The sequence below is a fragment of the Phragmites australis genome, chromosome 1 (genome assembly GCF_958298935.1).
Source record: "Phragmites australis chromosome 1, lpPhrAust1.1, whole genome shotgun sequence".
In the NCBI taxonomy this organism is placed as follows: Eukaryota; Viridiplantae; Streptophyta; class Magnoliopsida; order Poales; family Poaceae; genus Phragmites; species Phragmites australis.
This window is the reverse complement of record NC_084921.1, coordinates 45264859-45406930: the sequence shown is the minus strand read 5'-3', so window position 1 is coordinate 45406930 and position 142072 is coordinate 45264859. Positions and strand designations below refer to the sequence as shown.

At 43.3% G+C, this 142072-nt stretch overlaps 11 protein-coding genes, 1 long non-coding RNA gene and 2 pseudogenes across 19 annotated transcripts; 7 read left to right on the top strand and 7 right to left on the bottom strand.

Annotated features, from left to right (window-relative positions):
* Positions 1-3008: 3008 nt before the first annotated feature.
* LOC133922193 (uncharacterized) lies at positions 3009-13333 on the bottom strand. Of its 2 annotated transcripts, none has more exons than XR_009910412.1 (6): positions 11809-13333; positions 11253-11292; positions 10400-10906; positions 9196-9588; positions 8968-9102; positions 3009-3067 (listed from the first exon to the last, which is right to left on the bottom strand). It is a non-coding gene; the product is annotated as an uncharacterized LOC133922193 (long non-coding RNA). The 2 variants fall into 2 exon arrangements; XR_009910411.1 differs by lacking the exon at positions 3009-3067 and adding an exon at positions 8622-8857.
* A 1830-nt stretch (positions 13334-15163) lies between these two features.
* Positions 15164-18847, bottom strand: LOC133922185 (NAD(P)H dehydrogenase (quinone) FQR1-like). The gene is made up of 4 exons (XM_062367400.1): positions 18690-18847; positions 16251-16344; positions 15786-16048; positions 15164-15687 (listed from the first exon to the last, which is right to left on the bottom strand). Exons 1-4 carry the CDS (start codon positions 18710-18712, stop codon positions 15456-15458), a joined length of 612 nt encoding a protein of 203 aa, XP_062223384.1. The 5' UTR covers positions 18713-18847; the 3' UTR covers positions 15164-15455.
* Positions 18848-49931: 31084 nt separating this feature from the next.
* On the top strand, positions 49932-56023 carry LOC133922163 (receptor-like serine/threonine-protein kinase SD1-8). 2 transcript variants are annotated; one of them, XM_062367372.1, is made up of 8 exons: positions 49938-50809; positions 50942-51503; positions 53916-54041; positions 54182-54351; positions 54644-54854; positions 54938-55172; positions 55248-55398; positions 55488-56023. In XM_062367372.1, the coding sequence occupies exons 1-8, from the start codon at positions 49994-49996 to the stop codon at positions 55797-55799; spliced, it is 2583 nt and encodes an 860-aa protein (XP_062223356.1). In that variant the 5' UTR covers positions 49938-49993; the 3' UTR covers positions 55800-56023. The 2 variants fall into 2 exon arrangements, with proteins under 2 accessions (XP_062223364.1, XP_062223356.1); XM_062367380.1 differs by lacking the exons at positions 54644-54854; positions 54938-55172; positions 55248-55398; positions 55488-56023 and adding an exon at positions 54450-54609 and having other exon boundaries at positions 49932-50809.
* Positions 56024-56528: 505 nt separating this feature from the next.
* LOC133922177 (uncharacterized) lies at positions 56529-59506 on the bottom strand (annotated as a pseudogene).
* A 2101-nt stretch (positions 59507-61607) lies between these two features.
* LOC133922154 (receptor-like serine/threonine-protein kinase SD1-8) lies at positions 61608-66269 on the bottom strand. Its single transcript, XM_062367361.1, has 6 exons — positions 64725-66269; positions 63196-63545; positions 62879-63089; positions 62555-62792; positions 62310-62460; positions 61608-62226 (listed from the first exon to the last, which is right to left on the bottom strand). Exons 1-6 carry the CDS (start codon positions 66031-66033, stop codon positions 61930-61932), a joined length of 2556 nt encoding a protein of 851 aa, XP_062223345.1. The 5' UTR covers positions 66034-66269; the 3' UTR covers positions 61608-61929.
* Positions 66270-73739: 7470 nt separating this feature from the next.
* LOC133922146 (receptor-like serine/threonine-protein kinase SD1-8) lies at positions 73740-78072 on the bottom strand. Its single transcript, XM_062367349.1, has 6 exons — positions 75756-78072; positions 75229-75596; positions 74931-75141; positions 74611-74848; positions 74361-74511; positions 73740-74210 (listed from the first exon to the last, which is right to left on the bottom strand). The coding sequence occupies exons 1-6, from the start codon at positions 77059-77061 to the stop codon at positions 73932-73934; spliced, it is 2553 nt and encodes an 850-aa protein (XP_062223333.1). The 5' UTR covers positions 77062-78072; the 3' UTR covers positions 73740-73931.
* A 414-nt stretch (positions 78073-78486) lies between these two features.
* Positions 78487-89134, bottom strand: LOC133922124 (G-type lectin S-receptor-like serine/threonine-protein kinase At1g11330). Of its 4 annotated transcripts, none has more exons than XM_062367316.1 (8): positions 88761-89129; positions 87384-88660; positions 87098-87196; positions 86813-86991; positions 79820-80030; positions 79488-79725; positions 79221-79371; positions 78487-79124 (listed from the first exon to the last, which is right to left on the bottom strand). In XM_062367316.1, exons 1-8 carry the CDS (start codon positions 88874-88876, stop codon positions 78825-78827), a joined length of 2571 nt encoding a protein of 856 aa, XP_062223300.1. In that variant the 5' UTR covers positions 88877-89129; the 3' UTR covers positions 78487-78824. The 4 variants fall into 4 exon arrangements, with proteins under 4 accessions (XP_062223300.1, XP_062223309.1, XP_062223322.1 ...); XM_062367325.1 differs by having other exon boundaries at positions 87384-88655; positions 88761-89128; XM_062367338.1 differs by lacking the exon at positions 78487-79124 and having other exon boundaries at positions 79249-79387; positions 88761-89134.
* Positions 89135-91335: 2201 nt separating this feature from the next.
* LOC133922120 (calcium-binding protein PBP1-like) lies at positions 91336-91765 on the top strand. Its single transcript, XM_062367303.1, has one exon. It carries the CDS (start codon positions 91378-91380, stop codon positions 91720-91722), a length of 345 nt encoding a protein of 114 aa, XP_062223287.1. The 5' UTR covers positions 91336-91377; the 3' UTR covers positions 91723-91765.
* A 220-nt stretch (positions 91766-91985) lies between these two features.
* LOC133922110 (frataxin, mitochondrial-like) lies at positions 91986-94151 on the bottom strand. Its single transcript, XM_062367290.1, has 5 exons — positions 93613-94151; positions 93101-93173; positions 92937-92984; positions 92730-92824; positions 91986-92268 (listed from the first exon to the last, which is right to left on the bottom strand). The coding sequence occupies exons 1-5, from the start codon at positions 93861-93863 to the stop codon at positions 92139-92141; spliced, it is 597 nt and encodes a 198-aa protein (XP_062223274.1). The 5' UTR covers positions 93864-94151; the 3' UTR covers positions 91986-92138.
* Positions 94152-97373: 3222 nt separating this feature from the next.
* Positions 97374-100946, top strand: LOC133922101 (universal stress protein PHOS34-like). The gene is made up of 2 exons (XM_062367279.1): positions 97374-98194; positions 100506-100946. Exons 1-2 carry the CDS (start codon positions 97444-97446, stop codon positions 100511-100513), a joined length of 759 nt encoding a protein of 252 aa, XP_062223263.1. The 5' UTR covers positions 97374-97443; the 3' UTR covers positions 100514-100946.
* Positions 100947-102771: 1825 nt separating this feature from the next.
* On the top strand, positions 102772-107427 carry LOC133885296 (uncharacterized; annotated as a pseudogene).
* A 2525-nt stretch (positions 107428-109952) lies between these two features.
* LOC133922083 (diacylglycerol kinase 1-like) lies at positions 109953-115837 on the top strand. Of its 3 annotated transcripts, none has more exons than XM_062367258.1 (13): positions 109953-110167; positions 111530-111740; positions 111867-111989; positions 112111-112239; positions 112617-112702; positions 112801-112924; positions 113531-113579; positions 113737-113819; positions 113950-114017; positions 114183-114257; positions 114750-114837; positions 115009-115128; positions 115391-115837. In XM_062367258.1, exons 2-13 carry the CDS (start codon positions 111543-111545, stop codon positions 115706-115708), a joined length of 1461 nt encoding a protein of 486 aa, XP_062223242.1. In that variant the 5' UTR covers positions 109953-110167; positions 111530-111542; the 3' UTR covers positions 115709-115837. The 3 variants fall into 3 exon arrangements, with proteins under 3 accessions (XP_062223242.1, XP_062223234.1, XP_062223252.1); XM_062367250.1 differs by having other exon boundaries at positions 109953-110295; XM_062367268.1 differs by lacking the exon at positions 109953-110167 and having other exon boundaries at positions 111582-111717.
* An 18128-nt stretch (positions 115838-133965) lies between these two features.
* On the top strand, positions 133966-134387 carry LOC133922073 (uncharacterized). The gene is made up of 2 exons (XM_062367238.1): positions 133966-134068; positions 134188-134387. Exons 1-2 carry the CDS (start codon positions 133966-133968, stop codon positions 134385-134387), a joined length of 303 nt encoding a protein of 100 aa, XP_062223222.1.
* A 2367-nt stretch (positions 134388-136754) lies between these two features.
* LOC133922064 (cyclic nucleotide-gated ion channel 4-like) lies at positions 136755-140542 on the top strand. Its single transcript, XM_062367226.1, has 7 exons — positions 136755-137422; positions 138190-138405; positions 138699-139015; positions 139123-139231; positions 139326-139562; positions 139660-139746; positions 139827-140542. The coding sequence occupies exons 1-7, from the start codon at positions 136931-136933 to the stop codon at positions 140337-140339; spliced, it is 1971 nt and encodes a 656-aa protein (XP_062223210.1). The 5' UTR covers positions 136755-136930; the 3' UTR covers positions 140340-140542.
* Positions 140543-142072: the final 1530 nt, after the last annotated feature.

Genomic DNA, 142072 nt, shown 5'->3' with positions numbered 1-142072 from the left:
AGGGGTTCGCAGACCACCTCCCCCAACCTCGCCATCGACATCAGCATCGGCCTCGCCGTGACACGCCAGACGGCCTCTCCTCTGTTGAGCATCGTTGCGACTACTTGCTGAGGGGGTCACGGACCACCTCCCTCAGCCTCGCCGCGATGCTCCGGCCGGGAATGATCCAGGATAGTCTAACTTCAGAAAGTCTGAAGCTAGTTCTTTGTGCTTCCGCTCGCCCCTCAAAACTTCGAAACTGGCAGAAGAGGGGGTGATGTTAGGAAAACGCCACAGCCTTGAGGTATTTAGATGTTGTACCGGGACATTACTATAGCGATCATAGTATCCCAGTTACCGAGGTATCAAAGGGGTAAAAGGCCCAAAATACCCTCATATGCATATGGTTGTAACATAATATCTTAGGGGCAGAGTGGTATTTTTCCTTACCCCTTCGCTCCATAAAATAAGCCTCATAGGGGTAGGCAGGCGGGATGAATTTTTCCTCCATACACGGCTTCTGCTTCTCTCTCGCTCTCCCTTAGCGGCTCATTATTTTTCTCCAAGCTTGAGTCTCCCCTATAGGGAGGGGCTCTTACCGTGTTCTGATCGAGGCACGTTTTTCGTGCTCCAACAAGAACATTATATGCTAATTGCTCACTTAGATCTTCCAACACCTTATTAGTTGGTTTTAATTTGGGTATTAACGTTATCAATATGTTTTTTCTTACTTATATTTTGGTATGCCATACAACCTAGTCCCTCTGTTCAAGTATATAAAACATATTTTTATTTTGACACGGTCTTTAAAATTGAACTTTGATCATTATTTTCTCACATAATATATTGTTTATAGCCATAAAACTAATATAGTGTGAAAGCACTTTAAAATATCAATATAGTTATATAATTTTTATACATTAAACATACTTATAGTTTGACTAATTGTTAGTTCAAAGTTTGAATTTTCGAAAAACATGCATGCTCTATATAATTGGACGGAGGGGATATATAACTATGCATCTTTTGGAACATAACGTTTTAAAGAAAAATAGCCATTGGCTCTTAGTATTTCTACCAAGTATACAGCATGTTCGGGGTCGGTAATAATTAAGATGAGTGCAGCCTATGATGTGATATATGTACAGTATGCAATTTATATTGGTTGGGAAAAATTACAAATTAGATTAAACAAATACATTTATGTACATCACAACTGCTACATTTCTATAATTAATAATATAACTTAAAATTTAAATATGTCAGTATTAGGGTTGTATGTCAAATAAAACTATATTTTCAAACATCGTTGGAATGTTAATTGTGCAACTGCGTAGGCAATTTAATTTGCAGTTTTTAGTGTGTCCTAGTAATTGTGAAGGAGATGTGCGCCCGGCGGAGAGCAGCGCGGGGCCGGAACTTGCATCTCAATTTCTGAAATATTATCGCGCACCATCGGTCGGTACGCATAGCACACAGCAACCTTTGAGATCTAGCAGAAGCTAGCTCTGGCTTTTTTTCTCCATGAAAAACATCCCCTGGCAATGGCAACCGCGATCGAGGCGAGCTAGTGCACACATGTGATGAAGTTGGCCTCCATCGTTCAGGCGGCCGGGATCCAAGCTCTGGTCCTGCAGGTTGCCTGCCTGCAGCGAGGGCTGCCTGTGGCGGTGGCCTTTCGCTGCAAAATTAAAATGAATCCATGGTGCGCGCGCCTGCACGCATCAGGCCGGGAACGGCGCTGGCCACCCTCCGGCCGGGTAGCCACGCCGGATAGCCCACTGATCATTCATGCGGCAATCCTCCAAACCGAGTCGTCCATGGAGTTCTACTTGATGCTTCGCCGAACAGGAGTAGTAGTCTACGTAGCAGACTCGATCTAGGTAAATTAAGTTGTCGCCGCCTTAATCGTGGCTTATAGTGCGTCGTATGGAACTATGGACGAAGGCCAAAGCGGAGCCACGCCCGAAAGCAGTACTCGAGTACATCTAGACAGGTGTAGCCTGTAGGCGATCTCACTCCAACGTCTGGGTGAGGTCACTATCACCTGCTTCAGACTTGGATGTTGGAAAAACAAAAGAGAGGGGGGGGGGGGGGTGGCCTTGGATGTTGGATGGCACAAGAAAAAGGGCCCAGGTAGATTTCGGCAGAGACCGAGCACAAGCCCGGCACAACTTCGGCCTGCCAGACTGGCCTAAGTAGCTTTGACAGGCCGGACCCGACAGCTGTGCTCACCAAAACTCTACAAACGGCTGACCTAGCCCGAACTCTTTTCTCGGCATATTTTTTGTTAATTAAAATTAAAAATAGGTGGCCGTTTTAAAAAATCGCTAAACTAGACGTTTGTCGAGCAACAAGAAAAAATCGCCCAAAAAATATGATAAGGTGGGATCCACCATTCACATCGGTCGAGGTGATACAACGTATGTGCGATTTTTATTCTTACCGCTGACTCATCTGACAATGTTATCTCACTATGTAACATATTTTAAAAAATTCATAAATTTTTATATGAACTTGGATGAGGATGGTTTTTATATAAATAATATAGCTCTGGATGAGATTTATAGAGCATTTTTAACCTCAAGCTATTAGACATCAAAATAATTGCTACAATATTTAGATGTACAATTTCATATCTGTACATATATCTGAACATTATAGCACTTATGTCTGTCTAAAAGGCTTCGAATGAAAAATGCTCAATTATAAAGTTGTAGATCTCATCGAGAACTACAATTTTTATATAAAAAATATCTTCATCAAGTTTGTATAAAAAAATTATGATTTTTTTAAGATATGTTGCGTAGAGAGATCCCTGTCACCTATTGAATAAGCGATAGGAATAAAAATCGCCCATATAGCGGGCGACAAATGAGCTAAACTGTTATAAATATTATACTCCATCTTATCGTCCTTCCATTGGATGGTTTTTTATGGACTCGGATTTTTTTTATGATCTATAGTTGAGTGTTCATGCGTTGGGATAGGAATACAAATATCCATAACAATGTGAGCATTTCCTCTTCGCCCACCCGTGCGGCATGTGGTTGCCCTCCTCATGGTGGACCTACTGTTCATCGTGCTGCTGCTCAACACCCATAATGAACCGGCCAAACACACAGCTCAGTTAGTATTGCATACGTCAAATAAAGGTTCAAAATCTTTAATTAGTACCGTCGTCATAACCTCATAATACCATTAAGACCTGAAATATATTAGCAAGTAACAGCAACCAAGTCAAGAAGTAAAGGCGTAGTGTGTGTTCAGAAATTAACAAAAAAGAAGTAGTCTGATCTATCTCATCCCGCCACCGAGTCATCCACAGCCGCAACAGACCTTAGGCTCACCAGAAGAACATGGAATATTAGTGGTTTGATGTACTCCCTCCGTTTTTTTATACTTGATGTTATATAGACTTGTTGAAAAAGTGTTTAAATCGTTGACGTTGGTAGTGCTAATCAATCCGCTCGTCCACCTTTTCCCCTATTGCATGCATGCAAGCGAGCGTTTTCATGATGAAAGAAAAGCGGCATGCATGCGGAGTCAAGTGTTGTAGGTGCTAATTAATCCGTGAAATCAAGTGATGCGGTTGTGTTCAGCTTCAAACGCACGCGTGTGCCATGCTTGATCACCAAGCGAGGATGGAATGAAACGAGGAGTAGGATTCAATGAAAAACGAAAACATGAGAAGATTCTCAATGAGTAGCAGAGCACATATGCATGAAACAACACTAGATGAATTTGGGGATGTTTCGTCAGGGGCGAAGGAGCCAAGTTAAATTTTGACCGAGTCGTGAAAATTTGATCTTTGTTTAATTTGAAGTCAAAATTTAATCATGTTTTAAAAAAATTTAGCCGATCAAAAATTTTTATAGTGTTTCTGAGCAGATCTCAGATGACCAAATCGTTCGCTAAAATTTTGACCGGCCATATTTTGGTTTGATCTCAAACCAAATGTCATTTTGACGATCAAAATTTAGCATTGTCCTGATTTGGCATCTGGCTAAATTTTGGTTTGACCTGTTAGGACCAAAATCCAAACAACCCCTTTGTCTTCTCAATGACCCAAAGAGCAAATTTACTGGGCTGAAACAATAAGGCACAACATATCCTGATGGAACCTTCAAAATTCATGATTCTTGCATTCGAAACAGATCATGATGGAGAATTTAGTTGTTGATTTGTGTCATAGCTTCATGTATCAACAAGGCATCCTAGCTTAGCGGTAAAGGAAGACGTTCTTACCTTTCTAGCATTTCTTTCTTTATTTGAGGAATATCGTATCCATTGTCGTCTCCAATTTTCATAGCTTCCTTCATACATCTATGGAGTGTCAAGAAAATTCAATTTGACTTGCACACTGAATAATCTCGAAAAGCTTGATCCATAATATCAAGATGTCAGGTCATTTTCACGTGAAGTAAGCCCGATCGACATGATTTATATGATTAAAAAGCATCGATATATTTCTCAATGTTTCCTGAACCTAAGCAATTCTTGATGGATGCCTTTTTTTCTTACATTGAATCCTGACCAAATCGATTGAAATTTCCTTGAGGTTTACTAGGGATCCGTGACAAAGATATAAACACATAACACATATTTTAGGTTCATGATTTTGATCCAACCTTCTTTGGTCAATGATCAAGGGAGTAACTGAGTGCAGATTATCTAAGGCATCTTAGAAGCCAATGAATTTTGTGTAGGAAGTGGCAAAAATACTCATAGCTTGAGCTTCAGTCCAGTAATGCTATCCTGCAAAGTTCACTGCATCTCTAATGTTTAGAGCTTCAGTCCAGTAACAACATTGTGACTTTTATCCAGGATATCCCCTACATTTTTAGAGAATGATATTTCAATCATTATTCACTCTAATGTTCACTTTGAAGCATCTCTGCTCTCTTCTCTTCTTTATATAACAAGAGCTACACTAAACTTTATACGTCAATTTAATGAGTTGCACTAAGTTTCAGATCAATCTTATCTATGCCCAATAGGAAAACTTAATTGAAGCAATTGGGTAAGATGACATTCATATAAAAGCAATATCAGCATAAACATAAAGCGAAGGAGAGAAATCGGTGGTAAAAGAAGTCGAATATTACCTTATCAATGACAGTTACAAGTTCAGTTGTTGTTTTGTACTGGATTGTCTGGATGGAATTAAAGAGCCATAAATCCAAGATGTTAAAATCAAGCAAATTTATATGTTGACATATGAGTCGAATGTCGAACCCATCTTGCTTGGTAGCATCACAAAACTATTTATCACTAGGTGCAATATGAGGCCAGGCATTGTCTTGTTGTATGTATATGGGTTTATTGGCGTCTTTGCGCAGCCATTTAGCACAAATCGCTGGCAAGACTTTGTCAATCTGAAAAGTTCGAATGACCTCCTTTGTAATTGACTCAATGGACTTCATTTTTATTGTCCCTGCAGGCCTGTTAGCACTCGATCTCTTAGCTGGTTCATATGTCATGAAAGGGAAGCAGCCAATTTTGACATCAAAGATGCATTTGCCATCATAATCAAATATTGGTCAAGCAAGAGTAGTTAAAAGCATGATTTTAGAAATGTAGTTCTTGTTTTTGCATGTGCGTGTGGGCTCATCTTCACCTTGAACCGTATAATATCTCTCTGTCTTCCGTGTGATGTTGAACCATTCTCAACAATGAAAACAAAATCAAATAGTCCTTTAAACACCGGATCATTAGGTATGCTCATTAGGTCAAGCATAGATAGATACCACTTCAGACGATCCTTCTTGTTCTTATTTGTCAAATACAACTATATGCTATTTGAGACACGCTTTATGATACCTTCTCGTTTCATTGAATGCAATTTGCTTTTACTAATATGTAAGTGGGTGAATAAGTCATCTAGTGTTGTACGGCTTGACAAAGGAAGACCACAAAGCACAGAAACATCCACTTCTAACTTCTTACGGATGAAAGTGCATCTAACTCTTATATGTGGTTTTAATAATTAATGACAATACTTATGGACTAACAATGGTTTTTAATTTGTTAGTAGGTTGTTCCATATGTGATGCACGGAGGAGACATATGCATCCAGACGAATGAGCTATAAGTGTTGCTCAAGTAAGTTAATGATAATACCTATAAACTAACAATTATGTTAAGAATTGTTATTAGGTTATTTCATAAGAGATACATAAGTGCTGAAGCATGGACTCGTTGAGGAATGCTATGAGTTCAAAGAATTGCATCAAAGTCATTGAGCACTTAGTGATGCTCATGAGATGAAGAAAAAGCTTAAGAAGATCGGCAATAAGTATGAAGACTAAGTTACTTATGAAAATCGAGTAACTAAAGGTATGACATTATCAATAGAGTTTTATGGACTAACTCGTGTATTATGTGCTTGAGAGTGAGTGGGTTTAAGTTACATATGAAGAATGATAATAAGTATCAAAGCTAAGTTACTTGTGGAGATCAAGTTAAGGTATAAAGTTGTCAATTATATTTATGGACTAACTCATATGTTTTGTACTTGAGAATGAGTTGGAGTTATGATCCATAAGAAGGTATAAGTTGAATTAAGATATCCAATATGCTAAGAGTGAAGAAAAAGATTCAACTCCAATATGATAAAGTGAATTTCTAGAAGATGTTGAATATAAGGTGATTTTCTATGGCAAGACAGCGAAGGGCACGCAATACTCAACTATGATGGATCATTCGGTGTTGAAGGAAAAATAAATGGCTTAGCATCGAAAGACCAAGGCGTTGGTGAAAAGCGAATGAAGGCTTTACGCCAACATCGTGCGAGGCCATGAGAAGCTTTGGGTGATTCGCATTAATCACATAAAGAATCAAGAAGAAATTGAGTGAAAATGATATAAAAGTTGGCAACCCTCTAAGTTTGAAAGAAAGAAGTTGTACTTGAAGCTATTCAAAGGCTCAAATTGGTTCAAACGAGTTTTACATTTGAATTTGAGTATAGGTATGCTGCACTATTAAGAGAGATGCAATATAGAGTTAATTGTCGTGTCTTATTGCTCAAAAGTATCTAATCAACCCAAAGTGAGAGACACAAAACATCCACTAACACCAGGTAGTGCTAACTTGAGAGTTCGCTTTATGAGTTTGAGGCAAACAGTGTAAAAGTATCTAAATCGGGTTTCAAAGTGTTTCTAGTTTTGATCCAATGTGTTTGAGATCATAAATTTAGTGCGATGTGTAGTCCTCTAAATAAGATTTTTGTAAGGTCCAAAATCGTCAAAATCGGACATTGAAATTAAAAGTTATCGCCGTTTTACAGAAGGCTAGTTGTACTGAACTCGAAAAGTTCTAGGTTATCTCGAAAGTTCCGAGTTGTCCGAAAGTTCTGGATGAATTCCAAGTTGGGGTTCTCGGTTATGGTTTCAAGTTTCAAAGATTGAACCCAAAAGTTTCAGATTCTGTGGTCAGTTCGGATGTTCCGAGTTGGCTCCAGATAGGGGTACTCAGTTTGGCCTTTCAAGCCAACCCGAAAGTTCCGAGTTAGACCAGAAAGCTGCATAACGGCTAGTTTGTTAAGTCAACCCAGAAGTTTCAGGTTGTACCTGGAAGTTCCTAGTTAGTGTAGAAATGTGTGTAATAGCTAGTTTTTAGGGGTTAGGTATAGATACCCCATCACCCCTTTTGAGGGGGTTGCTGCTTAGGCATGAAAGGAAAACTTTCTAGAGCCAAAACTTTCTAGGTTGAGAGATTAAAAGATTGAGTGCAAGTGAGGAGCATAACTCTCATTTGGAGCACTCGAGTTCATTGGCAAAAAACTCACATCGCGTTTGTTACTCTTCGAGCTTGAAGCTCCTAGGCGACTAGACATCGCTGGTGAGCATCCAAGGTTGTGGTGTGCTACAGGAAGTTTGTAAATGCTTTGATTTCGCCTCCATAGGAAAAGAAATAAAAAAGTGGAAGCCAAGCTCAAATGTGACCGAGCTTGAAAAGAAAAAGGGTTGAGAGAGACTTAACTCAAGTGTGATCTAGCCCTCTCGATAGAGATATAAGAAACTCTAGAGGAGGTGTCTGAACTTTGAAAAACAAATCTTGTATCTCCTCTCATGTTTTCTTGTTCTTGAGATCATACTTTCCATTTGTGCATATTTACTTGATCTACTTGTTCGTGTGAAATTATTTATAGGTTATCCGTGGATCTACTTATAATCATCATTTAGAACACGCGATTTCATTTAGTTTTAGCTAGAACTCATTAGACGTTTAATTTTAGTTCCAAGTTCTGAACCCCGAAAGTTCCAAATTAAACCCGGAAATTCCTGATTCTATTCAATCCGTTACAAAGCTCTGAACCCGGAACTTCTGATGAACAGTAGTTTAGGATTTTCAATTAGAGTTTTCTTACATATCTTTTGTTAGATTTGAATAATCTTTGTCACTCTAGGATTGTAACATTCACACATATTTAAGGTGATTATGCACTAATTGAGCTATTATATTTAGGATTTTCACTTGTGAAAAATCTGTTAGTTTATTTTCTATTGCAAGTTTAGACCAACAACAACAAGTGACGAATTTTTGTTAAAATGCCTATTCACCCCCTAGGCGATATCATTGTTCTTTCAGTGGCCACACTTGGACTTTTCACTAGAAACATCAATAAAAATACATTGATCTAGACAACTTTTTTACCTTATTTCCAAATATGTTGTATTGTCCAGATGGGTACCGAAAATGCTACATAAACTTCCCTTGTCTCCTGGCCCTTCAAGTTACCATTGTTGGCTCTTGCTAGTAAAGCCTCAAATATCGCTCTTCGTTTATCATTTGACACTTCATTCCTATGTGCATTCTCTTGAGCATTTGGAGCATTTTTTATTAACAACTGGAACCCCAAAATCATGATTCAAACCTGTATAGTCAGATTTAGCATTTTCATTAGCATCTGGAGTATTTTAGTGTGAGCGCTTATATGTGACAAAGGATTGACATGCTTAGAACTTTGTGATTGAGAGAGTTTACCTATCATCAACTCTTTTGTTGGTTCCACATTCAAATCAATATCATCAATTGCCCTTCAACCTTCGAAACTTGATGGCGCATTGAAATCAGTATCTCCTAGTACTCTTCGACCTCCACAAATTATATTAGCAAGAACTGCATATCAATTTGAAAGCAATACTTATCACATAATCAAACAACCTGAGAGTATAAAGGTACAACCTACAAACTTGATAAGTCAAATCTTACCTTGGACAAAATCATGAGAGGTCACTATTCTTTCCACCACCGGAGATAAAGATCTTACAGATGACGACAATGATCCCACATCTCATAGAAGGAGACCTCAGCACTGGAGATAGATGCATCCTTGGTGATAGCAACATCTTGCTCAGTGGAGATCTAAAAATTGGCATATTTGCACAAGGGGACTTCATTTTCGTTGTTGGGGGTTTTAACACATTTGCACCCGAGGGTTTCCGTTTTAGCAATGACGACTTCATTACGGATGAGCTAGTTGAAGCCGCAGGATCTCTTGGTTCCATCTGCATACTCCTCTGCCCTCCTGGTTCTTGAACATCCAACCCTCCTTGCGTAGCCTCAGATTGTAGGGTTGTCATGAACAAATTCCTCTGGTTGCTACTACATAGGGAAAAACATGAACCATTAAATCAGTGTGGAGTCCGGTAGATATCTGCTAGGAGGTAGGAGCACTCGCAAGCACAATAATATGCAGAGATAATTCATAGCACTAAGCATGCAGAGTTGTTTTGCCTCGAAACCTAGAATCCATAGTTGTACTTCTAAGAAAATAATATGCAGAGAGTATATAGGATGTCAGTACATCTCATTCAATTTCAGAAATCAAATTTTCCTATGCTCTTTTCTCTAGCATGCAAATTAAATCAACAAATCATTTTGGGATCAAAGAGATGGAAGAAATTTCCTCTGCATTCCTCTTGTTTATGATGTATTGGAGAAATTGCTGCAAGAATTGGCATGAGATCCTGCATTTGGACATTTTCCATGCCTCAATTCACTATGGTGGTGATGTTTTTTTTTTTTGCTACATGTAACCAAAGAGTACTATCCTAATAAAAGGAAAATGCATAACCATGGAAACAATTCAAATGAGTACATTCTTTGTTTTTGATTGCTCAAAATGTTGTTCATGTGGCATTTCACAATTTCAATAGGGAGGTGTATTTGGTATTGAAACTGATAGACAAAGCATGAAGCATGCCAAAATTCCTCGTGAATATACATATCAAATATTCAGTAAAAACATGCTTGATTATCCTAGGAAGATTTGCCTTCAAATTATGTCCCTAAACCTATTCATACCCTTATCCCTTCCCCACTTGGCAATGTCAATTTCATCTGAAAGTCATGCATATCTTGCAGAAGTGCAAATGATTAAGCGACAGAAAGCATCCATGTGCAGTGCACTCACCTTCGTCAGGTACGCATCCACCAGCCTCATCACCCTGGTCGCTGCCACCAGCGTCCTTGGCGCCCTCCCACAGGAACCCCTACACAATGGGTGTGAGCCCGCACGGCGGTGTGTGGATGAAGGCAGAGGCGGCGGGCGGCGCACGGGGTGCGTGGATGGCGGCGGTGGTGCACGGTGTGACAGGAGAAGCGAGGAAAGCATGACGGAGCGGGGAACATGTGAATTGGGTAGAAGAATGAGGGCAATACAGTAAAACGATCGATACCTTAATTTTCTCAAACCGGTCGGGAGCATCAAGTATAAAAAAAACAGAAGGAGTATCTCCCACAGTTTAGCCCTAACTCAGTTTTGAATTAGTACCTCATCTACCAAGTCGAGGAAACAGCCAGGTGCTCCTCCAATGATCTCCAGGCAGGGATGCTCTTTTCTTTATGCAACCACAACTCTGTTCACCTCCAGTTCATAGCCAATTTGACAGTACTTGCACATCACTGGATAATGATTATCCTGCAGCATGAGAGAGCCAATGCAAATGGTCAGAAACTACGTTGCACTTATTTAGTTATGCAACATGACACAATTCCAGGAATCAACTGCGCTAAGATAAACAACATCTAGCTCACAACAGAAGCACCCTATACATTTTCACTTGGTGTTGAGAAATGTAAAACCTTTGCATGGTCCTATGACACTACTAAGACTTATATCTAAAATAATTAGGAGAAAGTTAATCACAAATTGAACGCTCTCTGTTATAGAGATTCACAATTAAACATTGCCAGATACAAGAAGAAGCCATAGTCAACGTAAATAAGTCAACCAAAAATATCGAAGGAAGGTGAATAGAACATACCTTATCTCTGATTGTTTTGAACCTCTTCTGTCATCGTCAACTACACGAAGATAAACAAACATCTAGGTCACAACAGAGGCACCCTATACATTTTCACTTGGTGTTGAGAAATGTAAAACTTTTGCATGGTCCTATGACACTACTAAGACTTATATCTAAAATAATTAGAAGAAAGTTAATCACAAATTGAACACACTCTGTTATACAAGTTCACAATTAAACATTGCCAGTTACAAGAAGAAGCCATCGTCAACGTAAATAAGTCAACCAAAAATATCAAAGGAAGGTGAATAGAACAAACTCCCTCCGGTCATAAATACTTGTCGTTTTTGACTTTTCACGAAGACCATGCAACTTTGACCATTATTTTCTATTAGAATATAGTTATAATATCTAATAAAAATATAATATTATGAAATTATTTTTCAAGACAAATCTACATGTGTGATTTTTAAATTGTCAAACTAAATATTTTGAAAGCTATTAAATGTCAAAATTTTAAAAGTTTGACCGGATCTTGATCAAAGCGACAAGTATTTATGACCGGAGGGAGTACCTTATCTCTAATTGTTTTGAACCTCTTCTGTCATCCTTTAAGATGTGTCACCCCTCCAAACCGGTGGCTTAATTATCCATTCTCTAGCTGAAGATCAAAATTAAGGAACTTTCATGTTACAGCCGGCAGAAGGTACTTCAGGTGGAGCAATTCATCAAATACATGACAACCGAAAAACAGCAGTACTGTTTGATACTGATAAATTTGATTGAATTCAATGTAGCAAAGTAACCATATAGGCAGAACTAATAAATATGAATGTGCTTGCCTTTCTTCAAGTTCTTGTAGTACAACTGTCTACAAGTGTTCTATGTGCAGACTAAAATCTAGAAATCAATTGTGCTGGATCATATCTGTCCATTTTGCGCAACCAAGAAGTCAGTTTAAACCAAGAGAAAAAACATTTTTCTGTCATTAAGGCAAAACATATTGTATCATAAAGGAGTTATGCAGAGACCAGCATGAAGGATTTATGCAGAGAAAAATAACCAGGCCAAGGGAATATGGAGTTTGCAAAAATTGTAGCAGCAAAGTACATAATACCCTTCATTATTAACCACAGAATATAAATGGTCTTCTTGTTGGACTCAGGGGCATTCTGTCAAATAAATAGTGTGCACTGAAGAAAACATTTAGAGTAACACCCAAAATGGTTATGCCCACTCCTCGCCATAGAGGTAACTATGTTGACAACTATGCAGCATGGAGATCACATGGGATGGTATTGCATTGAGTGGCCTTGTAGCAAGCACGCAAAAAATTCATGATAGTGCGGGCGCTTCCTCTTCGCATCATATGAAAATTGAAGTTTATATCAAAAGCACATCAAAACCCGAGCTGAATTCTCAATACCAAGAGCTCTAAATGGAAGCAAGATCTAGCAAATGACCTAAGTTTTATAATTAAATGCCCGTGCATTGCAACAAAGGTCGAAAATTTGCACAAGATAATATTATTGAGTGGGTAAAATACGTGAAAAGTAATTGGCCTGACATGCTAAGAATTACAATATATAAAATAATATGTGCCTACTACTGAATCTAACATATATCCTTAGCACAGTGGAATTACTTGGGATTTGAGAAGTGTATAGATGGCCATGGTCATCCTCAGCACCCTTGAAAATATTTGTGATGGGAAAAACATTGAAAATGTATAGTAGTTCATTAATATGTCCTTGGATCACAAGTGTCCCGTACATTGTGCCGATAACTAACTTGGACCAAACAAGTCATAGGAGAGTACCGAGAACTGAGAGCCGAGCTAACTTGCTGGAGTTGGCACTTGACAGTCCCAATTGTGAATGGATCCCTCGATGATGCGGAGTAGAGCTTATCTTAGAGAGATCCCACTGAAAGCCTGCAGAATTGAGGGTTCGGCATAAGAACCAAACTGAAATTACAACGGAAGTCTCTATGCATGTGTGGTATTCCTGTGCAACTCCAAAAACAACTTTTAAAGTACACAGAACATGAAACTCTATTTTCCTAAAAATACAAAAGTTGGATACATAGAAATCCTGGAAATGTTGACGGTAAAAAAATGGCATAGCACACCATCAGGTAACACCACAAATAAGGTGGATATATCAACAATTAAAATATAGAAAAAAGTCCAAATTACTTCCTTGAAAAAGTCCACAAAATATAACATGTTTTTCAATTACTGCAAGAAAATAAATCTTCCCCATTTTGCAACAATTGGGAATCAGGTGGCTCAACGACCCCTGCAGCCGATGAGGAACCGCTCGTCGCTCAATGACTCCTGCTGGTCCCTCTCCCCGAGCCGTACATGCACAGGAGGAGATCGAGCGATGGAAGGTGAGGGCAAAGGTGCTGGCGGTCACCAGTCGACAACCGCTACCGCCGCCGCTGTGGATCCTGCACTACGCACACCAAAATACACCCAAGGAGAAGATGAAGTCACTGGGACGCATCGCGCGGATTGATTGTGAGGGGTGGCTTGGAGTTCGCTGAATGGGGGGAAGGGCGCTGCCGGCTTCATTGGAGTTCATTTCAGGGATCGAGATCGGGATCGGGAAGGAACGGGGCGGAACGCAAGATAGCTGTGGGATGGGGACGTGTAGCGATTGTTGCTCCTGGACAAGGAGGGTGTTGTGGAGGCATGCCGGCAAAGGGGATCTTCACAAGAGGCCGGTGTGAGGGGATCACTGCAGGGGATGAGGAGGGTGTTCTGAGGCACGCCGAAGAGGGAGCAAGATCTAAGGGATCGGGAGCGGATACAAGAGAGGGAACGGAATTGAGCAATGGTGGTGGTGCAGGCGCACTGGATCCGACTGCAGCAGCTCCAACTCCGCTGGTCCCTAGGGCCTTATGCTTCGTGCAGGGGCAGCAGGGCGGCGTGGTTGTGCGGAAGCAGCAGGGAAGCGCGGTTGTGCAAATGCGTGTAGGGCGATGGCACGGTTGCTCGATGTGGGGGCAGGAGAGAGGGAGATGGAAGCAGTGACCAGGGCACGGACTCGTGAGGAAGCGGAACGCGGGGGCAGCAAGGGATCCGGGTGACTTTGTGGCTAACTCGTGGGTCCGGCCCACGTGTCAACGACGGCACATGACGTCAGTGATCCTCGTCCGGCAACGAGAATTTTGGGAGCAAAATGCACACAACAAAAAAAACTCGTAGGAAGCACTACTGCTTTCTAAACAAGAGAGATAAGTAGAGAAGAGACTACAGGGTTGGGCGTGGAATGAATACATGTGGAGCCACTGCAGAACACTGGACAGGGCGGAAGGTTTTAGAAACTATTACATATTTTGGTACTACCTTTATTTTCTTTTACTTATCATTTAGTATATCGATATAGTCTTCAATAAACACGTTTGATCATTATTTTTGACAACTAGTTTTTAGTAAAAATTGATAAAAATTAGATGATGTTAAAGTATTTTTTATGATAAATTTATTACTATCATTTTTATATGTCAAATCCTAATAGTTTTGTATATATTAGTAATTAAAGTTTTAAAGTTTGACTGCACGAATTTTAGGACAATATCTATTTGAGAATGGAGGTAGTGGTAGAAATAGAGATAGCAATGCAGCAAATCGACGTATGATCCGTCCATTCTAATATGTAGGGATTGATATTGATCCACTCTAGTTTAATTTAATCAATTAAATAGATAACTTTTCTAACTTATATAGTCTAGTTAGTTGATTAAGTTGAGCAATCATGCCCCTCCCTACCAATCCGCACTCTTTCGAAATTTCGCAGATGCATATTCCACAATTTCCATCGTTCCCAGCCTTAGGTTGCAGAACCGTGACATCTGACACGAGACCAACCTAATAACCCAACTGAAGTTGATTCGGCCTTGGATGGCCGAAGACAAAGACATTACAGATCAACTATGAAGTTGTTTACTTGAGCAATCAATATTTATGTGACGAGTAACAAAATATTCCAACTCCAGATTACAACCAATTCACCATGCAATATTTATGTGACGAGTAACAAAATATTCCAACTGCAGATTACAACCAATTCACCATAGCATAAAAATCATGTCAGACGGCAAGTCAAGTTCCAGAGTCACATAGCATGCAGATACCACGAAGGAAGAGACCAAAGCTATTGACGGTATGGTGGAGCTGCAAATGTTTTTTACGGTATCCGAGACAGGCAGAGATCAAGCAGACCCTTTGAGCTTCTTTGCAATGCCTGCAAAGTACTTACCCTGGTGGAAGGCGTGCTCCAGCTCCACCTCATTGGGCCACCTCGAACCGTCGGCAGCAAATGTGCCGGCACCATAGGGGCTGCCACCCTGGACTTGGTCCATGCCAAAAAGCTTAGCACCAAAGGTGTAGCCCACCGGCACAAACACCATGCCGTGGTGAGTCAACTGGGTAATTGCTGTCAATCTGAGGAGAGTGACAGGAAAAAGTTGGTCACATGATCAGCCATGATCTTTGGATATAAGGTCTGGTCTTTTATGCAAAGATGCAAAATTAGTACTTACGGTGTCGTCTCTTGCCCACCACCCTGAGTTCCGGTGCTGAAGAAGAGGCCAGCAGGCTTGCCAGCAAGGCTCTGCTCCCTCCACAGGCCACCAGTCGCATCGAAGAACGCCTTCATTTGTGCCGCCATCATGCCAAACCTTGTTGGGAACCCAAAGAGGATTCCATCAGCCTCAGCAAGTTCTTGCGGTGTGATGATTGGCACATCGGGCTTAGGAGGTGCACCCATCTTTCCAAGTACGTCCTCAGGGAGAGTTTCAGGGACCTGTCAGATGATAAGTCGAGGCATGAAGGGGAAAAGTAGTATCAGCAACTTCAAATCAATCTGCATTCATGAAGTGTTAGAACACTTCAAACGCCTTAGGTGCTAGTTTTGAGGCACTTCTTGACTAGTACAATTGTCTTTCAACCTTACAAAACTTTGTATTTGTGGTGAATTATGTCATAACCAGATGATCAGTGCTGACCTGCCATATTTTAGCCTCGACGCCTTCAACAGATGAGGCACCTTTCTTGATCTCTTCAGCTAGTTTAGCAACATGTCCATACGTGGAATAGTACCTGTTGGATAATTGATAGTTTTCTTACACATTTTGATCGAAGGACTTGAACCGAAAATTGTAATGATTTTTTCTGACTTGACTGTTATTAATATCTCGTACTTTATGAAAAGTATGCTTGGAGATGAAAAAATGAAGCCATCAGTTACATGAACAGTATGATGATAATATAACGAGGTGCCTATGTTCTGATTTTCTTTTTGAAGATGGGATGTTCTGATGTTCATACTTCATACTGACACATCATTCAGCTACTCAGTAAAGCTAGCTTTCTTTCAGATATGTGCAGCCAAAGTATAGCTTCAAAATTACTTTTTATTTCAGGACTGATGATAAGAAAAACAAAACCGTCAGTTTATCTTCTAAGCTAAGCATATCACTTTCACCTTTATTTTCTTCTAGAAAGGATGGGTTACATATAGTGGGCCTACAAAACAAATGTGTACATACATTCCTAATTTTGTGGCAAGGTGCATATGTGCATTGAATTATATCCAAGTACTTGTCTTCATAATTGCAGAAATTTCATTTTGGAAGTTAGAAAGTCCAATGAAAACAATAAACATAGCTAAAAATTTTCATTAGACAGTACACGGTGTTATAATTGTTAGTTGTCTGCTTAAACTATCTAGTTAACAACTCTATTGAACAAAAGACACATGACATAGGCCAAAAAAAAAAAATGCTGACTACAGGCTAGCGCAAATAAGTTTGCCATTGAAAATGTGGTCCATGAACCAAATATTGAAGGGCTGACACTTCATTTTACGCACTCAATTGTGACATATTTTTGTACTAATTATGTTAAAGTTCACTGTGCAACTGAAGCAAGATTTGCTCAACAAATCTCTCAAAAAGAAATAAAAGAGAAGCCTATATTGCTGTATTTTCATTTGTCTTATGTATTATGCATCAATGCAGTATTTTTTTGTAATAAAGAACAAGCTAGATCAGGTTATGGAAAAAAAAGTAGAGATCCACACTGTTGGTGTGGCACTAGGAAGCAGGAGGAGGTAGCACACATGAATGTACTATCGAACAGTAATAGTGGCTCTCGGGTGGGAAACCCACATCATAAAAAGGGAAATCCACACGAACCATAAGTTCACACAAAGAAAAATTAAAGTCATTTTTCTTGATGCCTCACAAAAAGGTCACAAAGTAACACAATGGAGGTAACATCAAATTTTTCTTTTTTAAAAAAAAAAAAGAGTAACAACAAAGTGTAATCGCAAAAAAAATTTACATAAAAGTAAGAACGTAGAAACCCGCATGGTAACTAAAAGTAAGGCTAGAATTTTCATATTGGTCTGAGAAAAGGGGGAATATTCTATGTTATGGCTGCCACTGTATGCCATTTCATCTGGGATCTCTAGAGTTCATAGAAAACACACGAATGGGTGACTTTTAGTAATACAGGTTTGTGCACATTCTAAGTTCTTTGAAAATTTTGAGTTGTACTCTAATTCATGACACAACTAAAAATATATACCATTAGTTATATTTTCTGTGAGAAATTCAAGTATTGCAGCTAGAGAGTTGTCGCACAAGAATTTCTTTTTCATAATCAACTTATATCCCAGCTTCTTCTTCTGTTCTTGTACGCAGAAGGAAGAGTAGGATTGCTGCCGTGGGTCATAAAAGTCCTGATCAAAGAGGTTAAGTGTCCTTTCCAGATGCATCGATGCTATACAGGACTTTGAGGTGCTAATGGAATAATGGCACTAATTTCATTTAGGGAGCCAATCAGCCAAGCTGACAAAATTGGAGCACAACCACACAGGTGTGCATAAAAGCAAGAAAAGATGGGCACAATTAATGCCGGAGCCCACCACTATTTGGCCCCATTAAGGAGGCATCAATTCCATTAAGGAATAAGGACCGAAACCTACCGTCCTGATTGAGATCCTGACAGCCAAAAATGAACACTGAAGAACCAAAAGTCCATCCCCCCCCCCCCCCCGCCGCCACTTCTTTACTGCCTCTCGCCATCAAATCGTCAGTGTGTTCTGCCTGGAATCGATTCTGCCTCATGTATTGATCTTATACACGAACACGGCGGTCAGAATTGAAGACATGCTACATCTAAATGCCCCAAAATGATGATTTATCACGTGAATTCAGCATATGAGACTGTCGGGAAAGGTTTCTGGTAATCCGATAATCAAGAACATAACCACGTGCGGTATCGGATAAGCCTTAGGGCACGCATATACCATTTTCAGTACCAGGAAACAAAATTAATTTAAGAGTGTTTTTCTGAAAAAGAGCAAATTTAGGGAGCGGACGACGGAAAGAACGAGGATAGCCGAGTAATTCCAAGAAAGGGGAGGTGTCGATGCTTACACGACGTAGACCTTGACCGCCATTGGGGAGGGTTCGGAGCTCCTGGGACTGGACGGGGATCTGGGAGCTGGAGCAGGGGGAGAGAGGGGTGTGGAGTGAATTGGTGCCGTTCCTGCCTTGGAGAGTATTTATAGGCAAGGATGCAGTGTTGATTTGACCTCCAAGTGCCAGTCAAGTTTCTTTTTATATTTTCTTTTGGCCCTTTTCTTTGCCATTTCCCTCTTTTCTTTTTTCTTTGAGGCAAAGAGTTTACCAAATGCTTCTTTTGGTAAGTGACCAGCGGATTCGTATCCTCTAACTCTGCTCCGGTAAAAACAGAGTTGCTACAGTAATTTACAATCGCATATTCATGCCGGCAGGATCACGAATGGTCAGGGTTTCAGCGATACAGTACTGCTACAGTACCCTTTTTAACAGTATTTCCGCTACAGTATGTAGCACATCTAATTTGCCGAAGTGCACTTAGAGAATGTGATAGTGTTTTCTCCTTTTCTCACACGAATCATCATCATGTTCTACACTTCAGTCCAGAAATGCAGAAAGTTCCTAAAGACACACATACACCGAATTCTCCATTTAGTGGGGTCAGAGTTCTGACCGTCGGCAACTTTTCGATAGGATTCTATCATACACATTTCGTTCATATACATAGAAGTACTTGTGGGCTGATAAATGATAGTAATCAGATATAACTGATAAGTTAAAATTATGGCTGTAATATTTTTCCTGAAAAAGGATTAATGCTGAGCTCAATACGAACAAAATCCATGAGCACAAATCTTTAGGAAAAACAAGCAAAAATATAATGGACAAAATCACTGCTTTTTTTTGGCAGAGAACATTTAAAAAATAAGGAAAAGGGAAAAGAAAGGGACAAATGTGGTATGCTGGCATGGATGACTGAAACCACCTTAGTCATCAACTGCATCGCCTCCACCAGGCACCAACTCTATAATCTAAGCACCAAAAGGCAGTTAATTCAAGTCAGAAGATTGTAGCACAGTGGATCATAATACCTCTGGTTGCCATTTTGTTCGACATGCCACCGTATGCAAAGTCTCCATTTCAAGTGTGTGCGTATGGGACTGCAATGGATGACGACTTTGGTAATAGTTCGTTGCATGTAGCTGCCTTCTCACTTATGCGTATGTATCACAAGCGTGTAGTCCATGGCCGAGATCGTTTTCTCCCCCATTGTCTTACGGGGGCATCTGTGGTCTAAAGGCTCACATGAATTACTTGTTAGACCGAGAAGGGTATTCATCGATTGATTCATCCTTTTCTATTTCTCTGAAATGGAAGAATTTGACGGATATCATATATGCAGTTGTTGCCTTGTCAGCGTCTAGGTCTAGCTGATCGATGAAACATGCTGCTGCGTCTGCTTTTGAGCAAAGCTTTCTATCCGTGCTTTTGTATATGCCCATGATTCATAAAGGCGATTATGAAAATATTTATTTAAAATAGAGATATTTGGTTATAAATTATATATATTGAATTGAAGAGGAGGATATGAGATTTTATATAGTTTTGAGCCTCTCGTAGGATAATATCCTCATGTCATGTTATGTCTTAATTTTTTAGAAAAAAAATGTAATGGGGTACATTTAGATCTAGTCATAAGTATCTCGACGAGTTCTCTTGTGTTTTAGGATCTGAAGTTCTTGTTGGATGAATTTGATTATGACTTGAATTTGTTATGGATCTCGATATGTTATTTTTGCTTCTATCTGACTAGCTTTTATCCGTATTGCTTGTCTGACTTCTGACTTATCTTTCTCTTCCATCTCTCGATGTACCCTTCCCATCCTTATATAGTATGCTTGGAAAAATGTACCACTTAAGTCTCTAAATGTAATATTCTGAATTATATTATTTCTGAATATCTGATGGATTCTTTCTAATTTGAGAATAATTTCCGTCTAGAACATGATAAATTAATTAGAATATTAGCACGAAAGCTTTATTTACCTTAATGTGATTATAAAATCTACTATAACGGTTTAAGGACGTGTGCATCATGATATGTCTAGTAAGTCCTTAATTATTAATTATAAATCCTCATCTGTCTCTCTTAAAAAAAATTCCCTTGCTACTGCAATGTTAGTTTACGTTTGATGGTTTCGAAAAAAATTAGACGCAAAAGTTCCAAATCAATTTTACTGGATTTTCCTGGCAAATAGCTCATTTCAACTATAGAAATAGGACCTGATGGAACAGCTAGTAAGTAGTAATAGATGTTACGGGCGTGTTTAAGAAGTAGGGATTTCATTAAAAAAAAATGTTCAACTCATGTATGACTAGAATTCTGAGATGCCCAGGAACTTGATAATCATTGAGGAACGATCCGGTTCATTTTGCGGATTCCAATAGCAGTGCTGTTTGGCCTTTGGTCTGCACAAATGGAAGAAGTTAACAAGTCTAAATTAAAACGAAAAAACTTCACAACGCCACGAGATACGCCGATTAGTTCACGTGGGTAGATGGGATGGGATGGACAATTGGACATCGGAAAGCCGGCCCCGGTCCTTCGATCCGTGAGAGAGACACTGACGTGTGACGTCCCACCAGCTTGCTCGTTACACAAAACGGATAGTGGATATTTGTATTACCTGATATTCGTATTTAGTAAATTATAAATATGATAATAATAAAATTATATTTGATAGACAGATGGATAAGAATATAAATATATCCGAATTCGTTCTCTATATATGAATATAGATATATCTGAATCTGTTTTTTCCAGGAATGGATAATATATGTATCTGAATATGTAGAAATATTGTTATAGAATATAAATGTGAGTAACATAATGTCCTATTGTTTTTTTTTTTCGATTCTCTTACTTAATATTTTCGATAATACCTATTATTTTATTTTTTTTATTGTATCATATATACTATAATGGTAAATCTGTCTCTTTCAATTCTTATCCAACGATCTAAAATCATCTAAAATTATGATATTGTATTAAAAGTGGCTCGCTCTTTGCCTGAAGGTAGAGGATAAATCTACTAAAAATGAAGTTTCTTATGATGAATTGCCATCATACTCAATCAAATAAATTTATTATTTTACAATTTATCGATAAATCTGTAGGATATTTGTATACAACTGAATCTAATATGTATTCGAATAATCGATTTGTATTCGCATTCGAGGATATTCGGGTTTATATTCGTATTCTGTAAGATCGAGAACAACAATTAAATGGAAGGTGAATAGATGTTTTACCAAATTATTGGATAGTCTTTTTCTAATCTTTCATCTAACACACCTCAAAACAACAAGCATAAACAAAAACTCAAGGGAAACATGTTGAATCAAAAGTTCCTCTAAGAAAGCATGATTCTCATGAATGAAATTAAACAGTAGTTTTCATTAAAAACCAATCCGTACGTCATCGCACACAAAAGCTTTTAATTTGAGAAAAAAAATATTTAAATTTAAGGAGATACTCACCGGGTGTAAAAACTCTTCAAGTTGATAATTTAGAGATAAGTGAATTCAATACTAACTCTAGATATAAATTTTATGTCTCTAGCAATAAGAAGAACCACTTTAACATGGTGAAAATTTTCAACTCCCAAATCAAAACGAAAATCACAACGAAACAAGAGAACCAATAGAGGAAAACTAGAAGAAGATGAACACAAGCATAAAAGGTAACATGATCTTTATTACTTGCAATGAACAACCCTATTTTTGACAAATCATATAGTATTTTGCATAAAAAAACTATCACCTAATATATAAAATAAGCACTCCTCTCTCTCCTAAAACCCTACTATATAACTCTTAAATGACTGGCTCTAAAGGCTCAACCAGTTATTTTCTCTATTTATAGCCTAGATTATTTGACCCTTAAGTTTCCTATAGTGTTTCCAAAGTACTCCTCTCTTCCAGTACACTCCTATCTACTATCGAGAGTATTTTCATCCATCTTTTTCCTAATCCATCAGACAGCTATGACGCTTTTATGACTTAGCTTCATCTCGACACAAGCTTTGGGATGATGCCACACACACTCCATCCTTCCACGGTTTTGAGGCCAAACTCCGAAACCGTTTTGCACGCTTCTTAAAGCGTGACTCAACGCCACTTGCGTAGACCTTAAGCAAACGATCCGATGTTGCTGCGTGTACTTTATCTTGTGATTCTAACCGTCGGCAAGTCTCTCACGTTTCTGATCCCTCAGACTATCTTGCCGCTTGCATCGGTATATCTTTTACCTGACTTTGTCAACACGTCGTCTTCATCCGCCTTCTAACGCTTTGCTTGATCACCCTTGACTTCGTCTGACCTCTTTGACTCTGTGTATAGCTAGGATTACCCTTTACTCCGTCTGACCTCTTTGATCATGCGGCACCAAGCATCCCACTTAGCACTGCTCATCCCAATATCAACCGCTAAGTTACATCCATTACTTGCACATCATAAGACAAGCATAAATGTATCTCCAACTCCATCATAGATTGGTCAAAATCAAAATCCTTAGTCGAAAAGCTCATCTCAGAAAAATCGTGAACGTCAAATGATCTAGTGTTGCCAACTCTTCATCGCTAGACCATCCAGTAAATGCAACCCAACAGACAAGCCATTTTACAAACTCTCTAGAACAAATGCTCTGGTATATTCTCCGACATTCACATATCTAATCGTCAGATCATCTAGCGTATATATTTTCACCAAACAAGATATTTGCAACCACTCTGAAAAAATTAGCCCAACATACATATCCTCCATCGTCGAATCATCTAATGTATAGAACTCATGAATTCCACCTCCTGAAATGCTCTGGCGTACACAACCTCATCACCAAACCATCCAGCGTGTACAAATTCTCCGGCGCCGGATCATCTGGCGAGTATAAATTTCTTGGCTGATGGACAAAAATTTTAATTCCATTTTTCTCCAACTCCAATTAGTCATAATCATGCATTGTAATATATATTCATGCTTCATGCTCATGCAAAAACGAAAAATCATCAAATCAAATCAACACCAATTTCAATCACCCATCACATATAAACTAGTACACTTGTCAACTTGATTTCTCATATTCATATTAAAATATAGATAGCAATATAAAACGTGGAGTATTCTATCTGACCCAATTTCACCTCTATCACTAAAGGATTTAATAGAGATGAAACCAAAGGCGCTAGAGGATCGGAGCATGTACGCAGAGCTAAGGATCCTAGCCTAGCTCGCAACGGGTGATGTTCATGTTTACAACCTTAGGGGTACCATCCCTTAGGGTCTGTTTGATTGGATTGATGGTTTTTTAAAAATTATTTTTAAAAGATGCCGTTAAAAAACTGTTTATAGAAAATCTACTTTTAAATTGATTTTTGATGCGGATGGAATGTATAATATATCTAATATTCCTTAGAATATTATTCTCAAAAACTACAAAACTTCTCCAAGCCAACTTCTGGCGTACAATAATAAATTTTTTTTCTCAGAAGTTATTTTCAAAAACAAAATATTTGATTTAGCTTTTTACTTCTAAGTAGCAAAAGATAACAGAAGCTGAACAAACATGCCTTACATGCCTTAATTACGCGGTCAGTGCGCGTGTTTTTCATCGGTAACCTTTAACCTGACTAGATGATCCGAATTAATTTTCAAAAAAACTAGATGATACGAATTGAAGATAACATGCATGGTACATACAACAATGATGTCAGGCTGTGAACCACGCGGAGGGGAGAAAAAGATACCACTCGTAGTTGCAGAGCTAGCTGCAGATCGACCGGCAACAATGTTTCCTCGATCCTTCAACACTTTTCAAAAAAAAAAATATATCATCAAGCTTGAATGCTACAGATGAGGTAAGCAGAGCGGCAGCGTGACGAACGACAGGCCCGCGTCGGAGTCAGCATGTATCCACATCATGGCCTCGGAATTCGCTGCCAAACCGAGCGATGGTGTTGGCTTTGGGCCCATGCCCGGCGGCCGTCGTGAGCGGCATCAACCACAACCAGCCAGGCGACCAGGTCCATCCACGATCCATGTCGCCGCATAGCGGCGCGTAGCCACATGCACAGCGAAAACGCCATAAGAGCTACCGGTTCCGCTTCGTCTGTGGCTTTCGGGGAGCCTGGACCACGCCATACGACGTGCAAGCTGGCCGGCCGATCAGCCGGCATCACCTTGCCCTGCCTGGACCATAAATTCAAATGCTTGCGGTTCTGCGAAGCAGAGCCCTGATGACGTCTGACGAACTGACGATACGTGCATAGGGAGTACTGGAGGTTACAGCCGTGTCGTGCCGGGGGATCGGATTGGTCTCTTAGGCAAACCCGTGCGATCGACCTCTCGAGCCTCGACCGCGTGACGGCGAATAAAGCGGAGGGGAACCCGCAATGCAGAGGCTGGCCGCACAACAACAATGCTCCCTATGTCAAATCAGTTCAGAGATGGTACATCACTTTTGCCTTGATTACCTCTACACCACTCAGGTCCGATCTTCAACTGTATTCTCACATTCAGTTCTACCGAACCAGTCATTACGAGAATGGTAACATATAGTCTCATGGGCTATGCAGGGTCACACACCGTGATGATCTCTATAAGTCTCTTATCTACATCATGTTAAATGTATACAAAAAATACAATTGATATATTTTCAGAACTCAGCTAAACAGTCAGACAAGGTAGTGGTATTCACCATTGACGATATCAAGCAAAGGAGACCCGTGTTGTTTTTAGACGAGTGAGGAGCCTTTGTTTTTCGTATGCGATTTAGCCGTCATGTTATGTTTTTTTATTTAATATGGCTAGTCACTATCCTATAAACTTAAACTATTATAATTCGGTTTCTTTTCTTTTTAATTTTATTAGGCAAAGCTCTTGCCACTTCTCTCCTATTTAAAAAGTGTGTAATGAGTTTTGCACGGGACTCATGAGTCCCTCGCCCACCTCATCCCTCTCTCTTACATGAGAGCCGCACCGCCAGGTAGGCCCCCTGCGCAATCGTCCCGTGTTCTCCTGAGCTGCACGCCTCCTTGCCACCTCATCCCTACCTCCTCCCCTCCAGATCCGTCGTTGCCTTTGCCTTCTCCTCCCCTGTGCCACTGATCAAGCCACCGACTCACGCCACCGCGGCTTCTCTGATGACCACCGTCGTCCACGACCGAGCCACTCCCACCATCACGTCTCCGGCCGAAGCGCCGCCGCCGCCGCCACCATCCCCCGCCGCCGCCACCGCCATCCCCAACCGCGTCATTGTCGACAAGGGCTCCACCTCCCGGACGCCCCCTGGTCGCACTCTCTATCTCATTCGTGTCATCGCCGCCTCCTCTCCATGAAATCCAAGTCGTGGTAGAGCCTCCTTCTTCCATCGTGTGCTCTCGACCCTACCGCCTCCCTCTCCACCTCCCTCTGTCGCTCTCGATCGGTTGCCTCCCTCTCCATCGTCCTCGGCCCATAGATTGTCCGCACGACTTTGCCGAGCTGATCCACAGCAGTGCCTGTGAAAGAAAGTGCGCGCGCAACAGTGACCGCAAGAAGACACCAGCGATTAAGAAATCCACACGGAACAAAGACCGAGTGGGAAAGAACCGCCAGAGCGGCAAGGTGCATGAGCTACAGCGTCCACACCGGCAACAAGAAATCATGGTCCCCCCTCTGCTTGTAAATCTAGGACTTCAATAGGGATTTGTGGGTTTAGGGTTCCCAAAATTGGGGAGTTTAGAGTTGGGGTTTTAGGATTGGGAAAAAATTGGGGAATTCCTTCGGTTCATTCAAAATCGTTGTATTCCCCCTCTTTCTAATTGTTGCCTAAGCCCCAATCAGTCATATCTGAGGGTGGATGAACCCAATCTGGGCTCAATTATGTCTCATATTGAGGTATAAACCCCAAAACTCAAGACTAATTAACTGAACCCGAGCCCCATGAACACATAAACGCACATGTAGATACATAAACTCAAATAATCCAAGCCTAATTATCTTAAAACATGAATATGTGTGTTCTAATCGGACACTAATTATAGCTAAACATGAACATATGCACATAAACATGAACCAATCATACTAATTTGAGTCCAATTAGACTAGAAAGCATTCAATCGATGACCAATTTACTTAAAACAATAGCAAAAGGGGTTAATTGATCATTAACTCGCATCATCCGAACATAATTCAATTCAATTAAACCTAATTGGGTTTGATTAGGAGCTAATCAGTCGGTGATGCCAAATTTGAGGTCTAATCGTAAACTAATTCTTCAATCACTATTGCTAACAAGCATTCTTTATTTCTCTCCTTGTACCCATAGATTGTCAGATCATTTATTTCTGTGTTGCTAACTTTTATATTCTATTTTTCTGCATCTAGATGGTGGATATTATAAAGTTTTATGCATCATACCTGCCATTCTATGCGAAGCCTTTCTTGAGACTTGTATTCTTCCTTAAGTTGAGGGAGTTTTTATTCTAGCTAAATTGCAGCACATGTTATTGTGCTCCTATTTTGTATGTTTTATTAGTAGTTGGAGTGTAGCTTTTTAGCATCAGATGAATGAAAATATTTTGATCTCATTTATGGTCTGGTCTGCCTTATATTGCACTATTTTATCTAAGGGAGACCAACAACACCACATCATTGTTTCAGGTTATTTTGATACCTTAGGAAAGTCTGAATAGCAGTATTCATCTTGAAGCCATGATCTTAACTTTTTGTGTGAATGAAACCTTAGTTTTTGCTGTTTTTGAAGCTTTCATACTGGAATTCTTTTGAATCTTTAGTACAACAATACATTATCTATCATAGATTGGCACCACTCAAGAAGCATTTGTGTGAAGACTTCTTTGAAGATGCTTGAAGGAGAAGGAGCTACTCAGTAGTAAGTTTTCATCTGTAAGGGTACTTTTTTCAGAACCATTTTATTTACTGTAATGTTAGCATGTTTGTACTATCGCTTAACCTTTGCCATGACTTTTGCATTTGTGTATCAACCAAACTTAACCTATATCTTACAGTTCAATGTGGCAAGTAATATTAGAGTTACATTGTATGTTTATTAGTTTGGATAGGTCAATACTACTTGGATAAAACAGCTAGAAAGTAATGATTGACAACTTGATTTGTTAATCATCTAAGGTTCATTTGTGATGTGGCATGTTGTTCTATGTGGCTGTATTCAATTCTGCAGGTCTTCTATTTTAGAGTGTTTTGATCTTGTTCTGCAAATACTTTTTTCGTCAGCAAGTGTCCCCTCTTGATTCCATGATATTATTGTTTATGTGAGTTGAGTGATTAAGACATCAATATTTGTAAGTCGATTTTAACTGTAAACATTTTTTATGAATGATTATAAAAATCATATGAGCACATTGAATTCACAAAGAAGATATCTTTTGGAACATGTTATGTTAAAATTAGGACTTCGCCATAGTTGATATGTATATTTCTTGTTCCCTAGGCTACAAATGTATACTACAAATCTATTTTTCTCACCTGCTATAAGTCATGTCTATAAATCGTCATTTTGAGATTATTCAAAAGATTTCCCCTGTACAATTTTCACTGTAATGCTTCCAAATTATCATGTTGTGTAATGTATATGGGCTCCTTTATTTAGTGTTCCAGTTGCTCTGTGCACTTTTGCTTTTTGTGTGATCCAGCTTCTCCTGATGTTTATTAGCTTGATGATTATTGAGAAATAGAATTAGCTCTCCTTCAATTAATATTGGATTTTTAAACAGCATTTACCAGAATTAATCAAATAAATTAACCTCTAGAAGGTATAGTCATATTTCCTATTTTCTAACATTTGAGCATCTTCATGTAGCATTTTATTGTATTGGGATTGATAATAGTATAATACTTCACTGTTAGTTTGATTTTTGTCCTTTTGATAGCCCAATGCTGCAGTTACTGAAAAACTGGATCCGATCATCGTGTCATTTAGATATCATATGCTGTACCCTTGTGGTATAATAAATATTAAATTGAAAAGTTGCCTGCTATTTATAAAGTCATAGAATCTTTTCTTGTTCCATATAGTTTTTTTGCAACATGATTAGAGTCTGCTGTAGCAGTATTAGTGCAAACATTGCTCTACAAGGTATATTCATGTACTAATTTGTTTTATTTACAGGCGAAGTAAATCATGGTGATGAAACAAATTTTCTCAAAAACTACCCAAACGTTATTCTATAACTATAAATAACTTCCCATCCAACGCATGGACCCACGCTTGATTTTGACTTTCTCTATGGTTTGTGTCCCTTTATATTTTTGGATTCTTGATTAATATGCATTGCATAGTTGTTCTATTCATTATTGACTATGTGCTTCTCGATAGGAAAAGAAACACTTTCTATTGCTAGAATAATCAATCCTGGCTTTGATGGGTTTAAAAAATTTCTTTGGACAAAAATAAATTGCTATTCCGGTTATCTACTCTCTCATATAAGCTATATTATTGAGCAAGAAAATAGCTCTTTATTGGTTGGACATGAGTACATTAACAAATTGCTGGCACCATATTCATGTCTAAACGAGATTTTTACTTCTGTATCTCTTGCAGAGTTGAAGCTGCCTGCAATACGCACCCAACTGCTAATGTATTTATCAACTTTGCGTCCTTTTGGAGGTTAGTTAGCATTTCATTTTATTATTTTTTGGAAAAGGCTGCATGATCAGGAGAAATTACATAGTCATTGTATTTGTGAAATTTGAAGTGTAACAACTTGTTCAATGTTTACTTCGAAGCAACCAACAATAAGAGTTGTAGCCATTGTCGCTGAGGGTATTCCTGAATCTGACACAAAACACCTAATTAATTATGCATGTGCTAATAACAAGGTAGGAACTTTGCTTTATTTGCACTATCTGCCTTTCAAATCTGAGTAGTTATCTGCAAGTTATTACCATAAAACTCTTAGCATAACACAATTTTGTTTAAATAAAGAATAATATAAAAAGAGTTCGTGAACATGGTAATGGATTTTAGATTCTTTTTTTATTCAAAATATTGGTATTTCACATGCTCTTTCATATCCTGCGTCACCATACACGTTTTCCCAATGACATTCTTTTAGAAACGTTTTTTTATTTCTCTGAATTGTCAGATCGTGATGATTGATTTTAAAGGAATCGACAATATTATTATATGTAAATTTTTTCTCTTATTATAATGTATGAGTAAGTAACTAGTTCAAAATAAAATAAAGCGGAGGGGAGACGCGCGGTTGGAGTCGGGGGTGAACATGATGTGCGCGGGACCGGACGCGTCGAGGACTTTCTCCGTAGCTAGCGCGATCACAAAAGGGGGGCCGGCGGATCACACGCCGTGGCTTAAGCCTCACGGTTGTATCGCCGAGAATCATGCACGCACGGATAAAAGATGGGCATCCTACGATCGCGAAAAGGGAAGAAGATGGGCATTCTAGATCTCCACTGTGCTTTGCGAGCACCGATGTTAACTTTAGGGGTCTGTCAAAGGATCCCTATAACCTTTTCGTGAGTCATCTTTTCCTTGACGTCAAAGCCTCTCAAGCTACCAAGTTTGTGGACAAAACAGAGCTTGCGTGATTTCCAGCATGGCATGATGGCTTCCGATGTCTCTGAATCGAAACCGACAGCTCATTTCAGCATTTCTTATTGGCGATTAAAAAAAATAGACATCTTATAAATTTCTTACAAAATAAATTATCTACTATTTATTCATCTAACGCATCTTAAGAAGAATCATCACAATGAGCAACGTAAACATAAATTCAAGCTTAACCTGAAAGTGTTGATTAAAAAATAAATTAAAAATCTAACAAAAGATGGGTCTCATAATTAGAATCGAACCTTACATTCCACAGCAATATGACTCAGGAGCGATATTGTACTTTGATTTTATATAGGATCAAAAAAGGAGAAAGACTTTATTCACTAATTTTTCTCTTAAATTCTTTATTTATTTTCATTATTAAAATGGTCACATATCTATAGCCGGCAAGGTGAGGAGGTTGTTGGACGAGTATAGATGATAAAAGTAGGTAAATTATTTAAATTTTAAGGTTTTTATTAGATAAGAAGATAACAGAAGAAAAATATAACGTGAAAATCAACTCGTGTTTTAGATAGTCAAAATAAACTATAAAATATAAGATCAATAATCAATCACATATTGCTACGAAATATAAGGTTCTATTCACTAGTACATGAGATGCAAAGCTAGGATTAAGGTCAATGCAGCAAATGGGCCAGTGTAGAAGGGTGACCAAGAAACCAGCCCAACCAACCATTCTCTGTCTAGTCTAGTCTCTCTCGGTTTGACACCAGGCAAACAACGTAACCTTCCTTCCACAACACATTCCACCGTGACATGACATTGTTGGGCCACATTCGCGAGCCGAGCCGAGCCGAGTCAAACATGTGGCTCTCACCAACCCGTGAGGTGATTTTTCTTCGAGCGGTTGGCTGGATCGGTTTAACAGGTTAGGTCGGCTTTTTATTAGGTATCAAATTTTTTAACGATTTTTTGCCGAGTAGGTGAGAGTGGGAGTGAGAAAAGATAAGGCAAACCAACTCATATTTTATAGAGTAAAGATAAGAGTATCATTTATTTATAGGATAATATTCTTAACGGATTCTCAGCAACCACGTTATACTAGAAGCCACCTATGCGCTATATATTATGGTCAACCGTCTTATATTTTATGAGGATTTAATACAAAAGAAGATATGCGTGTATTACTTAGTTGAAAATGTTTTTACCTATTTTTTAAACCATACTAGTGGAAAAATATTTGACTGCGTATCTTTTTATTAGAAATGTGTTAAAAGTTCTACAGTTGTTCGGTTTCGGCCTAGCCTTAGTAGTAATTGATCAAAAAGGTATCACTGTATTAAATTCCCCCGATACAAAATCACACCGTGTAATCGGGCTACAGGCTGATCTATCTCCTTTCATTTCGGCCCTGGTACCATACAGAAAGAAGCATTCGTTCTATAAAAGGCCCAAATAAATGTCCAATCGCAGCTATTGCCTCTCAAAGGTTTGTATGTATGCAGCGTTAAGTGGAGCACTTGGACATACCTGTATCATCTGATCTTCACTAAAAAAAAAACCTATATCAACTTATCTGGGCTTGCACATACAGAGTATTAGGTGAATTCCCCGTGCGTTGCAATAAATTTAAAAAAACAAATCAATGCAAAATGAATAATCAAATATTAATTGGTGGAACACATTGGGTACGATAACATCTATCTGATCTTTGGGTGCATTTCATTTATCAAGTACCATCATAGGCTGCAATAGCATGCAAAGTTTTTTGAGATATCTTAGATTCTGAGGTAGGTTGAATGTTTATTTTGATTACGTAATATTTGTAATATGTTTAGTTTTTTGAGTGTATATTTATGTTTGTGGTTGCAATTCTCTGATATTTGGGATTTTCTTCTTCCCTTTCTTCTTGAAATTGTAAGTGAGCCGGGGATCGTGAAACTTTTTAGGCCCAAAGTTTTATGCGTCAGATACATATGAAAGGCATAAATTATTCAATATCAATCTTTCTACCCAACTTGCAAGAGTAAAACTATCTTCTCTTATACTAAAAAAAAGATTAAAAAAAAACAAGAATGGAACTCTACAGGTCTGTCTGTGTATGAGCATGAGCAAATGCTCTGGCTCCCTGTGATCCAATCCAACACCAAGAACCTGCACAATCAATTAACTAATTGATGATTCCCAACCTTGGAGGCCAGCGAGCTCCCGAATCAGATTCACATCGCGATGGTGAGGCGGCTGCCGTCCGTGCTCCCCAGCCCAAGCCAAGAAGCCAGCTTCTTCTCCTAATCCGTGGTCGGGCGGGCGTTGGGCGCGCGCTCGCTGAGCCGGTCCTTGAGCTTGGCGAGGAACCGCTGCAGCGACGCCTTCCTGGCAATGGGCAGGTCGTCGCGCGGCGTCGGGGCCGCCGCCCGCTTAGCGCCGACGCAGACTGCCAGGCGCATCACCTCGGCTGCCTTCTTCGCCGGGAAGTCCTCGAACACGACCACCAGAGGGGCCGGCGGCGGAGAGGAGTGTAGCAACTTTGACAGCCGGGTCACGCCGGGAAGTCGATGCCGCACCGCAAGCCAAGCCAAGCCGCGCGACGGGGAGGGGCAGGGCCGCAGGCGTCGGGGAGGGGGTCGAATAGAATAGAATGACGAGGAAAAATAACGGTTCGGGAACAATAATAATATTGCGGGTAATTACTTTGGTTTGTGTGAGTATTCCTATTTTTTTATAGTTATAATATGTAAATATAAAAAACTAATAAGAGACCGTTTGTAGGTTATAGTAGAAAATGAGATTAGATTTTAAAAAACAGATTATACAATCCACTTATTTATTTTAGCTCTAGCTTTTACAATCAATTTTTTAGAATCATGAGCTAAAATAAATAGGTCATAAGGGTTATGAACTTATGATGGGGATTTTGTCAAGTAGATAACAGAGGATCACACACATATCACATTCCAGCTAAATCAAACTATATTTGTTTTAGATAGAAAAGGTTAAAAAAACAAAAACAATTGGACATAGTGAACGAGTGGTTGGCTCAGTGGTTGGCTTGCTGGGTGCGAGCGTGCATGTGTCCGACATCGGCTGTCGCACTCGTCCCAGCGTCTGACCGTTCGTGCTCCAGCTCATGGTGAGGCTTCAGGTGTGAGCCGAACCGACCAAGGTTTATCTTTGTTTCACACCGAGAAAAAAATAAGATCAGATTCTAGCGTTTGGATAGATCTTGGCTTGTTTCTGGTCTCATGGCCACCTATGGCTAGGGAATTATCTCTCCGTACCTTTTAAAAACAATTGGACATGAAAATAACCAGCAAGTAATTTGATCTTCTCATAAACTAATTGGCAAAAGACAGTAGTTAAATTGTAACAGGCACAGAATCTTACAATATTTGAGGCAGGGGCGGATCCACCGCCAGGGCGAGCCCGGGCGGCCGCCCGAGCTCCTGGCCCGTGAGGTGAGGCCCATTAGTTGAGTCACGAGTGGCCCAGGCAATTTCGCAGCCCACAAATTCAGCAACCCTAATCGGTAGTCCTGAGGGCGCAGCGCAGTCGAGTGCCTCGCGGACTGGGCGACTGGCTGCGGGCAGCGGGCTTGCGGAAGTTGCGGCGGGCAGGCGCTGCGGCCGGGAGCACGGCGGGCGGAGGGCCGTCGGGCGGCCGCGACTCGCGAGCGCGTCTGGCGGGCGCTGCGGCGGGAGTGCGTCGGCCGTCGGGCAGTGGCGGGCGGGCGCTGCGACCGGGAGCCCAGGACCCAGGAGCGCAGCGGGCAAGCCAGCGGCGGGCGGGCGCAGCGCCGGCAGCCGGGAGCGCGTCGGGCAGCAGCGGGCGGGCGACCGGGAGTGCGGCGGGGGCAGACGGCCGCGAGCGTGGCGCTGTGGCCGAGAGCGCGTCGGGCAGCGGCGGGTGGGCGGGCGGGAGCGCGGCGGGGGCGAGCGGCCGGGAGCGCGGCGGGGGCGGGCACCCGCAGGCTGCCGTGAGCGCGGCGCGGCGGGCAGTCGCACGACGGGGCGGCGGGCTGTGCTGTGCAGGGCCGCAGGGCGCATGTGCCAGCCGGCCAGGGGCGGTCCGCGGCTGTGCGCCTATGCGTGCTGACGTGCTGTGCTGTGGACTGCGCCACTGCGAAGTGCGGCCAGGAGCGCGCAGGACTGGCCGACTGGGAGCGCCGAGCGCGTGCTATGCTGTGCTGAGCTGGTGTGAGCCTGTGAGGTGAAATGATAAATTAAGATTTTTATATTGAGCCATTTAGATTAGTTGATCTATAGAGGTGAATTCTATTTTGTATTTTTCTTCTATAACATTAGTATTTCTTTTGCAGAATATTAAGATATAGATAATGAAGAGATTTTTCAAACCAACATCTTTGAATACCCAAAGTACGAGGGAGAGTCGAGTTAGTGAAGACTGTGATGCAGAAAATGATATAGTAGTTGTCACTCCTGCTCCTGCAACTTCTCGGATAGAATACAAAGGTATTAAAGAATTTAGGCAAGAGTTTATTATTGCCGATCCGGGACTTCGTATTTCAATAGATGAATTTGATCATGATATTAGAGATGAAGTTAGAAGAGCTTATGTGTTGAAGGGTCCGACTCAACCAATTGGACATACTTTCCCCAAAAAACAGTTTGGTAAAGATTTAAGGACTTTTTGTGCAGCATGATTTACTAAATATGATTGGCTAGAATATAGTGTGGAGAAAGATGCAGCTTATTGTTTCTATTGCTATCTTTTTAGATATGATCCCTTAGAGTCTCATTTTGGGTATGATGTATTTTCAAAAGTAGGATTTAGAGATTGAAAGAATGCATATAAATCATTACCTGAACATGTTGGTGGGCCTAATAGTGCCCACAATAAAGCTAGAACAGCATGCGAAGATTTCAAAAATCAAAAGGCTAGTGTGTCATATAAGGTGATGACTCATAGTAAGGAATCAGAAGCCAAATATGAAATCCGTTTGACTGCATCTTTAGATTGTGCAAGCTATCTCCTAATGCAAGGTCATGCATTCCGTGGACACGATGAGTCTTCTTTTTCATCGAACAAGGGCAATTTTATAGAGATGATTGATTGGTAAAAAAAAAGAAATGAGAAAGTGAGGATTGCATTTGAGGAGTTGTGTCCTAAAAATGTTCGTATGCTTGCACCATCAGTTCAAAAGGACCTTGCAAAAAGTTGTGCACGGGAGATAACCAAAGAGATAAAGAAAGAGATTGGTGATAGTTATTTCTCTATTCTTATCGATGAATCTCGTGATATATCAATCAAAGAGCAGATGGCCGTGATTGTGAGGTTTGTGATCTTATTTATTTGTTAAATTATGATATTATTGGGTGTGTGACATACTGATGTTGTAATAATTATTTGTGATGGTGCACAGGTTCGTGAATAAGGAAGGAAAGGTTATGGAAAGATTTTTGGTCTTAAGCATGTCACAGAAACAACATCAGATGCATTGAAAGGAGCTTTATTTGAGTTGCTTTCTACACACGGTTTGGACATTGCAAGAGTTCGAGGGCAGGGGTATGATGGAGCTTCGAATATGAGAGGTGAATTCAATGGTCTTCAGAAACTTATTAGATATGAGAACCTGTATGCTTTCTATGTCCATTGTTTTGCACATCAATTGCAATTGGTAGTTGTTTCTGTCGTAGGTAGTTGCACATCTATTCATGAGTTTTTTGAATATGTTAATATGATTGTGACCATAACTAGTGCATCTTGCAAGAGGAAGAATTTATTATCTAGCAAGCACTGTGAGAACTTATTAACCAAGTTAGATAGCGGTGATATTTTTTCTGGAAGAGGAAAACATCAAGAAACTAACTTGGCCAGACCCGAGGATACTAGATGGGATTCTCATTACAAAACTTTAATCCGTATTGAATCCATGTGGGTTGCAAAATGAATCCATTATGGTAATGAAATTTGTGCCAACTGAATATGTTTTGGTTAGAGAAGCGACCTACTGTACCTGGAAAGTGACACAACATCTCAATTGGATGACAACAGAGCATGCCGGATAAAAAGAATCTGCAAGCGTTTATTTGCTTGTAAGGAGAAAACCACGACAAAATGCTATTGAGTCTTCAACAACTTGTTGGAGAAATCAATGGCAGCACCGTCCATCTAGAGAACCTCGCAAAACAGAAAATATGGCTGTCAAAAATAACAGTGAGCTCACAATTGTAATGATTCTAGAAAATATGCATGTGAAAAGGTATAGTTTACAGAAGAACATCAGAAAATAATATACGGTCACTTTCTCATTGTCTCCTACTGAATGTCTTACAATGAACAATGTAGGTAGAACGACTTAAGTTTGGGATAAGATTGCCTTTAACATTTGACATTTTTATCATCCAGGAGTTGAGCCGTTGCAAACAATTGTTCATTTCGTAGGACATGTAGCAGGCATCACAGTACAAACGGAATAAAAAGGCAACCTATATACATGCACAACAGTTTCATCGTTCAGTAACTCCAGCAGGAATCGTCATAAAAATGGTAAGGCAACCAAAAGAGCAATCAATAGACATATACTATCAGGCTTTTCATTGCTCTGATAATTACACAATGAACAAGGAAAACGAACGGAACAATAAATAGAGATAGATTGTCAGCATTTTCATTGCTGTCATATAAAACTGCATACGTATTTTTTATGGAAATCATTATACTTCTGGCCTGGAGTATATAGTCGACCCATATTGCTGGGATCTTTACCAATAAAGTACTAAATCAAGCTTGAAACCAAGACTAAGTTTGAGTATGAATTAGTTATGATTGTCTATAGAGCTAAACCAAGTCTGAAACCTCTTATTTCAGCATGGCTAGATGCTCTAGATTAATTGCTGCTCTTTTTTTTCTTTCTTTGTTCTTTTCTTCTGTACTTTACTTTCTTTGGTTTTTATAATATATAATCTATAGGGGAAACCCGTCCAGGTGCATAAAAAAACTGCAGATGTAGTATTCTTACCTAGCAAACAATGTTTGGCAGATGACGATACCATCAGAAGTAAACAGAAATGAGCTTAGAAAATCAAATGCTCAATCTTGCAAGAAATTATAAAATCCCACTAGATAATTTTGGAAAAAGAATAATTAGGCACGGTCAACATACACAGAGAGAGATCACTTTGTAGTGGGACATGAGCGGAGGTGAAGTTAGAGCGTCGGCGTGGTATAACCTCCTGAACTCTTTGATCTATCTCTTCGCAATTCCCAATTCCAGGATTGATAAGCAACCTCCTGGGTCTCGTCGCTTCAATTTTCGGACTTGTCTGCTCATAATAAGAACTTGTGATAAAATATTGGTAAGGATCTGAAGTTTCGAGTATCAGGTCCATAAGAGCAGAAATCTAAATAGAAGGTGCAACTCTGATTGTGAAATAAAGAAGGGGAAAGAAGAGCATGCTCAGGTTAGGGAGTTGCTCACCAGGTCGGGAACTATGTTGACGACGTCGGCGCTGAGGTATTTGTGCGCAGTGCAGAGGCGCTTCGCGCTGGGTGTGTGGATGCCCTCCACGTTCCTAGAGATGGGTGAAGACACCGGACGCGCTTGCAAATGTTGAACCGAATGCCGCCGCAATGATATATGCGCGATCTGCAAGCGTTCTTCAAGGAATTTGGAGGGCGGTTGCCGATCTGGGGTGAGGAAGAGGCGAGTCAGCGACTGGTCTTCTGCTTCGTTTTTTTTTCTTCACTGGGGAGTTGCTCGATGGGAGAGTGCTGCGTCGGGAAGATGGGGAGGGTGGGCCAGGCGGGAACGAAATCAATTGTATTTAGATTTCCTAGGTAATCGCTGACATGTGGATCGGACGGGAAGGGTATGTGCAGAATCTGATGCAAATGATGATAAGACGGTCTCAAATATCGGGTGATGTGGCCTAGTGAGAAGCGAGCTTAGAGAATTGATTGTAGTTACTGGGGCTCATCTATATTATAGATTAGCAATGCAACAATAGTTAACTGAATGAATCCAACAAAAGAAGATGTCATCATACATTTATGAAAATGGCATCATAAACCAGGTTGTCCCGATAGGTAAAGGTTAGAGCATCTTCAAAAGTCTCTTTAAAACTTACTTTCTATATCCAGCCATCCTAAAAAAATTCCTCCCTATATATTACTACACTCTCCAAGAGGCTCTCTCTATCCTAATCCTTATATTCCAACAAATCCCTCTCATATCTCACTGACAAGTGGACCCTAGCCGCCAACTCCATCTCTCTCCCGAACTCCTCCACACACACAGCAGAGTAACCACTCCGATCAAAATCGACCTAAGGGAGGGGATCGATTTTGACCGATCATTGACCGCTTGCCGACGACGAAGGCGGCGAAGTCCGGCAGATGGGTGGTACCAAGATGTTCAACGGACCGATGCGAACCCATTTGTGGGGTCGATGGCGACATACACTTGCGGTGGCCCCATGAGCAACACCGAGAGCACCACTGTTGAGCTCGAGCTTGTGCGGATGTGGACGGGGCTGATCTCGAGGTGGCGAAAGTGGAGACCAAACTCGCGGCATGGATGAGCTCCCGATGGGTGGGGTAGAGCTCGAGGCGGCGGAGGCGTAGGCCAAGCTCGCACGTAGAGGCGGAGTTCGCGGGTGGAGGTCGATCTCCCGGCCAGCGGGGTTGAGCTCGAGGCGGCGGAGGTGGAGGCCAAGCTCACAGCGGGGTAGCGTGTTGGGTAGTGCGGGGTCGACGGGGCCGGTGGAGGACGAGGGGTCGTGAGTGGCGTCATCGCGGCAATGAGACAAAAGCCAACGGGGGTGCGGCAGAGGGCAGAGGCAGGAGGACGAGCGGGTGGGGTCAGGGGTGGTTGGGAGGATAGGGAGTGGGGGCGTTCCTCAAAAGTAGCTAGCGAGAGAGGTGTTTTTGGACTCGGTAAGGATAGAGAGTGAAATAGAGAGGTTATTATATATGAGTTTTAGGGTCAAAATCCCTATATTTAGCTATAGGGAGTCATTTTAGGAGATTTCTTGGAGATGCTCTTACGTACTAAAATTGCACATATTGCATTCTTGTTTACCGGCTGTTGTAGTTCCAACATACTCATGTTCCTACCGAGCGGTGTTTGCCTCACCTCTCTCATCTAATTAGACACTGATCCGATCTACCCTTCCGCTGCCTACCACCCTTAGCGCCATAGGCTCCACCCCTGAGCTCACCAACAGCACCCTGTCTACCTTCAACAATAGCATATTTCCTGTTGTTATGAGCTCTACACCACTGCCAACGTCCAGCTACTGTTAGTCTTGCCGAACTAGCAGCAAGACGACTTCACTGTGCTGACATTGATGTACGGCTACATCTCCTCCGACATCCTCTCCATCATCATGGAGCCTGATCAGGTTTCACACATGCTTTGGATTTGTGTGGAATCCTTGTTTCATGACAATAAGGAAATTCATACCATTTACATCAACATCAAGTTCCACACCCTGATCCAAGGCTCGTTGTCCATCACAGAATATTGCTACAAGATCAAGATGATAGTCGACATGCTAGGCAACGTTAGCCACGCCGTCGACGACAGCGTCCTTGTCATCAACACTCCATGCAGCCTCAACCCACACATCTCTAGTGCCGCCACACACATCTCGATGATGTTCCCACTGCCTAAGTTATCCAATGTGCGCCCCAAGATCCTTCTCCAAGAGATGCCCTTTGGAGAACGAGTCTCACATCGATTCGGCCACAACGCTCTTCTCCAACTGATGCACAGAGCTTCAGCGTCTAGCGCTCTGGTCAATGCTAGGCGCCCACACTGTCACTTTCTATAGGCAACCAGGGCTCTGGAAAGAAGAAGAAAGGAAGAATAAGTGCAGCAAGGGCTACTCCGGTGGTGGCTCCCCACCTCACTAGCACACTTGAGTTTTTTTACTAATTTGAAAATGCCAGAGAAAGAAATAATAATAAATGGGAACTATTTTTTTCAATAATTATTAGATAACATATGGTTCAACAATTTGAAAATATTTTCTTGCATTATTATGCATTCAACAATTTAGGAGACATACTTCAACAATTTGAAAGGACAATGATGTCGCCTAGAGGGGGGTGAATAGGCGTTTTACAAAACTTCGTCCCTTTTTACCGTTGGCCTAAACTTGCAGCGGAATATAAATTAACGAATTTTTCACAAGTGAAAAACCTAAATATGTTATGCTCAACTAGTGCACAATCACCCTAAATAAGTGTGGAAATTACAATCCTAAGATGACAAAAATTACTCAATTCTAGCAAGAGATATACAATAAAACTTAAATTGAAAAAGGCTGAAAACACTGTTTATATGCCTGAAATTACTGTTTACTGGAGACTCCGGTGTAGTCCGGATACTCCGGTGTGTACAAGTCTGGAAACTCCGGTAAAGGTCGGATTCTCCGGGTTCTGTACAGAACTGAGCCCGAAACTGAATAAAATTAATGAGTAGAGAGTTCTAGCTCAAACCAAGTGATGTCGTGTGTTCCCGGAGATGATTCCAAGTAGATTCACGAAGAACCTATACTCAAATACACACAAATAAGTAGATCGAGCAATATGCACAAAGATTTGAGTAAGAACATAAAAGTAAGGAAACAAGAGAGGAGACACAAAGATTTGTTTCCCAAAGTTCGGATTCACCACCGTGAATCCTACGTCTCCGTTGAGGAAGCTCCAACGAGTCGGGTCTCTTTCAACCGCTTTACTCGATCCACTAGCTTTATCTCTTCCCTTTCGGAGGCGAGATCGACCTTTACAAACTTTCCCGCGGCTCACCACACGCGCGGGAGCTCACCGGGCAACACCTAGCCGGCTAGGAGGCTTCACCTCCAAGAGTAACAAACGCAATCTAACTTCTTGCCGAGAACTCAAGTGCTCAAGAATGGATTTAGCTCACTTGCACTCAATCTTCCAATCTCTCAACCCAACTCACTTTTCTTCTCAAATCACACACTAGAATGGAGTGGGAGAGGTTCTTTTGGCTCTAAAAATGTGTTCTTTCGTGCCCCTTGCAGCAGCCCCAAAGGATGGGGCGAGTGGTGTATAAATAGTCGTTACTGTTTTTGACAGAATTGACCGGAGTATAAATAGCCCACTCCAAACAACTAGTCGTTACTGTTTTTGACAGAATTGACCGGAGTATCCGGTGAACACCGGAGTATCCGGCCCTAAATCCAAATACGGCGTCAGAACGGTCACAGAATGTGTCAGAACTAGCCGTTATGCTCTTTTCTGGACTTTTACCGGAGTATCCGGCCTACAACGGAGTCTCCGGTCGGCACTTAACCCAGAAAATAGCCCCGGAGACTTCCCGGAGTCTCCGACCACTCCAGGTACCGGAGTATCCGGACTTCACCGGAGTCTCCGGCCTTTCCAGGTACCGGAGAATCCGGTCTTCACCGGAGCCTCCGAGTACAGCACAGCTGACCTCCGAAAAACGGCGATAACTTTTGATCCCGGAGTCCGATTTCGACGATTTTGGACTCTATGGAAAGCTTATTCAGAGGGCTACACATCCCAACTGAATTCATGACCTAAAACACAAAGTATCAAATTATGAACACTCCAAAACCCATTTTAGACACTTCCCCACTTTCCGCTCCGGACTCTTAACAACAAACTCTCAATTTGGGTTTGGTTGGGAACTCTTGAGCACTGAGACGCGACAATTAGCTCACATTGCATCCCTCTTAATAGTGCAGCAAACCTATACTCAAATTCAAAGATAAAACTCGTTTGAACCACTTTGAGCATTTGAAAACTTTCAAGTACTACTTCTTTTTCTTTCAAACCTTGAGGGTTGCCAACTTCCATATATTCTTCACTCCATCTCTTCTTGATTCTTCATATGATTGATGTGAATCATCCATAGCTTCGCATAGCCTCGCACGGTCCATCGGCGCAAAGCCTTCACTCGCTCTTCACCACCGCCTTGGTCCTTCGGCGCCAAGCCATTTGCTTGCCTTTCACCACGGATGGTCCATCGCAGCTGAGTCTTGCTTGCCCTTCACCGTCTTGCCATAGAAAACCACTTTGTATTCGACATCTTCAAGGAATTCACTTTTTCATATATGGAGTCCACTCTTGTTCTTCACTCTTGGCATATATGATTTCAATTCAACTTATGCCTTTTTATGGATCCTAACCCCAACTCACTCTCAAGCACAAAATACATGGGTTAGTCCATAAAACCTAAATGACAACATTTATACCTTAAATTACTTGATCTCCACAAGTAACTTATTAGCCTTCATGCATATTATCAATCTTCATATAGAACCTAACCCCACTCATTCTTAAACACATAGCACACAGGTTAGTCCATAAAACTCTATTAACAAGTCATACCTTTAGTTACTTGATCTCCACAAGTAACTTAGCATTCAAGCTTATTGCTAATCTTATTGAGCTTCTTCTTCTTCTTATGAGCATCACTAAAAGCTCATTTATTTAGATGCATATTTCTCCTCCATGCATCACATCCGAGCATCACCTAGAGCTCATTCATCTTGATGTACTTTCAATCTTCCCATTCACCTAGAGTTCATGCATGTCTCTTCTCCATGCATCACCTATTGAACAACCTACTAACAATCTCAACAACATTGTTAGTCCATATGTATTATCATTAATTACTAAAACCACACATAGGGGCTAGATGCACTTTCACAATTAGTGGAAACAGTTTAACATTTATATTAAAAATGTTGAAACAATTCATTTCAAATGTTGATATAGTAATTTTGAATGGTTGACTCATTTCAAAATCACAAACAATACAAAGTAAATATCATTATTTATATGTTGTATGAGTTGTCAAAATAACATACGATTCAACAATTTGCCTTACAATAATTATAATTAACTAGTTACGTGCATATGCTTCACACGTAACGCGGACGCGTGGCCGCGCGCAGGAGCGGGGGTAGCAGCGCACGGGAGTGTAGGCGGGAGAGCGCGCGGCAGGCGGGTCCACGCGTGAGCAGGCGCGAGAGTGTGCACTGCAGGCAGGCCCATGCAAGAGCACGCGGCAGCACGGGTGCGGGATGTGGGCCCACGCGGGGGAGCGAAGCGGAACGCAGGTGCCGAAAATACCGGAAGTGGAACACATGCGAGCAGAACATGAACCACTAAGTGTTTTTAAAGTAGTAAAGATTCATTTCTTTCTTTCATGTGCATTTAGCAATTTAGAATACACGCTTAAACAATTTGTCTAGCATAGTTAAACAATTAGTGAAAACATTCTGAACATTTTACATGTGAAATTATTGAAACGTCGCATTTGAAATGTTGAGACAATAAATTTGAATTGTTGGTTCATTTAAAAATGAAAAAACTTTAAAAAATTACAAAAGGTTTTAGTTATTGCATTAGTTATGAAATAACATGTCGTTCAACAATAAAAAATGCAATCCTTCAAACTAAATCATTTATACTTTTGTGTGTATTCAACAATTTAGAGCACTTGATTCAATAATTTATGATAACTAGTTCAATAATTAGTGAAAATAGTTTCAACATTTTATATAATTTGCTGAAACAGTACAATTGAACTATTGAGACTATAAATTTGAATTGTTGACTCATTTAAAAATACCAAAGAAAATATATATATATATACACACACTATTTTGTTTCAGAACATGCCTGCAGAGAAATGAAGCATAATATGCCTTCCATCACCATTGTCATCACTCTGGAACAATTAATATCAACTCATAGTTGAAAAAAAATGAGTAAAAAAAGCAATGGTCTAGCTACTAAAAAATAATGATAAAATAGACTGTGCGAGAACACTATTAAACAAAATACTATAAAAAAAACATAGTGATTCTAGTGCCAGCAGGATCCTACCCTCACCCTATTCCCTCCTCTCCCCGCATGCCAGACAGTGGGCCTCCCACGTTAAAAAAACCCATCACCCTCACCCCCACACTATCCCTAATCCACGTCGATCTGCGCGTCACTACCGTCTCCTCTACCCCTTCGTAGGTCATCACCGCTGTCACAATCGTGCCGCATCTGATTGGATCATCAATAACGTCCTCCTCCGTGCCACCATCAGGCATCTCCCTCATGTGTCGTCGCTGGTGTGCACCGTCGGACAGGACAACCCTGATGCCGACAATGCCACCTGCTGCCGCCATCCAGAACCGCACTAACACCTCCATCAAGGACCGTCGCGCCGATGCCGAAGGACTGGACCGCCCTGTTGCTTGATTTCACCGTCGAGATCCCCTCCCCAACCACCAAGGAGGCCCATCGTCCACCTCATCCGCCTGCTCCCAGGCAATGCGTGGTGTTGCAGAGGGAACCTGCCAATCTATGTGCGCGCGTTTCAACCTGCTTCTGACCGACAACCGCCGAGGTGGCCCTTCATGACTGGTAGCTGCCTCGGCCATCTTCTGTCACCATCCACCTATGCATCGCCCTCTGCAAGGTCACCGCCGCCGCCATTCTGATCACCCTACTACCAGGTACTTGCACCATCGGCCCCTCCCCTTCCTGTTGTGTTTGTGAGGCGTGCTCTCGTGCCCTTGCCCATAGACCACCGTGCCCACACCACCATGCTGCCAACGCCCAAGCTCCAATGATTGAATCGACGCCATCCCGAACCCTTGCCTCCCGAGCTCCAACATCGCCCTTGCTACTCCTTCTCAAGTCTGTCTCTGCGAGCTCCAACGCAGCCCAACCTCTTCACCGGCGCACCCCCTACCACATCTCTGCGGGATGGTGCCACCGCCTCGCCTAGATCTCGGCGATACATGTCTTCATGGTCGACCTCGGCCAGAGGCTGATCCAGATCGATGACGATGCAGCTCCTGTTGCGCTGCTGTTGACGGTGTCACTGAGGAGTACTTGCTTGAGCTGCCGTGAGGCACACACACCGTGGATGGTGTGCGGCTCAACACCCCTCTGTTCCCTCCTTCCACGGCTGCCTCTCGTTGTGCCCTCCTCCCGCGATGGCTATCTGGCCTCCTCCTGTGCTGCTGCACAACAGTCGACCTCCCCATCGTCCCTGCTTTGGTATCGGCAGTAACATTGACTCTTTACTTCTCTGATGATGATCTGATAACAATTCTATTACGTGATTAGTAATGGCAGTACCATCGGTTATTTCATGAAATATTCTTACAGAACCGGCAAATTTAGCTTCTTGTACTAGGTGATAAACTGATAATCGTTGGAGTGATATTTACCATTTTTATTAGGTGATTAGTAACGACAGTAACATCGTTTCTTGGATGAAATGTTCTTGCAGAACTGGCAATTTTAGTTTTCTGAATATGTCTTAGGTGATAATTGAGGACCAGTTCCATCTGTTGGAGTAGAAGTTTCGTATCTTTGATGAGCCTACAAAAGAAAAAGCATATGGCTCAATTTGTGATCAATTATCAACACTGTATTATCTTATATCCATCCTGCTACTAATCAACTTCATCCATTGCATATTCACAACTGACAAGGTTTGCATAGTCTAGATGTAATCCCATTGTTCTATTTCCAGGCTCTATGTTTGCAAACACTCTATTTGCACATTTGCGACTGCTTTGCTGGTCGTGAGGTCAGCTCTCCACACCTTATTATAATTTCTTTGGTACTTAGGAACTCTTCATATCTCAGGTTCAAACATATCTTCTCATAATTTCTGAATTTTGTGCATACATCTTTGACGGCCTCAATATCGCACCACCTCTGGATGAGTGACGACGCGCGGGGACCATAGATCTGGAGCCTCCCCAATCCACCATCTCCCCACCGCCATTGCAAGCATGGTGAGGAGCACCAGCTCGGTTTCTAGCCAGCAGTTGTCAAAGCGGATGCAGGAGGCGGTGCACAACCTTGGCGACGGGGATGAGGTGGGAGATAATGTGAGTTGAGCTGTGTTGGTGACCTAGGATTTAGAGAAGCCAACAATATTATTGTGTGCAAATTTTTTACTCATGTTACAATGCACGGGCATTCAACTAGTATTAAACAAAATTTAGAACATACCACATCTATCGGATAGTACAACTAGAAAAAGACTTTAAAACTCTAGAAATCATCCTATCAGATACGAACTTTAAGACCCTATCCCTGGGATCTCATATGGCTCATGTATCGATCCATGAATTAAGTACCTGATACGTATAGTACAACAATTGTGATATCACAGTCATATAACATATATAAAAGTATTAAGTTTTACAACAATACAAAGGTCTTAAATGATTGAGTATTACAAGTCTAACCAACAAGCCAATAAAAGCACAACGGAGCAACAACCTAAAGTCATAGTTAGTTAGGATGCGAACGTGACTACTAGATCTACTCCTTATCAGCATCTTCGTCTCCAGCGAAATCAATATATGCTTTCTCATCTGAATGATAACAAGAATAAGTACGGAAGGTACTCAACACGTTCTATATTACTTCAAGGTGTTGATAGATGTATAAAGTATATCCCAAAGGGTAAGACTTTATGGGTTTAATTTTAAGCATAAAACAATTTATGTATGTATCCAATTATATTATCTACTACTTTAAGGGTCCCACGCAGCAATGAGGGTGAGCGGTGTGGTTGGGCTGCGGCTACGAGCGTGTGAGTGTTGGGCTGGGTGAGCACGGGAGCTGGCGTCGCGATGGCCTATGCGTGCGAGGAGAGGAGAGCAGGCATGCTGGGCTGGCTGGGCCGCGCAAACAGGCTGCACAGAGAGAAAAAGAAAAGGAGGTGACCTGAGAGGATTAAATTGATTTTTTTATTTGGGTAAATTCAAATTAAAACATTTGAAATTGGATTTGGGTTTGGCATAAATTCAAATAAAAGTATTTAAATTATGATTTAGGTTTGAAGCTCTGACTTTGGGAGAGGATTTGAATAAAATTTGGATTTGAGCTAAAAGAAATCTAAGAATATATTTGAATTTGAGATACATTCAAATTCAACTTAATGAAGGGATTAGTTTAGAATTTAATTTGGTGCACTTTGGAATACCTAGCCAAAATTATATATATATATATATATATATATATATATATATATATATATATTCAAATATATATTTCTTTGATTTTACGTGGTTTAATTAATTAGAATTTTTAAATAAGTGAATTTTGCTATATTTTTAAATCCTAAAACCTAGGATGTTACATGAACGATGCCTTCGTGGAATTGGGAACACCACTTGTGCGAATGACGAGCTGGCCAAATGGGTCACGTTTATTGGGGCGGCACACGCTACTGTGGATACAACCAAACTATGACATGGCCCATTTATAATTGTGCCAAGCCGTCACGGCATAACGAGGTGGATCATGCTTGGGCTAACACCACGGCACGGCACAACCCGTTAAGAACTGGGCCAACATGGCACGGGCACAACTCGTTAGCCCATTTAGCTTGTTAAATTTGAAAAACTAGCTGTTTTGTACTTTGAGTCCAAAAAATAAAAAACACAAACTTCTTGAATTTTCTAAATTTCCTTATTTTTTATTTTTAACTAATTTTTTACATGATAACGAGCTAAATGTGCTTAACAGTCAAAAAAAACGATTCATCATACCTACTATACCACGGGTCGGTACAAAATGGCCTGGCCTTACATGGACTGTGCCCGAGCCGAATGCTCGACACTGGGCCGGCGTAGCACGATCCACTTAGCCCGGTCTAAATGAGACTACCTCCGCACCGAAGAGGTTAGTGCAACCACTCGGCATGTCAGCATTGGCTATGGTCGGGAATGACATGTACACGACACCGACGAAATTCGGGAAAATACGGAAAACAGAATTCCCAATCAATCCATAGCGAACACCTACACCTAACGCGTGTAGTGCACAAGAGGCCTACACAATACAAATATGGATATTACTGATGTGGCTGTGTCTTGTTACGCAATTTTTAGGTACGGCCAACTATTTAGTACTTAGCATTTGCCTACTTCTAAACCTATTAAAATGGGTTTACTATTGAATTGTTGGACAAAAAACATCCAATATATACATGTCGACGAGATCTTGACAGTTGTGTCGTTAAATTTGTACAGTTACCTTTTTTTCCTAGCGATTAATCTTAAGAAACTAAGCGGATTTCTCTGTGCTCTTGCTACTAAAGTCTAACTCAGATGAAGGTTGTTTCTATTAACTCTATTATGGTATTAGTGTTCTACCCGATTGAACTTGCGTTGGAGGTTCATGACTTTATAGATATGAAGGCGTGAGTTTGCTATGAGACTTGTGCTTATAGAAAGAGTTCTCTCAATTAATGTGTCTTGGATGTATTCTTCTCCCCTCCTTTTATATTTATAGTAATTCAGGTGTAATTTACGCGGACTCCTACGGATATAATCTTTTCAAATTGTAAAACTCACGAACACTTAGGAGTCCCTCTTCGAATAGGGGTAGTTTTTCTATTCGTTACTATTAACTTCTTATATTTCATCTTAATACATTTCTCCATGGTGGTTATGTTATACACTGAATCGTACAAGATACATATGATCATCGTATACCCTTATAAATATAAGGTATTTATAAAATATATAATAATTATATATCATCGTCACATTATATAAAAATATTATAGCACGTCTAGCCATGTAATTTGCGTGGCCAACTCACTAGTTTAGCAAACACAAACACTTAGTCACTGTTTGTTTCCTAATTTTGGTTCTACTTTTACTATTGTCAGAAGACATAAATTAGAACAAATGGGGTTCTAGAGAAGTAGTTTCTGAAGAAATCAGAAGACTACTTCTAAAGAAAATGAACTAAAATCAAAAAGCTCGCTGAGAGATACTTTTCTGAGGAGCTATCTGCTGAGAAACTAAAATTTTGTTGTAGAAACCAATAAACTATTTTCAAAAGCAACTTTTCAGACAAATAAAAACATACTTTAAAAAAACTTTAAAAATGACCAAACAAACAAATCAATAGTCACGAAATGCTGCTTGGCTCATTGTCCAAGTGTCCAGATAAAGCCGCCACACCTCTCCACTCCACGACATGCAACAGATACCGCCAACGTGCATGACAAACTAGTCTGATTGGCACGTCTACGCCGTGCCTATTTTTATTTTGCTGTATAGAGCACAGCAAAAGAAGACAAAAAAAAATAGGTTCACAAATTTTGTACATTTCAATATTTATTTATGAAATTATTAATGTTAAACACATTCAATTAATTATAAAGAAAACAGTAGTACTTTTATGCATGCACATAATTTTAACATGTAGGTGAAAGTAATACTAAATTATAAACAATTGTTTCATAATTTTTTCAGTTTTAGATATTTTTCTTTACATTTTAGATTTTTCAGCCAATTTATTAATGTAACTAATATTCATTTCGACATTTTTCTAGAATTTCCTGAAAAATAAAATTACATATGTATGTATATAGGTATACATACATACATATATATGTACATGTACATACCTATATATATGGCAAACTGCTACAGTACCTACACTAGCCGGGGATGAGAGCTCGCGGATTCTAACACCGTTAGTAGGTAATATTGAGTACTCAGTCCACTGCTACAGTACTACAGTAGCAGGGCTGAGAGGTCACGGATTTCACCACCGTTAGTAGACAGTATATATACGGCCAATTGCTACAGTACCTACAGTAGCAGGGTCGAGAGCTCGCGGATTCTAACACCGTTAGTAGATAATATCGAGTACTCATGGCCTACTGCTACAGTACTACAGTAGCAGGAGCTGAGAGGTCACGGATTTCACCACCATTAGTAGATAGTATTGACGTGCAGCTCCCGACCTATTCCTGCAGCTCCCGACCGAAATGCCAACGTGCATGACAAACGCCACTCACAGCGACGACGCGGCGGCACCGCTGGCTCATCGCTCGCGCCGAGAGATGGCATCCTCGCTTCTCTGTCTCATCCTGTACCTCCTCCACCAACTCTCGTGTTGCCATGCCAGGGACATCGTCACGCCGGGCCGCCCGCTCGCTGCGAACGAAACGCTGGTCTCGGGCGGCGACGGCAACTTCGCGCTCGGCTTCTTCACCCCGCAGGGAGCCAACAGCACCTACGTCGGCGTCTGGTACAACAAGGTCTCCGTCCGCACGGTCGTGTGGGTCGCCAACCGCGAGGCCCCGATCGCGGGCGCCGTCGAGGACAACCCCGGCGCCACACTCTCCGTCTCCGCCAGCGGCACGCTCGCCATTGCTGCGGGAAACACGACCGTCGTGTGGTCGGTCGCGCCGGCAGAGAAGCTGGCGAGCCCAACAGCGCAGATCCTGGACAATGGCAACCTGGTGCTCGCGGACGCCGGTGGTACCGTGGCGTGGGAGGGATTCGACTACCCGACCGACACGCTCCTCCCAGAGATGAAGCTGGGGATAGACTACGTGAAGGGAAGGAACAGAACGCTGACGGCGTGGAAGAGCACCTCGGACCCCTCGCCGGGCCCCGTCGTCATGGCCATGGACACGTCCGGCGACCCCCAGGTTTTCATCTGGGACGGACCGGTGAAAGTCTGGCGCTCCGGTCCCTGGGACGGCGTCCAGTTCACCGGCGTGCCGGATACCGTCACCTACTCCGGCTTCAGCTTCAGCTTCATCAACAACGCGCAGGAAGTCACGTACAGCTTCCAGGTACGTAGGAATACAGAGCATGAGCTTTCCAAATTAATTGGAACGTACGTGCACACCCGATCGATTGCTCATGCAAGTAATCAAGCATTCCATGACATATGGACATATGATTGGTTCGACGCATGTACGTAGGTGCACAACGTGTCGATCATATCGCGGCTGGGGCTGAACAGCACGGGGAACTACGGGCTGCTGCAGCGGTCGACATGGGTGGAGGCGGCGGGGACGTGGAACCTGTACTGGTACGCGCCCAAGGACCAGTGCGACGCGGTGTCGCCGTGCGGGCCCAACGGCGTGTGCGACACCAACAACCTGCCCGTCTGCTCTTGCCTCCGCGGGTTCACTCCCAAGTCGCTCGCCGCGTGGGCGCTGCGGGACGGCCGGGACGGGTGCGTGCGGTCGACGCCACTCGACTGCCAGAACGGCACCGACGGGTTCGTCACGGTGAGGCACGCCAAGGTGCCCGACACGGAGCGGAGCGTGGTGGACATGTCGCTCACCCTGGCGCAGTGCCGGCAGGCGTGCCTCCGGAACTGCTCCTGCAAGGCGTACGCCAGCGCCAACGTCAGCGACGGCGGCGGACGCGGCGGCGCCGGCACGGGCTGCGTCATGTGGACCACGGGGCTCACGGACCTGCGCGTGTACCCGGACTTCGGCCAGGACCTCTTCGTCCGCCTTGCCGCCGCCGATCTCGGTACGTACGCTGTGCTTTACACAGATGCACGTATTTACGTACCACGTATTGCATCTTTTTACGTCTACCATGCTGCATGCATGCATGCTCGTATATTGGCATCTTCGCCATATTCGTTCAGTCCATCCAAATCAGAATTCCCCTCCTTTTTTTTGTGCGCGTCGCCGTTGGTAACCAAGCAGACGGCGAGAGGCACTGACCCTGAGGCCGGAGCAAGGCCATGTGTCCTCCGCTTCATTGGAGGAGCAGAGATGAGATGCCGAGTCGCCAACCAATAGTCACCACAGTGAGATCTTTCCCCGTCCTTCAGCTTTCCTTTCGCTCCACAGTGAGATCATGCGAGAGAGAAAGGAAGCGAAAAAAGAGCTTTGTAAGAGTAAGACAGCGGTCCCTTCAGCCTTTTGGCCTCAAGCTCTATCCAAAAATCCGAGCACTAATTCTCAAAAAAAAAAAAACAGAGCACTGAGCCGAAAAAGGGCCAGCTGTGATTGCAGCAAAAGCTCAATAATAGGATAGAACTGTTGCCGCTACGAGAAGGAGACCTCGACGTACGATTCCACCGTGTGCATCACCTGAGGACACGTTCCAGCGGAGGTAGACCATTCGTTGAACAGGTTTCTGGTAGTTTCATGCCTCTCGGTGGGCAATAGGTTAGTGTAATCTTTAGAGCATGTCAGAAAAACAGTAGTCGTCAGGCAGGTTCGTTTCTCTGAAATTTACGCTCATGCACGCGGCGACCACTCCATATGTTCGTGGTTGGGATGGCAAGTCTGGAAGCACGCCCGGGTGCTGTAAGTGTCACAGCTTTGTAAGGTCGGGGAGGTCGTCCACGTCAGTTGGACATGACAAAAAACACACACACACACACACACACGTTGTTTTTGTGAGGTTTCTGATGACCTTTTTTTTTGTCGTGTATGCTCCATGATCAGTACCTGGAATCTCTTTCTTTTTATCCACTGGCCATAATCAAAAGTAGAAAGGAGACAGGGAGGTTCCTTTTTTGGGGTGGGCATTTGCGTTTTTGAAATAAATAGAGTAACCCTTTATTGCCTTTAGCAGTCAACATGATGTATGCATTCACAGTCTTTGGCAGCGTATGCTTTCGGAGTTTACGGAAGTATCAAAAAGGCAGTGGCGGATCACAAGGGGGCTTCAGCTCCCCTGCTTCGGGAATATTTGAGAGCCCTTAAGCTCCTTTACAATTTATAGATATGGAAGACGAAGAAGAGAAAAAAGGAGAAGAAAAGAAAGGAAAAGAGGAAAAAAAGGAAGGGAAGGAGGAAGAAAAAACATGTTCTAAAAAATCTAATCAGATAGGAAGTAAGGGATTTTGGTAGAGCTTTTAGAGTAGCATCTCGACTAGAATTAGGAGTAGATCTGCCAAACAGCAGTTTTCAGTTTTTAGCTCCCTGAGTAGAATCTGCAGGAGTGATTCTCTAAAATAAACTAGAAGCTGATGAGCTGGAAAAAAAACAACTTCTCCTAATTCAATTCCTACACAGAATCAATTACTCTATATAATTTATTCTAAATAATTACTAGATAATCACTTTCAATCACATAATCAATTCCATAAAAAAAATCACTCTCTACAAAAAATTTAAATAAAAAAGCTCTACTAAACAGATATAAGTTTCCGAATCCATGCATAAACATAAAGTCCAGTTGAGATCGTCAGGCTAGGTGACTGTCCCTACGAAGTCTCCCGGTTTGACACGAACTCCACGCTTCAATCAACCACTACTCCACGGAGCCCAAGCTGGAAACGGCAGCCTACGGTAACAGCATCCGGATGGGGGCCGCCGGCCTCCCCGGCCCGCGCCTCGCTTTCCAGCGCGCGGATCACATGCGCGGCAGCACAACGGCAAAGCCGAGTGATTCAGTCCCCCACGGCTCGGACCCATCCCGCGTCGGAGTGCGGCACCGGCCCAGCCTACCAACGGAGCCCGTCGCTCTCCACGGCTGCAGGCGCGAATCTATGGGAGATTCGGGTTCGGGTCAATCGCCAGCCGTGTTACCCCGTCCGTACGACACGGGCAAGCAACCGGCAGCCGCGGCACAGAGAGAGAGAGAGAGAGAGAGCCTCTCTGGCCTAAGCAGGACATGTGACACTAGTTCGACATGTTTCAAGAGAATCATACGACATTAGACATCATCACATGACGAACTAACCCGGGCAGAGTATTTTTCCAGAGTTAAGGTTCTAACACAAACCTGCTATGTAAATGACTGAAAATCATCAGTACCCCACTTTGTTCTACAGCAGAACTCGGCATTTAACACTTCGAACTCTCTCATCTGGAGCAACCATATCCAGCTTGCTGCTTGCATAGGCTATGTTATGTACCACCAGATAAATATGCCAAAGCATGTTCATCATCAAACTAACATTCATGATTTCTTACACAGAATTAACAAGCAAGTCAAGGAAGGGACTCGTAATAATCGCAGTTGGTGCCAGCGTCTCGGCACTGGCATTTCTTCTAGTAGTTGCTGGTCTCCTCATTTGGACAAGGAAAAAGAGAATAAGAACAGGTAACATGCAGTAGTCTATCAGTGACTTTCAATAGACTACATTACTACATTCTACCATGTTGAACTATAGAAATACCTGAACAAAAGGGGAACGTAATATATTTCTTGATGCTATCCTGACTTTTATATGATAATAATAGGATCAAGTAAATGGAGTGGTTCACGCAGTACTGGCCGTCCCTTTGAGGGAAGTAGTCACGATGATGACCTGGAACTGCCAATATTTGATCTGGGGACAATTGCAGCTGCAACTGATGGTTTCTCAATCAACAACAAACTTGGCGAGGGTGGCTTTGGACCAGTATATAAGGTAACACCCTATATGAAACAATTCTGATTCACATATATGCTAAAAATTCTTTCAATGCAAAACAAAGTGGCGTCAAGATGTTAATTGATTTTCAACAGCAACTCATGATCTAAAGCATTGAAAGGAAACAATTTAGGTTTCTTGCTGACTTGAGACTATCACAAGACAACATGATTATTCCAAATGAACCAGCAGGGATATGATGCCAATGCTACTTTAAATTTTCTGTTTTTGAAGCCATGAACTGCTGCCCTTGTATCCCTAATTGAAATGGTTTCCATCAACACTACAGGGTAAGCTCGAGGATGGACAAGAAATCGCTGTTAAAACACTTTCAAAAACATCCGTACAGGGTCTTGATGAGTTCAAGAATGAGGTTCTGTTGATAGCTAAACTCCAGCATCGTAATCTTGTTCGACTTCTTGGCTGCAGTATTAGTGGAGAAGAAAGGATACTTGTTTATGAATATATGGCAAACAAGAGCCTCGACAACTTCCTTTTTGGTATGCTCTCAACCTATATTTTCTGACCATGAAAATTGGCTGATATATTCCCAAAGCAAAAACTAACTACTATATGTCAACAGAAAAATCCAATGTTGTACTTGATTGGCAAGTGCGGTACCGTATAATAGAAGGCATTAGTCGAGGTTTACTGTATCTCCACCAGGACTCAAGATACAGAATAATCCATAGAGATATGAAAGCAAGTAATGTTCTTCTAGACAAGGAGATGACTCCCAAAATTTCTGACTTCGGCATGGCAAGAATGTTTGGCAGTGAAGAGACAGAAATCAATACCCGAAAAGTGGTTGGCACATAGTAAGTATGGAATGCAATGTTTGTTATATAAATGAATTTCTCAATACTAATCAAATTCATGTGGCTCTACTGTAGTGGTTATATGTCTCCAGAGTATGCTATGGATGGAGTCTTCTCAGTCAAGTCAGATGTATTCAGTTTTGGAGTATTATTGCTGGAAATTGTAAGTGGTAGGAGAAACAGAGGAGTATATTCCTATTCGAACCATCTCAACCTTCTAGGCCATGTAAGGAAGAACTTACATCATCTAGTTATGCAAGCTATATTCTCAACTCAACTTCAACCAAAATTGGGAAACATTTTTTTGTTCTGCAGGCATGGAGCTTATGGAACGAGGGGAAAAGCTTAGAACTAGCAGATGAAAAAATGAATGGCTCATTCAACTCAGATGAAGTACTCAAATGCATCAGAGTGGGACTCCTGTGCGTACAAGAAAACCCAGATGACCGTCCATCAATGTCACAGGTGCTTCAGATGTTAGCTATTACTGATGTTACCTCCTTGCCAATGCCTAAGCAGCCAGGCTTTGCAGCTAGGAGAGTTCTAATGGAAACAGACACATCATCAAGCAAGCTAGACTGCAGCGTATTTGACAGTGCAACAATTACTATGCTTGAAGGTCGATAGTAGTTAAGACTTAAGACATCTTACTGAAACTACTAGGGGAATGTGTATTACAGAGTAACATTGGTAGTTTCTTCATTATCTTGTGTGATTGAGCAACAGAAAATTGTATGACTATTAAATAATAGTATCAACTAGAATCATGGTTTCTTCAATTCAGCACAATCAACTTAGTACTCATCACTGACATGTGGCAGGTAATGGAAGAATTAAGGTAGTGTTATATTTGCTAATATTTCAAAGCACTTCATAGCAGTACACTGAAGGGCTCAGTTACGTATGACTTTTGCTATTTCCAAGGGCCAAAGCGTGTTATGCAAAGTAAGAGCATTGGATTAAATATGAGTAGCTGTGAAATTGTGGCTTAATAATCCTGATGGGGTATCATTTTCAAGTGTAAGCCTCATTTTCAAGTGTAAGCCTTCAATACTTCCTGCATATATTTATGAAGAATCTAGACAACTTCAATAGTTCCTGCATATATTTGACAATCCCAATGGTATTATTTATCAGCTTACATTCTGCGGTTCTAAATTCCTAGTTATAAGACTAAATAAACAAATTTAGATCAATATGAGATATCTTATTGACCTACTTTTGCCTCATAATCATTTTTTCTCAGCTATCCAAACTTTGCAGTAAAAATAAACGAAAATGTGAAGTGATGTGAAAACAAGAAAAGAGTCACCCTTCACCTTTTATAGACTTAAGACGAGGGACTCGAGTATAATATGGATCAAACATTTGTGTGATGGTTATTAATTTAATTAATTAAATTCTATAATGCTACAAAGTAGATGAAAAATAAGTAATTCTTTTGGATTAGCACATGATATCCAAAATTTCCTACTTTGCCTAACTCTATTAGCTAGGAGGGGGACAAAAACAAGGGGTCAAAAGAAGGAAGACTCACTACAGCATTATTTACACCAGCTAGCTACTTTGGTCACCTTCGGCCATTCAGAAAGCTCTCAAACCGTGTCCCCTTCAAAGTATTATTAACTTCTGCCCAGTTATCAATACGATCACGCAATCGTTTAGTATGAATTTTCACATGCCGACTGGACAGTTTTACCTTCAGCAATTTCAGAAAATCCAGGACATCCATGAGCTTCTGAAGAAAGAAACAACAATGCTGTTTAGAAAATGAAGATTGTTTTAGCCTCTACAGAACGACATGAAGCAATAGGGACTCACAGTGCGATTTCTGACAACATCCTCGTAGTACAGAACAATATGCCTGGTATTCTTGAAATTCACCAAAGCATCAGCTGCCAACTTATCAGACCGTTTTAGTTCAGGAATCAACATTTTTTTTGTCAATGGTTGGCTTATATTTCGCAAGAACATCAGCCTAAAAAAAAGAAAAAAAGGATCAGCAGGATTCTCTTTTATTTGTGACACACATCTTCGGCATATATGTATTTGAAAGTTGCATGTTTGAAATAAAATATCCAACTCTGTCATGCCAGTAACATCAAAAAGATAAAGATGTGAACCCCGTCTCTGGTGTGCACATGAGCTTTATGAGTTCCATTTAGCTGTTTCATGGCCCTATCATGAGCATTTGCAAGTATAGAGACATAACGCTGGAGAAGATTTCTTCTTAAAAGGAATATTGCAGACACACCCTTTCGGTCGAAGTATTCAACTATCTTTTGATGGTGCTTCATTAGACCCTGTAATTTCCACCAAATAAGCATATCACAAGATAAACCAAAACATGTAAGCTGAATTTATCAAGGAAATGTACCACATTAATAATCGCAGTACAAAGAATAATTCTTATGAGCATATCAAAGGACAAACTCAATACATCTTTTGAAGTAAACATATATACTCAGAAAAATCATCTTAGATATTAAGTCCATCAACTTGTGGCAAAAATTTCTACAGAATGCACAAGGGTATATCTATCAGTAGCCAAAATAAACACCTTCAGTACGTAAACCATGTAAGTAAAGCTCAAACTCGTAAGATTTAAAATAGGGGGAAAAAGAAAGATTGTGATGGAGAGATAGAATAAAAATCATTAGCTGCGCTGCCCTCTTTATAGTAGACTGGTAACTCATTCTCCTATGTCAGGTATAGGCTACTTCCATGTAATCAAGGTACTTTTAACATTCTGTTTAACACTTGTAGGCAAGCAATTTTCCATGTAAACAAAATCTTCAATATTCATGGGGGGCAGTGCATCAAAATCTCAATGTATTCCTATTTCTTTGCTTCTCAGACAGTCCATAATCGAATAGATCTGATGAAGTGCTGAAACAATTAAACACCCAACCTTCAGGAAAATCCGTATGATAGAATTTCCAGTTCAATCAACACACTAGTATGATATGTGAAAAGTGAATTAGGTTGGATTTACAAAAGAATCAGGTTATGTCTAGACTAAGTTTCAAAGAAAAAAATGACAGTAACTAGCAAGTTCTGGTTCCACGGTACAACTACTCAAAGAATGGTAGGTCATCTTCTTCAATAGACAGACACTTAAAGTACAATCAAATGAGCTGCAAAATGCTGTGTCAAATTATCAAACAGTATTCTGATGGCCAACAGATTACCTGATTGAGCATCCACTTCAACCCCACAGCAGCCGTACATTCATTTTTAGCAGCACTGCTAAACCAATCCAGATTGTACAAATTATCCAGTGTTTTCGTGATCGAGGTGATATTACTACGCCTTTCTTTGACAGAAAATATCTCTCCATTGGAGCTAATATTGTCATGGCTATTCAGCAATGTCTCAAACCATCCACTTCCCGACCTCTGCATTGACAAGATAGCAAAGAATCTAACCGCTGTGCATGCACATTCTTTCCTAACAAACAAAGGAAACATAAGTCACTCGCTAACCTGAAAAAAATTGAAAATCAGATGGCCAAGTATATCTCCATTACCTATTGTACGTATTCGGTGTAGGATAGTGAACATACGGGATTTCCGTATCTGGAATACTGGGATCATGACAAGGTTTCTTTGTCTATCATGTTTGTCTGCATGAGACCGAATAGCATCCCATTTTGCTTCAGAGACAACGAGCATATGTATACGCCGACAAGCATAATCAGGCCCAGTATGGCTATCCATGACGCGAGTGGATATCTCCTCGTGGGCTTCGTGCTTATGGTTGTTGCATCCTGAAATTGAAAGAGTTTATGTGACTGACATTCAATGACAAGAAGGGAGGGTATTAGAATCTAATAATCTTGAGCAACTGCAAAACGAAAATAAAATCAGGTCACAACATCCAGAAGGATGATTCCAATTAGGCATTTCCTCACAAGTCACAACATTGATAGCGAAACAAGATATCGCAAGGGGGAAAATAACAAAATATTTCACCTGTTCGGCGCTCGCCTTACCTTTGTAGCTGCGCTGAGATCCTCCACGGCCGCCGCCCTATCCTTGTCCCTCCCCGCCTCCTCCATCGAAGAATACCATCAAAAAATAATCCACCACCGTGGAACCGGTTTCAAATCTCCCGGACAAATATCAACAGGCCGGTTCAAACCGGGACGCCCCCTTGCTGCAAGGCAAGAGAGACAGGGAAAGGCGAGGGGAGGAATCGGCTCGACGTTGGGGCGGGTCGCGAGGGGTGGAGGCAGCGGGTCGCCGCGGAAATGTAGCATCTGGGGTGGGGAGAGAAAGCAGGAACCAAGTGAAGGCACCGTGGCACGGAGCCGCTGTCGCGAGCGATGGATCCAACCCGGCCAAAAGCTAGCGAGGAAGACGACACGGCGTGCCAACACTTGGTGGGCTGGGCCCGGGCGGACGCGTAGGCCCGCGTCAAAAGCGGGAGCGATCTATTCTTTTGGTAAAAAATCCAAATTACTCTAACTATTCATGTTATTCGGATAATCCGAATTTTAAAAATATTTATTTAACCTCTGAGGTTATTGTTTTTTTTTTCACTTTTAACCTTAGGTTATTTTGAACTTCAGTTTAACTGATGTGGAAGATGATTTTCACCTCTCCTATTCAGATTAGCACAAGTCATCCTTTGTTTCCGGCCAACTCAATAGTGAGCTCGTTGGAGAGCTCACTGACGCTAACGCCATCGGTGATTCGAGCCATATCTCAGTTCGGCTCCAACGTCAAAAGACCGAGTGCGATATGGGGAATACAATAAAGTACACCCGAGATGGTTAGCCTAACTTAATGGTAGCCGGCGGTGCGAGCAGAGAGGTGACAAAGGTCAATGCTTGCGAATGGCCATGTTGGCGGCAAGCTGTTGACTAGCTCGCACACCTGAAAGCTTAAGGGAGAGCATGCGACGCTCACCAAGCTTCTGATTGGGGTGGAGGAGTTGTAGACGTAGATGCATGACGGGAGGTGGCGGAGCGGCCTACCGGAGGTGAGGAAGAAGATGGTGGAAACTCGATTCGGCTTGAAAAGACGATGGATTCTCGCGAAAGAATGTCGGAGAAGCTTTGGCAGACACTTCTCTGTGCCCTACCGGCTCAGACTCGCCGGATTTGGTCTCGACAACAGTGGATTTGTCGGCAGCGTGCTAGATCTATTCAGCTATGGAGGCTCGACTCTTCTAAGTGTTGTTGTGTTCAGTGACGAAAAAGTGAGGGAGAAAGGGAGTGAGAGTTCTGAAAGGGGGAGTGGATAAGGTGAGAGGGTGCAACAGCCTAATTGACCGGTATGGACGATGCTTGGCTGGTGATAGCTAGATCTAACTGAGATGAACGGGAAGAGGAGGCAGGAGGCTGACGGGTGAGTCCAGCTAGAATTGAGTGGAGACCCATTTTCTCTCCCTCTCTCCTTGCTCAAATCCATGTTGACGTGCTCATCTGCACAGAGGGTGAAAACCATCTTCCACGTCAGCGAAATTGCTGGTTTAAAACAAGCTAAGGTTGAAAGTGACTAAAAACAATAATTCAATAATTAGATAAACGGTTTTAAAGTTCGAAAATTATCCGAACTTTTGTAGTTGTTCCGGTGGGTCTCCGCTCTCCGTGAGTGAGCAGCCCTGCTAATCAATCCACACGGTAGCCGCGCGGCCATCAGCGACGGCCGGACCAACGGAGCGCGGAGGATCCTACGGCCGGTGGGTTGCTATGATCGGTGCCTCGTGAGATGGGAATAACAAATGCGCGAGTGCCCACGGCGTGGCCCGACGCACATTGGCTCGTTGGACCTGACGTCAAACTGCGGCGGGCAGCGGAACAATCCTGATGCTCTCGATAAATCAGGGGGCAGGCCCCCATGCTTACGTAGTATCGCAGTATATATATAATAACATATGAAAATTAAATAATTTAAGAGCTAATTAGTATATAAATTCATTTTATCTATTATATATTTTTTTAAGTATTATGTCTTTTTTAAAACATATTTTAGGTGTTATATGTCATCCAGTATAATTTACTACAAATAGTTATTACAAATGTATATAAGGAAATGTTTTTTTCTCGCCAAACTTTATCAATTTTAAAACATTTATCTTTAATATCATGATTTATGTTATATTGCTCTACTCTTTATTATCTTCAGTTCTAGTTATATTTAACTATAGATGTTTCTTTAGTAATTTTTATGGTAGGCCAACATCGAACTAAAAAACAATATCGGGATGTTGAATAGATATATATCACCGTCCATTATAGGGAAGATATAACTACTGTGAGTGAATTTGCGTATGAATAAAAAAAGATGTTTTAAGCCGATCATGTAATATGGATTCATCGCAACAACTATAATAAAAAATATGTTAACCAATATTAAGAGAAAATTATATCATCAATTTAATAGTTCCTAGAACTCATTTAAATTTATTTCTCACCGGCCTCCCGTATCGTCTAATCCTGGCGCCGCGTCTGCGATAAATTGAATGCAATAGCTTTGAATGTACTAATCTTTACAAGGTAAAACTTTACGAGAGGGTGTGGACACACTCAATTGGTGCAACACCACCTATCAGCCGGGCTGAAAACGAGCTCCAACAATTGCTACATTTGTTGAATGGCATAGCCCCCTGTACCAAATTCCAGAGACTCACGACGGCTACTAAGCCAGGTGTGCGACCTCTTCTACCTACCACTTGCTCGCGTTCAGGGGACTGAAGTGGCCTGCACATTACTTCGTCTGGAACAACATACTACAGAGTACAGGCTACACTACCTAGCATCTATTGCCGTTATCGTCACATTGTTCGCCGTGATGCTCTGAGACGACTCCGTGTCCGACGTGTTCTTCCCAATGTTCACCCCGGGCTCGTTCGGCTCCGGAACCGTGGCGCTCTCGCTGGCAAGCATCAAGACGACCGAGGACATCAGCGGCCTGTTCCTGGGCAGCACTTCAACACACAGGAGAGCAACCTGAACGCATCTCAGCACCTCGCTGTAGGTGAAGCTGCCATCCATTAACTCGTCCAGTAAATCGACAGTCCGGCCTTCTTTCCACAGCATCCATGCCTGAAAAATGATCAAGATGGTTATAGTAAAACTTCAGCAAAAAAATAAAAAAAAAATGCAATACTAAGTCTCCTGCTACTTACATATCTGAGGAGGTTGAGATCAAGCTCGGCTTCGTAGAAGCCTCGATTCCTCTTGCCAGCGATGATCTCCAGAACTAGCACGCCAAAGCTGTAGGTATCGGATTTCATCGAAAACACGCCATCCATTGCATATTCTGGAGACATGTAGCCGCTGAAAGCCAAAAAGCATCGCGCATGTCAGTGTAAAGGTCCATTTTCAGAAAAGAATACAAATTATATACACTGGATTAGGAGATAACACTCACTATGTCCCGATGACCTTTCTGGTATATGCAGTGGTCTGATCACCTCCAAACATCCTTGCGATACCAAAGTCTGAAATTTTGGGGACCATGTTTCTGTCTAGCAACACGTTGCTAGCCTTCAAGTCCCTATGGATAATCCTGAACCTTGAGTCCTCGTGAAGATACATTAGACCCCGAGCAATCCCCAATATGATCTCGTAGCGTTTCTGCCATCTTAACAACCTGCGCTTTCCTTCATCTGCATAATCCATGGAGTGACATAAATATTAGTATGTATATTTGAGCGAACACCTTACACAAATGTTTCTGCAAAATAACACTGACCAAATATGAATGTGTCCAAGCTCTGGTTATGCATGTACTCGTACACGAGCATCCTCTCGTCCTCGGCGATGCAGCAACCGAGCAGTCTCACAAGATTTCTGTGCTGAAGCTTGGCGATCAGTTTCACCTCGTTCTTGAACTCCCCAACCCCTTGCATTGATCTCCGGGACAACCTCTTCACAGCTACTTCTTGTCCATCCTCGAGCTTTCCCTGTCATCAATTTGCAGGTCCGTTAGAAATTACGGAGAATCACCAAACAAAAATTTCAAATTATTCTACCTTTTAAAAGGTTATTGCACTAATATTTGATCCTTACCATGTAAACAGGGCCAAATCCTCCTTCTCCAATCTTACCGTGCGCAGCAAAGTTGTCCGTGGCGACCAGGATCACCGCCAGATCGAGCAACGGAAGGTCAACATCTTTCTCATCACATTTCCAGTTCTCATCCAGCCGTTGATCCCGTTCCGGGATCAATGCAGGGTGTTTCCTGACCCTGAACGGAAGCACGTCTTCGTCTCCACCGCTCGGCGCCGACGCCGCCGTTTCACCTCGGCGTTTCCTCCTCCTCCATATACAGCAGCAGCCAACCGCTAGCAGAAGAAGCACGCCGGAAACAGTCGCGACGATGGCGATCAGCAAACGCTTGCTTGGGCGCCGGCGGTTAGCTGGAAAACAAGCAGTGGCAAAAAAGTTCAGGTGACCCGGCCTAACACTGGCCACCATTATGCATCCATGTTCAATGCATGTTTAATTTCTACGACTAGTCAATATACTCGTGTATCCACTGCTTTAGAGGTGCTTCTAGAACGAACTTTTGCAAATTTTTACTAGTATATCCCCTTGGATGTTTTAAGATTTTTGCAGCTCCCACTACAAGTTGAAGCATAGAAGTGTATGTTTTCAGTGCAGGCACTCACCCCTACTCAATAGAGTATTATTTAGTCACACCAGAATGTATGTTTTCAGTGTAAACGCTTGCCCCTAGTTTATGATATCCAGACAACTTTTGGCTATTTTATGTCACTTGCAAGTTCGGTGGTGTTGGACGATTGCTTGTTGCGCTTGCGATCTATGGGTTTTTGTCCCAAGCCACAGGTGGCCATTATTGACTTGTCTGCAGCTAAGGACATCATAAAGTAGAACAATTGTGAGTCGTTCCAGGCCTGGAAAATTCTGACGCGGACTGATTTTCAGAACAAAGTTGTGGCTATTAAGGACATTTTCTAGATATAGATGCACATGCACCCAATTCTTGACTGTAACAAATGGATTCGTTGAAGAACTCAACAAGTGAACACGCTATCGTGTGATGGTTGCAGATGACTAGTCGGACGAAGAAGCAGATAAAATCATCAATCTCGACAGCTACGTAGACGAGATATTTCAACTAAATCTGAAACCAGTGTGGAAATGTGGACCGATCCACATTTTTGGATAATTTATTTATACTTCAACATCTCTTCACGTGTAGGCTCCTTCAAGCTTTAGACGTGAAAAGATGAGTCGGTTGCAATTTTTTTTATTGTGTCCATCAGTACTCAAACTCGAGATATCTATTCCTAATACCATATTGAGCTATATGCACTAAACAATTTACCAAAAGACTAAACTGATGAAAAAAGATAAACAAAACTTATACATCATCAGTCATATCAGCTTTCTAACCATGATAGACAAAATTCATAGAGATTTGTTTTTAGGTAAAGCATTGTATAGATTATTTTTTCCAAGAACTAGGTAGAGATTTAAATTTAGTAGTGAGTGCTACCCAGTAAATTCTGTGCAGGATGTTGAGCTATAGAAATAATAAAAAGAAATTCAATATTTTAGCTCAAAGTCAGAACCTGCGGCGTTCAGGGCGTCTATCTCGGACTGCGCGAGCCGTATGTACACATCCTGCACGACCGTGGAGTACTGCCGCATGTCCAGCAGATCGACGGCCCAGATGACGCACCCGCGGCTGACTCCGCCGCTAACGTCCGCGGCGGCGTACGCCCGGCAGCTGCAGTTGCTCAGGCACTCCTGCCTGCACTGTTCCAGCGTCATGCTGGCGTATGCCGTCGCGTTCGTGGCCTCCGGCAGCTTCATCCGGTTCACGACCCAGAACCCGTCGCCGTTGGCGCTGCCGTTGCCGCAGCTCAGGTTGGTGCTCCTGACGCACCCGCCTGACGCGTCCCGGAGGTTCCACTGCTGCGGCGACCGCGGGACGAACCCCGGCAGGCAGCTGCACATCGGGGACTGGGCGGTATCGCAGTACCCGAACGGCCCGCACTTGGCGTAGCCGTCGCACGGGTCGGTCGGGTAGTACCAGAAGCTGCTCCACGCGCCGTTAACCCACACGAACCGCTGCACTTGCGGCACCGTGCTGTCCACGACGAACCGCGAGAGCAGCGAGGAGACGCCGATGGAGTAGCTGTAATATGTCTCGTCGGGATTAGACACGACGATGAACGTGAAGTCCTGCGACCTGAGGTCCGGCACGCCGGTGAGCACCGCGCCGTTCCACGGCCCGCTCGCATAGACCGTCGTCGTGCCCTGCACGAGGAAGAACTCGGGCAGCCCGCCCTGGACCAGTTTGAATGTGTTGGCCCCCGGCGAGGGGTCGGTCGGGTTGCTCCACGACGTGATGTTCCTTGTGATGCCGGCCTTGATGTCCACCCCGAGCTTCATGCCCGGGAGCAGCGTGTCCGTCGGGTAGTCGAAGCTCTGCCACGCCACGCTCTGCGCAGAACCGCTCCCATCATAGCTCAGGACGAAATTGCCGTTGTCCAGCAGCTGCGCGGAGGCGCTGGTGGTCACGTTCCTGGTGGGCGCCGCGGAAGTCCACACGGTGGCGTTCTGGCTGTCGAGGATGACGATTCGGCCGTCGGAGGAGAGCTGGAGAACGCCCGGGGAGTTGACGAGCGGGCTCTGGCGGTTGGCGACCCACACGACGGTCGGCCCCGGGATGCTGGCGTACCAAATGCCGAGGTACGTCCTGCCGCCGGCGCCGCCCGGGCTGAAGAAGCCGAGGTTGAAGACGCCGCCGGCCGAGACGAGCGTCTGGTTGCCGGCGATGGGCGCGGCCTGGCCGATGGTGTCGGTGGATGTGGAGCGGGAGAAGAAGGTGGCGGCCGCTACGAGGAGGACGAGACAGAGCTTGCGTGTCCTCATGCTCTCTCCCGATGACCTCTCCTCTCAGGACATACTAGTGGGACTGCCTGCAGGCTGCACGGCAGAGTGCTGCCTATCACGCGAGAAATATGGTTAGGCGCGCCGCACCGGCCCGTTGGCCTCGAATCAGCGGGGAACGGTCGCCGGGGAGAGTGCTTTTGGTCTCTGACTGGGTGATCCGATGATCAGTGCGAAGGCGAGGAGTAGTGGCAGCCGAGAAGCCGGGTCAAACGTTGGCGCTCGGGACTCGGCTGAGAGTTGGCGGTCGGTGAGATAATGACAAAGTAGTATATCTAATTTATTTACATGATATATTATAATAGGAGTATGTACTTCGAAAATACAAACTAATTTTTTTTAGTGTGTATATATATAGGAAAATTAGTTTGTACTTTCGGAGTACATACTTCTACTATGATATACCATATATATAAATTGAATATACTCCTTTATCATTATAAGTATACTATATACTGATTCTAAGATACTCTAATATGAATTACATGAAAAAAAAAATCCATCAATTTTATTAGATTTTGATAATACCTTTGTATTTATACATAAAATATAATACACTCAAAAAAATATATGCAAACCACCTAAAAACTATACATACTACTTGGATGATCTTATATACTCACATGCTTTATGTACATACCATTTATGACACGAGATACTCCCTATATAATGAGATATGTATGTAGGTGTATATACTTCCGGAGTACCAAATATGCTTCATATATATATATATATATATATATATCAAATATTTCAAAATTACATACTCGTTTGAAAAATAATGAGGTCAACCCTACCGTCGTTCGTTTAATGGGAGAGAACAAGATCTCGTCCGTTGAACAGGTGATACTTTGTGGGTCCCAGCTGTCAGCGAATTTAATAACCGAAGAAAGGAAGGTCATGTCCGTTTAGTGGGTAAGAACTTGATCTCGTCCGTTGAACGAGCGATACCTTCATCTCGCCCGTACAACGGGTGACATATTTGTATCGCCCACCTCCTGGGCGATATATTTGATTTAATTTAATTACGAAAATATATGTATAATTAGTTTTCTAATATAGATTTTGTATTCGGTAAATTAAAAAATATTGCACATTCATTCGATAAAAAATGGTAGTTATGCATACATGTATCCGAATGGTTCATTATATCTTTAATTTTAGTTGAATGTCATTTTGTCGATATTTCTTTATTTAGTTGGTGTAAAAGTGTGTGGAATTTTTTTTATGAAGTGACTTTGTGAGAATACAAAATCTAATTTGTCGAACAATATTGGTTATAAAGCACAAATATCATATAACCTGGCATGAAATTTACATACGTTGATAAACATTACATGGGATATGGGTTTTTCGTCGCTGCACGAATGGATCCTAACCATAAAGAGCTGACAACAAATGTTGGCATATACGGTACGTCTAAAGAATAACCTAATAGCGTGCAGCTACTAAACCTAACATGCCTTATGAAATGAAAATATACCGAGGTACAACAGATGCTCTCTACTGAGTGCACCTAGGATATTTGCCTTTTCTCAGGGCATCAGGACCCTCCACCTTAGCGTGACAGGCCCTCTCCCTCTCTGCTTCGCGTGCTTCAGCTACGGTGTGCTCCTCTGCTGTCTTCCTCATGCGCCCCTTCTCCTGACGCTTCATCCGTAGTTCCTCATGCTGTTGCTCGTACTCCTGACGTTCATAAGCTTTCCTCCTCCACCGCATCTACATGTCAACCCATCGCTTCTAGTGCTCATTTTGCTCCCTGTCCAGCCATTCCATAAAGTTATAGATATGTGGAGAAGACTGGACAAATAAAATAAGAGAGAAGATTAGTAAGACGGTGAATAAAACCGTATGTAAAGTGACACATGAGTGATCTATATTGCTATATCGGTGGGTACTCATACGGTCCATGTCAAGGTGGATCGTACTGGTAGTTAACACACATGAAGAAGCGTCTACCACATGTGTAGTATATGTCCTGAGACTCACAAAGCCTACAAGGGTCATCACAAAAGCACATCGACAGTTTGATTTGTTGAGTTTTTGAGTTGTTATTGCTTTTTTTGAGGTTTTTGATTGTCTTTACCTTTCTTAGGCCTCATGCAATATTTCTTATCTCAAAGTTTTTACTATTCCTTGAGTTTTTTTATCACTTGTATCATCAAGAGGGAGATTGAGAAACCAAGTTAAAATGTGTATTGGTTTATATGTGATTAGTGATTGACAAGGTTGTCAATTTGGTTTGTTGAGTTTTGTATTGTTTGAGATTGGTTTGAGTATTTTGATTATGAACTAACTAGAGTTAAAGTTGGAGAAATATGTTTGCTTAACTCATGGTGTGTAGGTGACAGGTGCAACTTGGTGATCAACGGTGGGCAATCGGAGCTAAACGGGTGCTTGGTGCCGGATGATCAAGAAGGTCGGGTGCAGGTTCAAAAAATCGACGGTAACCGAGCAAAAATCACGTTAACCGACCATCTCGGTCCGGTTCGGTTTCAGAAACCGAACGGTAACCGAATTTGAATTCAAAAAATTCAAAAAAAATTTAAAAACATTCAAAAAAATCTTTAAAAAAGTATACACAATTATAAGACCTTCTGTGAAAAAATTTTAAAAATAATGTCGTTTGCATCATATTCTATAGGGAGGGAGTTTTAAAAAAATGAAAAAAAATTGAAGCATGCGGCTCAGTAATTAACTCATGTTAAGGAAAAGTTTAACATGCAAACACATATTTTTCTTGTGTAAAACGTATCATAAGAGGATCTATAAAATTGATTTCACTTTATTTAGAATTTTATTAATTTCTCTATGATTTTTACAAAGTTCACAAGCATAAAGTGAATATTTTAAGAAACAACATTGTAATTAACTTTTTCATGTCTACTATTATTTTTCCTACATAAATCATAGTATAAATAAACTAATAAAAGTGGTTTCACTAATTTTTGAGGTGTGATGGGTCAGTTGTGAATTAATCTAGTCGTAACACATTTACACAATCCTGCATGTTACAATAACTAATTCATGAGTTCATGTATTTTTAAAAGACATAGGATCATGTAAGAAGACTAACAAAATTAGTTTCATTATTTTTGGATTAGCAAAGAGTAAACTATGCATTTAACTTGGTTTAAAAAATACATTTTCTCACAGAAAATTTGAACTTTTTTATGAGTATAAATACTTTTATCATGTAGATCATGTTACAAGGAAACCAACAAAATTTGTTTCACTTGATTTTAAGCTCAGATGAATTAGTTATTGATTTTACAAGATTGAGATAATTTTTAGGTTTTTTGTTGAACTTCACTGAAAATCGAGAAAACCAAGCGGTTACTGAGAAAACCGAGCGGTTACCAACAATGCGGAAAATTAAAGAAAACCACTTGATAAATCACAAAAACCGCTCGGTAACCGTGGACCGGTTACCGAGCGACTAAAATCGTGATTTTTTCCCCAAATTTCAAATTTTGCCAAATAAATTTTGTCCGAATTTTTTTGAATTTTCGATCGGGTACCACGGTAACCGAGCTTCGGTCAGTTAGCCGAACCCTGGTCGGGTGGAGTCAAAAGTGATCCTAGCTATACACGTGTAGGTCAAGCAAAACATGAAATAAAGGATGGAGATGGCTTGTTGACGAAGTCAAGCGAAAGGAATGTCGATGCAAGTGACAATGCGGGCCGAGAGATCGAGAGCGGGAGAAACTTGTCAGTGATCAGGATCACAAGACGGAGTACACATGTCGATATCAGAGCGCTTGCTTAAGGTGTAAGTGAAAGTGCATCTAACCCCTACGTGTGGTTTTGGTAATTAATGACAATACCTATAGACTAACAATGGTGTTGAGTTTGTTAGCCGGTTGTTCTATAGGTGATATATGGATAAGAGATATGCATGAGCTCTAGGTAAATGGGGAGATTAAAAATACATCAAGATAAATGAGCTCTAGGTGATGCTCGGGTAAGTGATGACAATACCTATGGATTAACAATCATACTGAGAATTGCTATTAGGTTATTCCATAGGAGATGCATAAATGACGAAGTATGGATTCTTTGAGAAATGCCACGAGTTAAAAGAATTACATTAAAAATCATTGAGATTTTAATGATGCTCATAAGAAGAAGAAGAAGCTCAATAAAATTAGCAATAAGCTTGAAGGCTAAGTTACTTGTGGAGATCAAGTAACTAAAGGTATGACTTGTTAATAGAGTTTTATGGACTAACCCATGTGCTATGTGTTTAAGAATGAGTGGGGTTAGGTTCTATATGAAGATTGACAATATGCATGAAGGCTAATAAGTTACTTGTGGAGATTAAGTAACTTAAGGTATAAACGTTGTCATTTAGGTTTTATGGACTAACCCATGTGCTTTGTGCTTGAAAGTGAGTTGGGTTAGGATCTATAAGAAGGCATAAGTTGAATTGAAATCACATATGTCAAGAGTGAAGAACAAAAGTGGACTCCATATATGAAAAAGTGAATTCTCTGAAGATGTCGAATACAAAATGGTTTTCTATGGCAAGACGGTGAAGGGCAAGCAAGACTCGGCTGCGATGGACCATCCGGTGGTGAAGGGCAAGCAAATGGCTTGGCGCCGAAGGACCAAGGCGATGGTGAAGAGCGAGTGAAGCTATGCGCCAATGGACCGTGCAAGGCCATGAGAAGTTATGAGTAATTCGCATCAATCACATGAGGAATTAAGAATAGATGGAGTGAAGATTTTATGGAAGTTAGCAACCCTCAAATGTTTGAAAGTAAGAAGCGGTACTTGAAAGTATTCAAAAGGCTCAAATTGGTTCAAATATGTTTTATCTTTGAAATTGAGTCTATGTATGCCGCACTATTAAGAGGGATGCAACATGAGCTAATTGTCGCGTCTCAGTGCTCAAGAGTTCCCAACCAAACCCAAAGTGAGAGTTTGTTGTTAAGAGTCCGGAGCGGAAAGTGTGAAAGTGTCCAAAATAGTTTTTGGAGTGTTCCTAGTTTGATCCTATGTGTTTTAGGTCATAAATTCAGTTGGGATGTGTAGCCCTCTGAATAAGCTTTTCATAGAGTCTAAAATCGTCGAAATCGGACTCCGGGATCAAAAGTTATCGCCGTTTTTCAGAGGTCAGCTGTGCTGAACCTGGATACTTCGGGTTGGCCGGAGACTCCGGGAGAGTCTCTGCCAGAGGCTCTCGGCTTGGGCTGTTCCAGTTGACCCGAATACTCTAGTGTACTCCGGAGCCTCTGGGTAAGATCAAAAAAGTTGAGTAACGGCTAGTTTTTTGAAGTGGGCTATTTATATCCCCTCACCCCTATTCTTTGGGGTAGCTGAAGGGCACGAAAAGAACATCCTCTAGAGCTAAAAGAACTCCTTCCCACTCCAATCTAGTGTGTGATTTGAGAAGAAAAGAGAGTTGGGTTGTGAGATTGAGTGCATGTGAGCTAAAATCCAATCTTGAGCACTTGAGTTCTTGACAAGAAGTTCTCGAAGCGTTTGTTACTCTTAGAGGTGAAGCCTCCTAGCCGGCTAGGTGTCGCCGGTGAGCTCTCGTGCTTGTGGTGAGCTGCGGGAAAGTTTGTAAAGGGCTCGATTTCGCCTCCGCGAGGGAAGAAATCAAGAGTGGATCGAGGAAAGCGGTTGAAAGGGACCCGACTCGTTGGAGCTTCCTTAACGGAGACGTAGGATTCACGGTGGTAAATCCGAACTTCGGGAAACAAATCTTGTGCCTCCTCTCTTGATTCTTTACTTTTGAGTTCTTGCTCAATTTTTATGCATATTGCTCGATCTACTTGTTTATGTGTATTTGAGTGTAGGTTCTCCGTGGATCTACTTGGAATCATCTCCGGGAACACGACATCACTTGGTTTGAGCTAGAACTCTCTACCCATCCTTTATATTCAGTTTCGGGCTCAGTTCTGTACAGAACCCGGAGAATCCAGACTTTACTGGAGTTTTCGGACCTGTACAACCCGGAGTATCCGGACTACACCGGATAAACAGTATTTTCAGTTGTGTGAACAGTGTTTTCAGCATTTTTCAATTTAAATTTTATTGCATATCTCTTGCTAGTATTGAATAATTTTAGTCACCTTAGGATTGCAATTTCACACTTATTTAGTGTAATTGTGCACTAGTTGAGCCTAGCATATTTAGGTTTTTCACTTGTGAAAAATCCGTTAATTTATATTCTGCTGCAAGTTTAGGTCAACAGTACAAGGGGACGAATTTTTGTAATAATGCCTATTCACCCCCCTCTAGACGACATCATTGTCCTTTCAGTAAGCAAGTTGTGAGTCATGCTTTGAGAAGTGTGCAGAGAGTTTCACGGTTGGACCTCAAAAATATGGGAGGATTAGAGGAGTATGTGATACCACTGTGAAGCTTACGTCGAGACAAAACTAAATCTTGAAGGCACCGCAGTCGTTCGCTGGACAAAACAAGAAGTTGAACAAAAATCCTTGATGGTAGGTGGGAGTATAAAGGTTTTTTTAACCAGCTAGGAAATTTAGAGGTCAAGTTTTATATGTCTATAAATATAGGGGTAGAGCTATGTGAGAGTTAGAACCAACCAATTGAGCCACTTTGCCATTTATTTGAGAGCTTAGTGCTAGAGTTTTAGAGGAGAGAGAGAGAGGTGAGTGCTTAGGCTATGTAATAGGTGAGAGTTTTTGAAAGAAAAATTATTGTAATCCGTCTAAAATAGGGCTGATCTATTTGAGTAATGAAATTTATATTTTTTATATGTTTAAATTCCCCTCCTTTTAGTCTCTCTCTATTGGTCTTTTATAAGTTTGCAAGTTTTCCTTTTTATTATGATTTTCTTGTTAATTTTCGTTTTTGCCTTCGAGTTACGATTTTTCATCCTTGAAAAGTTATTTTTTTTTGCTAGAGACATAAATGTTCATATACTCATGAATTTAAGAGTGTTTTGAATTCACTTATCTCTAGACCATCAACTTAGAGAGTTGTTTCTTTCAGTGATTAGTTTTTTCTTTGTTGTTCGTTCAAGTTTCAAGCTTTTATGCTAAAAACACATGAAATGATCTTGAATAGAGTATATGGTTCATATTACATCCGTGGAGTCATGTTGTTTTGGAATTTTCTTTCTCACTTTGTCTCGCTAAAATTTATATTTATGTTTATACGTTTCTAATGAGCGTTAGATGAATAAGAAATAAATCATCTATTTCAAAAGAAATTTATAAGACGGATTCACTCTTCTAATCGTTGTTCCCCATCCTATAAGATGGAAGTGGAACTCAAGCTGTCGACTTGGCTTGCCCAACCACTGAAAATTGGTAAGGTTTGACTCGTGGATTGTTGATTGTTGAATGGACTAATCTGCACCAGCATCGTCATCTTGTACGTTGCAAACGTGCAATGCGCCGTAGTCAACACCAACAAAAAAAAATAACCAAATCTAATGCGCACACGGTGCCAGTCGGCGACGGCCAGCAACACGGAGAGCGAAGGATGCTACGGCCTACGGCTCGCAACGCGGCAAGTCAGCGACCATACGAATATTAAGATTTGCAGAGAAAGCAACGGCAGAGCCCGACGCTGGAGGCTGTAGGCTGATTCATTCATTTGACCTACGTGAAACTGCTGCGGTCAGCGGAAAATGGCTGTTAAGCCTGACGATTGGAGCTGGTTGAGGCGGTGGGAGAGAGAGTCTCAATAGATATGGCTGTTCATTTATCTTCTATCAAACTTATCTTTAAATAAATCAATTCAAATTCTAACATACCAATAAATATACTAGCTAATATATCATAACCTTTCTAATCTCATGCTAGAGTGTCGAGATTACTGTTCACGACGCGAACAGTAATTCCTGCGATATCAGATGTGATGAACGGATCTAAATGGTACTAATGGGCTGGACATTACACGGTTTCCGCGGTGCCGCTTCGAGTTTGAGAAGAGTCCGTGTCCGATGTGTTCCTCCCAATGTTTACTCCGGGCTCATTTGGTTCAGGAAGTACGGCGTTCTCGCTGGCCAGCATCGTGACAACCGAAGACATCAGGGGTCTGTTCTTTGGCTGCGCCTCGACGCACAGGAGGGCAACCTGTATGCATCGCAGCACCTTGCTGTGGTGAAAGCTGCCACCCAATGCCTCGTCCAGTAATTCCACGCTCCTTCCTTCTTTCCACAGCATCCATGCCTGGAAAATCATCAATATGGTTATTGAAATTTAAGAAGATAAAAAAACAATTGCACCACTCCTGCTTTATTGACACATATTGGCAACTCTAGTGCCAGTTCGTTCCAATAAAAAAGAGAAACAATTGCGCGAAGTCTTGCTGCTACTTACATATCCTAGGAGGTTGAGATCAAGCTCCGGTACGAAGGAGCCTCGATTCCTCGTGCCGGTAACTATCTCTAGCACTAGCACACCGAAGCTGAAGACGTCGGATTTTATCGAAATGATGCCATGCAGCGCATACTCCGGAGACATGTAGCCACTAGAAACAATTGTGTCTCGCAAGTCAGCACGAGGGTCCATTTTCAGAACAAAATACAGTGCACACGAACACGATTGAGGGATAGCGAAGAATACTCACTATGTTCCAACAACATTTCCAGTATATGCTGTGGTCTGATCACCTCCAAACATCCTTGCGATACCAAAGTCTGAAATTTTGGGGATCATGTTTCTGTCCAGCAACACGTTGCTAGCCTTCAAATCTCTGTGGATGATCCTGAACCTTGAATCTTCGTGTAGATATTGTAGACCCCGTGCGATCCCCAAAATGATCTCAAACCGTTTCTGCCATCCTAGCAACCTGCGCTTTCCTTCATCTGCATAATCCATGGAGTGACATAAACCTCATGTATATATAGAAAACTTATTCTGAAGGTGTTTCAGTAAAAATGAACTGACCAAATATGAATGTGTCTAAGCTCTGGTTGTGCATGTACTCGTACACGAGCATCCTCTCATCATCGTCGATACAACAACCAAGTAGCCTCACAAGGTTTCTGTGCTGCAACTTTGCGATCAGCTTTACCTCGTTCATGAACTCCTTGACCCCTTGCATTGATCCCTGGCACAACCTCTTCACAGCTACTTGCTGCCCATCCTCAAGCTTTCCCTGTCATTCATTTGCAGGTCCATTAGATATTACAAGAAGAGGCAGGCTATTTACCAAGTTATTGTTATGTTTTTTTTTAGTTTTTACCTTGTAAACAGGGCCAAATCCACCTGCTCCAATCTTGTTGTGCTCAGCAAAATTATCTGTGACGACCAGGATCACCTCTAGATCAAACAATGGAAGCTCAACATCTTTCTCAGCAGATCTCGTGTCCTCATAGAGATCACCCGATTGTTGATCCCGTACTGGGCTCAACGAAGGCTGGCTCCTGACCCTGTACGGAAGCCCATGATCTCCAGCGCTTGGAGGCAATGACGCCATGTCGTCACTTTGACGTTTCCTTCTCACCTTCTTCATCCAGAAACAACAGCAACCGACCGCTAGCAAAAGTACACCGGGAATAGTCGCGGCGGCGACGATGATCAGCATGCTCTTGTGTGGGCGCCGATGGTTAGCTGGAATCAAGAAGTGGTCAAGCTTGAGGTGAGCAGCCGGTGACCTGCTAAGTCCTGACTAATTAAGATTATAAAAGGATGCCAAAAATGGTAGATTTGTGCCAAATGTTGAACAATGGAACACAAATAAATTCATAACATTTTAGTCTAAATCCTCACGTGTGGCGTTCAGGGCTTCTATCTCCGACTGCGCGAGTCGTATGTACACATCCTGCACGATAATCGGGTACTGCCTCATGTCCAGCAGATCGACGGCCCAGATGACGCACCCGACGCCAAATCCGCCGCTAACGTTCGCGGCGGCGTACGCCCCGCAGCTGCAGTTGCTCAGGCACGCCTGCCTGCACTGGTCGAGCGTCATGCCGGCGTACACCGTCGCGTCCGTGGCCTGCGGCAGCTTCATCCGGTTCACGACCCAGAACCCGTCGCCGCCGTCGCAGCTCAGGTTGGTGCTCCTGACACACCCGCCTGACCAGTCCCGGAGGCTCCACTGCTGCGGCGACCGCGGTGCGAACCCCGGGAGGCAGCTGCACGGCGGGGACTGGTCGGTGTCGCAGTACCCGAACGGCCCGCACTTGGCGTAGAAATCGCATTGGTCGGTCGGGTAGTACCAGAAGTTGCTCCACGCGCCGTTGTTCAACGAGAACCGCTTCAGCTGCCCCGCCGTGCCGTCCACGACTAACCGCGAGAACAGCGACGGGTCGCGGATGAAGTAGCTGTAGTACGTCTCGTCGGGGCTATACACGACTTTGAAAGTGAAGTCCTTTGACCTGAGGTACGGCACGCCGGTCAGTATGTCGCCGTTCCACGGCCCGCTCGTGTAGATCTTCGTCGTGCCCCGGACGAGGAAGAACTGCGGCAGCCCGCCGGCGATCAGCTTGAACGTGTAGTCGCCCGACGAGGGGTCGGTTGGGCTGCTCCACGACGTGATGTTCCTTGTGATGCCGGCCTTGATGTCCACCCCGAGCTTCATGCCCGGGAGCAGCGTGTCCGTCGGGTAGTCGAAGCTCTGCCACGCCACGCTCTTATCAGAACCGCTGCCATCGGAGCTGAGGACGAAGTTACCGCTGTCCAGAAGCTGAGCGGTGGCGCGCGTGGTGATGTTTCTGGTGGGCGCCGCGGACGACCACACAGTATCGTTTTGTCTGTCGAGGATGACAAGTCGGCCACCGGAGGAGAGCTGGAGGACGCCCGGGTAACTGACCACCGGATTCTGGCGGTTGGCGACCCACACGATGGTCGGCCCGGGGATGGTGGCGTACCAAATGCCGAGGTACGTCCTGCCGTCGGCGCCGGACGGGCTGAAGAAGCCGAGCGCATAGACGCCACCGGCTGAGACGAGCGTCTGGTTGCCGGTGATAGACGTGGCCCGGTCAATGGTGTCGGTGGATGTCGAGGGGGTGAAGGGGGTGGCGGCGGCGATGAGGAGGAGGAGGAGACGGAGAGAGAGCATGCGTGCCCTCATCCTCGCTCCCCAACTGGACTCCAAACCAGCCGGTGACCTCTCCTCTCAGGAGTCAGGACATGGCCTTACGGCCGGTCGGGCGTGGTGGTTATCGTGCGAGAAATGATTAAGCAAGCCGGAGCGGCAGCGCGAGTTGCACCAAAACCGTTAGCTCTGAACGGTTGGCCGGTCGCGGGAGAGAGCAGAGTGCAGTGCACTCCTTGTTTCTTACTAGTCGATGAGTGCGACGGCGCGAGAGTGTCAGGCTGTGCGCGCATTTGTTACTCCCAGTCTCCTACAGGCCACGCTCGGGTCGGCAGCCTCTGGAGTCGCAGCAGAAAAACTTTGTCAACGACTCGAAGTTGGCGCAGCTGGTTTTCACGCCAGATCAGACACTGCGCCCGATGCCTGAGCGGCCATGGGCGGCCTTGCGCCGTTGCAGCCTGTTCGAGCCTACCTCAAAGGAAGATGAACAATACAAGACAGGAAGCATATAATCTGAATAAAAATTCAGTGCTGGATGTTTGGATCTAGCTCGGTTCGTAGCTGGAATGCAATCTGCCGACTTGGCCTGCCTATCTACTTCAAAGGGAGTAAGAGTTGACTCGTGAACGGCCAAACGGCCTTATCTATACCATCGTCAATCGTCATACTGTAGATTTTAACGAATCATAATTCAAGTCAAACAGAAATAGTCAAATACCAGCATCCTTGTCGTGTAGCTGACTATTTGAGCCACCTGCACCCATTGGCACAATTTCTTTTTGGAATCTTTTGTGGCAGATGGAAAGTTTGTGACAATTGTGGCAAAACTTGGCAACAAAATATTGTAGACAGTATATACTTCTGAACTCGGGATGGCAGAAAATTTAACTCACCAGAGCTTTTATTACAAACTCAAGCCAGCCAGGTACTGTGTACCTAGGATGTTCATGGGGCCGCTGCATTTTATAAGGAAAATGCTATGCGTACACATCATTAGGATCAACTGTTGCTACAATGCCTCATGCTGCAATACGAGAGTAGTAATGCAGTTTACGTATAGTAGGGTTTATTTTATAATTATGAGTTGCACAAGGAACAAAGGCAATTAGGGCTTTGGAGATCTTAGGTCCTAAATTTGGTCGCAGCAATACTTCTCATTCAAACACACTATGTGCTGATCTTTGACCGAAGAGGCTAAATGAGCATATAATTTGAACTAAATTGTAAGAAATTGGATGCCCTTAAATTGGAAAACAAGGCAGAAACAGTCATAGTTGTCGGAATCTCGATTCTACGACTTTATGATCTAAATTGATTTGATTGATTATATGATTCTTGCCGGCAGAATCTGCGATTTTATGACTTAGCTATGATTCTACAATTTACATCTTACCTTAGGACTTCCGATCCGAATTAGAATCTGCGATTTTAACAACCTTGGTAAAGCTGCACAACTAGAAATAGGCACCAACAACGGGCAGGTGGCTTCCAGATATAGATTATAGAGGAGCAGTTTTGGGACCTACTACTACATGGCCCGGTGAAGCAGTAGAAATCAGGAAGTCATAATGCTAAGTTGGCATTGCCAACCATACAGTCCACAAAACGCTTCATCTAACAATCATTGCAGGTCATTTAACCAATAAGGGAATATGGTTCAGATTATCAGATCAACCACTCTATAAGTTGAGCTAAAATTTTAGGTTAACGTGCTATAACTTGTGCAGTAAACAAGCAGGTTCGATTAAGTGTAGCGCTTGCCTTCACCAAGCAAAGAACAGCAGCAGCTTGAGATGGTACTATCTACCATCCAAGTTGGTAATCGAAAGACCATTCAGGGAGCATGTTTCTTCAGGGATATCAGTTCCATCGGGAAGAAACATGGAGAGGAAACCAGGTTGCTCTGGGTCTGGTAAGGTGATATTTTCATTAGTAATCATCGAAATGACTTCAGTCATGGAAGGTCGATCCGCAGCTTTCTCTTGAACACACAACAAGCTGACATGAACACATCTTTGTACCATATTCTCAGGACATCTACCGTGTAATGCTTTATCAATGAGCTCACGGCATCTGCCTTCTTTCCATAATTCCCATGCCTGCGAAGTTCAGTTGCAGCGAGCCAGTCACCAAGTTAGAAGTGCACCACTTAGAAAATTATGAAACATTTTGCGCTTGTTAGAACTTTTGCTTACAAGACCAAGGAGGTAAATAGAGTTGTCACGTCGATGAGATCCTGAATTTCTTGTTCCACTGATGATCTCCAGAAGCAAGACTCCATAGCTAAATACATCGGACTTAACAGAGAAAATGCCTGCCATAGCATATTCAGGAGCCATGTAGCCACTGAAAGAATAGTAGTCTATTTAACTCAATATCCATTTTTCAATCTAGAGAACATTATAGCTTCATAAGTCAAATGCAAAAGGAAGGCTAGAAGCACACAGTAAGCAAGTACTTACTATGTCCCAACAACTCTTTTCGTATTAGCTTGTGTTCCTTTAGGATCAAATATTCTTGCCATTCCAAAGTCTGAGATCTTAGGGTTCATATCAATGTCCAACAAAATGTTGCTTGCTTTCAGGTCCCTATGAATAATTCTCAGCCGAGAATGCTTGTGGAGATAAATAAGACCTTGTGCAACTCCTTCAATTATGTTAATCCGCATTTCCCAGTCTAACAAAGCCCTTCGTGATTGTTCTTGAGAGAGAAAGAAAAATACAGTAACTGATTCAAGAAGGCAGCTGAGAGAAAAAAGAAGCATCAAGTATTAAAAAGGGAAAATCAAACATACCAAATAAGAAGAAATCCAAGCTTTTGTTTGGCATGTACTCATAAACTAGTAACATTTCTTCCTCTTGAATGCAACAACCTAACAGCAAAACTAAATTCCTATGCTGAAGCTTAGAAATCAGCAGGATTTCGTTCTTAAACTCCAGTAACCCTTGCCCTGAATTTGCTGCTAGTCTCTTAACAGCAATCTCCTGACCATCTGGTAAGTTTCCCTATAGAATGGTTTCAACATAGTTAGACATTAGATAACACAGTTATTAAAAAAAAATGACTAATCGTCCTAAATATGACTTTTTTTCAGGAGGAAAAAAGACGAAGGAAATATGTCCCATAATATTCTGACCGTCATCTTAGGCCAATCTATATTGAATTCCCTTAACTGATTGATCAAACAGCACACTTACTTTTCAATACAGAAATAACAAGTGGATGCATAAGTAGATGATGTGTATTTATGAATATTTTACGGCAGCCACTGGGCAAAGATACTTAAACAGTGTTTGGCAGGACTCTAGATACTAGCTCCACCTCAGATTTAGAGTTTTTAGGCTAAATTAAAGTGGTTTAAGCCTCTATTTTTAGTTTGAAATGAGAACAAGAAGGCTCACCCAAACATCCATTGTTAGAGTCACAGGATCTTAAGGCGTAGCCCAGGCCCGGAGGTGCTTGAGGACCAACCGGTGGTTGGCGGGTAGGCGCCGAAGGAGAGCGAGAGAGGTAAGGGAAGACTAAACTTTAGTTTATTGCTTGATTCCTCTCGTACAGGAATAGGCTTGCTTATATAGCAACATCTGATTACTAGTCAGTAATGGACTCTACTTCTAATTCAATTTGGACTTTCCTAAAATAAACTGAACTTAACTTATTCTTAAACTCCTAATCTGATACGGATTCAATTTGAATCCTTGTCTGAATTCCCTACTGCTGACTTAGCCTTCCTCCTCTGATAAGTAATGTCGTATATAACATCTCTCCCCTCCTCGCGAAACAACTCGTCCTTGAGCTAAAATGGTGGATATTCTGCCACTGGTTCCCGTGTCTGGAGGGAAGCCTGCAGCACCTTTTCTGGAACTAGAAGAGCGCAGCCATCTTCAATGGGGGAAGAGGAGGTAAAGCTGGTGGTGGCGTGCCATGAAATTTCTTGAGAAGGCCCACATGAAATACATCTTGTAAACGAGTGTTGACTGGAAACTGAAGGCGATATGCCACTTCATTGATGCATTTTGTAATCTTATATGGTCCATAATACCGTGGACCTAGCTTCCCTTTAACCTTCCCAGAGAGTGATGCTGCTTGTCTATGAAGGAACCGCAGCCATACCCAATCGCCTACAGAATAGGACACCTGACGATGACGCTGATCATAATAAAGCTTGGCATGCTGCTGTGCTTGCAAGAGTCGTTCACAGACATCTTCAAGAAACTAATCTCTATCACGTAAAGATGTTTCCACCGCTCCTACCTTGGCTGACCCAGGAACATAAGATAACATGGAGGGAGGAGCACAACCATAGACTAGTTTGAAAGGAGTGCCCTGAAGTGTTGAATGAAAAGATGTATTATAATAATACTCGGCCCATGGAAACCATTCAAGCTAACAGCGAGGATGATCACCCGTTAAACACATGGTGACTACTTTGTTAACAACCTCTGTTTGCCCATCAAATCGAGGATGAAACACCAAGCTCATGTGAAGGCGAATATCAGCCATGCAGAATAGATCCCTCCAAAAGTTGCTAGTAAATACCGGATCATGATCACTAACAATAGAACGAGGGAAACCGTGCAAGCGCACAATCCCTTCAAAGAAAGCCCGGGCCAATGAATTTGCTGTATATGGATGTCCCAATGGAATGAAGTGGGCGTACTTAGAAAAACGATCAATCACCAAAAGGATAACTGATTTGCCTTGCACATTGGGTAGTCCTTCAACGAAATCCATGGCAATGTTAGTCCAAATTGACGATGGTACCTCCAAAGGTTTGAGCAGTTCGGCCGGATGCATGTGTTCTATTTTATTGCGTTGACAAGTGATGCAACATTTAACATAACCTTCCACAAGTTGGCATGCTCTAGGCACATAAAAAACTGCACTCAATCTATGCACTGTCTTCTGAATCCCCTCATGAGCAGCGTGTGCAGATGCCAAGATGGACTGCAGATTTAGTGAAGAGGCAGGAACATAAATTCGTCTATCCCAAATTAAGAGACCGTCTGAGAAAGACCACAGCGGACCCAATTCGCTGGCCTAAAACTTGGCGTACATATCCTGTAACTCGCTTGATGCACTAAACTCACGACAAAGATCATCGAAAAGAGTAAAGGCTAGTCCTGTAAGAGCCAACACTTGCTGTTCTTCTAAACTATCTCGCCTGGACAAAGCATCAGAAACAACATTAAGGTGGCCTGGTTTCAATTCCACGGTGAAATCATAGCCAAAAAGCTTGTTGACCCACTGATGTTGGGTATCGTGGAGAGTCGTTGATCCAATAAAACTTCAAGCTATAGGGATCTATGTGCACCATGAAATGCTGCCCCCACAGGTATGGTCTCCAATGTTTTACTACTTGTACAAGTCCAATGAGCTCACGCTCGTACGCTGCTAGTTTGGTATGACATGGTGCAATAGGCTTGCTGAAATAGGCGATGGGACCAGCACCCTGATGAAGAACATCGCCAAACCCATTGCTTGATGCATCACACTCAACAATGAAGCCTTTGGAAACATCTGGAAGCTGCTGTACTAGAGTTGTAGAAAGGGCTATCTTGAGAGCATTGAATGTAGAATTTGCCCCCTCGGACCAAAGAAAAGCTTCTTTCTTCAAAAGCTTGGTCAACGGTGCAGCAATCATACCAAAATTTTGGATGAATTTACAGTAACACCCTACTAATCCCAAGAATCCGCAGAGATGTCAGACCGTTCGTAGAGTAGGCCATTAGGTCACAGCCACCACCTTGCTTGCATCCATAGCAACACCTGCGACGAAACAACATGTCCCAAGTAACCAACAGAAACTTCACCGAACAAACACTTGGAACGCTTGAGAAAGAGCTTGTGGTGTCGCATTACTAAGAGAACTGTCCTAAGGTGCTGGAGATGCTCAAACTAAGAGTTGCTATAAAGCAAAATATCATAAAAAAAAGATAAGCACAAATCGACGAAGGAAAGGTCGCAAGATATCATTCATTAATGCCTGGAAGGTTGCTGGAGCATTTGTGAGACCAAAAGGCATGACCAAAAATTCCCAGTGGCCACGATGGGTACGGAATGTCATTTTCTTGATATCATCAACATGCATACGAACTTGGTGATAGCCAGAACGCAAATCAAGCTTGGAGAAGAACCTTGTGCCACTGAGTTCATCCAAGAGCTCACCGACAACCGGAACTGGGAACTTATCCTTGACTGTTTGCGCGTTGAGGGCACGATAATCCACACACATACGCCAAGACCCATCCTGCTTCTTAACAAGGAGGACCGGGAAAGAAAATTCTAAGCTATTGGGTCAGATCGTACCTTGCTTGAGCATCTCGACACACTATCGTTCCAACTCATCCTTTTGTAGCTGAGGATAGCGGTAAGGTCTAACCGATGCAGGTGTAGCCCTGGGTAGAAGATGAATGTGATGATCTTGAGAGCGTGCTGGAGGTAGTCCCTGGGGCTCGGCGAAGAGGTCGGAAAACTCATTGAGGACGTCAGCCAACATGGAATTTGCTGTGCAAACCACAGACCAAGCTTGTAGCGTGCAGCAATACCTTCCCATGTGATGGATGTGTTGTTGCAACACAAGGACATGTGGCGGTTAGGAAAGTCCCATAGAATTGGTCCAAGTGTGCGTAGCCACTACACACCAAGGATGACGTCAAAGCCTCCTAGTGGAATAACGAAGCAATCAACAGTAAAAGGGGTGCCTTTAATGCAGAGAGGCACACCAAGACACAACCCGCCGCTAGACACTTTGTTGCCACTGGCGACATGGACCCTGAGGTTAGGCTAAGCTTCTGGAGTCAAGCCGAGGCGAGAAGCAACATCTTCACTGATGAAATTATGTGTTGAGCCTGAATCCATGAGAACGATCACCTTACAAGATGGGAGGACTATAGGCATCTACATAGTTTCGACTGCCCAAAGACTCCATAGACCCATGAGGGCGGACAGGGATACTTGTAGTACTTCCTATGTAGATATATCAGCTGGAGAAGTATCATCTTCAAGAAAATCCTCAACTTCAATGAAGAAAAGACGTTGGCAGCGGTGACCTTGGACGTACTGCTCATCACAATTGAAACATAGGCCCTACTTGCGACGATCTGCCATCTCGGTTGGTGTGAGCCAATGTAGCACCCTTGATGCAGAGGAGGCCAGAGCTGCTAAGTTGCCTTGAGGCGCGCCGGAGACCGAAGGGCCTGAAGCTGTGTTGGCCACCACAGCCACAGGTGCAGACGCACGCATGAACGGACGCGCAGAAGAACGCATACACTATGTGAAAACAGGCAGCCCTGACCGATTGCGGCGCTCATAAGAAAGAGCGAGACTGACAGCTTCATCAATATCCGTCAAGCGGGCGAGCTCGACATCAGTCCGGAGAGGTTATGGGAGCCCCATGGTGAACAACTCAACTTGATCTTTGTTAGTGAGGTGAGGAGAACGATGGAGTTAGTGGTTGAAGCGTTCTTGGTAATCGGCGACCGTCCTATTGAAAGGAAGACGAGCAAGCGTACCCAACTTGTTGGTCTGCATGGGAGGGCCAAACTTGCAGTGGCATAACTCCGTGAATTGTCTCCAAGATGGATGTCCTTTGACCTTTTGGTATTTATGGTACCACAGGTGAGCATCCCCTGTTAAATGAAACGAATCAAGCCACACCTTATCGAAATCCGTTGTGCGCTGGCCTTCAAAGAATTGCTCACAGCGAACAAGCCATGAGTGGGTCTTTCGTGCCATCATACTGAGGAAATTCGAGTTTGGTGTATTTGGGAACAGTGATGCTGGGGTTGAGGGATGGATTGGGGTAGGAGGGTATGTTGGGTGGCTAAGTTGTGGAGGGCAAACTTGCTGGTGAGTGATGGACGATGGTGGATAAGCCGACTGGGTGTGGGGAAGAGCCATCTGATATTGGTATGGTGGGATTTGGATAGGATGTGGGTGGGATATATGCATCGGTATAAGGATTGAATGGTTCAGAGGTTGATGGCAGGTATGTGAAGCTAATAGCAGGGGCTGGAGGCATGGCAGTGATGGTGGCCAGAAGTTGGGTGGAGGGAAGTGGCTGCTGAGGATGTGTGGAGGATGAGGCATCACTAACAAGGCCCGGCAAAGACAAAGGAAGAGGTGCAAGGGGTGGAGGTGCGGCTCAGGTCTCTAACTCCGCAAACTTGGTTGCCAAATCGTCCAAAAGCTGTTGTATTGTTGCATGGCCTTCAATGATCGGCTTCCAGGAAGCCATCTGGTGCAGGATCATGTCGACCGATGCCTGGAGCGACGTGGTGGCCGACGTGGTGGCGTCCTTGTCGACGGTGTGAGGCGACGATATGGGCTCTGATACTAAGTTGTTAGAACCACATGATCTTAGGACGTAGCCAGGCCCGGAGGTGCTTGAGGACCAACCAGTGGTTGGTGGGTAGGCGCTGTTGCTAGCACAGATGACACGAAGGAGAGTGAGAGAGGTAAGGGAAGACTAAACTTTAGTTTATTGCTTGATTCCTCTCGTACAGGAATAGACTTACTTATATAGCAACTTCTGATTACTAGTCCGTAATGGACTCTACTTCTAATTCAATCTAGACTTTCCTAAAATAAATTGAACTTAACTTATTCTTAAACTCCTAATCTGATACGGATTCAATTTGAATCCTTGATCAAATTCCCTACTGCTGACTTAGCCTTCCTTATCTGATAAGTAATGCCATACATAACATCCGTGGTGTCCCCCCCCCCCCCCCCCCCGGGACCCACGGATTCTTGGAGCTAGGAATACCCAGCTCAAAAAAAATTAAGCTGAAGCTCTACCAGAGAGGAAAATATAAGGATAGGGCTGAACCAAAGAAAAAATAAAATTCAATGAATGAATCTGTCCAACATGGTATCAATATCTAGATGCAATATTTCACTAGTTTTCACGAGATATGCCATCCACTCTATAATCACTATTGAATCTGAGTACAAAACACACCCCAAGAGAGTGCCATTATATTATAATCCCCCTGCTACTAAATTCCAGACTTCCAGTTTGATAAACAAAAAATGCATTAAAAAAGGCACTCAATAAATCGTAAAATCTTGAACCTGCTACAGCAGACAATTCAATAAATCACAATACAATCTAGGAACCCAACTATTTATATAAACAAGAAAACTGAAAGACACATATATTCGTTATTTATTGACATCCTCAGCTAAGTTGGCTACAATGTTAGATGTAAAGACTTTCTTCAGTCATTGATAATACAAAATTTCCATACTGAACTGTAAGATTAGGATAGAAATACCACACTAATGTGTGGGCTTAATCCAAGTTAAATAAAAGATTGTCGACAGACTGTACTTTCTTGATCTTATATATTGGTACATAGCCTGTTCTCGAAGTTACACAGAAAGATAATTTAAAAGTGGGAAAAAAACTTCAGTGTTACAAAACGTGTTTCAATCAAATCAATACTATAATAACCATACAGTTAGTGTATATGCCAAGCAAAGTCAAGATGAATAACTTTCTGTTGTTTAACATGGGTATAATTTTGTAATTATGTTGGTATATTTTAAAAAAATGGCACCTCATCTCCATGTCGTGTGACAAATCCCTCATAAGTTTAATATCCTATCTTCAGTTTTCCTTTTCCATGTAAATCACAAGATAGGGGCATTCACTAGGGTCACTTGCCCAAAAACATACAGCTATAAATGTTTGACCACATGCATCAGAACCAACACTCTTCTTTTGTTTTTGAAATGCTCATAAACATGTGAAAATATGAGATTGAAGAACATAGGGTACCTTGTACACAGGGCCAAACCCCCCTTCTCCAAGCTTGTTTTCTGTTGAAAAATTGTCGGTAGCGTTTGTTATTTGTGAAAAGGAAAACATCATAAAATGAGAGCTTGTCTCTTCACTCTCCCAAAGTTTGAATGTATCCGAAATCATTAAGGAGAGGTGACCATGCTCTTTTCCTTTCCCTGATTGATAAAAAGAGACTTATTGTCATGTTTCACCTGCACTGCATATAAGAAAAATGGTACTTTCTTTAACTATTAAAGAGTTTATATGACTTCTAATCATTACCTTTATTTTTTGATCTCCTAATCCAAATAAACAATATGAGACAAAAGATAAGAAATGCAACAGAAGGAAGTACACCAGCTAGCCAAAGTATTTTGTGACCTGAATAAGAAGAAAGAGAGTTTGTCAATTGAATTCATAATACTTTTTTAACGAGAATTTATTTTTTTTACAAGATAGTTTCATAATACTTTCCAAACTGGGACTAATTACTTCTGTTTCAAGTAGCCAATTCTTCGCGTACTGTCCTAAATAACACAAATACTTCAGTATGATATACATTTCATACCTGAACTACTGATTGATTCTAACTCTGAGGCAGCCACACGAAGACAAAGAGTTCCTACTCCACTCCCATTATATCCATTCTGCATATTTGTTAGATTACCATGCCATAGGCTGCAACCATCCAATACAGAATAAGCATACGCAGTACAAGAGCAATTTATCATGCATGCTGATTGACATTCATTATCTCCCATAACAGACAGCTTCTCTCTATTGTCAGGAAGTCGCATACCAGGCATATCAATAAACCTATCACCATTACACTGCAGTGGGATTTGCCTTGTGCACCCTTTCCTGGTATTTTCTTGTAGTGCAAAACCTTTTGGACATTGACAATGGCGTATTGCTAACGCACTGTTGTTGCATATACCAAAAACTCCACATAAGTTAGGCACATCGCAACTAGCATGCTGGTTCCATAACAGAGTCCATGATTTAGCTTCAGGATCAAATTGTGCTATGTTCAATGAACCATTTGGATCCAACACAATCTTTGTCGTTTTGTTTCTAGGGTTGGGAGTGTATGTGCAAGAAAGGTTGTCACATAGAAATGAAACAGGGGTGACACTTATAGATGTTAGGTCTGGAATGAGAGAATTCATATCACCGTTCCAGCGTCCACTGGTCCAATATATGTTGCTCCCTTTCCACCAGATAATGAGTTGTAATGCATCAGTTATGCCTGGACCAAAGGAGTAATCCCCCATTGCTGGGTCATCATAGCTCTTCCATGAAGTCAGCAATTTACTACCAAGTGTAATATTCATTTCAGGAAGCCATGTATCAGTAGGAGAGTCAAAGCTCTGCCATATGATTTTGGATTGGTAGATCCTCAAGACAAAGTTGCCATTATCCAGTATTGCAGCCTCCACGTCTTGCACACCCATCCCATAAGACACAGTGAATGAGTTGCCACTGCCATCTAAAACTATCAGATTACTATGGTTATCAAACTTAAGTATGCCAGAATTATCTTGTAATGGATTGTTCCTATTAGCAACCCATACAACTGTCCTTTCTGGACCATTGTTGTGCCATACACCAACATATCGGTATCTTGAAGTTCCAGGGCTAAAGAAACCGAGCACAAACATTTTGTTCATGGACTCGAGGGTCTGCCCATCTGAAATTGATTGGTTTTGAAAGATGTTGTATGTTGCCATGGGAGCTGATAAACATCTTGTTGCTAATACAGAGAGAATCAGCAGATCAACAAGTGCGCTGTTCCTCCAAAAGCTAATTTTCCCAAACATGGCTGTCTCCAAGCATCCAACTAGGCTAATTGCAAACCAAAGTAGTGAGAGAGAGAGAGAGAGAGAGAGAGAGAGAGAAAGCTAATGATGATGATTAAGAGAAGAACATAAGCATGTCTCCGTACCTCTCTGAATTCTGAATGTTTCCAAATAAACGAAATGCTTCGTGCAATTGCTGTCCGGGAGTTTGGAAGCGGGGGTAAACAATTGTTCGCACAGATATCTCCGGCATCATGAACATTCAGAGCTGCCAGTTTTGAACTTTCCGTATGAAGCCAATTTTCCGATTGCCAGTCAAACCAGTCAACCACGGCAGTAGTCAATGCTCCAAAGCGACTCAAATATCTATAGCAGATAATACTTTGTGTGTTGAAACACGAATAATTGGGCAAACGGTTCTTCCAACTGAGAAGGTTATTTTGAGAGGGAACTGGCTAATGGCTATCTTTCAACTCCACCAATCATACGTCAAACTCTCCATTTGTTCGACTTCAACCGAAAATATAATCACAGCCTACGACATTTGAAAAAAAAAATCACACAGGAGATAACAAAATGGAAGGAAAAGCAGGTAATTCCAGCTTACCTATGAAACAAACAGAGTATATTTTGCAGATAAAAAGAGAAGAACACACCAGTAGTGCAATCGAAAGAATTGCATTATCATTATTTCCTGGCAAGTATGCATGATGCATCTGAATATCTGATAGTGTCCGTCCAAGCTGCCGATGCGTACCGGCCTATAAGAATCCCAAAATGTTGTTGCGACGCTGATATCCTGTTGAGAGCTGTAAGCGCGCGGAATACCGACTTCCATTTCAGAACCATCTCCTTGGGAGAATGGGAGGATAAGCCAATAATGTCGACTGTATCATTGAACCATCCATTGACTTGTTGGTCTCGCTTCTTCCTCTTCCACCGACAGACCGGATCCATTTTTGCACGAGCTGCCATCTCCTTCCTTCCATCCCTTCCAATCATTCAATGCCAGTGATCGCAGGAATAACCTACAGCCCAGAAAACTTAATTACGGCAGCTAAACACATAGATCAAACTCTGTAACCACGATTCTAGTTGCAGAAATGGCGTACCACGGTTCGAACTGTAGTAACAGCGCTAAAGCTTGCAAAAAGAAAAGTTGACGAGACAAGATGAATCACCTCACCTTCGCCTTCTCCGCCGGCCGCCGGCAACTAGTCATGGTGGTCGACGCCTGTACGGCTGCACAAGCGAGGAAGGCGAGGGCCTCGTCCCACTATCGGCTGTGACTGTGAGTGGCCTCGTCCGAAACCCACAAGGTCGGTCCCCAAAACTGGCCCAAGTTTGTGACCAAAGTAGGATGGTCCAGCCTGCTAAGCCGCTGAATGCAGACTTGAGAGCCGGGCCGAGCGAAACGAACAAAGACGTTAGGCCTTGTAGTCGGCCGGCACAGATGATAGAATCGCGATAAAACAGGCTGGCCAATCACACGACGGACCCTAAATTTCATTCGACTAGCTTGTAAATATTAGTCACTATAATATTAATAATAAATTTAAGATACGTAAATATAGATGTATTATAGAAGCATTGTCGAATGAATATATCAGGAGCGATATCATAATTTGATTGCAAATATGATAAAAAAAAGAATAGATTATTCGTTAATTTTCCTTCTAATTTTTTTATTTATTTTTATTAATAAAATATATCTTATATCCGTAGTCAATAATGAGATATGGAGACCGGAGAACGAGAATGAATAATAAAAATGAATAAATTATTAAAATTTTATTAGATATGAGAAAAATAAGAGAAGAAGCGATACAGGAATTAACTCGTTTTATATAATATAAAAAGATATTGGAGCGGCGGGCGAGCATTCCATCTAAGGAAACAGCGATGGGCAAGGATGATAACTCATTTTGTTGCCGTTTCCAGCTCCTTCAGTACCTTCGTTACAAAGAAACGACGCAATGAGTACCGATGCTGAAAATCATTTCGGAAATAACCTTTTCCCTCATGGAATTCGTGTGTGCGACACAAAAGCACGTCATACATGGCAAATATGCTGCAATTGACAAGCAACGGTAAGCAGGATCATAAGTCGAGCATAGCCTTGGAACGAAACTTCCTGATCGTTTATGTTCAGAAGACCACTCCCGAAATGCAGCACATCGGTCCATACTAGCACGGACGAGACGGTCTTAACTATACCATAACCGGAGAAAACAAAGTACCAGCAACGGATTGGGGAGTCAAAAACAAGCGATGACGTAACAGCAGGACTGACATGTTGGGGCCACACGCCGCTGGACTCTGAAACAGTCCAATTTATTATAATTATTATCAGCCACCTCTACCTAAGCTTCCGTTCATGCACGAACTTCCGATCACCACCCTTATCCATTTTCTTATGTGAGTATGACCCTGATTCACAAGTGTACTGCAAAAAGAAACATGACCCGTTCAAGAAATCAGTCCCAGAGCTCTGAGAACATCAGCCTTGCATTGCGTGTTGTTTCGCAGAAACCAGGCAAAAACCGCCGGACGCAGCAACCGCCTAAAATAGGCTCCGGATGCCGGCAATTACCAGTACTTTGGTTGGCATGAATGGAGAGACTGCTTCTAAGAACCTCATGGACTCCTCAAGTCTCCTACCATCACCCCCTTATATAAACACCCACAATGCTCCTCATTCTCCATCAACCACTGCCCCCTGCATAAATCTGGCTAACCATTGTCAGGTCTTCAATCTTCATCATGATCTTGCAGAATAATTCCAGTATGGGCGCAGACAAGGGCTCCCCCGTGCAGTTTGAAGACTTCCTGCCATCGATGGTGAGGAAGCTCGGGTCCGAGGGTCTGATTCAAGAGCTTTGCAAGGGGTTCCAGCTGCTGATGGACCCCAGGGCAGGCAAGATCACCTTTCAGAGCCTGAAGAGGAATGCAGCCAGTCTCGGGCTTGGGGACCTCCAGGACGATGAGCTCTCGGAGATGATGAGGGAAGGGGACCTAGATGGGGACGGGGTGCTGGATCAGATGGAGTTCTGCATTCTCACGGTCGGACTGAGCCCTGAGCTGATGGAAGAAGAGGCACATATATAATGTTTCAATATTGATGTAATTTGATCCTTGTTACTAGAATACAACAGAGTACAGCGATTGTCGTGTGATTCTGCATTCCGAATATAATCTGAAACTCTTGACTGCTCATGTAATGACTAATGATACCAACAAAAGGTAATAATTAGACAACAAACTACCATGTATCGCTACATCGTAGGATTACTTCATCCATATGGCTTATCAGAACAAAAAATATACGACTGATTCGCCTCGAAAAAAAAAGATATATGCCCAATGGATGATTTATCAACAAAGGGAAGTTATTTATTCCAAATAGTGCACAGGACGACAAAATTTTGTGGCAAACCATATTACAAGAGTATTTGTCTCATTCATAGTGGACATCAAGTGCGCTGCGCACCATCCAACCTAGCTGTGTGGCATTACTTGTACTGTTATGAAAGTTCTACTGGAGTACCACAGAGCTCACCAATCTCCTTCTCCAGAAGTTGCACAAGATTTGCTCCAGTCCGCCTGTATATCCAAACATTGGTTGCCGCATCCCAATCAAACCTAGAAGGCCCACTGCATTCAAATACAGATAGCATCTTTATATAAGAACAAACATTGCATACAAATTCAGTGAAGAGCTTTTGGGTATTATATTTACAAGATACCCAATTAGAAACTTTTTAGTGTGGCATCTAATTGATTGGAAATCAAGTATGAATAAATTTAGGAGCAACATCATAAGACACGTAACCATACCAGGTAAGTACCCAACCACATATCACAAATGCTCACTCTCTTTTATTCAGAACATGACATGTACTCCTTACACAGTTACAGGTACCGGAGATGCATTTCACCAGTACTAATGGCGTGTGTCCTGATACTATTAAATTAATTAATAAGTGTAACACAGTATCGAACCTCTAGCTTGACATAGGAGGATATACACTATGACAAACAGGATAATGACAATCAAATCCCAGTGTCTAATACACACAATGAAATGAACAACAAATACGATAGCACTTTCGTACCTCACAGGCGAAGATAGCCAAATTTGTCTATTTGGTGTTTGCTTGTTTAAAACATATGTCCCCAGATCCCCAAGCCTCAATGTCAAAACCTGATTCTGAAATATCAAATGAAAAGGAGGATGCGTCAACAATGGAATGCATAAAACACACACATAATAGCAAGAAGTTGCACGATGCTCCATTTGAAGGTTGCAACTTGCAACTAACCCCGTAGTCTATGTCAAAGCCATCCATCTGAATAGAGTCACCATATTCCTAAAACAGAGACATGGAGAACAATATTAACCAACGGTATGTTAACTTATTATGTTCTCAGCGAGGATTTGCTTAAGTGCTGAGATTTTAAGACCATAACAAAGAGGATTCATTACTTCAAGTTTTCCAAGCAAATCATGAATAATCTCATCTGCTAATTTATGAAACTCATCCTCTGGCATTATCAACCTGTTCAATGCACACAATCATAATCACCAACTATCCAATACAACAACAAATTGTATAAAGTAGAGACAATTAAACAAATGAAAAATCACATTTTATTCTAAATTGATGCGATTATTTTATATCAGTGGCTAGCCCAGCTTTCCACACTTCAGTGTTCTCTTGCACAATTCTTGATTTCAGTCACTATAATCTCTTCTAAAACTCCATTATCCATTGCCACTATATTGACAAAAGAGACAGCGTTTTGAGTACCTAATTTAGGGTCACCTTGCCATAGGCAGCTAATGACCACAAAATCCCAACCAAAATTGCCATATCAAACATTTCAACATGCACGCTTTAGACAATTTCTCCATGATCCATTCTCACTCAAGATCCGAACTACCATAGAATGCATTAACGCAACAACGAGATAAGACTGCGAGGTCGAGAAACAAACTTGTGGTCCACCGTAGACGGGCCGGGCGCATCTCCGGCGGACTGTGCCGCCTGGCGCGTCGACGAGATGGTCCTCGGAGAGAAGAGCAGCGCCGCTGGGGACCCGCCCGACGGCTGCGCCGTGGCGGCGGCGGCCGGGAGGGAGGGAGAGGTGGTCGCTTCCAGTAGATTGGCGGCTGAGAAGAGCTGGCGAGTACGAGACCGGAGCCGCCTTCCGGCAGTGAGGCCCAGGAGAAGCTTTCGCGACGCCATGGCCGCCCCCGCCGCCGCCTCTGTGTGTGTGTGTGTGTGTGTGTGTGTGTGTGTGTGTGTGTGTGATTGATGACACTCGCCTACCAGAGGATGGTTGAGGCCGCCGGCTACCCCGCGCACGGCCGGTGTGGGCCGAATCTACGCAGCAGCTCACGAAAGGCGGAGAGGCGGCGCAACCTTGCTCCGACGGACACAGGTGAGGATGGGGTGCGGGCACGGCGATGGAAGGTTCCCGATCGGTGCCCGCGATCGGGTCACGTGTCGAGACGGCTGCTCCAGGTCCAGTGGAACCCTAACGTGCGCCTGGTGGGCGCTGGCCCAGCGTGTACTAAACTATGGACCCAGCATTTGGGCTGATCCGACCTAAGGCATGACAGCCCAGCCCACTTACCTCTTCCACATAGTTCCGGCTCCAGGTTTATCTCAGATCTGGTATTTATAAATTTATAAGTATATATTTTTAATTTAGAATATGAATAATATAACTCATTTAAATACGTTCGGTGTACTCTCACTCAAAATTTCTAGAGTTAGAAATATATTGCTCAAAGAATTCTTGAAGTTGGAGCTCTGTTAAACAGATTATTGCACTTGCAATTTATCCTATTTATCTCACAACGGGATTAAATTTGTTCTTTAAGTTTTCATAGATGTAATATATACCCACAGATACATCTGAGAATTTGAAGATCTTTTAAATATGATTTTTAATAAATCTGCACTGTTTTCAATAACCAGCTCGTTTTCACCTGATATGCACCCATGTTTATTCTGGAATTAATGTGTATCACAGAAGATGTTCTCGAGTTTTTCTTACAGTATGAAATAGCTTTCTACCAGCCTGCTCATACTTTTATCTTTCTAACAGAACAAAGTGGCCGGCCAGAATTTGAATGTCTGGGATAGGGTAAGTACCACCATAAGTTGTATCTAAGGATTTTGTTCCTTCTGGGCAAAAGGAGTTCGAGAACCTCCGCTCTTGTTGAAAAGAGGACTAAGGGGCCGTTTGGTAGAGCTCCCAGAGCTGATTCCTGGCTGGAATCAGGGGGAGCTCTGCCAAACAGCAGAATCAGGCTTTAGCTCCCCGGCTGAATCCGTGGGAGTGATTCTCTGATTCTGCTGATTCTGGGGAGCTATCTATTTGTAGGGAGCCTCCCATCGCTCCCAAAACGTGAGTACCCCTAGACCCACCCTTCTCCAAACACCGTGTTGTCCTCTTCCAGCTATGATCACGATTTGGAGATTGACGGAGGAGAGCAAGAAGATGTTGCACTATGTTGCCTGCCGCCGTCGTCGGCCGCAGGGCGCTCTCCACGGCTGGGGTGCACGCGCAAGCCGCCGAGGACTCCACATTCGTGGAGGTGTGGAATAAGGTGGCCCCCAACATCGAGGCTCCAAAGATGCCCATGACCCTAATGCAGCCATGCCCGCCCACGCTAGCCGCCATCCCCACCAAATTTTGGTAGTGTCCTTGCCTCACCAAACTCAACGTCAACTTCGTCCCCACCGCCATCCCCACCAAACTCAACGTCAACTTCGTCCTCCCGTACAAGTCCGAGATCGCCAACAAGAGGTTGACATGGTAATTGTACCAGCTATAACTGGTTAGATGGGTGTTTTGCTAGGTCATGTTGCCACAATCGCAGAGCTTAAGCCTGATGTTCTCTCGATACTGGTGAATATTTCTCTATGAGCTCATAGACCTAATGATGCTGCTCTCCATGAACCAACCAGAGAGGAAGGGGAGGGGCCAAATATGACAAAACGAAGGAGGCGTCCTGAGGAAGACAAATAGTAGAGAGCTCTCTAGAGTTGTGTGGACAGCATGTTGAGTGATGTGTTATGCTCTTGTGTGCTGACCAGAGAAGAGAGAGAAAGTAAAAAAGATACAACATGTGAGATTTATTCGTAAGTGAGATAGAAAAGATAGTCGTTAAAATATAAAGAGTGAGATATAGAGAGTTTATTGGAAAGTGAAACACTATATGAAGTAAATTTTATTGAAAATGTTTTTTTATATCAGGATATAGAAAATAAGTTTTAGAGAGGTTCTTAAGGTGCTCTTAAATCATCATCACCGCGTGGAGTAGTAAGATATGCTAAGCGTAAAGGGCGCGGTGGCCCGATTTGCTTGTCCCGGGAAGGTGAATACTTGAGGATTCCATTGCGAGATCACGACAACATTTCACGCTGGCAACAACGCAAGTACGCAGGTTCTGGTCAGATATGAACTACGCTCTTTACGGATGGATTGGACAGATGCTGCAAAGTGACTGGACGAGCGGGCAACCCGATGCTACCGGTGATAGTTGAAGGAGAAGAATTAGAGGAGAGCTCGTCTGAAGCTTCGAATGTGGGTAAAGGAATATGATCAAGCGCATTGAGCTGCAGGACACATGGCCTGGTCAAATTAGTCGGTGCAGCTGAGTGCGTATCCATCCTTCGAATGGTCGTCACCCCGTCATGCTCTGCAAGTCTGTTTTGCACGAAACGGATGCTGGTAGGCGATGCCATTTTTCTTATCAACTTACTAATTCTAGGCCACGTAGAGGGATGGCTGATTGCCGGCGTGACGCGATGACCGATGGGTGCCGTGCATCTCCGCTGATAGAGTCGATCGTTGCGGTGGGATTGGGAGTCAACAGTCCCCAGCGCGTACGAACTGGCGACAAAGCCGGCAGCCACACGTTGGCGCGTTCCCCCGGCGACGACGCTGGAGAGCCACGCCACGTGCTCACGCCCGTGGCCATCGGCTAGAACGGGTAGCTCTGAGGCGCTGTCAAACTGTCACAGGAGTGCTTCAACTCCAATGCAGTGGTCAATGGAAGACGAGCCGGCTTTTAGCACTGGTGGTTTTGGTCAAGGAGCAACACAAAACCAGAACACGGATGGAGGATTATATTAAGAAAAACGAAACAAAAGGTACAGGCAGCGGGACACCGTTTGGCCGCTACGTGTACAACAAACACGTTGTTCTGTTCCTCCTCAAATGCCAGATCGCACCAGCACTCCATCTGCGCACATGCTACCTTATCCGGAGAGGAAAATTTCAATGGCCCCGATATACTTATAAATTATTAAGATTGTTTATTCAAATTGAAATTCGTATTGTAAAAATAGATAAAAAAATCACGAGATAAGATAAGAATCAACAAATAAATATATATCAAATAAGATAAATAAACTAACAAAATAATATATATATATATCCATATAATAGAGTTACCTTTCCCTATCCAACCCTTCCATTTCAAACCAAAACCCTCTGTCCCTTAGCCTCCGTCTTGAATCAAACCGCCACAGAAAAATCCCACCCCCTCCGGCCCTCCCACAAAAATATAAACAATTCAGCCTAGTTCGGCAAATGAAAAAAAGAAAATAATATCTTATTAAAATAAAAACAAAATTTAATCTTAATTGTCCATCTTTCTTCCACCTTTCTATCCTAACCGTCTATTCATTTTTTTTCCCTATCGAACCCATCTTTTCCGAGTTGCCAAACGCGGCAGAACCCTAGCGCCCCCCCCCCCCCCGACTCCCATCCCATCACTTGGCGGCCAAACCCTCCTCCGGCGCCGACATGTCCTCCTCCTCCCCCCCGGCCCCGGCGCCGGTTCGGCTCTCGGCGGCGGCCCAGCCGGCCGCGATCCAGCCCTCCTCCCCGCGCTTCTTCTTCTCCTCGCTCGCGGGGACCAACCCGGCCTCCCCGCACCGCCGCATCGCCATCGCCGTTGACCTCTCCGACGAGTCCGCCTTCGCCGTCAAGTGGTCCGTGCAGAACTACCTCCGCCCGGGCGACGCTGTCGTGCTGCTCCACGTGCGCCCCACGTCGGTGCTCTACGGCGCCGACTGGGGCTCCGTCCCGGTCTCCGTTTCCGACGAGGCCGACGGCGCGGACGGGGAGGACGCCGCCGCCGAGGGCGCCTCCGAGGAGGAGCTGCGGAAGAAGCGGGAGGAGGACTACGACGCCTTCACCTCCACCAAAGCGCAGGACCTGGCGCAGCCGCTGGTCGACGCACATATCCCCTTTAAGATCCACGTCGTCAAGGATCACGACATGAAGGAGCGCCTCTGCCTCGAGGCCGAGCGCCTTGGCTTGTCCGCTATGATCATGGGGAGCCGCGGTTTCGGTGCCTCGCGGAAGGGCGGGAAGGGGAGACTTGGGAGTGTTAGTGATTATTGCGTGCACCACTGTGTCTGCCCGGTTGTGGTTGTTCGCTGCCCGGATGATGCTGCAGGTGCCGGTGGGGAGGCAGCAGGGGCAACTGATGAGCTGCACACTGTGCCCGAGGATGAGCCTGTTTATCATGATGCGCCTGAGGTGCACAAAGGTATGCCCTTTTGATTCTGTATTCTGAGTGATTAGTTTGCAATGAAATGATTCACTGCAGAAGTGTATGATATGGAATAAAAATATCAGTATAGAAATAGCTAATTCAGTAAGAAATTTCCTTCAGTAAGTGGGCCAATCTTTGACCTTTTGCCCAAAATTGTAACGCTGGTGACAAGCTTGATGGCCTAGTGTTGTTTCATGGTCTCACTGTCCCAGTCTTATTTTATGACTCTGTTGGGTTTGATGCTTGATCATTTTTTTTTGTCAGCCACTGTAGTTTTTGCTGAATCAGTTAACTTGCATGAAACTGTTAAGAATGCTGATAGTCTCTATTACTAGATGTTTTCCGGTTCTCGTAGAATTGTACTGGGACAATAAAGTTGTAGCAACAAATCCACAAAGGTATATGACTATGATGCAAATGCCTCTACTGCTGTGAATTGCATTCGTCTTTGCCGGTGCTCTTACATTGCTTTGTTCCTTGCTTAATACAAGGTTACACAGCTCTCCTTTGTATTTTCGAAGAAAAACATTATTAGGCTTACACAGTAGTGTACATTGGCATAATTACTTAAACATTTTATTTGGTGATGAACACGTCCGGAAACTGATGAAATTTCCTAGCTATTAAGCAAACCAAGGAGGCAAGGACACTGCCAAATAAAGTAGTTATGTCATTTGTCTTGCTATGTTATACGTAGTTAATTTTTATTTGTGAATGTGAAAAACATGATTAATTCATCACATTTCTAGCCTAAAATTTCTTATAGTTTAGGGGAGGTTGTAGAATTTAACAATGCTAAATTTAAAATGGTAGACTACGCGTACCAAAATTTGTATTGAAGACGCCGGGGAGTTTTGCATCCTGGAACATGTTTTTAGCTCCATGTACTGTTTAGTTGCTGTGCAAAAGTTGCTCAAAGCTACTTAACCTGCTTTGCAATTTAATCAAAGTAATTCAAGATTACATACTTAAAGTTAATCTCTCTTTTGAAAGATCCAATCTGTCACACTTTATAAGATTTTTTCACTAAAGTAGAAATTTATTTCATTGTCACTTTCATGGAAGATGTTCCCACTTCAAAGTGGCTGCTTTTTGGAAGGTTTTGTTTAGGGACACAGGTAATTAAAATCAATGCGTGCTTTGGAAATAGAGTAAATTTATATCTTGATTGTCTTCCGCTATAATCCTTTGCGCTTGTGATGGAGTATTTATGTGACATTTTTATGTTTGGTATCAGTTCCCTCTCCTTTTGTCTTTTGATACATATGCCCTGATAAGGGGTTCCTCATTTCTTTCATTGCCTTGATGCTATCTCTTACTTTCATCCTCTAGCCTAACCCAACTTGCTTGGGACTAAAAGGCTTTGTATTTGTTATTTTGTTACTTCTCCCTAACTGCATTGCATAATAACTACCATTGTCATTCAGTTGCTTCATACTACACCTCAGCACATCAACTGGTCTTCTTATTTGGATGATGTTGTTGGAAGTTGGAACAAATGGATCTGTACTAGGGGCCTCTTTAGTTCATTGACACTGTTGGCAGTTGCCGCACTTTTTTGCTTGCTGTCAAGTGGGCAACTTGCGACAAGAGGTACAGGAGTTCAGCATGTCTCACTTGGTTGCAGAAAACTGTAGCAACAAACCAAAAGGTCCTAGACTGACATTTTTGGATTTTCCCTATACGCTTGAACTATATGACATGCTAAGTGCTTTAGTATGGGCTAGAAATGGCCTAGTGGCTTCTGAGTGTTGACAACTTGCTCACTGCTCAGGATGGTTTGAGATGCAAAAAATGCCTTGGTTCTTGTGTACATTAAGTCATTAATCCTTCGTTCATATGCAATTATCCATTGGGACAAATTCACATTTCTTCGCATTCTTTGCCGTACCAACCTGTAGTGGTGCCTTTTGAATATATTTTGATTATATAGGGATATTTTGAGAAAAAAAAGTTCATCGAGTAGAATGCTGGTGCTGGTGCTGATGTTTATTGTTTTATGAGGCCAATTTTTTTGTACATCTGTTTTGAAGGAACTGTGTCACTGCATTAGCACTGTATTCTCTTTTGTTGTTTCATCTGTTTGACTACTCATATTCAATTGGTCTTGTATGCGAGTTTTTTGCACCTATATGACAGACAAGCTCAATTGCTTCCTCACATGCCAATTTTAACGTTATTGAAACTTGGACTTTCTTTTGATTCTGTATGTCACATGGTTGCCTGCTATCAACTTCTCGGGGAAGTTGTTTTGTGGGCATATGTTGCTACTGGATTTTGATGCCATTGTTTTGGTGCACTGCAGAAAACTGATGCAATGGCATGCAGCTGAAGCACGAAGGAAATCATGAGGCTTGTAGTGAGGCCATCCCGGTGTATTTGGAAGATGCAACTGGCTGCTTATCTTTGCTTCTATATCCGCTGCATATCATAAACTGGGTTGACCAGCAGGCTGTTTTCCGTTTTGAGTTTCATACTGGAGTCCTAGATCATCGGAGTCTTTGTTTGATTGCTTGCGAGATGTTTGTGTTGTCGACGCCATGTAGAGTACACCTCCCATGGGTAGGAGCCTTCTTACAGTATGCTGGGGCTGGGCTCCTAAATCTATCATGTTTTTGCAAAAACCAGGCATCTGAGGTGATGATCATTGCATTCTCACGTAGTTCTCTGTACGGTATCATCTGCTCTACTCGGCCTGGTTACTGTATTCGATACTTGGTTAATGGAGAACCACTACTTTTCTGTATTTACTGCACGGTTGTTGGATGGAATAATTGTCTAGCTGGACAATTTCGCTGTTGGAAACGTGGCTTTCATGTTTGTAAGACCGGTTTGTGAATAAATTTGTCCAAACAAATGCCATGTCCTTTCCTTATTCTTGATTTGCAAACCAACCACTTGTATTGTTGTACAAGCCAACAGTCAGTTTTTTTCGTTTTGGCAATCTTAAAAAGAAAAAAAAAACGTTTTGGCGCCGGTCTCGCTTGTTTCCCTCCCTTTGTGGAATGGGAAGGCCAAAGCCTAGGCTCGCTGTAACCGTGCAGTGAGGCATCGGCATTCGGCAAGGTGGCAAGTCATGGAGGAGGGGTTGGTGTTGGTCGACTAGTTCGGCGGCGGTAGCTAGGTTTACTTTTCCTGATGCTCCTCCACTAGGACCACACTCATGGCCTTGGTGTGGCAGGTGGCGCCATGGCCCGCTCTACTACTCCTCGACCACGGCCCGCCTCCTCTCCACCCACTTCCCCGGGATTGACGCCTCCCTCATCCACCCCTCACCCCTGGCGCATCCGCCTCCATCTTCCTCTGCTCCCCATTCTTCGACCAACCCCTCTCCCTCTGCGTCATCGCCATCCCCGCCATCCACTGTTTTGGTATGGTACTCTCTTCCATCCTTATTTGATCGCTTCACGCTCTACTCTACACGACTGGTATTAAACTACCTGTTACGAATAGACACATTTTAGGTGTTACCATGTGATCAATTACTAAAAGTTGTATCTATTGAAAAGGGGTGTCTTCTCAATAGATATGTTATCTCATCATGTCTATTCAACATGTATAAATATATAAATATTCTCATTAATAAATATAAGATTTTCACTCTCTATCTCTAATGTCTATTGTTCATTACTTTCTACTCATAATACATTATCAGCACGAGATGTTCTACCACTAATCGGCCAGAAGATAGCAAGCACAGAGGCCACAACACCGAACCACAGAGGCACGAATGCCTATACACATCACGGTAAGCACACAGAGGAAAATCAGCCACAACATCCAACCAAGGTGAGCATGATGGCATCACCGATCCATGGAATACATGACATACCTGAATCTTCATCCTTCGTCATCGTCGTTCTGCAGAGTCTGCGCCCTCGCCGATCCCCCTGTCGTACACAACGTGGTGCTAATTATCACCGATTTGGCCGCAACAGCCTTCACGGCTGCAACTGCCTCCACGGCTGCAACTGCCTCCACGATGATGGTTGGCTTCGGCCCATGGCCCACCATGGCAGCTTGCAATATAATGCCCCTTCTTCAATAGTGCACCATCGGCAACGAAGATGGAGCCTAAGCGCGTGAAAGGGGTCAGGGGTTGAATTACCCTGTGGCCGATGACCCCACTGGCAAATACAGTAAACGCGGCTCCGGTATGGCTTCAAGGTAGTCCACAAAGGCTGCCCCATCTCTGACGGTGGTGCTCAATGCGGTGCGCAATGCACCCGCTTCGACGTCACACGCCCATTGCCACGATGCGATCTTAATCTGTGGCACCCAACGACGACCAGCAGCCGACAGCTCTCCAGAGGCGGTCCCCAACACGGCGCTGCGATTGGAATAGCTCACCACGGTGACGCGGCCTTCGTCTTGGCGAACTCGACTGCATAGCCCGATGGCTCTGGGTGGGCTCCACGGCGACCGCTCCACCTTCGACAGGCGACGCTCTAGCTAACGGCGCCCAACTACGACGACCCTAAGTGGTAAGCGGTGGCGCTCACGGAGTGCGACCACGAGCCCGCATCAGTGTCTCCCTCCACACATCGTGGTGCCCCCCATCATCGGCGGCCATGCCCATGGCATCATTCCACCGGTCCACAGCACCCACCGACAACCGGCGGTCGGTGGCTCTTCGGCTTGGCAACGACGGCCATCAGCCAGCACCCGCCCTCCTGCTACAGCCACATTGGCGGTGGCTCCCCCTCATCGTGGTGCGTGGCGGGATGTACAGCCTCTCAAATCCAGCGCGCCCACCTCCCTGGCATCGGTGGCCGATGGAAGCCCCTCCCAAGGTGACGCGAACCGCCCAACGACGGCGGCGACACAGTGGGTGGTTAGGGTTTGTATGGGGCCAGGCGAGGGGGGGGGGGGGGCTCGAATGGGCCATGGGCCAAAAGGCCAATTGGTGAGGCCTAGGTTGTTTGGCCTACACGAATAAAAAAATTCAGTAGCTGAATATTTCCAATTAGGCCCCTAGGTCCTAATCAATAACTCATATAAATAATATTGTATGTATTATTTCTATTATAGCCCCTCTAATTATTTATAATTTACTAATTTATGTACTTTTATAAATATGAGCACAAAGCATTTAATTCAAAGCATATTTTAATGCAAAATTTTAAGTGATTGCCTCGATTAATATTTGTGAAATACAAGGTAATGGAACTATGGCATCTACTGCATATTTGCAGATTATCCACAATTACAGTGAGATCTATATTTTGTCATCTTGACTTAATGACTATCTTCAATATATTCTTCCAAATATTCTATTTAGAATAACACAAGGTAGTGAGATTATAACATCTATTGCAATATTTGCACATTATACTCATAACAACGAATTACTCGTCCACTATTGTACGGTATACACCAATTATGGTGACTATCGTCAACTTGTTAATTCACTAAATTAGAGGTCTACACCATTTTAGTGATTATCTTTTATCTAATTATCTGATATTCTAAATAAGTATAACATAAGGTAATAGGAACATATACATCTACTGATAAATATCAGATTATATCTCCTACTACTGCGAGATCTACACCAATTTTGATGTTTATCTTCAACGTGTTAGCTATATAATTTGAGGTCTACACTATGTAATTCAAGTTTCAACTTGACTTTACAAATTTGACATCATTATTACAACATTGTCCTAATGTTTTTAATTTACTTATAGTAAAATTTATCAAATCTATGGTTAAATACATATAGGATACAATGATCGTAAAAGAGTTTGATGAACTCAAACTTGATAGTCACAATTTTTCAACATAGGTAATAGACGTCAAGGTCAGTCTTGCGTTCTATGAAATAGTAACGGCACTCAAACCTCCCCAAGAGGGTGATCCACCACTATTAGATCAAGTAAAATATGGAGCTTTATACATAATAAGGCACTATATCCATTTGAATCTCAAATCTGAGTATCTGATGGAAGTGAATCCGAGCACTCTATGGCTAGATCTAGATACGAACAATAGAAGGCTAAATTATCTTTCATGAAGGAACACATCTCCAACTCTAAGACTTTAAGTCCATCGGAGAATATAATCATGTTGTTCATAAAATATGCTCAAAATTGCTTTTTGCCAAAGAATATCAAGTTTATTCTGACTTAATACATATATTACTTTAGGTTGAAAAGCATGATGAATTGTTAAGGACTCATCATCAGCGTCCAATCGGCGCTACTCCTTTACCTGAAGTACATGCTAGTCTCCAAAATAACAACAAGTTTGATGGCTCTCTTAGACGTCATCCAAAAAACTTTAATGGTAAGTGCAAACACAACAAGAAGCAGAAACCATATGCATTGGATCAGGGTAAAGGAATTTACAAACTTAACAAATCTAATGTTTATCGCAAGTGTGGATGCTACAAACACTCCACTTAGAAATACCGCAACACGAGACATTTAGTTAATATGTATTTATAATCCGTGGGACGTAACCGACCTGCTCAAGGGCAAAGATTGAAAGCACACTAAAATTTTCAAACTGACTCCACCAAAGAGGCTAGTTGTTGACAACATATTTTATAAGAACCAAGTAACAGCTAGTCTCTTCTGCAACCAGAAGATTCCATGAGCACGAAAAACATGTCTGACAAATTTGCTTCGCATAACATGTTTGTAGATCTTAACTAGTCTCTCAATTCCTTAGATTCAATGTTATCTACGTCCCATTAAATATTGTAATATAATATTGTATCAACACTATGATACTACATAAAGTTTGTATGTATTCTATATATCTGATAAGAACTTCATATTAAATTCTTCATTTTTATATATAGATTTTTACGGGATTCAATCCGATAGAAAAGAAATTTGCTTAGTGGATAGCTGTACCACTAACTCTATACTTAGGGAAACTAAATATTTTTAAACTCTTAAAAAGAGTAAAAGAAATATTATGATAGTTGTTGCATGCAATGCCGATTGTTGGTATTGGTCACACCATAATCACTCTCCATATGTGTATTCAAATCATAATCGATGATGCACTATTGTATCCCAATTCAACTTGTACCCTACTGAGTTATAGAGATATACATCACAATGGTTTCATATTAAAACCCATGATAACAACAAAGATAAATTTCTCCTCTTAATGAAAAAATAACGGATACAACAAGCTTCTCTATATACCATCTGAATTGTACTATACATATATTAAATATATTAAATTTTGTACCACATATTACGTACAAAATAATTTTCTATCTTGATCACATCAAGACATGGCATAATTGCCATGATCACTCTATCTTAGAGATGATAAGAAAAAAATATTAACAGTTCTATTGGTCACAGAACAATTCCTAATATCTTCAGATTTGTGTGCATTGCATGAGTCACATGAAATTTAATTTTAAGGCTCTTTTACCTTAAAATTCATAATGCGCCACCAACTTTTTTAAACGTATTCAAGAATATACATGTGGCTCTATTTAATAATTTTATAGACCATCTAGGTACTTTATAATATTGATTGATGTATCTTAAAAATAATCCTACATGTGTCCCTTATACATAAGATACCACACTTTTACCAAACTCAATGCTCAAATAATTAAAATTAAAGTAAATTATCCTGAACGAATGATCAAATCCATTAACATAGATAATATTGTTCCTTAACACTTCCTACTGCATCTTTTTTTTCTCGAAGAATCCACTTATGACTACATTAACTGTTCAGAGCCTATCTAATCCCGAGCTTAGCTGTGCTGTGTCTCTGTAGACTCAACTTCTACATGCATCTTGACTCATGAAGCAATTCATAATTAGTGTTCCATAAGAAGTTTAGCATAGCCTGTTGATGCTACATTGCTACTGAAACCAAAATGTTACAATGAAAAGTGAAAACCAATGTGCATACATTGGTTGCTAATGCTGCAGCAGCAAGAGAACATAACCGAGCTGAGCATGGATTTGGGATAGGGTCATTGTAATTTGTAAACAAGTAAGCCACTGCAGTCAGACGTCAGTAGCAACATGCGAGCAAGTTGACTGCGTATAGGTTTTTTTATGTGTGTGCTGAATGCACTGTACTGGACTAACATTTCTAACTATGTATTTCATCATCCATGATTGAATTTTCTGTACGCATACTTTGTTAGTTTTGAGACGCAGATGGTTAATATTATTCGAGCACATCCTGATCATGAAGTTATTATTGGTGTTGACACTCTTGGAAAAGAAGATTCGTTGCTTCATATATCCAGATCACTGCAGACGAAGGTGCCAGAATGTTTTCCTCAAATATACTCCATGTTATACTCTTCCACTGAACTATGATGGGTTTCTTTTGATAAATAACCTAGTGGTGTTCTATCATTCGACGATAACTTGCTCCAGTATCAATGTTTTCCTTGACCAGTCTATGCAGTCTTATAATTTAGTTGAGCTATCAAATGTTTAGTATGCGCACTGCTATTATCTGATTCCTGAAACATTACACGCTGAGCTTCATAACTCTGAAATCTTTTCCTCTTAACATTCCCATCAGATTTGGGTCTGGCGCCAGCGCCTACAGACAATACACCTTCTGCGTAGATGAAAACCACGAGATCTTTACCACACAGACCAGTTTGACTAGGGTCCGTGCTGTTCCATAATACAGTTTCACCATCGAGAGTCTTGTAGCTTTGAACACAGTCTGCCCCACTATAGGAATCATGCCTCCTGGTATTCCTTGGCTTTGGAAAAGCAGCAAAGGAAAGGCTAAGTCCAGCAGTAGATCGCCAGCGAAGTCTATCAGGTATTCAGGTGCAAAGGGCGAGATGAAGGCCTAAGAGAAATGGACTATGGTCCCTTGTCACCACCCAAGCTACTTGAGAAGGATTCTTACACTTTGCCTTACTCCGAGCATGCTTGTTTTTTCAGAGTTAGAGGATTTTATGCAGACAGAGACCATCAACAGTCATAAGAATCGTCAGCTCATCGTTTTGTTATGTGAACCCCCGTCATCACTTCAGGCATCTTTGTGGAGACAATGATGTTCCTACTGACAGGACGCCTGCAAAGAACAAGGGCGGAGATACAGATAACTTAACACCGAAGAGAAGGCCAAATGGTTCAACGACTCCGAAAGAAAGGAAGCTCAGGATATCCAGTTCAAGTCTGTATAGAAGCAAAGGTACAATGAAAAGGAAGGAGTGCTGCGGTGCAAGGATTGATGACACTGAAGAACTTATCGGTGTCGCCTGAGTTATCTCTCTAAGTTATGTTTTCTCCTGTAAAGATAAACAAATGGATGGTGGAAGGCTGGAAGCAGTGGGTTCAAAGTTCAAACTGGCCAGCTTGCTTGTCTGGATGCTGTCGGTGCCATCTGTTCGTTAGAACCCTGTTGTGTTAGCAAGATGCATTTCAGACTCGGTTGGGCTGTAGAGTGTTACTCCATTTGTCACGCTGCCCAGTTGTTGGGTTGATGCAAGCTCGTCTACACGTTGTTAGTTGTTACTGATACATTGTGCTGCTATGTTTTACATCACTGGAAGAAATTGGAACAGTGGATCCCAACTTATTAACCTACAACCACGTTTGAACTATACAACTTCAGTTTCTTCGTGATGGAAGCCCAGCCGGCCCTGATCTTTCCATCAAAATGCATCATCACCTCGGCGGACCCGATTATTATAAGCTTTGGTCTTAGTATAGGCCCAGCCCACAAAGCCCAGATTAGACCGAGAAATTAACCCCCTGGCTGGCCCAATAACTTGAGTTTGGTCAAATCTAGCGCCGACGGTGTAATCAGAAACAGAGTTGCTAAAGCAAAACACCTGAACTCTAAAGAGTAAAGACTAGTCAATTCAGCTCATGGGCATCCTGCATCGATGATAAAACTCTCCTGCTATGATGCTGTGCACATCAACCGTCGCATGTAGCTCTTGCATAGATGCACTCGGGCTGGGCCATCTGCTGCACACCAAGCCATGTCAAATTGCCAATGGGCGCCAAACTGTCGGCGTGAACTTTCGGCGCCAACTTTCAGCTCTTGAATATATTACAAGTACCAGGTAAGCACCGGCATGAAAAGAGGAGATGCTTCGATCACATCGTCAGGAATCTTCTCTTGCTTGTAAACAAGGGCACCTCCAGGACAAATTCGCTGCGCTGCTATCATCCAACCCGGGAATAAGAATTTTCACTCTGTGCTAAGTTCTATCCTTTCTTTTCTGAGAGCACCACTAAGTTATATTCGTGGATAATTTCGTCATGCTTGCCACCTATAACCATCGAGCTTTGCTTGTTTTGCGTGTGGTGAGCGCCGACGGTTACCTGATTCAGTCCAGTGGCGGATGCAGGACTAAAATTCACTTATGCCGAACACGCGTTAAACAGCCGTTGCGTCAGCTTCGCATTTGTTACGCTCTGCGTCACTGCGTGCCTGCGATGCCGCGGGCTCACACACGGATATGTCTAACGGATATTAGTTACACATCTAATAAAACCACTAAAAGAGGTGTGTAGAAGGTTCATATGAGGAGCTCTCACGGATACTCGTCGTGACCCTATTACCGAACCTAGAGATGCTTCTCAGACCATGCCTAACGGATTCCGTTTGTGAAATAGAATCTTTTCGTCAAGAAATTTTTGTTACCTTACGATTTTTTTTATGAAAATGATTTCTAAAGTTATTACTTTTAAACATAATTCTCTTCTTTCCTTTTACAAATCTCTTCGAAGTGAAAATGCTGGAGATGAAGTGAAAATAAAGATAATAAAAATAAGAAAAAGAATTAAGAAGAAAATAAAATAAAGTAAAAATGGTTGTGAATGGTTTTAGAGAAAGAGACACTTATACCGTTCTACCTTTGCAGTCAAGACATGAAGATGTCTCATTTGATAACAAAACTGCACGCTCTCGAAAGTCTGATCTTCTATTGATGAACCGAGAGTACACATGTATGTCTGACGGATGAAATTCAGCAACACGTACAGGATCCGGATCATGTGAAGCTACTCACAAAGTATTTGCCAAGATTTCTGGTGCCCATCGAGATAGGGGGAGGTGAGGGGCACTCCTTTGCTGTGTTCGTTTGACCTGTCCCGGCCCGAGCAATGATGCACCCGCCACGCCGCCGTACTTGCTGAACGCGAACGGAGCGCACGAGGGGACGACTCTCCATGCAGCAAAGCTTTGCAACGTTCATAGCCGAACCGCGAGACCCGAAACGGTTCGGAGAAATTCGCAGCAGGTGCACACGTTATGGAAACGGGGAACCGCAGTTTCGGAAGAGAACATTACACTAAATTATGCGGTCGTATGATTTATCATACCTATTTATTTATATTAAAAAATAATATAAATAAAAAATAATATAAATATTAAACAAGATAGATAGACAACCGTGAAACGAACCAACCGTGGCTTCGCGCGGAAGCAAAACGATGAAACGAACCAACCGCCCCACAACGGAAAGGAGAGTACCAACTCCACGAACCTGACATGCGGGCCCCACGCTACGCGTGAGCCACATGTCAGCCGCGGTACCTGTGGGAGTCGGAAGGTTCGGGAGCGAGCGCGACAAGGAGTGGAGAGGGGACCAACCGACCAACGGCAACGGCCCCGCACCTGCATCGTTCTGTTGGGCCCATGTCGGTGGGACGAAAATAGAAGCCACGCGTCGGCGCCGCACGTGGACCAAGCGGCGCGGCCCGGCCCGGCCCGCCTGGCGCTTACTACGTATATGCACGCGCTCGTGCACCAGTCCATTCTGTTTTTCAAGCGCCCCCCTCCATCCTCGAGCTCAACACACAAGGACGGAATCACACAGCACACGCGGAGGGGGGAGAGAGAGAGAGCGAGAGAGAGAGGGAATCCCATTCCCGATCGGTCATTCCTTTCCTTCGCTCGCGGGTCGCCTCCGAGCTCAAAGCGCCGCTCGCTTTGGGGCTTTGGCGCCGTCCTCCCCAAGCGATTCGGATTCTCAGAGCCAAGGCCCAGGTGTATACGCGTGCCATCCCTAAGCTGCTCCTCCGTTCATCGATGTGACGAGGTTCCCTTTCCTGGTTTGAGCGGCCGGATGCTGTGGGTTACGCTGGAATAGCGGGGGGTTTGCACGATTCGGAAAAGTAAGCGCGTTTTATTGTTGGGTTTTATCCTCGCTGAGTTCAGAATAGCTCCCGCAAAATGGATTCCTTCTGATCTGTCCGAGCACGGGTGCTATTTTTTGGCTCTGGTTTTCTAGGGTGATTCGAATCTAGCTGAGTAGAGTGCATTTTATTGATTGTTTCAGTCCCCGCGATTACCATTCGTTCTGCTAAATGTGTTTTGAATTTGTAGTATTGTTTTCATCAGTCATTGAGGCCGGTTTGCTGCTCGAATGCTTCTTCCGGACTTCAAGTATTGTGTTCCAATGTGCTGTAGAGGTTTAGGTTGGAAATTGACAAACTTTTAAAATTTATATTCTGGTTCAACAATTTGTTTGCTCAAAGGAGAAAGATTAAATCCTGGGGTATTGTGTGTTACTGTACAGTTGGTTTGAGTTTTTAGTTTCTAAGCTGTCAGGATGACTGCATCAGTGCATCTAGATATATCTTTTTAGGGGAAAAGTGCATCTAGGTTTAATTCGCGACTTCAACTTGATTGATCGGCGACTTCAAATAAGGTCACTTCAATTGATTTGAACTTTTGGTTAAAAAAACCTTTTGAACTTATTGATCACCGGCTTTTTTTTTGTTTGCGTTGATATCAGAATTTGCGACTAGCATCAAATTGTACAATTCTTTCTTTACTGGGCATGATATGAAATGATTTGGGATCATTTATGGCTACCTGTTTAGATTCTTCTAGAATATTGGCAGGTAGCGTGATTTTATTGTGAAATCCACAACAACAGAAATTATAATTGACTTTGGTATGCCTCATTGTGAGACTGACAGCGACTTACATCTCTTTCCTTGCACGAGAATTGATGTTTTTCATTGTTTATGAGTATGTCAATTGAAATTTGTTCAGTAGCATGGTTGTAACCTGTGTAAACACTTGTGATAGTGATACAAAATAGTTTTCTGTAATTGTCTAAATGTTTACTCTTTATAAAATGGATGTGCATTTACTTTGATCTTAACTTAAGCACTTCAGATACAAAGTGACGATGAATGTATTTAGACTGGCACATAGATTTCAACTACTTAGTTTTACAAAGAGGTGTGCATGAATAAACTGTACCATACTAGAATCAATATATTAGGTTAATGTTGCCTATTTGCATTTTGTCTGTGAAAGAACATAGTCAAAGTACACATTAGAACTTTTAGCCTTATATTTTGTAGTTATCTTTCTAATGTAGCACGAAAAATGCAGGTTGCAGACTTCAATGGAGAACAGTGTAGAGAAAAATAACTTGCTGAAAGAATTCTATATTCCAACTTATATTTTGGTGCCAGAGTCTCCAGTAGAGCATGTTTCTCAGATGCCTAGCTGTCCAGTGATTGTTTTTATAAACACCAAAAGCGGTGGCCAACTGGGGCATGATTTAATTGTCACATACCGTAAGCTTCTCAACCATGCTCAGGTAGATCTTGTCTATTTCTGCAAATATACTTGTTTGGTATCACAGTAATCTTGCATTTTTTTTAACCGCAATAAATTAAATTCTGCTTTTGGGGTCAGGCCTAAGTCCTAACTTTGTAAAATTCAGGTGTTTGATCTGCTTGACGAAGCTCCAGACAAGGTCTTGTACAAGTTATATAGCAACTTGGAAAGGCTCAAGCGTGACGGTGATACTCTTGCTTCTGAAATCTATGGGAGACTGAGGCTAATAGTGAGTGCAGCCAGGCACTTTCATATAGCAAGATTTCTTGCTAATATTTCAACCGTTATTTTGTCTTTTTGCTTACTTGAATAGGCTTAACATGTCTATTTTACCATGGAAATCCAATTAGGTTGCTGGAGGTGATGGAACAGCGGGTTGGTTGCTTGGAGTTGTATCTGATCTTAAGTTAGTACACCCACCTCCTGTTGCTACAGTTCCGATGGGAACTGGAAATAACTTGCCATATTCTTTTGGATGGGTATGTTTAAGAATCAACACAATCCTTCTCTTCCCATTAGAAAATCGTTGTTGCAGTGTCCTGTACTTGGTATGATCCTTTTATGTTAGACTTGCTTTTACACCTACGTGATATAAGATCTCAAATGAATTCAAACCTTATGCAGAGGCTAAATATTTTTTTTAAAAAATCTTTCTGTTGTCTCTTCAACTTTTATAGCTGTCAAGGTTATGTCCATAGAATTGTGCACCATTAATTTAGATAAGCAATTGTTGCTTCTGGTGGTGGGTAGGGAATTTCTCTTTATGTTGCCTTTTGTGATGTCAGCCTTATGTTTTAGTTGCCACGAAACACTTCATATGACTGGCTATTTATAATATTAATTAATTACTATGCAGGGGAAGAGAAATCCTGGAACAGATCAGGATTCGGTCATATCATTTCTTCAGTTGGTAAGAGAAGCAAGAGAGATGAACATTGATAGGTGGGTTTCTTTTGTACAGCCTTCACTATCCTTCTGTATGTAACCTTCGTATTGTATATGGATGCTGACTAATATTGGTAATCACTACAATAATTCAGCTGGCATATTGTCATGAGAATGGAAAGCCCAAAAGGTTCTCCTTGTGATCCAATTGCACCTTCCGATTTGCCACATTCTTTGCATGCATTTCGCCATGTGCCAAAGACAGATCCACAAGATATGGTAACAAAATTTTTGTATGTTAGCTTAGTTCCTGCATTTATTTACTTTTTGCCTTTTCATTGGAAGAAGTGCTGTTGTTTTCCCTTTTCCTTTTGGAAGAATACTATCCATCTTCGTTATATATCAATTGTCATGTTGAGCTATATCTGACTAATATCTTAAATACTTATATCTAACAAAGGGAGGGAGTACATATCATACATCAAGGACAACATCATTCGCCAAAGTATCCTTGTTTGGTTTTGGTTTTGTGCTACTCCATACTCCACCACTTAAGATTTTCAAAATATTTAATTGAGATTTTTCAACTTGTTGAATAGAACATAATGATTATTTAATCTTTTCAACTTGTTGAATAGAACCTATAACCTTTTTTTTATTGTTCTCGCTTTGATCTACCTGAGTAGATACTTGTTTTGAATTATATGTTTCTCTGTCTGTGAGTTGAGTCGCTTAAATGTGAATTATTGAATATGAGAACATTCTTGTAAAAAAAAATATGAGGAAAAAAAATCAAGAATCAGTTGAAAAAATCAAGAATCAGTTGGCAAAAAGATTGTGAGGAAATCAACGTTGAGTATAACCTTTTTCTCTATGTGTTCCCAGGTATATTCTTACACATTTCGTGGGGGATTTTGGAATTACTTCAGTATGGGTAAGTTCCTTGTTCAAAAGTGTATATTTTAGGTTGCTGCCCAGTTTCTTATGTTGATTTTTTTGATCTTTTACAAAACTTGGCAGAAGACATAAGAATTTACTTTCTGCTAGCTAAACAGACAGAGTTTGAAAGAGACTCTTTTATTCTGTCACAGGAATGGACGCCCAAGTGTCTTATGCGTTTCATTCTGAGAGGAAACTGCATCCAGAGAAATTCAAGAATCAGTTATCTAATCAGGTGAACTAAGCTGCTGTGCTTTTCTCTTATTTACTTAGTGCTAGCCATTGCTTACGATTAGTTCTCATTTATGATTTGTGTATATGTTTAGCAGTACAGAAACTAATCTCTTTGCTGATCTTTAGTGCAGAAACAATATTTGAAGCTGGCATGCACGCAAGGATGGTTCTGTGCCGCACTGTGTCATCCAATGTCATGGTAATGGTAATTCTATTGGTGTCACTAACTTGGTTGCGGAACTATCTTGTGAAAAAGAATATTTAGTCACATCTAAGAAGTTTGATATTTATTCTGTTCATTCAAAAAATAGTTAAGTTCTGTTAGCTCACACCACCTTATGGCATGCTTTTCACTGAACCTCAGGAACATTGCTTGCCTTGCAAAAGTAAAGATAATGAAGAAATCTGGAAAATGGGAAACCTTGGAAATTCCACAGAGGTAAGTCTGATTTGCTCTTGTAAGCTGGCTGTCCTCTTCCTTCTCTATATCAACTACTGGGGTGTCGGTGCGTTGCATTGGATCTCAAGTAAACAATTATTACGACTCGTAAATTGTACCCGCTTATCTAGAAGTCACATGTAAAATTCCAACTGGTAATGAAGCCAAAGATATTCATTTCATAAGCCACGTATTTCATGGCTCATACATACGCTGATATGCATATGCAAATCAATCCACAGAAAGCCCCTATAAGGTGATGGTGGTAAATTCCACCACCACCAACTCAATCTTTTTAAGTAGTGAAGAAACTGTGTGCACATAGCAAAGAGTTTTGGAGGTTACATGCTCATTGCTGAGCACTGATGGAACTTGTAAGTTTCAGTTATGTCATAGACAATGATATACCAATAATAGCTCTGATGTCAGATTACTTCTTCAAAGTCCTATACTCATCCGTAATGTTCTGAGCAAGCTTTTACACAAATGCAGTATCCGGTCTATCGTTTGTCTCAATTTGCCCAGCTTCTCTGGTGGACTGAACCCTTGGGGAACACCAAGTAAGAGGAAGCAAAGAAAAGTGAGTTTAGCATTAAGTTAATGCCATTCATCGTATACCACTTCTTTTTCAACTATTGAACTCGATTTATTCCATAATACAAAAAATAACTTGTGCGAATCATTTTAAATTGAATGACAAAATCACCCCTGGTTCCTGTCTGGGTCTCTAATGTGAATTATATTATTGCAGAGAGACTTGGTAATGCATCCACTTGTTAATGATGGCCTTCTGGAGATTGTGGGTTTCAAAGATGCTTGGCATGGGCTTGTTTTGCTGTCCCCGAGAGGCCATGGCACTCGTCTTGCTCAGGTTACAACTGCATGCTTGATTATTACTTGCTGCATTTTCCTCATTCATCCCTTAATTTGTCTCGCTATCAGTTGGTAGACGGATCGAAGTGACACAATAATGCTAGTTAGGGATACGCCAGACACAAAAAAGTCCAAAGACGTAAGCCCCATTCTGGAGTTTACTCAAAAAACAAAATCACTCTACTTCGGCATATTCAGCCATCAATTCAAAGTAAAATAATTTGTGGACACTGAATTAAACTACTTCTCATCATCCCCAGGCTCACCGTGTTCGATTCGAATTCCACAAAGGTACTACTGACCACGCTTACATGAGAATTGATGGGGAGCCCTGGAAGCAGCCTCTTCCAACGGATGACGGCAAGGTTGTGGTAGAGATCTCCCATGCTGGACAGGTCAAGATGCTTGCGACCAAAGACTGCATAGCTAAAGGCAACCATGAGTCGTCCGCAGAGATTTCAACGGTTTATCCGGAGGCTAGATCCAGCGTCGACACGTACGACGACTTTGACGAGGAACGGAGGAACTTCGGCGCTGCCTTGTCGTTTCGGTACATGAGTGATGTGAACAAACAATAAAAGCTTGTGTTTTTACTGAGCCTTGTACAGTTTGTTTGCGTAGGAAGTAGATTGCTGCACTAATTTGTGGAAGACTGGAAGTTGCCCCTGTAAGATCCTTTTGCTAACAAGTTGGTTTGATACGACAAAGTTGTTGTGTGCCATACAAAGGATTCTGGGGTAACCTTCACTCCAATTTTTCTCCAGTAACAGACTTAGAAACTACAGTGGTCTTAGAGTAATGTCTATATCATTTCATCTCACCTAGACACTAGTGTATAAATTCTCTCTTCAATGCAAAATTTCTTTCAAATATAAAATAGTGTATAAGTTTTAAATTTTCTCTCCAATAAAAATTTTCTTTAAAATATAAAAAATACGCACATCCGGTTCATATTTATTTGCTTTGCTTCATGGAACACAAGAATATTGTCACACCCGGTTTTAAGATCAAACCGAATGTAAATTATATGTATGTCAGGATCAAATTATATACACGTAGTAACATCATAAGCGAGTAGCAGACGTAATATCCATTATTACAACGTACTTTATTACATCAATAACCTCAATGGTCTAAAAGCATATTACAAAGCAGCGAAAATTGAACTCAGCACGAAACCCAAACTCCACAGGAAGTCGACTGAAAAGCCGCCTGTCTAGAACTCAGCTCCATCCTTAGAAAAATCCTCGTAGTCTTCAGCTTCTGAGCTGCGACATGATTATGGAGGAGAGAGCAAGCGTGGGTACATAGAATACTCAGCAAGTATAGGAAAAACTATGACATGAGGGCCAAAAATCAAGAGCAAGTGTAGGAAAAACTATGATATGGGGCCAAAAATCAAGGTAGGTTTAACTCAAAACGTTTATTGGCATTTGTCGGTGTATCATGAACCAGGGGTCCCCGAATCCCGAGGCCAGGCCAACCATCCGTCACATGGCGCCATCCCGTGAGGTTTCTCCTATAGGATGAGAAAAGCTCAAGTCCCGGGAGAAGGTGCTCGGGGCCACAGTTAGTGATCCCCGAGCACCCCAGTTCCCCGATGATCCACGGAATCCGAGTACCGGGAAGAAAGTGCTCGGGGAGGTACCCGGTCACCCCCGAGCACCCTAGTCCCCCGACGATCAGAAGAGCTAAGTTCCGGGAGAGAGTGCTCGGGGCTGCACGTGGCAGCCCCCGAGCACTCGGTTCCCCGAGGGTTCGTGCAAGAGTGCTCGGAAGAGAGCGCTCGGGGAGGTGAATAATACCTCCGATCACCCGGCACCCCGAGGACAAGGATGGACATTCTCGGGAGAGAGTGCTCGGGGATGTGAACAATACCCCTGAGCACTCGGTACCCCGACGACCCAGAAAGGCCCCTGAGGGGCCCACTGATGAGGTGTCAACCAGTCTCAGGCCCAAGGCCGCATTTAATGAGCGTGCGTGGCCTGTCGCCTCCAACTGCTCCCGCCGCGCTCAGCGTCAGTTCCTGCCATGCTTTGATAGAGAGGCGTGTGGTCAATAATTGCACAGGTCCCGTCCCGTGCCATCCGGCTTGTCTCGGGATAATGTTGTGAGGATCAAGGCGTTCCGTCTGCCGCACTGCTGTGGCAGGGGAACAAGATAGGGTGAGCACGCCGGGTTGCTCTGCGGCTACCCGGTAGGCCCTCTCCACGGTGCCCGTTGCCAGGGCATTTATGGTGACGGGCGATCGGGCATGCGACGCATTTTTCACCCCCGGTCACTTCACCCAGAAGAAATGATGACGCCTTTTCCATTCATGGCGTCTTGGAACTCGTGCCCCCTCCTTCCCGTTCGGGGCATGTCTCGGTCGGCGGGTACTTAAAACAGCCGACGGCACAGAAGCAAAGAGAGAGCCATCCTGAGGAACAACGAGAGACAACACCAACAACGGCGAAAGAACCCCAACCCCACGAAGAACACAACGCAAGAGAGACACTGTGAGCAAGGTTGAGCACAGTTCCAGCCGAAGAACAAGGAGCCTCAAGCTCTTAGTTAGGCCAAAATTCTTGTAACCAGCAACATCCTTGAGGGACTTCCTCAGGACAGTTATAGCATTCATACAGGAGTAGGGTATTACGCCCCCGTGCGGTCCGAACCTGTCTAAATTCCGGTGCATTTACTTCTTCTTGCACTAGGTCGTCACCCCCACCACTGGCCGTTGCATTCATTCCCATTTATTTCTCCGACGAACTTATTCAGGATCATCCTCCCGGCTGAATCTCTAAAAAGAGGTCTCTCGGGATCCCTGCGACAGGAGTTAATCCTCCGATAGCATTGTCGGAGGATGAACTCCTCAAGCGGGGACCCGGAGGGACCCCTTTGAGATTCGGCCGGGGGGATGATTCTGAATCTACCTCATACGTGAATTAAATGAGAGTATATGGGAGATGCAGGCGGGGCGGATGATCGGATGCTAGTGGAGTAAATGCTCGAGGGATTTTAGACAGGTTCGGGCCGCACGAAGCGTAATATCCTACTCCTATGTGTTTGCTATTAATGCTCTAGGAATGCCTCTCTATGGATCTCTTGTGTTACAAGGATTTCTGTCTAAGTCTAGAGCTTCGGTCCTGGAGAACCTCTGCTCGGCTTCGAGCTTCGTGTGTCCTGCCTTCGTTAGCTTGTCTGCGTCTGTTGAACTTCTAGAACTTGTCTTGGTCTGTCCTCTTCTCTGGGGTGCGCTTCCCTTTTATATCCCGTCGGGGGGGGGGGGGGGCTTGGCGTGCCCAGAAAAGAGGGCACGAGTCCCCATAAGTCATAAATAGAAAGCAACCATCATGGGCTGCAGCTCGGCGTTACAGGGGTTGAAAAGTGTGTCCCCGGCCGGTCTTGTCGCCCATTACGCACGGCTTTAGCCGTTTGCAGGAGGGGGGCCCACCGGGCAGCCGCCGAACCACCCCGCATGCCCGCTCGGTCAGAGCGGGTTTGACACAGCAGGGGGGGGGGGGGCAGGCGATAAGCCTCGAGCCCAGCGACGATATCTCCAAGCCGCGTAGTATGACGTGAGATGGGACCCGTCGCATTAAATATCCCCACGCCTCTCTGCCAGACGGTGGCAGGGGCTGACAACAGGCGTGGGGGGAGTGGTTGGAAGTGACAGGCCATGCTCTCTATTAAATGCAGCATCGGGCCTCTCACCAATTGACACCTCACCGCTGAGCCCTTGTGGGGTCCATCGGCAAGGGGCCTCTCAGGTCCTCGGGGAATTCTGAGTGCTCGGGGACTACTGTTCATAGCCCCGAGCGCCCTCTCCCGGATATGACTTCTTGGATCCTCAGGGTACTCGAGTGCTCGGGGACCACTGTTCATGGCCCCGAGCGCCCTCTCCCGAAATTACTTTCTCGGGTCCTCGGGGAACTCGGGTACTCGGGTGCCATTGTTCATGGCCACAAGCGCCCTCTCCCGGAACTGCCTTCCCGGGTCCTCGGGGAACTCGGGTGCTCGGGGGCCACTGTTCATGGTCCCGAGCGCCCTCTCTCGGAATTGCCTTCTAGAGTCCTCAGGGAACTCGGGTGCTCGGAGGCCACTGTTCATGGCCCCGAGCGTCCTCTTCCGGAACTGCCTTCTCGGGTCCTCGAGGAACTCGGGTACTCGGGGACCACTGTTTATGGCCCCGAGCACCCCCTCCCGGAACTGGGTCTCCTCGGCCCTCGGGGAGATAGTCCCCGAGGGAAAGCGTCACGTGGCATTCTGTTGTCCTGGCCTCGGGACTCGGGGACCCCTGGTTCCCATGTCACTGACAAGCATAAATGCTATTTTATTTGTAAACAGTTGTAAAGATGAACTACTTCTATGTGAATAATTTCTCTAAGGTAAGAGCCAAAGTTCCCACCACCTTGCCCCACAACCGAGGTTCCAACCACCTCTAAACAAAGCTAACTGGAATCACAGTTCCCACCACTGTGATCCACCAAATCCAACCCAAGACTAACCCGAAGAACAACCCGACTAATCATGTGAGGAGTCCATACCGCTCATAATCGTGAGCACGACTGATATATCAGTTTTCACTCTGCAGAGGTCGTACTCTTTACCCACAAGACGTGTCCTCCTTTTTGCTCGTGTCGATCAAATACTTACACACTTCCGAGGTGTGCAGCCATGATTCCACTGCAAAGCCTTTCCAACTCCTCTCTCAGCACATGATGACCCGCTGAGGTTTCACCGTCGTACATAAGTGGAGTACACCCTTCACCCCAGAAGCCCCCTCTTGTGCCTTACGGTTCTAGGAAGTACACCCTTCCATTCCCGTACCACCAAGTGATCTTCACAATGCTAAGAGAAAAACAAATTACTGGGCTAGGCCCGTCCCATACCGGGCTTGTGGTTGTACTATTTTCATAGGTGATCGCTCCATGAACCGGTCCTTAATATGGTCTAGGCAAGACCACCATCAACCCATCAACAGGGTAATAACCAAATATCCGAAAACCCACAATTCTGCCTGGAACACTTCCACAGGCCAACCAACATGCCAACTTGCCCAAACTCTACTATCTTAGGCTAAGCACTTTTACCAAGGTTCATTAAAATCAACATAATTTGACTATACTACCCATGAGTAAGCATCACTAAGCACATTCTACCCAACATGAAAAACCCATCTATGGTTACAAGTAAGATTGAGGAAAAACTAGTAAACCCTAACAATGGGATATCATGTTGACGAGCATGCAATTTGTAAATCAAAACTTTATAAAAGTAGGCGTAAAATGTTCAAGAACACTTACCTTCTCCGATGAGTTGCTCGAAATCTGCGAAGTCTTGATCCTGGATGTTCTCGAACGCTTCCGGAACAAACTCCTCTACAAGCGAGCAAACAAGCACCACTAAGAACAGACACTAAACAAAGAAAACACATAAAAAGAACACTGGGACAAGCTAGGGCACAAAAACAAGAAGATTTGGGCGTAAGAACCGCCCAAATCCGAGCAACGAAGCGAAAACTACATCCAGACAAAAATCTATACGACTAAAAACGACAAAAACTATTTTCTAGAATTAAACCTAATTTTTAAAAGTCCTAAACATTTATTTATAATTTTACAGAATTATTTTATAGCATAGAAATGTTTAAAACAATTTTATGGAATTTATTTGCATTTTTGGGAAATAAACTAATTTTTATATGCATAAAAAAATTTAAAGCATTTATTATATTAAAGAATTCATTTCTAAATATTATCATAAATAAATCTATATTTTCTAAACCACTCTCCAAATTATAAATTTATTCTAATATTTTTCAATAATTTTTAGATTAGAAAATCATTAAATAATCATTTACAGAATTAAAAACAGAGTTAAAACATATATAAACTTTTATCTAAACTATTTTCTATTTTTTTGGAAATTTTCTATTAAAGAAAACCTATTTTCGGAATATTTGGATTATCGCGAATTATTTTCTAACGGGAAAATTGAATTATTGCGCAATCGCTGATGTCATCTGCTGAGTAAGCTGCTGACTCGGCTAAAAGCCGCTAACTGGGCTAGCCACGTCGGACACGGACGCACACGTGGCTGCTGACTAGGCTAGGTTGACTCGGCGCGAGATTCATTAAATCGGAGCCGTTGATCTCGAATCGGACGGCTGAGATTAACCAATGCGAAGGGGTAAGCTACTTCTAATCTACGCCACAGAACGAAGATCCAATGGTCGAGAGGGGCATCTACCTCTTCTCCGGCGCGACGGCGACGATGCCGACGGCTCGGGGCGACGGAGGATGGGCGGAGATGGCGCTGCGGTGGTCAGATGACGTCGACGAGCGGCGGAAGAGGAAGCAACAGGTGTGGTGACTCCGTTTGATGGCTTATCGGGCGTCGGGGAAGACTAGGTAGGCTCAGCGATGGCGGGGCTTCAGCAACGAGCTTCAACGGCCTTCGAGCTGAGAGCGAAGGTTAGAGCTTGACGGCAAACGGTCGAGGACGTCGATGCGCGGACGGAGAGCACCGGCAAAGGCTCGGACGGCGTCGGGAAAGCTCAGCGTGACTCGGCGACGGCGGCGGGATCCAGAAGAGGTTCGGCGATGGTGCTAGGGCTCACGGTTTGAGGAAACTCGACGAGGATTGCGAAATTGTGTGCGGTGGAGTGCGAGGATGCTTGGCCGAGGGACCAATTGGGGTTTTATAGAGAGTAGAGGGAGAATTGAATCGATTGGCGGCATTTGAAGCAGGCGGACGGAAATTGGCTCGATTTCCTTGATTTCGTCCACTTTCCATCACGAAAATGAACTGGAGCGATTGCCTTTTCAATGCAGCGTCAGTTTCCAAACAATTGTGGCCTCCTTCCATTACCATCGCGCGAAATCGAAGGAAATACAGACGGAGAGCAGCTGAGGAGGAGGAAATGGTGGGGAGGAGGAGATAGCTGACGATTGGGCCCCACACAATAGAGAGAGAGAGAGAGAGAGAGAGAGAGAGAGAGAGAGAGAGAGAGAGAGAGAGAGAGAGAGAGATTAAGGAGGGGAGGAGAAGATCGGGCGTCACAAACCTACCCCCTTAGGATGAATCTCGTCCTCGAGATTCAGGATGATCTCCAAACAGTTGGGGAAATTCTGCCTTTAGATCTTCTTCTGTTTCCCATGTGGCTTTGGCTTCAGAATGGTGACTCCACTGTACCTTGCACATGTGAATCACTTTTCTTCTGGTAACCATTTCGGTTGTTTTGAGGACTCTCGTTGGGTGCTCTGGGTATGTGAGATCTTCTTGAACATCCAATTCTTCCATAGGCAACTGTTCTTCGAGCACTCGTAAGCATATCTTCAAATGAGAGATATGAAAGATATTATGTACATTAGAAAGTTGAGATGGTAACTCCAGTTGATATGCCACTTCTCTTCTGTCTAATACCTTGAACGGTCCAATATATCTAGGTGCCAGTTTTTCCTTGACTTCGAATCTTCGAAGTCCCCTGACAGGTGAGACTTTGAGATACACGAGATCTTCAATTTCAAAAGTCAATTCTCTTCGTCTATTATTGACGTAGCTCTTTTGCCTTGATTGTGCAGTCCTTAGATTATCTCGGATCATTCAGACTTGTTTTTTTTGTATTTTGTAGTACTTCTGGTCCGAATACTTGACTTTCTCCGGTTTCTTTCCAATATAACGGAGTTATGCACTTCCTACCGTACAAGGCTTCAAATGGAGACATCTTGAGGCTGGCTTGATAACTGTTGTTGTAAGAGAATTCTGCATATGGAAGGCTCTTATCCCAACTGCGTCTATATTTCAAAGCACATGCCCTCAACATATCTTCTAGGATTTGATTTATCCTTTCTGTTTGACCATCGGTTTGAGGATGGTATGCTGAGCTGAAGTTTAGCTTTGTATCCATGGACTCATGAAGTTCTGCCAGAATCGCGAAGTGAACTGAGTGCCTCGATCTGACACAATCTTCTTGGGTACGCCATGAAGACAAACAATCCGTGACATATACAATTCTGCAAGCCGTGCACTAGTATACGTGGTCTTGACTGGGATAAAGTCTTTGTCGAATGATCTACTACTACCCATATTGAATCGTAGCCAGACTGGGTGCAAGGTAACCCAACAATGAAATCCATACCAATCTCTTCCCATTTCCATTCGGGAACCTTCAAGGGTTGAAGTAATCTAGCAGGTCTCTGATGTTCTGCTCTTACCCTCTAACAGGTGTCATAAAGGGCTACATATTCTGCGACGTCACGCTTCATGCCATACCACCAATATCGTGCTTTCAAATCTTGGTACATCTTGGTACTGTCTGGATGGATGGTGTAGGCTGATTCATGGGCCTCTTTCAGAATTATATCCTTAAGTTCTTTTTGGTTTGGTACGCAAATGTGTTTTCCAAACCATATGATACCTTGATCATCCTCAGAAAATCCAGGGGCCTTGCCTCCCTTTTATTTGCTGTTTAATCTCTTTGATTTTCTCATCTTCAGTTGTCCTTTACGGATCTCTTCATTTAAGGTAGGCTCAATTTCCATGACCACAGGTCCTTTATTCATGACAAATCCCAAGTTGAGTTGCTGGAATTCTTTGTACAGAGCTGGTTGAGATTCTTGTACCATGATAGTGTTGCAATACACCTTCCGGCTCAAAGCATCTGCGACTACGTTGGCTTTACTAGGATGGTAGTGGATTCCTACATCGTAGTCTTTGATCAATTCTAGCCATCTGCGTTGCCTTAGATTTAGGTCTGACTGGGTGAAGATGTATTTTAGGCTCTTGTGATCCGTATAGATTTCACACCGATTACCGACAAGATAGTGTCTCCAAATCTTCAAAGCATGAACCACTGCGGCTAGCTCTAAATCATGAGTTGGATAGTTCTTCTCATGATTCCTTAATTGCCTTGACGCGTAAGCCACGACTTTTCCTTCTTGCATAAGAACGCATCCAAGACCTTGTCGAGAAGCATCACAATAGATATCAAAGTTCTTATGAACATTCGGTAGAACAAGCACTAGGGTTGTAGTCAATCTATTCTTCAACTATTCAAAACTAGCTTGACAAGCTTCAGAACATCGAAACTTCTTGTCCTTTTGTAACAACTCCGTGAGTGGCTTGGCTATCTTGGAAAAACCTTCTATAAATTGACGATAATACCTAGCTAATCCAAGAAAGCTCCGGATCTCCGAGACAGATTGAGGTGGCTTCCAGTTCAAAACATCGCTAACTTTGCTTGGATCTACAGCTACTCCACCTGCTAAGATGACATGGCCAAGGAAAGAGACTTGCTCCAACCAGAATTCACATTTACTGAACTTAGCATATAATTGGTTATCTCTAAGCTTCTGCAGCACGAGCCTTAAAAGTTCTTCGTGTTCATGTTCATCCTTTGAGAAGATAAGGATATCATCGATGAAAACTACCATGAACTTATCCAAATACTTGATAAACACTTTGTTTATGAGGTACATGAAGTATGCCGGGGCATTGGTTAACCCAAAAGACATAACCGTAAACTCATAAAGACCATATCGGGTACTGAAAGCTGTCTAGGGTATATCTGACTCTCGGATCTTCAGTTGGTGATAACCTGAATGAATATCGATTTTGGAGAAGACACATGCTCCTTTTAACTGATCAAACAGATCTTCAATCCTGGCTAGCGGGTACTTGTTCTTGATAGTTACCTCATTAAGAGCTCTATAGTCTACGCACATCCTTTGGCTACCATCTTTTTTATCAACAAAGAGAACTGGGGCTCCCCATGGTGACGAACTCGGGCGCACAAAACCCATCTATGGTTACAAGATTGAGGAAAAACTAGTAAACCCTAACAATGGGATGTCATGTTGAGGAGGATGCAATTTGTAAATCAAAACTTTATAAAAGTAGGCGCAAAATGTTCAAGGACACTTGCCTTCTCCGATGAGTTGCCCGAAATATCCGAAGTCTTGATCCTGGATGTTCTCGAATGCTTTCGGAACAAACTCCTCTACAAGCGAGCAAACAAGCACCACTAAGAACAGACACTAAACAAAGCAAACACATAAAACGAACACTGGGACAAGCTAGGGCACAAAACAGGAAGATTTGGGCACAAGAACCTCCCAAATCGGAGCAACAAAGTGAAAACTATGGCCATACGAAAATCTATACGACTAAAAAGGACAAAAACTATTTTCTAGAATTAAACCTAATTTTTAAAAGGCCTAAAACATTTATTTATAATTTTGTAGAATTATTTTATAGCATAGAAATGATTAAAACAATTTTATGGAATTTATTTGCATTTTTTTTGGAAATAAACTAATTTTTATATTCATAAAAAAATTAAAGCATTTATTCTATTAAAGAATTCATTTCTAAACATTATCATAAATAAATATATATTTTCTAACCACTCTCCAAATTATAAATTTATTCTAATATTTTTCAATAATTTTTAGATTAGAAAATCATTAAATAATCATTTACAGAATTAAAAACAGAGCTAAAACATATATAAACTTTTATCCAAACTATTTTCTATTTTGTTGGAATTTTTCTATTAAAGAAAATCTATTTTCGGAATATTTGGATTATTGCGAATTATTTTCTAACGGGAAAATTGAATTATTGTGCAATCGCTGACGTCATATGCTGACTAGGCTGCTGACTCAGCTAAAAAGCGCTGATTAGGCTAGCCACGTCGAATACGGACGCACACGTGGCTGCTGACTAGGCTAGGCTGACTCGGCGCGAGATTCATTAAATCGGAGCTGAGAGCGGAGGTCGGAGCTTGACGGCGAACAGTCGAGGACGTCGACGTGCGGACGAAGAGCACTGGCGAAGGCTCGGATGGCGTGGGGAAAGCTCTGCACGACTCGGCGATGGCGACGGGGTCCAAAAGAGGTTCGGCGATGGTGCTAGGGCTCACGGTTTGAGGAAACTCGACGAGGATTGTGAAATTGGGCGCGGTGGAGTGCGAGGATGCTCTGTCGAGGGATAAATTGGGGTTTTATAGAGAGGAGCGGGAGAATTGAATCGATTGGCGGCATTTGAAGCAGGCGGACGGAAATTGGCTCGGTTTCCTTGATTTCGTCCACTTTCCATCCTGAAAACGAACTGGAGCGATTGCCTCTTCAATGCAGCATCGGTTTCCAAACAATCGTGGCCTCCTTCCATTACTATCGCGCAGAATTGAAGGAAATACAGACGACAGGCGGCTGAGGAGGAGGAAACGGCGGGGAGGAGGAGATAGCTGACGACTGGGCCCCACACAACAGAGAGAGAGAGAGAGAGAGAGAGAGAGAGAGAGAGAGAGAGAGAGAGAGAGAGAGAGAGAGTAAGGAGAGGAGGAGAAGATCGGGTTCACAAACATGGATATTGACCATCCTAATTCATTTTTTAGCCTATTTCTTGTGTTGGATTGTGACAGCCTAATTTCCCCTCCCTCCCTCTCGAACCAGATCCACATCTTAGAGTCATCCCTAACCTCCCAAATCCCCTTCTTTTTCTGTAGCACTGAGCGCCTGTTCTTGAATCCTGTCGAGCCCGTGCACCATTATCAGGCCATTGAATCGTCAGTTGACGCCGGAAAGGAAACTGGCGACCAAGGGGTGACAGCAAACTTCATTCACGAAGATCTCGGGAGAGAAACAAGGAAATCGAAGAGCATTTTTTTTGTCTGCCATTAAAGCCCTGACCGAATCGATTCACCCTCTCATGTGTATATAGCCACCCAACCTCCTCCCCGAGCTCCTCTTTGCTCCACGGCGCTCTAACCCCACCTTCTCATCGCGAAACTGCCGCCAGGGAGCTCCTTCAACACCGCCACGCCATTGCCCAAGTCTACCATTGTCACCGTGCCGCTCTGGCCCTCCAGACGTCGTTCTAACTCACGACATTGTTTGATTTCCACATCTCGTCGTCCGCGACCGCTCGCCTTCGAGTTTCGGTCACCGCACGGAGTTCCCGAAGCCATTGAACCTTTGTCATTGAAGCTCGACACTGCCGGGTCATCCGGAGTTGCCCTGACACCTAATGAGCCATCAAACGGAATTTAGATCCTCTATGGTTCCTCTTCCGCTGTTTGCCGTCATCTCCTGAGTGTCGCAGTGCTATCCCCGCTCTTCTCCGGCCATCCTTCGCCGCGGAAACCTCGCCGTGAATCTACTCAGTGCCGCAACCAAGGTAGCCCCCCCCCCTCCACCGTTTGATCTAATTTGTTCAGCGTAGATTAGATCATAGATATTCTTTTTGCGTTTTGTTGATCTCGTCCGTCCGATTCAGAATCTAGGGTGTAGATTTAAATAAGGTTGCGCCTCATCAGTGTCGCCATGCAAAAGTGCCATGTAGACGTTTTTGTCCGACGTTGCAGGCCTAGTCAGCAAACCGTGCTCGTTGGTGTCCACATCAATGCGATGACGCCAGCTCGCATAGTAATAGGTTTTTTCCTTTAGAAAATAATTCACGTAAATTTATAGGTTTTGTTTTAATAGAAAAACTCTAAAAAATAGATAACGATTTAGATAAATGTTTAAAATGGGTTTTCTCAGTAGATTGAATGTTTTATATGTTTTAAATTGTGTTTAATTTTTGTAAATAGTTTTTAATGTTAGAATAAATGTTTTAAATTTAGAAATAATTTTATAAAATTAGAATAATTCTAATAATGTTTTAAATAGGATTTTTTTAGTAAAATAAATGTTTTTAATATGTTTTAATGCAAATACAAAAATTATTCCAAAAAAATTAAATAAATTCTATAAATTGTTTTAGTTAGTTTTATGTTGAAAAATAATTTTGGAAAATTGTAAATAAATTGTTTTTGAAAAATTGTAAAAATATTTTTGGAAAATTGTTTTATTCCAAAAAAATGAATCCTGCCAGGATTGGTGATGGAGATTATGTTCGTACACGTACAAGTCTGGTGGTGTCCAAACCTTTGGTAAGGTTTGTCTCGTTAACCCCCAAGAATGAAGACAGGATGTTGTTCCAAGTTAAATACGAAAAGGTCCCGTATTTTTGCGAGGTATGTGACATATAGGACATGGACACGAGGAATGTGGTTCAGGGGAGCATGAACCTAGCCCGTTCTAGTATGGGGATTGGATGTTGGCTAGCCGGCCTTGGCGAGCCGATGCTTCCACCGATCGCGCTGCTCCGTATGCGCTCCGGGGCAGAGATCATGCTGGCCGAGACCGGAGCGGCGAGGAGGGACCAAGAAAAAGATCATCAGGTGAAGCCTCTTTGGACGAGAACGATATAGATATTTTGGCCACTAGTGCAATGAAGCCATCAGCGGAGAACACAAAAGAGAAGGTGGGAGACCCGACGCCTGGGGAGTCGGCCAATTCTCAGCTTCACAGACCGATGCTACCATCTCTGAACACCGAGAAGGATGGTTTTGTGAATGGTGCGGTGTCAGACCCGAGTACAAATGAAAGTGCAGATGTGTTTCCTCCATCACCTCCTACATATATCTCTTCAAGAGAGCAAACGAAGTTAAAGCAGGCGACTTTACGCTCCAATACTTTACCTTCACACGATGGATCGGCGGGCTCCCTCGAGGCGCACCGCTGAAAGCAATGAATATTTTAAGTTGGAACTGTCGCGGAATTGGTAATGACGCGACAGTTCGAGAGCTTAGTAATTTGGCGAAGCGGTTTGCCCCCTCGGTGTTATACTTATAGGAAATACAGACAGCTGATACCCGAGTGTCGCGCAGGCTAGGCTTTGATAGTTGTTTTGCTGTTAGTAGTGAAGGCTGCAGTGGTGGCTTTGCGATGTTCTGGAACAATAGTTTGAACATGAAATTAATACACTATTCCCAATTTCACATGATGTGATCATGCAAGAAGGAACTTCGGAGCTGTGGAGACTCACTTGTATCTATGGTGAGGCAAGGACAAGCGAGCTAAAACCTGGGAATGGCTAAAGTTTCTCAAAAGTGAATCTGAACTTCCTTGGGTTTGCATTGGAGATTTCAATGAGGTCCTGCACCAAGAAGAGCACATGGGTGTCGGTGAACGGGGTACTCGGCAAATGATAGCCTTTAGGGAAGCAATTGATATTTGTGGTCTTTGTGACCAAGGTTTTAATGGAGCTAACTAAACATATGAGTCAAAAGTCAGGGGAGGCAGATATACCAGGATACGCTTAGGGTAACTCCAGCGGATAAGTTATCTAATGCTACAGGAAAAGGATACGGGATCTCAATGTCCGTAAAGAACTCCAGCAGAATCATTATCGATCGGTACAGGCTCGCTATAGTGATGAGGAGGCGAGCGAGGAGCGGCATATCTGCGGCACGTCTGGAGCTGCCTGCATCACTGTTTGCAGTGATGCATGTGGGTTCGAATGAAAAATGAGAATAATAGAAGGTAGAAAATAGAGTAGCTGTTGGAGATGAAAAAAATAAAGGATATTATAATAGTGTTAGATAATGCTATAGTAGTATTATAGATGAGAAATTTTAGAGTATCTACTGAAGATGATCTTAAACAGGGCTCTGGCTTCCACTGCTTGGTGGACACGCTTCCCGCTTACTTCTATTTATCACTTGACTGCTGCAAAGTCCGACCATTGTCCTTTACTCTTACGCGTAACGAAGCTGATGCAACCCACTGTGTTAACAAGTGAAAAACTGTTTAAATATGAGCTAATGTGGGAAGAGCACGAAGACTTCCATCATTTTATTGAGTAGGTTTGGAAAAGAAAGGAAACTTGTTCTTCAATAGCCGACCTACATGGAAAATTAGAATCCATCTCAAGCGACCTGTCCAATTGGAGTATAGAGATTTTTGACAAAGCTAGAAAGGAAACCCGGGAGCTCCTTGCTGCCCTGGAGCGTCTTCGAGCGTAACCTGACCGAGTCGGACCATCGCGGAGGAAACTAAAATCGCAGATCGGTTGGTAGAGCTGAACTACCGTGAGGAACTTATGTGGAAGCAAAGATCAAGTGTTCAATGGCTCTCAGAAGATGATAGTAACACGGAATTCTTCCACCAACGAGTGAGTATCAGAAGAAAGAAAAAACTGGATTAAACTCTTACATTTTCCGGATAGCACTATCTCTGAGGACATATCCGAGATGCATACCATGCAATTCTATCGCACCTTGTACAATGTACACATCAGAGGGTACGTTGGGGATGGAAAATGTACTCGATCATGTTCTATCGAGGGTCACACCTGTGATGAACAGTAAACTCGAAGCTCCCTATACGTCTCTTGAAGTAAAAAATGCTCTCTTTCAGATGTTTCCTACCAAAGCTCCGGGCCAGACGGGTTCCCTGCACATTTTTTTCAAAGGCATTGGGATATTTGTGGAGATGAGATAACCAAAGCCATCCTTAATTTCTTGAATGGGGTTGAGTCTTTGGACGATATTAACCAAACTTTTATCATCCTAATTCCCAAAGTTCAATTGGCTTCCTCTTTATCTCAGTTCTGACCAATTAGCTTATGCAACATCATACTAAAAATTGTATCGAAAGTACAGGCAAATAGGCTCAAGATGATCCTTCCGGAAATTATCTCTGAAGAGCAGTTGGAATTTGTTCCAGGAAGGCTTATTACGGATAATCTCATCACGGCATATGAATGTCTTCATTTCATCAAGCATAAGAGGGCAAGAAGTTCGCAATTCTGTGCCCTAAAATTAGGCATGATGAAAGCTTATGATCATGTTGAATGGAATTAGTTGTAGGCTATTATGCACAAACTAGGTTTTAGTAAGAAATGGATCGATTCTATGATGAACATTGTTATAACAGTTACTTTCTCGGTGCTTTTTAATGGGGAGCGGTTGGAGGAATTTAAACCATTGCGAGGGATTCATCAAGGTGACCCCATCTCTTCATACTTGTTTTTACTAGCGGTTGAAGGTTTGTCTTGCCTCTTAAGGAGCAGGGGGTTTTCAAAAAATTTATCGGGCATCGTAGTGGTGCCCACATCACCCCCAGTCAATCATCTCTTATTCACAGATGACAGCTTGTTTTTTGCAAAGGCCAGTTTGGAAGGGGCAATTGAGATTTCTGATACACTTGAGGTTTACTGCTATGCATCTGGGTAGCGTGTTAATTATGACAAGAGCTCTATTCACTTTAGCAAAGGTTGTACTAACTCAGTAAGAGATGAAATCAAACAAGTTTTACGCATTCCCAATGAATCTCTCGCTGAAAAGTATTTGGGCATGTGGCACTGATGTCGGCAACTCGAAGAATGGTTCCTTCAAATATCTGAAGGATAAGGTTTGGAAAAGAGTGCAAGGCTGGATAGTACAATCGCTATCTACGGGAGGAAAGAAGGTTTTGATTAAATCTGTTGCTCAAGCAATCCTGACTTATTTTATGGCTTGTTTCAAACTCCCTCGTGGATTGTGTAATCACATCAACTCATTCATCCGTGGTTTTGGTGGGGCAATAAGAATGGCAAAAGGAAGACATGTTGGGTATCATGGGACATAATTACCATGCCAAAACATATGGGTGGCCTTGGATTTAGAGACATTGAGTTGTTCAATCCGGCACTTCTAGCCCGCTAGGAATCGCGCATCTTACAAAACCTGGAGATGCTCAGCGCCCGTATTCTTAAATCAGTGTATTTTCCTTAGAAGGACATTATGCAAGCTCAACTAGGCTCTCGACCATCTCAGGTGTGGCGATCTATAACTGAGGGGAGAGACATTTTAAAGCTGGGTTTAATTCAAAGAATCAAGAACGGTAAAGATACATTTATTTGGAGATAGAATTGGATCCCAAGAGATGCGAGACTTAAGCCATATATGACAATCTCCAATGAGTCGCCAGTACGAGTTGTTGAACTAATTGATACCATGACATTCAGCTGGGATGAAAAGAAACTACGAACTCATTTTTTGCCGATGGACAATAGAGGTTATCCAGGCCATCCCTTTATGCACATCCAATCTTGATGATTTCTGGGCATGGTACCATGAGAAATCTATGGTATTCATAGTTCGACCGGCTTATAGAATGTTGGCCAAGACAAAAAAGATTCATGAGGACTGGTTGGATGGACGACCGAGCACAATAACACATTCTGAGAAATCATGGAGCAGGCTATGGAAGACTAAGGTGCCATCCAAAATTCGGGTGTTTGCGTGGAGGCTTGCACACAATTCTATACCCACCCGAATGGTCCTTAATCACAGGAAGATAGCCACGACGAGTGCTTGCTCCATATGTCATGCGTCCGAGGATTTTTGGTGGCACTCATTGATTGCACCATGGCTAGATGTGCCTGGGCGCTCATGGATGAAGAATTGACAGAACACCTTTACAATCGCAATTGTCCGGACGGGAAGGAATGACTCTTTCATCTTTTGAAGATGATAAGCCATCGGGAATTCACCACTATCCTAGTCACGTAATGGGCAATCTAGACAGCGCGGAGAAAGGCAATACATGAAGCGATTTTTCAGAGCCCTCTCTCGGTGTTTGGGTACTTACAAATTTCATGTCAGGCCTAGAGATTCTTCAGGAAAAAACACAGTAGAATTCAATGGTGAAATGCCAGATACATGTGCCCAAATGGTTGCCTCCACCAGCGGGAGCAACGAAGATCAATATAGATGTTGCAATAGCGACAAACAAGGAGCGGCAACTACTATCTATTGTGACTCTTCTGGTGTCTACTTGTGCTACTCAGCTGTAGTATTTACAGGCATAAGCAACCTAGCTACCTTGGAGGCAATAGCATGCCGCGAGGCCTTATCTCTCACGCTGGACTTGAATGTTAGAAAGCTTCACATCGCGTCCGATGCAGCCAATATGGTGTGTGACATTAATGAAGGAAGCTATTGCCAGTATAGCTCTATCCCGAGGGAGATTGAAATATGGCGGTCCTCTTTCTAGGAAATCTTTTTTGTTCGTGAAGGAAGAATTTCAAACAAAGAAGCGCACCCGCTTGCTAGGACCGCTCTTTCTCTACATAGTGGTTGTCATGTTTGGCTCTTGGAGCCTTTAGACCCTTATATTGTACCTTTTTGTGTTAATCAATAAAATGACCACGTTCTCTCTCTAATTTTTTTTGAACCATTAAAAGCAAAAATGTAAAATACACATTTCTTTTTTAAAAGATCCGACTTTGCCGGCTTTATATTAATAAGTAAGAGCAGGAATTACAAAAAAATGAGTAAGATGCGCAAAAAATGAAAAGGGGAGAAAAAAGGAAAACAAGAACAAGAGAGCATCCACTAAGGTTTACAATAATGCGCGTATGACAAAAACGAGATGCCACCGTTCTTTAGTGGAGAAACAAATGAAACATAATAGAAACTAGTTATCAAAATATGTTTTACAGATCATCTAATCCAAACACTCTTGTTTATTAATCAGAGAGAGGATAATATTAACCACGACTCACCTCTGAATACTTCTCACAAGCCTCGCTAAATCTTCTTATATATGCATCCGTAGGAAACAAGGCAAAGATAACTAAAATCGTTGCTCGGTCAAAATCCAACTGTATGGATAATAGAACATTCCAAATTAGTTGCATTGGAATCATAAACTCCCGGATTGCTAGAGATATGCCGGGCTTATTTATGAATCATAAACATTCCAAATTACGGTAAAAAAAACTTATGTTTCACTTGGTCCCGGGCCAAATTGCTAGAGATATGCCGGCTTGCAAATGTGCAACAAAGACATGTCCATAAGAAGGCCACGGGGCTTCTTTTTGTCGCGTGCATTTTACCAACTTCTGCACTCGCCACACTATAAGAAGCGGCGAACGAAACCTCGTTGCAACACCAAAGCGCAAAAGCTACACATATCTATCGATCTGATTTCACATCCCTAGCATCGATCTCCACGGCGCCGCAGCATTTGCAATGGCGAACCACGGCGCCGCCGCACTTCTGATCGCGTCTCTCCTGGTGGCGGTCGCCCTCGCCGCCGACGCCAGGCTCACCGTGCACCGCGACGCGTTCGGAGGTACGTACGTGTAGCATATATACGTTACGACGCCGATGAGCTCCATAGATCCAGTCCGCATGCATCTGCGTGGAGTCTGACTCTTGGAGAGCGTGCATGCGTGCAAAATTTTCTTGCAGCTTACGTGGTGGCGGACGCGACGACGGTGCCGTCGCTGGCCTGCAGCAAGGTGCACGGGGTGCAGGTGACCGAGACGTGCTTCTCCGTGGCGCAGGACGCGGGGCTGACCCAGGAGCAGTTCCTCGGCTTCAACCCCAACATCAACTGCGAGAAGGTCTTCGTCGGTCAGTGGGTCTGCCTTGCTGCGACCTCCGCTTGATCATCAATCACTTTGCTCTCGCCCTGCGTACCACGATCGATCGTGCTATGACTATGAATAAGCTAGGAGGTTTCTCTTATGTTCACGCCCACACAAAGCCAAACATGCATGCTAAGGTTGGCTGTGCCACTTTCCCTGTATTCCGAGTGATCTGTCACTCTATCACTGCAACAGATATGGCATGAAAATGTTCCCATCAGTTGTGCCTCATGTCTCATTCTGTGCGTGTGTTATTCATTTCTTCCATGTACTGCTAGGGTTGCCAAATCACCAAGGTTACACCAGAGTTTGGATGACCATCTAGCTACGACGTCTAATTGGCTCTTGAGTAATTTTCTGCCTCGGTACGGTCCTCAGAACAGCTTTCTATTTTTCAAGCGCTTCGAATCAACTTATTTTTTTCAATCATCATATTAGTCTCTTGAATTAACATCCAACTATTCGGGTTGAGATGGTTGAATTTTATTCAAGGGCTTGGATGGTTATTTAAAAAAGACGGGTCTAAGCACTAGAAATATAGTCATTCTGGTTTTGCTATTTTTCAAAAGTTCATGAAACAAACTTATTTTTCAATCACCATCCTAGCCCTTTGGATAAACATCTAACTAATCCAAGGGTCTAGGCTGGTGACTAGAAAATAAATTGGCCGTAAGCACTTAACAAATAGAAAGACCTAAATATATAAAAGAAGGTGACTTTTATCATGCATGGGCCCTATAGGTTAGGCATCATATATAGGATTTAGTGATATATTAGAGCAATGTTAGCGGATCTAATTTGGTGATGAGTCGAGGATAGCCATCAGGTCGAGGATTACACACAACATCAGGTGATGCACCAATTTGGTTTGTACCAACAGTTCCCCTAACCCCTTCGCACCCCTCCCCTGTCCCGCATCATGCCATCTCATGTGCACAGGTAAATTTTTTGATTTATTATTTTCAATCTTCATTCATGCACCGTACCTTGTGTAATAACTCGTCATTGTTCCAAGTCCTCACCCATTAGCGACGTTCATGGCTTGGCCTCCCCCGCCCCTACATCTGACGTACGCTGAGCACTACGACGGTAGCTCCTCCGGGCCCTCTTGGGCTGGTGTCGTTGAGCACTATGGTGGTAACTCCTCCGGAGCGCCGTCTTACACAGGTGTCGGTGTGTCCTCATCTCACACCCATATCAGAGAGGCAGATATCTCTATCCAAAATTTATTATGTACTTCATAAAGTTCACATTCACAATTGGTGCTAACATACTTTGCTCCATAAACCACATACAATGTTCGACGATTTCGAGGACATACATGTTGCGACAGGTACTGAGGCATGTCCACGCTGGCGGCCCACATAGACATGTCACCCGTTTAGGTTCTGTCACATTTTAAACGGTCAACATGAATATGGATTTGCAATTTTGAAAATGGATGTATATATTTGCAAATTTCAGATATTAAAAAATAAAAAATAAAAAAAGTTCGCGGCAACGAACCTGATAAACGAGCGAGCCCACGATGATAAGGGATTCGGGGCCGCATTTTGCATTTTGGTCTGGAAACGAGGTATTGCGGGACAATTAAGCCCATCTAACGTTTGAGTGCTTTACGGCCCGCCGTCTGTTGCAAGCTTTTCTTTTTCTTTTCTTTTTTTTGGCTCAGACAATTTTGATAGTAATCAACTTAACTGGCACATTTCGTGCTGGCCAAATAGAACGCGACACAGTCAGCAGCAGTGCATCTGAAGCGAGCGAAGCGAACCCCTAAGTTGAATGTATAAGACTCTGAACAATATGTAGCACTCAAACGTTATCATCTGACTGTGACACTGGTCAATAAACAGTGACTGTTTATATCTGACCAGAGTCACAGTCATACGAAACAGAGTTGTTTTTCTCCGCAACAGAAGCCACTGCAGCTTGGATGCAAGAATACCTGATCGCGTATCGAAACAGTGCAATAGTTACGACGCTAGCTAGTCCAAATAGCAGCAGGCAGACGCACAGGACAGGACCACCACCCTGCCGATCGGCATCGATATGAAGCCGGCATTCATGAAGATAAAATGATTGACGCATAGATAGAGCGTGATGTGGCCACCTTGTCACTTGTGAATTGAAGCGCCCTAACGCTAGCAACTTTGCATCCAAGTGATACGCTGGCTCCGTTCATTTCCCTCGTCCGCCGCACATTTTCTCTGTGTGAAGCTGACGCCGGTCGCCGAAAGACGCAAGAACTTTCACTAAGCAGTAGAGCACACGCGCGTGGCGACAAGCGGTGGTCAGGTCGATTCCGTCACCGAACTCGCATTTCCAAATTTGGATTAGAATGCTTTGTTGATATTTTTTTTTGGCACGTACGCACGCGCGGGCACGATGAGAAGTGGAGAGATAGGTACGTACGCTCTTGCAGGCTAGATCGCTATATACGCGTCCGTCTCGTGTTAGAGTCCCGCGGATGCTGTCCTCCTCCTTGCTCCATCACCCACATGCCAGAGCCTCACACCTGACCTCGCGCAGGCCAGTAGCTAGAAGGCCCGCGGCATCGATCGGTCATGCCAGCCGAGCTCTGGGCGCACTCGTCTGTGTCCACCTCCTCCGCGGCTTCGTCGCCCCCTCATGGGGCGCCGCCGACGATGACGACGCGGGGAGGCAAGAGCCGGCGCGGGGCGTGGGCGGCAGCGCTGGACCCGCGGGCAAGGTGGGCGCGGGAGTGGCACCGCGCGTACCTGCTCGCCTGCGCGGCGGGGCTCATGGTCGACCCGCTCTTCCTGTACGCCGTGTCCGTCAGCGCGCCGCTCATGTGCGTCTTCCTCGACGGCTGGTTCGCGGCTGCGGTCACCGCGCTCCGGTGCACGGTCGACGCCATGCACGCCTGGAACCTGCTGCTGCGGCTCCGGGACGCGCGCGCGCCGAGGCGGGAGGGCGGCTTGGACGAGGAGGCGGCGCAACAGGGGAGCGGCGGCGGCGGCGCCGCCATGCCGGCACAGGCGAGGTCCACGAAGGGGATCCTCTTGGACTCCTTCGTCATTCTACCGGTGATGCAGGTGCGTGGTTACTCCATGTCCGTGCATGATTGGTTTCAACGTGTTCTTCGAGATGTTTCGTCTGGTTGTTCGGTAAAAAATAATGTTGGTCCCAGAAACAATCCCCCCGCCACCCTCCCCCCTGAATCGGTGCACAGGAACAATTTAGCCATGGTCCATAGTGACATGTTGGAGTGTGTTTGTCCAAAACCATTTGGAACAACGGAGAATTTGGAGCCTTCGACGTTGTCATCTTCCATTAGTCCCTCGTACACCATACTTCCATGGCGTGGCCGTATGCCGCGGCATTGCATTTCCCCATCACATTGTGCCGAGCAAATAGGTGCATGTGATCCGCTGTGCCGAGTAGCAGGCACGTACCACCACCACAGCCTACGCCCTACTGGACCGAGCCTACGTTCTGGCGCTCTGCATGGGACCATGATGCTAGTGCAATTCAGTAGCAGCCTGCATCGTGCGCTTTGCAGATTGGACCCCTTCCCTTTCAGCCATCGATGCGAGCCGTTGCATCATAGTATCACCAAGCGAACCAACAATGTGTTCCATCAATCAATGCAGAATTACAAGTTCTTTCCAGTAAGGTCCAGACAGTTTTTGTAATCCTCCTACCCCACAGGGAACCTGTGGATGCAATGACCGATATTTTTCATTTTCCCCGTCAGTTGGTTTTCTTCGATTTTTGTACTCCGATAATACATGTTCCTGCTTTGATTTGCTTTCAGTGAACCATGTCAAGCAAATACATACGCCGTGATTTTCGCACGCAGGTGGTCGTTTGGGTGGCAGCGCCGGCGATGATACGCGCCGGATCGACCACCGCCGTCATGACCGTGCTGCTGGTGTCGTTCCTGTTCGAGTACCTGCCCAAGATCTACCACTCGGTCCGCTTCCTGCGCCGGATTCAGAACGTCTCCGGCTACATCTTCGGCACCATCTGGTGGGGGATCGCGCTCAATCTCATGGCCTACTTCGTCGCCGCTCATGTGAGTCCCCGCATCTCCTTCCTTCATTGCATCTGTTGAAGTGCAACTGCTTAGACTTTTAGGTGAACTTGTCGGGTCGTGAAGCTCAGTACCATCATTTTAATTGTTCAATGCAGTAGACCCCAGCCCGAACCTAACAAGGCAAGCAAAGCTGACCAAGTACTTTGCCGTGCGCGCACGAGTTCTTTACCACGAACGGCCTCGGCACACGAACGACGCCTGCACGCTGCACATGGTTTCTTGTGCGCGAGTTTAATTCTGAGACAGCTAAGACGTGCCATTCTTGCATGCAGGCGGTGGGCGCGTGCTGGTACTTGCTCGGCGTGCAGCGGTCAACCAAGTGCCTCAGGGAGCAGTGCGCCCAGGCCGGGAACGGGTGCGCACCGTGGGCGCTGGCGTGCCCGGAGCCGCTCTACTACGGCGCCACCGCGCGCGGCCTTGACGCGGACAGGCTCGCCTGGGCCGGCAACGCCAGCGCCAGGGGCACTTGCCTCGACAGCGGCGACAACTACCAGTACGGGGCTTACAAGTGGACCGTCATGCTGGTGGCCAACCCGAGCAGGCTCGAGAGGATTCTGCTCCCCATCTTCTGGGGGTTAATGACTCTCAGGTGAAATGCAAGTTGCAGATCAGTACCTGTTTCTAACTGAGTGCGTGTTATGGTTGAGTAACTTACTTGGTTACTGCCCATCTGATTCTGTCACTGCTGCTGCTCAGCACGTTTGGGAATTTGGAGAGCACAACGGAGTGGCTGGAGATTGTGTTCAACATCATCACCATCACCGGCGGACTAATTCTCGTGACTATGCTCATAGGAAACATCAAGGTAACCAAGGGCCAGTCAAAATGTCCGGAATGTATGGCTTGTACTTGCAATGCGATCGTCTTGACTGATGATGCGAACGGCATATGAATGGAAGGTGTTCCTGAACGCGACGACGTCCAAGAATCAGGCGATGCACACGAGGCTGCGGGGCATGGAGCTTTGGATGAAGCGCAAGAACCTGCCGCGGAGCATCCGGCAGCGGGTGAGGCAGTACGAGCGGCAGCGGTGGGCGGCCACGCGCGGCGTGGACGAGTGCCGCATCATCCGGGACCTGCCCGAGGGGCTCCGCAGGGACATCAAGTACCACCTCTGCCTCGACCTCGTCCGCCAGGTACGTCAACACAACTTCGCGGAGTCGTGTCGGTCCTCCTGTTTTTGGGCCTGTTGGTGCACGATGCGCTCGTCTTGAACTGTTGCACAAACTGCAGGTGCCGCTGTTCCAGCACATGGACGATCTGGTGCTCGAGAACATCTGCGACAGGGTCAAGTCCCTCATATTTCCCAAAGGAGAAGTCGTAAGCACACGAAAAAACTTGATTTCCATTGGAAATGCACAATGGCACGGCACTAACAAAAGTGATCGCTGTTTCCTTAGATCGTCAGAGAAGGTGACCCGGTGCAGAGGATGCTGTTCATCGTTCGTGGCCACCTGCAGAGCAGCCAGGTGCTCCGCAATGGAGCCATGAGCTGCTGCATGCTGGGGCCGGGCAACTTCAGTGGCGACGAGCTGCTGTCGTGGTGCCTGCGCCGGCCGTTCCTGGAGCGGCTGCCGGCGTCGTCGTCGACGCTGGCGATACTGGAGAGCACGGAGGCGTTCGGGCTGGACGCGGCGGACGTCAAGTACGTGACGCAGCACTTCCGGTACACCTTCACCAAAGAGAAGGTGCGGCGCAGCGCGCGATACTACTCGCCCGGGTGGCGCACCTGGGCGGCCGTGGCGGTGCAGCTTGCGTGGCGCCGGTACAAGCACCGCAAGACGCTCGCGTCGCTGTCCTTCATCCGCCCGCGACGGCCCCTGTCGCGGTGCTCGTCGCTCGGGGAGGAGAAGCTGCGCCTCTACGCCGCGCTGCTCACATCGCCCAAGCCCAACCAGGACGACTTGCTCTGAGATAAGCCTATGCGACAGGAAGGCCTCATGCCTGGGGTCACTGGGTCAGGTAGAAGCAAAACCAAAAATAAGTTGTTTCTCCAGAGGGACTGGAGCTTAAGGAGGTGAACGACAGATTGAACTTGAGCATCTGCTCCAGGTGTACGCCATGATTGGTTTTATGGCTTCTTCTGTGTTGCCCAATTTGAAACAGCATTTCTCTAGTCCTAGCGCATGTGATTGGTTTTATGCCTACGAAATTGTTTCCATTCTCCACTCTCAAGTGACGGCTGCTGATTTACATAAAATTTACAGTGAAGTAGAATGAAACAATAACTATTTTATAAGCAGCAAAGTTGATAAGACACGGTGGGGGAAGATATTCCTGGGATTCTATGGCCAATAGAACTGCAGAAGTGCGAAATGCAAATAGAAGCAGAACAGAATAGTATATGAACCAGAATAAACCGAAACAGTATATGAACCGAACCATTAAGTGCCTGGTCTTTCAACACGGCTCAACACCTTCTCGGTCATCACTACTGGGTCGAGAAGCTTGAGGATGACATAGTCTTAACGGATTGGGCTGACCTCTCTGTCCTCCGCGTTATGGCTTGGTGTGACTTACCAGTGAACATCCCAACAATGTCATCATGGAGGTGACGGAACCTTGCATCTTCATTTGCTATGATGACCCCGGCATGCGGCAACTGTTTGGCAACATCCCATCATACATCATAGAGAAGTAAACTTTGATATACTTCGTTTTCATCCTGGTTGTAACACTGGTTGAATTTCGCATTGCATCTTCTTCTAGACCGATGCTTGGATTGGGGGCCGCTCTATTCGCTTGATGGCGTCGGACCTTTTTGCTTGCCTGGCTCAAAACTCAAGGTGCAGAACGTTCTTCTGGACCGATGCTTGAATTGGGGGCCACTCTATTCGCTTGATGGCGCCGGACCTTTTTGCTTGCGTGCCTCAGAACTCAAGGTGCAGAACGGTCAGGGCGGGTTTGCTGAATCGAAATTAGGTTCGAGATATTACTGGCCCCCTTTCCATTTCAGCACTTGGCCAATACTTGCATCTGGGGAATGAGGAGGATCATATGATTTGGTGTTGGACCTCAACCGGTGTGTACTCGGCTTCTTCGGCATATCAGCTCATGTTCCAGGGAGCAATCCATTTGGAAGGAGCTCGACTATTGTGGAGGGCGTGGGCACCCTTGAAGATTAAATTCTTTGGGTGTTTGATGGTCCATGATTGTCTCTGGACTGCGACTCGAAGGAGAAGGCACAGACTGCAGCCTGATGAGGCATGCACGCGCTGCTCTCAGCTTCCTGAAACAACCGATCACCTTCTCCTACATTGCAACCTGGCTTGGGAAATATGGTGCTGGGTAGTGGGTGTACAAGCTCCTACTCAGGACAGCTCTATTCTGCTTTGGTGGACCGAGCTTCGGGAGTGCGCAAGAAGAAACTATCGGAAAGGATTGGATTCCCTAATTCTCCTAACCTGCGGGCACATTTGGCTTTCGCGTAATGACATAATTTTCAACAATTAATGCGTCTCTACTGACTCACTAATAGCCTTTATATGGGAGGACGTAAACACTTGGTGTGCCGCCGAAGCAAATAATCTGTCCATTCTCTTGTAGCGCTTACGTAGTTTCGGATCGGTCATCTAGCTGACATTGTTGTCTAGCCTCTCTAGTTGTGTCTTTTATTGTATAAGTTTATATCCGGAACCCTTATAAC

Bases quoted from the DNA above. Each gene is read 5' to 3' on its own strand.
- LOC133922120 (XM_062367303.1), top strand. From the start codon at position 91,378: ATGATCTTGCAGAATAATTCCAGTATGGGCGCAGACAAGGGCTCCCCC.
- LOC133922146 (XM_062367349.1), bottom strand. From the start codon at position 77,061: ATGAGGGCACGCATGCTCTCTCTCCGTCTCCTCCTCCTCCTCATCGCC. The intron at 75,142-75,228 runs GTAAAAACTAAA...AATGAATGACAG, and splicing joins GATTTGGCCCTGTTTACAAG to GGAAAGCTTGAGGATGGGCA. The intron at 74,211-74,360 runs GTAAGTAGCAGC...ATGATTTTCCAG, and splicing joins ATCTCAACCTCCTAGGATAT to GCATGGATGCTGTGGAAAGA.
- LOC133922064 (XM_062367226.1), top strand. From the start codon at position 136,931: ATGCCAGCCGAGCTCTGGGCGCACTCGTCTGTGTCCACCTCCTCCGCG. The intron at 138,406-138,698 runs GTGAGTCCCCGC...TCTTGCATGCAG, and splicing joins CCTACTTCGTCGCCGCTCAT to GCGGTGGGCGCGTGCTGGTA. The intron at 139,747-139,826 runs GTAAGCACACGA...CTGTTTCCTTAG, and splicing joins TATTTCCCAAAGGAGAAGTC to ATCGTCAGAGAAGGTGACCC.
- LOC133922101 (XM_062367279.1), top strand. From the start codon at position 97,444: ATGTCCTCCTCCTCCCCCCCGGCCCCGGCGCCGGTTCGGCTCTCGGCG.
- LOC133922073 (XM_062367238.1), top strand. From the start codon at position 133,966: ATGGCGAACCACGGCGCCGCCGCACTTCTGATCGCGTCTCTCCTGGTG. The intron at 134,069-134,187 runs GTACGTACGTGT...ATTTTCTTGCAG, and splicing joins GCACCGCGACGCGTTCGGAG to CTTACGTGGTGGCGGACGCG.
- LOC133922185 (XM_062367400.1), bottom strand. From the start codon at position 18,712: ATGGCGGTCAAGGTCTACGTCGT. The intron at 16,345-18,689 runs GTAAGCATCGAC...ATTATCCAACAG, and splicing joins GCGGTCAAGGTCTACGTCGT to GTACTATTCCACGTATGGAC. The intron at 15,688-15,785 runs GTAAGTACTAAT...CACTCTCCTCAG, and splicing joins GGTGGGCAAGAGACGACACC to ATTGACAGCAATTACCCAGT.
- LOC133922154 (XM_062367361.1), bottom strand. From the start codon at position 66,033: ATGAGGACACGCAAGCTCTGTCTCGTCCTCCTCGTAGCGGCCGCCACC. The intron at 63,546-64,724 runs GTTCTGACTTTG...CTTGTTTTCCAG, and splicing joins AGACGCCCTGAACGCCGCAG to CTAACCGCCGGCGCCCAAGC. The intron at 63,090-63,195 runs GTAAGGATCAAA...AATTGATGACAG, and splicing joins GATTTGGCCCTGTTTACATG to GGAAAGCTCGAGGATGGACA.
- LOC133922110 (XM_062367290.1), bottom strand. From the start codon at position 93,863: ATGGCGTCGCGAAAGCTTCTCCTGGGCCTCACTGCCGGAAGGCGGCTC. The intron at 92,985-93,100 runs GTAATGAATCCT...TCTCTGTTTTAG, and splicing joins ATTTGCTTGGAAAACTTGAA to GAATATGGTGACTCTATTCA. The intron at 92,825-92,936 runs GTTAGTTGCAAG...TTGATATTTCAG, and splicing joins GCTTTGACATAGACTACGGG to AATCAGGTTTTGACATTGAG.
- LOC133922083 (XM_062367258.1), top strand. From the start codon at position 111,543: ATGGAGAACAGTGTAGAGAAAAATAACTTGCTGAAAGAATTCTATATT. The intron at 113,580-113,736 runs GTAAGTTCCTTG...ATTCTGTCACAG, and splicing joins TTGGAATTACTTCAGTATGG to GAATGGACGCCCAAGTGTCT. The intron at 115,129-115,390 runs GTTACAACTGCA...CATCATCCCCAG, and splicing joins ATGGCACTCGTCTTGCTCAG to GCTCACCGTGTTCGATTCGA.
- LOC133922124 (XM_062367316.1), bottom strand. From the start codon at position 88,876: ATGTTCATGATGCCGGAGATATCTGTGCGAACAATTGTTTACCCCCGC. The intron at 88,661-88,760 runs GTACGGAGACAT...GTTTGCAATTAG, and splicing joins AACATTCAGAATTCAGAGAG to CCTAGTTGGATGCTTGGAGA. The intron at 87,197-87,383 runs GTATGAAATGTA...CTTCTTATTCAG, and splicing joins AGAATCAATCAGTAGTTCAG to GTCACAAAATACTTTGGCTA.
- LOC133922163 (XM_062367372.1), top strand. From the start codon at position 49,994: ATGCCAACGTGCATGACAAACGCCACTCACAGCGACGACGCGGCGGCA. The intron at 50,810-50,941 runs GTACGTAGGAAT...GCATGTACGTAG, and splicing joins AAGTCACGTACAGCTTCCAG to GTGCACAACGTGTCGATCAT. The intron at 54,855-54,937 runs GTATGCTCTCAA...ATATGTCAACAG, and splicing joins CCTCGACAACTTCCTTTTTG to AAAAATCCAATGTTGTACTT.